General features: G+C 53.7%; 5 protein-coding genes across 16 annotated transcripts in view; 2 read left to right on the top strand and 3 right to left on the bottom strand.

Annotated features, from left to right (window-relative positions):
- Positions 1 to 20,526: 20,526 nt before the first annotated feature.
- On the bottom strand, positions 20,527 to 26,148 carry NDUFA11 (NADH:ubiquinone oxidoreductase subunit A11). Its single transcript, XM_034997887.1, has 4 exons — positions 25,968 to 26,148; positions 22,293 to 22,385; positions 22,078 to 22,200; positions 20,527 to 20,713 (listed from the first exon to the last, which is right to left on the bottom strand). The coding sequence occupies exons 1-4, from the start codon at positions 26,062 to 26,064 to the stop codon at positions 20,601 to 20,603; spliced, it is 426 nt and encodes a 141-aa protein (XP_034853778.1). The 5' UTR covers positions 26,065 to 26,148; the 3' UTR covers positions 20,527 to 20,600.
- Positions 26,149 to 26,215: 67 nt separating this feature from the next.
- Positions 26,216 to 33,365, top strand: CAPS (calcyphosine). 2 transcript variants are annotated; one of them, XM_034997884.1, is made up of 5 exons: positions 26,216 to 26,292; positions 31,912 to 32,021; positions 32,096 to 32,273; positions 32,412 to 32,618; positions 32,693 to 33,365. In XM_034997884.1, exons 2-5 carry the CDS (start codon positions 31,939 to 31,941, stop codon positions 32,792 to 32,794), a joined length of 570 nt encoding a protein of 189 aa, XP_034853775.1. In that variant the 5' UTR covers positions 26,216 to 26,292; positions 31,912 to 31,938; the 3' UTR covers positions 32,795 to 33,365. The 2 variants fall into 2 exon arrangements, with proteins under 2 accessions (XP_034853775.1, XP_034853774.1); XM_034997883.1 differs by lacking the exon at positions 26,216 to 26,292 and adding an exon at positions 27,298 to 27,386.
- VMAC (vimentin type intermediate filament associated coiled-coil protein) lies at positions 27,166 to 30,519 on the top strand. The gene is made up of 2 exons (XM_034997886.1): positions 27,166 to 27,386; positions 28,576 to 30,519. The coding sequence occupies exons 1-2, from the start codon at positions 27,196 to 27,198 to the stop codon at positions 28,892 to 28,894; spliced, it is 510 nt and encodes a 169-aa protein (XP_034853777.1). The 5' UTR covers positions 27,166 to 27,195; the 3' UTR covers positions 28,895 to 30,519.
- On the bottom strand, positions 33,292 to 87,083 carry RANBP3 (RAN binding protein 3). Of its 6 annotated transcripts, XM_034997877.1 has the most exons (20): positions 86,965 to 87,083; positions 86,206 to 86,349; positions 67,658 to 67,713; positions 64,175 to 64,210; positions 62,168 to 62,356; positions 54,342 to 54,378; positions 54,173 to 54,259; positions 52,276 to 52,347; positions 47,136 to 47,201; positions 46,290 to 46,382; positions 44,992 to 45,110; positions 43,737 to 43,856; positions 41,706 to 41,809; positions 40,466 to 40,544; positions 39,230 to 39,332; positions 38,552 to 38,661; positions 36,758 to 36,878; positions 35,489 to 35,631; positions 34,798 to 34,978; positions 33,292 to 34,692 (listed from the first exon to the last, which is right to left on the bottom strand). In XM_034997877.1, exons 1-20 carry the CDS (start codon positions 86,984 to 86,986, stop codon positions 34,649 to 34,651), a joined length of 1,926 nt encoding a protein of 641 aa, XP_034853768.1. In that variant the 5' UTR covers positions 86,987 to 87,083; the 3' UTR covers positions 33,292 to 34,648. The 6 variants fall into 6 exon arrangements, with proteins under 6 accessions (XP_034853768.1, XP_034853769.1, XP_034853770.1 ...); XM_034997878.1 differs by lacking the exon at positions 86,206 to 86,349 and having other exon boundaries at positions 38,552 to 38,676; positions 86,965 to 87,080; XM_034997879.1 differs by lacking the exons at positions 64,175 to 64,210; positions 86,206 to 86,349 and having other exon boundaries at positions 38,552 to 38,676; positions 86,965 to 87,078.
- A 13,210-nt stretch (positions 87,084 to 100,293) lies between these two features.
- The window catches only part of RFX2 (regulatory factor X2), an 88,647-nt gene continuing 58,688 nt past the window's right edge, over positions 100,294 to 130,252 (bottom strand). For 4 of the 6 annotated variants that reach the window (XM_034997707.1, XM_034997710.1, XM_034997709.1 and 1 more), the window contains 13 exons: positions 121,617 to 121,691; positions 114,525 to 114,706; positions 112,616 to 112,735; positions 110,045 to 110,160; positions 108,776 to 108,894; positions 108,264 to 108,376; positions 107,701 to 107,855; positions 106,366 to 106,463; positions 105,119 to 105,268; positions 104,276 to 104,484; positions 102,299 to 102,452; positions 101,230 to 101,272; positions 100,294 to 100,674 (listed from right to left, as the gene is read on the bottom strand). In XM_034997707.1, the coding sequence (XP_034853598.1) occupies positions 100,562 to 100,674; positions 101,230 to 101,272; positions 102,299 to 102,452; positions 104,276 to 104,484; positions 105,119 to 105,268; positions 106,366 to 106,463; positions 107,701 to 107,855; positions 108,264 to 108,376; positions 108,776 to 108,894; positions 110,045 to 110,160; positions 112,616 to 112,735; positions 114,525 to 114,706; positions 121,617 to 121,691 (1,647 nt within the window). In that variant the 3' untranslated portion in view covers positions 100,294 to 100,561. The remainder of the gene's footprint in view (positions 100,675 to 101,229; positions 101,273 to 102,298; positions 102,453 to 104,275; positions 104,485 to 105,118; positions 105,269 to 106,365; positions 106,464 to 107,700; positions 107,856 to 108,263; positions 108,377 to 108,775; positions 108,895 to 110,044; positions 110,161 to 112,615; positions 112,736 to 114,524; positions 114,707 to 121,616; positions 121,692 to 130,252) is intronic. The other 2 variants (XM_034997711.1, XM_034997712.1) reach the window with 2 other exon arrangements.

The following is a 130,252-nucleotide window of genomic DNA, read 5'->3' as shown; positions in this document are numbered from 1 at the left end:
AAATTTGAGGCATACCAAGTGTAACAGACACACCAGATTTCCAAGGTACAGGATCAAAGAGTGAATGTAAAGATCTCAACAATTTTTATATTGATTACACATGGAAATAATATAGGTTAGGATCTATTGGGTTGAAGACAGTCTTTTAAAAAATTAATTTCTCCATTTTTTTTTTTTTTTTTTACAATTTTGAAAATGTGGCTACTAGAAAAATATTAAGTATACGTGTGGCTTCTACTGAAAGCCTGTTGTGCGGTTCAGGTGTCTGGCGGGCTCAGTTGGTGGAGCCTGGGACTCTGATTTCAGGATTGCGGGTTTGAGCCCCACACTGGGTGTAGTGATTATTACTATTTTATTTATTTATTTATTTGAGAGAGAGAGAGAGAGAGAGAAACAGCATGAGAGGGGATAGGGTCAGAGGGAGAAGCAGGCTCCCCGCTGAGCCGGGAGCCCAATGTGGGACTCGATCCCAGGACTCCGGGATCATGACCTGAGCCGAAGGCAATCGCTTAACCAACTGAGCCACCCAGGCGCCCAGTGATTAATTTTTTTTTTAAGATTTTATTTATTTATTTGAGAGAGAGACGGGGTTGGGGGGGTGGGAGCATGAGTGAGAGGAGGGGCAGAGGGAGAGGGAGAAGGAGACTCCTAGCCCAGCAGGGAAGACTGATGTGGGGCTCGATCCCAGGCCCCTGGGATCATGACCTGAGCTGAAGGCAGTTACTTAATCAACTGAATCAGCCAGGTGCCCCTAGAGATTACTTTAAAAAATAAAATCTTAGGGCACCTGGTTAGGGCTCAGTCAGTTAAGTATCCATCTCTTGATTTCAGCTCAGGTCATGATCTCAGTGTCATGAGGGTGAGTCCCATGATGGGCTCCCCACTGGGTGTAGAGTCTGCTTGGGATTCTCTCTCTCTTCCTCTCCCTCTGCCCACTCCCCCCACCCCCACTCATACTCACTTGCTCTCACTCTCTCAAAAAAATAAGTAAAAAAAATAAAATCTTAAAAAAAAAGTATGTGTTGCTCTAGAATTTCTAAGAAAGGAAAACTGGTGAGCATCATAATTTAAAATGTACGCAACCTCTGGCCAGAGGGATTGACTCAAATGCCACAGATGTGCTTGGCAGGGCATTTTGGACAAGCTAAGTGTTCACCAATGTGGGACTGGTCAAACTGGGGTCTCTCACTACAGTAAAATACTAGGCAGCTCGAAGAGTGAATAAAGCCACTGTATTGACACAGATCCAGGTTTTCCAGTAGCCATGAGAGTTTAGTATCCAGAGATGTACTTAACATGTAAGGTGCACCTCGGATTGTAATGACTTCACAGGATGGAATGTAAAATATCCCATAGTGATCTTCTCTATAGATTACATATTGAGATGATGCTTTGGATGTATTGGGTGAAATAAAATAGATCATTAGAATTAATTTTTCTGGTGTCTTTCTATTCTTTTTAATATAGCTGCTAGAACATTGAAAACACACATGTGGGAAAACAGTTTGGCTGCTTCTCAGAAAGCTGGACCTCGAGTTAGCATTGTACCCAGACTACCTGAGGTCTACCGAAAGGAGCTGAAAGCAGGACCTCAATTATTTGTACACCTCTACTCAGAACAGCCTGTTTCTCAACTGCCAAACTTTGGAAACAACCCAGATCCACATTGACGGAGGAATGGATAGACAGAACGCTGTCCATCCACACACTGGAATATTATTATTATTAGAAGGAGGGACATTCTGACACTGGCCACAGCAAGATGAACCTGGAGGACACTGGGCTCAGTGAGAAAAGCCAGACTCAAGTTCTATGATTCCACTTCTGAGAAACATCTAGAAGAGATAAATTCAGAGGGACAGAAAGTAGATTAAAGATTACCAGGGGCCTGGGAGGGTGCGAGAGGGAACGGGGAGTTTCTGCTACTGGGAATAGAACTTCTATTTGGGGTGATGAAGAAGATTTGGAAATAGTGGGGATGGCTGCATGCCATCGGAATGCACTCAATACCTCCGAATTGCACACTTAACTATGGGTAAAACGGCAAATTGCCCTTACATGTATTTTGCTACAAGTTCTACAAAAATGCAACATTTTATTTTATTTTATTTATTTATTTTATGTAGGCTCCACATCCAACATGGGGCCCCACTGAGCCAGCCAGGTGCCCCAGTAATGCAACATTTAAACTATTAAATGTTACATTTTATTTCTTTTTATATTTTTAAAGATTTTATTTATTTATTTGAGAGAGAGAGCATGAGCAGGGGAGAGGGACTGGGAGAGAGAGAGAGAAGCGGACTCCCCGCTGAGCCGGGAGCCCCACGTGGGGCTTGATTCCAGGACCCTGAGTTCGTGACCTGAGCCCATGGCAGACACTTAACTGACTGAGCCACCCAGGGGCCTCTTAAATGATACATTTTATTTTAATTTACTTAATTTTTTAGAGAGCGCCCGTGAGTACGGGGAGGGGCAGAGGGAGAGTGAGAGAGAGACTCTTAAGCAGGCTCCACGCCCAGCGCAGAGCCTGACGCAGGGCTGGATCCCAGGACCCTGAGATCATATGACCTGAGCCGAAATCAAGAGTTGGGACACTTAACTGACTGAGCCACCCGGGCGCCCCTCAATGTTACATTTAAAAATAATGTAACCATTGAATTGTACAGATGGGTGAATGTTATGGGTTGCAAATTATATCTCAACGGAGCTGTTCTGGGAGATGGCGTAGTGGCTGAGGGGCAGAGCTGGGTAAAGCTGCCGGGGCGGGGTGCGGCACCTGGAGGGTGGCCTTCAATGATCGCGAGGAGTGGAGCGCAGAATTACGCGTTGGTGCCAAAACTTCTGGAAGGAGAACCAACAGATAGACCCTCCAGGAGATAGCCCGATGCAGGAGTGGGAAGGGGGCTGAAACTTGACCATTTGCTGCTTTTGCCTCAGGGCTTGGTGGCCACACACAAAAGGTTAATACATAGAAATGTAATTAAAATGAATATAGGGGCGCCTGGGTGGCTCAGTCGTTAAGTGTCTGCCTTCAGCTCAGGTCATGATCCCAGAGTCCAGGGATCGAGTCCCGCATCGGGCTCCCTGCTCTGAGGGGAGCCTGCTTCTCCCTCTCCCACTTCTCCTGCTTGTGTTCCCTCTCTCGCTGTGTTTCTCTGTCAAATAAATAATAAAATCTTAAAATATATATATATATAAAATGAATATAGTCTACGCTTTTCAGTACGGGCCCTGGGGTTATGGCAGCCCCTCCTAGGAGCCAGGAGGTCCTTGGCAGTGACCTTGAAGAGCACAGATTTAGGGGGATGTGGGATCCCAGCGATGTTGAACCCAAGATATTTTTTTCCCTAGAAACAGAATGAAAAATGCCACTGTGCTGGAATGCTGCAAAGATAAGGGGGAAAAAACAAACAAACCATAAAACAAAAGAAAGATACTGGGGCACCTGGGTGGCTCAGTGGGTTAAGCATCTGCCTTGGGCTCAGGTCATGATCTCAAGGTCCTGCTCAGCAGGGAGCCTGCTCTCCCTCTCCCTCCCCCACCCCACTCATGCTCTCTCCCTTTCTCTCTCTCTTTCTCACTCACTCTCTCTCTCAAGTAAATAAGTAAAATCTTAAAAAAGAAAGAAAGAAAGAAGAAAGAAGAAAGAGAAAGAAAGAAGAAAGAAAGAAAAAACTAAACCAAAACCAAACACAAATCTCTCTGTATTGCAAGTCCTTTTCCCAACGGACAGGACAGAGAGAGTCCAAGGTCAGGAACTGTGAAGGGCTCTGGGGTGCCCATGGAGGCCAGGGCTCTGGGGGCTCTACGCCTGTGGTCTGGCACCTAAATCGGAGCTTCCCATGCCCCACTCCACCTTGGGCCCACCTGGACCCAGAAAGACCCCAGGAGGGCAGTCACGAGGCCTTGCCCAGGGGGCACCCACTGCATTGTGGGAGGGGGGAAATTTGCCCCAAGAGGCCTTACCTGGGGAGGGGCGGCGTGCAGGGGGTAGCCAGCAGTTGACCAGGAAGTTTAGGACCAAGGCACATGTTTCTCAGGTGTGGATTAGACCATACCATGGCCTGTCGCTACTGCATGGCTCAGCCCAACCCCCACACCTGCCATCAGGTGACCCAGGTGTCCACTCCCAGGAGCTAAGCCATCACCAAAAATCTACCTGTGGGACCCTCTCCGCCTCTGCTGTGATATAATGATTTATAAGAACTGCACGTGTATTTGGTCATTCATATTCCCCAAATCTATTTCTTGGATGTATTCGGTCTTCATCCCTCATTCCCGAAAAGGCTTCAGAGCCATAAATGTGAAATGGGTGCCTTGGTCATGAAGGTTACTTTTGGACCCACCCAAGGCTGGGGCTGGTGGCCAGGAAGTTGAATCAGCCCGTGACCGGTGAGTAAGTCAACCATGTCTATGTGTGAAGTCTCCATAAAACCCCAAAGGACAGGGTTCAGAGAACTTCTGGGTTGGTGAGCAGGTGGCTGCTGGCAGAGTTGTTTGCCTGGAAAGGCGAGGAAGCCCATACTTTGCCCTGTGCCTCTTTCCGCCTGGCTGTTGATTTATATCATTTATCATGTCCTTTAATAATCTGGTAAATGCGTTCCCCAGAGTTCTGTGAGCCAGTCTAGCCAATTAATGAAATCTAAGGAGTGGGTCCTTGGAACCTCCTCTCTGTATCTGGGTGTCAGAAGCGCAGGTGATGGGGGCGCCTGGGTGGCTCAGTCGGTGAAGCGTCTGCCTTCGGCTCAGGTCATGATCTCAGGGTCCTGGGATCCCCACACTGGGTTCCCTGCTCAGCGGGAGCCTGCTTCTCTCTCTGCCCCTCCCCCTGCTCGGGCGCTCGCTCTCTCACTCTCTCTCTCAAATAAATAAATAAAATCTTTAAAAAGAAGAAAGCGCAGGCGATGGCCTGGGCTTGCGGCCAGCTTCTGAGGTGGGGGCCGGTGGCAGGCTTGTAGGAGTGAGGCCCTAACTTTGCGGGACCTGATGCTGTCTCTGCAGAAATGTGTTGGCATTGGCCTGAATTCCCTTAGAACTGCTTGGTGTTGTGGGTGTGGGAACCCCAACCCCACACTGGAACTGGGTCTGGGAACGTTAGAGTCGGTGTCGGTGAGCCCGCACTCAGACCCCATCACGGGCAGGACAAGTACCCTGAGGCTCATGTGGCTTTGGGCATGCAGCTGACCCATCCATCAAGGGAAAAGGATGACTGAAACTGCTGGTTCTCGAAGTGGGTTCTGTTCAGGGGTGGGCAGGGGTTCCTCGGAGGGTGGAAAGGGGCCGGTGGGCAGAATTTCCAGCTACCCACCTTCACTTCCACCAGATCCTACTCCCGTGTTGAGTCGGTCAACAAACATTTCTTGACTACCAGCTATGTGCTGGGCCCCCAAGATATTGCAGGAAGCAAGTGGGTAAAAAAAAAAAAAAGAAGAACACACCAAGAAGTCATAAGTGAATGTAAAATTATAATATGTACCAAGTGAGGAGGATGGGACCTGGTCTGGCCTTCCTGGGTGTGTGATCTGTGAGCTAAAGCCCCAGAGGAATTCTCTTCATAAAAAGGAGGGAAGAAAGGGGCGCCTGGGTGGCTCAGTCGGTTAAGCGGCTGCCTTCGGCTCAGGTCATGATCCCAAGGTCCTGGGATCGAGCCCCACATCGGGCTCCCTGCTCAGCGGGAAGCCTGCTTCTCCCTCTCCCACTCCCCCTACTTGTGCTCCCTCTCTCCTGTCTCTCTCTGTGTCAGATAAATAAATAAAATCTTAAAAAAAAAAAAAAAGGGAGGGAAGAAGAGCTTTCTGGGCAGAGGAAAGGCCTGTGCAAAGGCCCTGAGGCAGCAAGGAACGGAGGGATGGAGGAATTCGGTAAGGCTGGGTCTTCCTGAGCAGGAGATGAGGTCAGAGCTGGCATGGAGGCCAGGCCACACGGAGCCATGTCTGCCTATGGTCAGCAATGGGGTGGGGGGATAGGGAGCCACGTGCGGCTTCCGACAGAGCCGTCCCCACATCCTGAGACTCTCTCAGGCCACCATATGGGGGACAGGCTCCTGGGGACAGAGCAGAGGCAGGGAGACTAGGAAGCAAGAGGCTGCTACAGGCTGGCCAAAGTCTGAAGTCCAGCTCCCAGGAGTCACCCTGTCCCCAGCCGGGATACCATTTCTGTGAGAGGCTGCTTCCCGCAGCCTTGACGTTTCTAGCTCTTCCGGGCCGGTGGGGGTTCCGGGAGGCTGGGGGTCTCCTAGGGCCGGGCATTGACACAGGAGGGTGGCCCAGATCTACTCACGGCTCACTCTCTGGCAGGAGGAATTATCTGGTGACTTATTAAATTATAACTCATGGAGCTGTCGGTCATTATGTTGCTGTGTCCCCGCCCACGGCCAGGTGCGAGACGTCAGCCTTCCCACAGCGACCCTGCTGACGATGGCGACCGAGGTCCCGAGGGCAATTCCTTGCCACAGGTCACTTGGCATCTCGAGCGCACTGAGGGACCACCAGTGACCCCAGCAGCTCTTCCCGAAACACTCTTGCCCCTTGGCCCCTGGTTACACCCTAGCTCAGGGCAGATCTGTCCTCCCGGGAGCTTTGGCCACACTGTGTCACTTTTTCTGCTGGGCCGACAGCCCCATGGGGACGCAAAAGCCGAAGAACCAGAGAGGCTGGAAGAGAGAGTAAGAAAGCAGGTTGTATCTCAAGGATTTAAAAACCTAGGAGCTCCTGGCTGGTTCTGTCGGTGGAACGCGTGACTCTCGATCTCGGGGTTGTGAGTTCGAGCCCCACGCTGGGTGCAGAGAGGACTTAAAAATGAAATCTTAGGGGGAACCTGGGTGTCTCAGTTGGTTAAGCAGCTGCCTTCGGCTCAGGTCGTGGTCCCTGGGGTCCTGGGGTCGAGCCCCGCGTCGGGCTCCCTGCTCAGCGGAGAGCCTGCTTCTCCCTCTCCCTCTGCCTGCCGCTCTGCCTACTTGTGCTCTCTGTCTCTCTGTCAAATAAATAAATAAAATCTTAAAAAAAAAAAAAATCTTAAAAAAAAAAAAAAAAAAAACCCCAAACCCAAGCAGGTGTTTAGTGGCGGGCCATGAGGTTCTGTCTATTGCACATGTGTGATCAAAGTTTGGCTGGCTGTGTCTGCAAGTGTGTCGGGTTGGAGCCCTGGCCCTGCCTTTCACTCCCTGAGGGATCCGGGACCAGGTGCCCCGCTGTCCCTCCCGTACCGCCCGAGCACCTCTGGCCCTGCTCATTGCTACTGTCTCCAGAGGGAGTGAGTGCCCTGTCTAGGGGAGGCTCTGCTGTGGAAGTCCCAGCGCCACACCACTTGGAGATGCCCCAGAGGAGCCAGGAGGCACTTTATCCGCCCTGGGGCCAGGCCAGGAAGGTTCCAAGAGGCTTCCAGCGGAAGCTCCCGGGAGCTGGGACGGCAGCCAGATGGAGACCTCCCCCCCAGCCGTGTTCCTCCTCTCCCATCTGCTCTTGGGTCCGATGGCTCAGATCCATTTGTCACCGTGGCTAGAGAGGTGATGAAGGTGGTGCTGTCCCCAGAGGGTCCCCACGCACAACGGTACCTCAGACCCCACCGGAGCTCTAGCCATCTGTCACTGAGTCACAGGTGGGTGTGGACTGGACCAGGAGCAGCGAGGCTAGGGGGCTGACGGGGATGTTCCATGCACCAGCCCCCCAAAGCTGACTGTCCAAGCGCCCCATAGGGCACCAGGAGGCTGGAGGTGCTCCTGGGGTCAGTGACTGCAGCCAGGCTGAGCCCCCGACTCCAGGCTGCCCCAACGGCCGAGAAGGGGGAGATGGTGATTGGGGTTCATGGGAGGCCTGCGGGGCTCCTGGTCCCTCCAATTCTGCCTACTCACCCCCCTCCCTCTGAGCCCTGGCGCTCGACAGGGACTGGGAATGAAACCCTTGGGTATAACAGGGGTTGGGAGGGGGCAGGTCACCTCCCAAACCGCCCCAGTTGGCAAGTGATCATCCCTGGCAGCCACCGTGCCCACCCTGACTCCTTCCTCATGCCTTTCGCACCGGTTCCCTCCACCTGGCACGCCCTACCCTGCCCTTACTCTCTTCCTTCTCAACATGCCACCTGCCCCCGGGGACCTCTGGCCATGGTCCTTCCCTTCATTTTGTTTTACGGCCTCAAACCACCTGTTCTGCCTAATATTTTATTTCAGACTCTATTGCTATTTTTATTGTCTACTTCCAACAGCTGGGAAGTAGGACTGGGCGGGGGAGGGGGGGTTGGGATTTGAGCCCACTGGCCTTAGGATGTGCAGGTGGACCAAAAGTCAACCCCTGGGGTCCAGCCTTTGGGGGTCAGAGGACCCTTCCTGCCCAAAGCCAGAGGGAGCTGGTGCTTGTCCTGGATTTGCTGTGTGACCTGAGAGATTGCCTGACCCTCTCTGGGCAAGGCTTGCCTAACCAATGCCAGGCAGGCCTCCCTGGAAGGAAGCCGGTCCCAGAGCCCAGACTGGGGGGACCCCCTCCTTCAGGCTCAGGATGAGCTGGCACCAGTGTGTGGGATGAGACGGGACCATCTGTACTCCCCAGCGGGGGTCTCTGGCTACATCGGACCCCCCAGTGCCTTGCTCCAGGCTCTGCCAGCCTGCTGGAAATTTCTTTCCCCCTGGGGCCTCGGGGCTGTGAGCCAAGGGTGGCTGGTGGCTCAGGAGGCAGGTAGGGGGCCCCTTGGGCTGGGATGGGTGAGACATGAACCACATATGTGATTTGAGGCACAGGAAAAGGTGATGGGGGTGCAGGCACGGTGCCTGGGCATGATGCGGTCACCCTAGCATTCCCTGATGTTGGCCCAGGTGGCCAGGGGCCAAGGAAGGTTCCTCTCTGAGCCTTGGAGAAACCTCCAGAAAGAGGGAGATGTTCGGCTCTCAGACATCAGTTCAATTGGAGGCAGTGACCCTACGGACAAAAGGTCCCTAGGCTGCACTCTGTGCCCCCCACCCCAGGGACTGGCCCTGCCCCAGCCTGCAAGGCAGCCCTGGCCTGGCCTCCCAGGACCCCTGGCGTGCAGCCAGCCAGTGAGGAGAGCAGCCCCAGGTGTGTGATGTGGGTGGCAGGTGAGTGATGCGCCCAGTGAGGCTGGCTCAGCTCTGGGGTTACTGGTGGGCTTGGCAGAGGCCCTCCAGGCCCCCCACACCCTCACCCACCGGTGCCCCTCCATCCTCCCACCCGGCCCCAGTCAAAGGCACTTCAGGGATTACCGAGTATCCACTGTGCAGACAGGGAAACTGAGGCACACAGAGTGTCTGGAATTCACCCCCCCACACACACATACACCACCAAAAAGACCCCTCAGTCTCCCTTGGCTCTTGCTATCTCCAGAGAGCGGCAATTTGCCCCACCCCCAGAATGTTCTAGAATGTCCCGGAAGGCCTCATTTAAAGTCAGAATCCACCCTGCAGCCCCTGAGTGGTAGAGCTGGGCTGGAACCTGGACCCGTCTGTCTGACCTCAGAGCTCTTGACCACAAGAGCTTCAGGGAACAGACTTTGACCTCTGGCAGCTGTGTGGGGACCTTCAGTGAGTTACGTCACCTCTCTGGGTCCCAGTCATCTCCTCTTCAGAAGGAAGCCAACGCTGGCACCCTCTTCAGGTGACCTGGTGCGTCTCCCTCGTGCTCCCGCAACGTTTGAGGGGCTCTGTGGGGGCAGAACTGTGGGCAGGGGGTTGCAAACCCTCAGGCCTGGACCCCTGGCCCTTTCTGGGCCTCAGTTTCCCCTCCTAGGTTATCTTTAAGAACGCTGCCTCTTCCTGCCCATCGTCACGGTGCTGGGGGCTGCTGTGGGGAGAGCGAGGGGGGAAGCTCCAGGTGACAGAAACCTGGCATCCCTGAGCTGCCTGCCCCGTGCCTTTCTTCACCCCGGCCCCCTGGCACGTTGGGGTCTGCCCGCCCCTGGCACCCCGGCCCGGCCACTTCACGTGGCTTAAATTTCAGCCCGTGGTGGGTGAGCAGCAGGGGGGGCTGGACACGCTTCATTTTCCAGTTTCTGGAAATAAAAGCTGTGGGGCCCTCTATTGTCGAGTGGAAAAAAGCCATTGCAAAACTCGATGTGAAGAAACATCAGTGCCTAGGTGCATCGCCGCTGCCCAGCGCGGGAGATAGAAGATTCCAGGGAAGACTTGGGGGCTGGGGAACAAAGAGCCCTTTTTCCTCTCACCCTGAAAAGGCTCTGTGGAGCTCGCTCGCGTGTGGCAGTTTTAGAATCAGAAAAACCAGCGAAGGTGTTTTGCAAGACAGAAAGCGGTTCAGAGATCTGTTGGGACAAGGAAACAGAAAAGCATAGAATTTGTTGGTTTGTTTTTGGAGGACGTTTCCCAGCGTTCTAAGACACCTGTCCCTCCACTGGCAAAAATCTGGGCCAGGAATGCCAGTGACCTGGGCACCGGGCCTGGCCCTGCGGGGAGCAGATGGAGATGCCACGTGCAGAGGATGTGCCCAGAATTTGCCCCTGCCCCCATCCCCACTGGCAAGCAGCAATATCCCCCTACCCAGGCTCTCTGAATATGCCTGAATTTACAGTCGGAATCCACCTGCAGCCACTCAGGTTCCCGGCCCAGCTGCGGCCCCTGGCCCTGCCCTCAACCTGGAGGGTTCCTGTGCTGGGGGTTGGCCTGGGAACAAAGGTAGAGCCCGGTGGTGGAATTTCGGGCCACGTCTCTGCTCAAGACCCTCCCGTGGCTGTCATCAATCTTAGCGGCAAAGCCCCCAGGTCCTGCCGCATCTCCCCACATGCCTCCTCACTGTTCATACCCCAGAACCTTTGCATGTGCTGTTCCCGCAGCTTGGCACTCTCTCCCTCATACCCACGTGGCTTCCTCAGATATGGCTCCCTTGAATCATTGTCTTTCCAACTGCCCCCACCAGCACTCCCCAGCCCCTCTCCTGCTTTATTTCTCTCCACAACAGTGACTACCATTTAACTAGACCATGTGTTCGACTTATTGGCATCATTCGCTCTTGCCTTTCTCCCACCAGAAAGTCAGCCCCACGAGGGATCTCGCTCTGCTTTGTTTCCCGCTGAGCCCCAGCACCCTGAACAGTGCTGGACACACAGGAGGGCCTCAATAAACACACCTTGAATGAATGAATGAATGAATGAATGAATGAATGAATGAATGAACAAGCGAATGAATGAATGGTACTTAGTACTGTCTTGCAAGTACTAAGCACAGCTGGAAAATTCTCCTGTTTCTTGGCTTGTCATTGCCTTTCCCCCTAGACTGGGAGCCCCGCGGGACAGCGCCTGGGTCCCCCCATAGGAACTGGCACCCAGTCGCTGCTCTGTGAACAGGTGTTAGATAAATTACAGCATTTGTGAGTCAACCCAGATAGAAGTTTGGAATCTTGGGAAATGATTAATGAAGACTTCAGGGGGACTTTGGAGCAGGAGAGACCCTCACCCACCCTCTTCCTTGCCCCCCACCCTGACTGCCCTGCCCCTCGCTGTCTCCAAGCGGCCTACAGGTGAGATGTTCCTGACCCTGGGTGACACAGGGCAGGCCACATGGGGATGGAGCCTGATGGCAGGCGCAGACAGGCAAGGAATGCCTTGCCAACAGGAATGAATAAACAGGCTCCTTGGATGTCAGAGGTTGGCTGGGGTGGGGGGGGGGTGTGATGCTTTGAACCTCACGCTTGGCTGAGGATGTTTGGACAAGGCAGGAGGCCAGGGGGTGTCATCAGGGCTAAAATTAGCCTCTGATTCCCGCTTAGTCCCTCCCTCTGGGGCCGGGAGAGAGGCCAGGACAGGCCATCACTTAAGTGGGCTAACTTTGTGCCAGGCCGAGCTCCTTGAATATATGAATGCATTTAATCCTCTCAACGACCCCGAGAGTTGGGTGCTATTATTCTTAGTAGTAGTATTGTCCCCATTTTACAGGCGAGGAGATTGAGGCACAGCGAGAACACTTGGTTCAAAGTCATACAATTCGCAAGGGGCAGAGCTGGGATTCAAATCTGGGAATTGGGGACTGTGCCCTCACCATCGGGCCTGTGCGAAGGTCAAGGAGATAACAGATCTCACACAGTGGGTACTCGGGGGAGGCGGCATGGGGCCCCTCCTTTCCTTTCCCCCAGGGACCTCTCTCCAGAGTCACAATTTCTGCATCCAAATTAAAATACGACCATTGCAGTTGGCAGATAGATGTGGCCTCAACCTCTCCCATCCCACCTGGGCCTCTATCCTGGGCCCCCCCTGGAGGCCCAAGTCCAGTGTCTAAGTGGGGGGACACACCTGAAGGGAGCCCCCAGCATTTCCTGGGGGCAGGGTCCCTCTGACTGGCCAATGTTGATCAGCATCCGGGTACTCACCCATAATGCAGGAAGGACAACTGAGGCCCACTACCCATCCCGGTGGGACTAGAAAATGCTGCCAGATAGCATCCAGCTGAATCTGAACTTCAGATAAACAGTGGATCAGGCTTTAGTATAAGTGTGTCCCACAAATTGGATGGGACATATGCTAACATACCCTAAAACGTGGTTTACCTGAAGTCCAAACTTAACTGGCCATCTGTATTTTTGTTTGCTTCATGTGACAACCTTCGCTGGTGGAGGAAGGGGTGTCCAGGGACGGGGAGGGCAGGCAGGTGATGAAGAGGTTGACTAAGCCACAGAAGGTGCTCAGATGGCCCTTCAGCAAGGTGACTCCTGATGAGTTTCCCAGGGGCTGGAGTGGAGGGTGGAAGGAAGAGAGATGGGGAGGGGGCCCAGGGGGCCTCTCTGCCCCCACACCACCCCCTCCAGGTCTTGCCTGCTCTGGCTCATTATTCATTTTTAATGGTGGTCACTGGGGCAGAGTGTGGGCAGGGAAGGCCTAGGACTGAGGCCCCCGCAGCAGGTGGCCTCACTAATGGGGCTAGAGAGGGAGTGGGGGTGAGGAGGGGGGTGTTCTGGCCCACCAGGGGGCCAGCCTGGGGCGGGAGGCAGACCCCATCCCCACCCTGCCATTTCCTTTCCCGTGGAGACGGGAGACCAGGGCTGCGCATCTCTGCAGCCCCACCCCATGCCAGGCAGTCTCCTCCTGGGTCAGGGATGGAGGGTTGCTCTGGCTTTCCCAGCTTCCTCCCACCCTCTGGCTCCCCACGTGCCAGCCTCAGCTGAGCCTGTTACCCATGGGAGTTTACTGAATCCTTGGACATCCAGGCCCGGTGATTCCTCTGGGCCCCTCTCTGCCCGTTCAACCCCATTACGGTCCTAGTCAAAACCGGTCCTGGTCAGCCGGAGTTGTAACTGCCTGCTTGCATGTCTGTCTCCCCCACTGGACTGTGAGCCTCAGGAGAGTCCAGATCCCCTGGACTGGACCTGCCTTGGTCACTACTGTGTCCCCAGTGCCCGGGGCCCCGGGACACTGCAGGCAGAGGTGCTCTGGAGTCAATCACAAGGCCCTGGCTCTGCCCTCGTTTGCTGTATGACCCTGAGCAAGTAGCTGTCCCTCCCTGAGCCTTGGTTTCTCCATCTGTAAAATGGGGTACTAGCACCACCTCCTTCTGAGCCTGGATTGCAAAGAAATCACTTTGTATTAAAGATATTGGAGGGTGCCTGGGTGGCTCAGTTGGTTAAGCGACTGCCTTCGGCTCAGGTCATGATCCTGGAGTCCCGGGATCGAGTCCCACATCGGGCTCCCTGCTCGGCGGGGAGTCTGCTTCTCCCTCTGACCCTCCCCCCTCTCATGCTCTCTCTATCTCATTCTCTCTCTCAAATAAATAAATAAAATCTAAAAAAAAAAAAGATATTGGAGAGGCGCCTGCGTGGCTCAGTCGGTTAAGCATCTGCTTTCAGCTCAGGTCATGATCCCCGGGTGTTCTCTCTCTCTCTCAAGTAAATAAACAAAATCTTTAAAAAAACCATGATATTGGAACCATGCTTGGCTCCCACCATGAGATCCTGCTATACACCTAACTGGAAAGGCTGAAATCTGGAGCTCCAGACAACACGGATGCTGGCGAAGATGTGGAGCTCTCATTTGCTGCTGGTGGGGATGCAAAATAGTCCAGCGCACTCTGGAAGGCATTTTTGGAGGTTTCTTACAAAAGTAAACATCCTCTTCCCATGCGATCCAGCAATTGCACTCCTTGGTATTTACCCAAAGGAGTTGAAAACTTATGTCCACACAAAAACCTGCACAGGAATGTTTATGGCAGCTTTTTTCCTAATTGTCAAAGCTTGGAAGCGACCCAGACATCCTTCAGCGGGTGATGGATAAACTGTGGGACATCCAGACAATGGAATGTTATTCAGCGCCAAAAAGAAATGAGCCATCCAGCCACAGAAAGACATGGAGGAATCTTAAATGCATATGATCAAGTGAAAGAAGCCAGTCTGAAAAAGGCTATACACACCGTAGGATTGCAACTCTGTGACATTCTGGAAAAGCAAAACTGGAGACAGTCAAAGGATCGGTGGCAGTGGGTGGGGAGGGATGAATGGGCAGAGCCCAGAGTTTTAGGGCAGTGAGACTACTCTCATCCGGTAGAGGTGGGTACCGGCCATGCTACATCTGTCCAAACCCACAGAATGTACAGCACCAGCAAGGGAGAGCCCTAATGTCAGCTATGGATGTTAGTTTCTAACAATGTATCGATACGCGGTCACCAATTGTAACAAATGTAGCGCAGTGATGGGAGCTGTTAATGAAAGGGGACACTGTGTGGGGGGCTAAGTTGGTGTATAGGAACTCCGGACTCTCTGCTCAATTCTTCTGTACACCTGAAACTGCTCTAAAAAATACAGGTCGTTAATTAAAAAAAAAAAAAAATTCAGGAAGCGTGTGCGTATATTCACCCACATGCAAAATGGCTTTTAGAACAGACCCTTCTTCATCGCTGAGCTCTTGCTAGTAGCAAAAAACCTGGGAAGAGAGAAAGGTGCTTTATTTTTATTTTTATTTTTAAAGATTTTATTTATTTGAGACAGAATGAGAGAGAGAGAGAGAGCACATGAGAGGGGGGGAGGGTCAGAGGGAGAAGCAGGCTCCCTGCCGAGCAGGGAGCCCGATGCGGGACTCGATCCAGGGACTCGATCCAGGGACTCGATCCAGGGACTCCAGGATCATGACCTGAGCCAAAGGCAGTCGCTTAACCAACTGAGCCACCCAGGCGCCCCGAGAAAGGTGCTTTAATGGGGATGACAGTACAGCCACAGGATGGAATATTATGCGGCCGTTAAAAGCAAGAGATGGGTCTTTATTGTGCAGGAAGAAATCCAAAATGTGTTGTTGTCGGGAAACCGGACTCAGGTCTGTGAAACAGCAGGGACAGCGGGATAGACTTTCTGTAGGAGGAAAAGAAAATATACAGACGTGCTTGCTTCGGCGTGGAACATTGCTGGAAGGAGAAACAAGAAACCGGGCTGGTGGCCTCTGGGGAGGGTGGCAGGGTGGGGGGTGGCTGGGGAGAGAGGTATTTTTTTCTGAACACCCTTTGGCATATTGTAAATTCTGAGGTCTGAGTCGGTTTTACCTATTGAAAAAAAAAAACCTGTAAAATAGATTTTAAGCAAGGCTGCTGTGGGGGGTAAAATGGCAAAGCAAAAGCATGTAGATGGGTTTTTCAGAAAGGAGGGAGAATTTCAGGCCAGGCCGTGGGTCTGCCTGCAGCCCCTCCAATTGGGCTGAGAGCCCTCCTGCCTGTCCAGTCCCCGGACCGTTGCCCTGGCCCTGGCTCACACCTTTCCTGCTCTGGTTCAGGGACTGCTCAGAGCCCAGCGGGGCTCCTGGAGGTGAGCCGGGGGCTGGGCTGGGCCGGGGCCGACCACCCAGCCTTCTGTGAAGCCCCCAGGCGGCTTGGCTGGCTCTGAGGAAGGATATGGGGCTGGGGACCAATCCAGGCCTCTCTCCGCTCCCATTCCAAAAAGGACCAGAGTAAAGGGTGAGGGGTAACTGCAGGGGAACTACCAGGGGTCCTGGCGGGGGTGACTATTCTGTGCCTCAGTTTCCCCACCGGCAAATCACTCTCCGGCTGTGGACGCCGGAGCTGACTTGTATCCACAGAACTGGGGGCTCCGCTGGGTTCTGAGCCCTGGATGTCAAGCCAGACAGGGGGTTGGGGGGCAAAGCTCTGCCCCCCCTCCCACTTCCAGAACCCTGAAGTGATGACTAATCTGGCTTCAGGCTTTGAGGTGGTGACTCTGGGCTGAGGCTCCCCACCAGAACCCAGTCAGAAGACCCCCACCTGCCCCTCTGTAGGGAGGACCCTGTGGGCACAGCTGTCTGGTGCCCCAAGGCATTCGGGGCCCAGGCCCCCTCCCAGAGCAGCCCTTGGGACAAGGGAAAGGTTTTCACTCAGAAGTGAATACTGGAAGCATTGCAGGGAAAGCAGGTTGGATTTCATGGTCCCCCAGCAGTCAGCACCCCCACAACAGCAAACCCCACCCTGACTTGTGTGTCCCCTGGTAACACAGGCCCTGACGTTGGCCCCTTCCTTCACTTCACAGGGACCCCATGGTGCACCCCACCCGGCCACATGGCCTCCTTGCAGGGGGAGGGGGTGGGGTGGTGGTGCATCAGGCTCCGTCCAGCCTCAGGGCCTTCACCAAGGAGGGATGTCGTTGGTCTTGTTGGCTGATGTGACCCCAGGCCCGAGACAATGCCTGGCACACATAGGTTCTCAGTAAATACTTGTGCCTTCCAAGTCTTGACTTGAGCTTTGGTTTATGGATGGTTTCTTTCCCCGTGGCCCCCCTGCCCGGCCATCATCTAATGGGGGTGTCATGAATGGGACCTTGCCCAGAGCTTGCACCCAGGAAGCAGGGCTGGGCCACAGATTTACGGAGCCCCGCTGTGTCCCTCGGCTGCTTGTTGACCCAAGGGTGTAACAGCCAGGATATGTCCCAGCCCTCAGGGAGATACACGGTCCGTGAGAAAATGCATGTGATGATGACGTGGGATCTAGAAGCTGCTAAGTGCTGTGGGCAAAACTGGCAGTGGGTAGAGGGTGTGTAGGGAGTGCTGGCCGGGTGGGATGTCACTTCTGTGAGGTGTCAGGGAGGCCTCAATGAGGAGGTGACATTTGAGCTGAGAACTGGAGGTGAGGGGGTAGCTGTGGGGCTGTCTGGGGGAAGAGTGTTCCAGGCAGAGAGCACAGGCAGTACAAAGGCCCTGGGGGCAGCACTGGCCTGGTGTGTTGAAGGAACAGCAAGCAGAGGGAGCGAGGGGTAGAGAGGGAGGAGGGGGAGGTAGGGAGGAGACAGGCAGGTCATGCAGGGCCTGTGGACCTCAGGGAGGACTTGGACTTTGAGGAAAGTGGGAGCCCAGGAGGGCTGTGGGCGGAGGGCAGGACCTGACCCAGATGCTCATGGGCACCCTCTGGTGGCTGCATCAGGGAAGACAGATTGCAGGGTGGGAGTGGCAGGTCAGGGGAGGAGACTGTGTTGTGGCAGGAGGGCGATGATGGGGGCTGGCCCCGCTTGGGGCCGTGGAGGGACGGAGAAGTGGGTAGATCCAGGACAGGGTCTAAAGTAAGGCGGATTCACAAAAGGGTTAGAGGGCAGAAGGATGAGCCCTTCAGGCCCCACACGCCCTTCTCCACAGACTGGTGTGTCCCACCCTGACCCACATGCAAGGTGATTTTTCATTTTTATTTTATTTTTAAAGTAGGCTCCATGCCCAGCGTGGAACCCAACGTGGGGCCCGAACTCACAAGACCTGAGCCAAGATCAAGAGTCGGTGCTTAACCGACTGAGGCACCCAGGCACTCCTCCCATGTAATTTTTTAAAGGAATCCGTGGGGGTGTAGCTTTTGAGATCACTTGGCCTTGTCCCACTGGATTCCAATTGAGACCGCCTGGGAAGCCTTCCAGATAGGTTGTTGCCCCGCGATAGCTAATGACCACCAAAGAACTAAGGCCGAGTGCCTGCTGCGAGAAGCCTCCTGGCTGGGCCTTAGTTTCTCCATCTGTAAGAGGACCAGCAAGAGCAGCTCCCACCTAGGGCTGTTACAAGGATTGGATGACCTAACAGTAAGTAACAACTGAACCTTCCTGGCGGTGGGGAGAGGCTCCCCCAGCTCTTCTTCTTGGTCGGATTTAGCCCGCTCACATTTTCTTGGCTTTATAGAGAGCTCGAGACCCTGCAGCAGAGCCTGGGGGGTTGTCAGTCCTTGCAGACTTGTCCCCACTGGGCAGGGTGTCTCCAGGGATGGGGGCTTTGGGGAGCGTGTGCCCCACTGCCCCAGAGGTCAGCCCCGGGAGGAACAGCAGGCCCTTTCTCACTCACTGGCCCTGCTCTGTCCTCCCCATCAGGACTTTGATCTGTCTTCTGCCCAGGATGCCTTTCCCCCTCACGCACATCTAGCAAGATCTCATCCTCGGATCTTCAGACTCTCGCTTCTCTACCTCACTTTGTCCTCCTCCAGGAAGCCCTCCTGCTCTCCCCAGTCCCCTGCCTTGGGGAGGCCCTTTCTGAGTTCCTCCTTTTGTTCCAGACCAGACTGCTGGAAATGGCTTCATCAAGCTCAGGATGGGGACAGGGGGACCACTGTACTCTGGAAAGGTCCTTCACTACCCCAAGCAGGGGCCGCTGGGGCAGGAGGTGGGGTCCCAGGCAAAGTGTGTGTGTGTGGACTGGATACTATAAACAAGGCCGGCCCCCCTGGGGTCTCTGCGTGGGGCAGTATGATGTCAGTCCCTCACAGCCTCATAAATGTTTATGGGCAAGGGGGTCTGGACTTGGGGGGTCCCTGGAGCCCAGCAGGCAGCCACTCCTTCCTGCCCCATTCTGGGGGGCCTGCTCCAACACTGGCGGCCAGCCCAGAGAGGGCTGAGTAGGTGTCCGGCACAACCCTGGTCTGAGCCAGCTAAAGGGGAAACCGAAGCTAGGAGGCAGGAAGGGACTGGCTGGCTGTGAATTTTTGCTTTTCCTCTGGGGCTTGGGCTTCACAAAGAGCCAGGGTTGGGGGGTGGTGGTGGCCATCAGTTAAGTGCCTGACTCTTGGTTTCGACTCGTGATCTCAGGGTCATGAGATCGAGCCCCGTGTCGGGCTCCGTGGTCAGTGTGGAGTCTGCTTGAGATTCTCTCTCTTCGTCTCCCAGTCATGCTCATTCTTTCTAAAATAAAATAAGTAAATCTTAAAAAAAAAAAAAGAACCAGGGCGCTGAAGAAGGGTGTATGGGGAGGGGAGGCCTGGGTAGATCCAGCTGAGAAGTGACCGACTGCTGAGCCTTGACCAGGTCCCCCTTTCAGCCCTCGGTGACCAGAGGCCCCACCTGCAGCACAAGGTCCGTCGAAACGACTCTTACTGTCGCCCCCGTTCTGCTGGCTGTGGCGGGCAGGATGAGTGAGGAGGGGAAGGGAGAGGACAGTGGCCTGGAGAGGGGCAGGGATACAACCCGACTCCTTCACCCCACAGGGCTGGGGGTCAGGGGGCCAAGCATCGGTGGGCTCTGCCCCCTGCCGGCTGCAGCAGGGACACACCAGCCTGGTGCAGGAGCCTAAGGACCTGTTCCCCCTCAGAAAGCACAGAAGGGGGGCTTCCTTCTTCCTGGAACATTGCTGAGGGAGGGACCCCGTTGTCCCCACTTGCCACTGAGAATAAAACCAGTAAAGAACCAAGAGCTGGGACGCTGGTGCAGGTCTGGGACCCGAGCGCTCTCAGGGCTCGGCAGCTCCTCCCAGCCTTTCTCCGGCCTGGCCGCGACCCTGAGCTGGAGCCGGTGCCCACTGTGGCGGGAGACCTGGAGTGGCTATGGGGTAGTGAGCTGGTGAGGCCAGCCGGGCCGCAGCCTGCAGGGCCCGGGCTCCGCACATGCTGGATCCGAGCTGCCTGACACCCGGCCAAGTGACGGCCCGGGGTGGACAGAGAGCAAGGCTCCGTCTGGCTTCCAACCATGTCGGCACCTGGGTGGGCTGCAGGGGAGAAAGGGAGAGGGATGGGGCGAGAAGGGGCCTCAGGGCCCGGCTCCTGCTGCCTCCAGGCCGCTTCCAATGCCCGACCCCGCTCCCCAGGGTAAAGCCCGGAGAGCCCTAATTTATGGCCCACCTCGACATGCGGCAGCAAGCCTTCCTTTCCGGCTGCCAGAGCACCGAGCCAGAGCCTGTTCCGCGGCACGCCGGGGGCCAGGGCCCTGCCGGCATTATGAGGCTGCCTAAATCACTGGGTCCGACAGGCGGCGGCCGGCGAGGATCAGGATTCTTCTCTGGTCCCCGCCACAGGCCCCTGCTCTGCAGACTCCTGGTGGCCTGTCAGCCACCTGTCGCCTGGGGACAAAGCTCCTGGGCCAGCCCGTCGGGGGTGCTCGGCTCCAATGCCCAAGAATTTGGAGTCAGGCCGTGCGTGGGCCCTGGGTGTGTTTTCCACATGCTGTTGGCTTTGGGGCGGGGGGCGCCCAGAGACGGGATGGCCTGTGACCTGCAGGGGGCGCTGCAGGAAGGGCTGTGGGGGGCGGTGCCCGGCTCCGGTCTTCAGGGCCAAGCTGGCGCCGCAGGCCCACTCCCCTGCTGGGCTGCTGCTGGCACATCAGTCACCCAGCCCACCAGGGACGGGGCTTCCTCCCAGAGAACAGGAGAGGAGGGGAGGGAGACGCACACAAAGAATACACACAGAATTTATTTTCAGTCGCATCTGAGCCTGCCCGCGGACGGGGGGGGGGGGGGGCGGGCTACACCTTGGGCGCCACAAACACCTTCCAGCCCTCCTGCTGGCCCATCTTGAGCAGCGCGGCTGTCATGCCCATGTACGCGCAGGCGGCGGCTCCGATCCCGTAGCTGTGAGCTGCCGGAGTTGGGAGGGCAGCGTCAGGCGCCGGGCGGCTCCCCCCGACCCCCGCCTCCCCGGGGAACCCAAGAACACGGCCTTCCCGCCAGGCTTAGGGGCTCGGGGCTGTGGGCCCCGAGGATTAAGTCAGGGGCCCCTCTGGCTGAAGATGTGTGTGGAAACCCGGGAACCGAGGCTGTCAGTCCAGGTCCAGGGAGGGGGACCCCGCGCTCGGTGGAGCCTCGGCTGGTGCGCTGGCCGCAGGCGCCAGGCCCTGTGTTTGCTCTGCGGACCGTGAACACGGGAGCGCAGAACGGCCCTGCTTGTCCGAGGGCTGTCGCTGGGCAGGGAGGCGGGCCTGCCGTGTGCAGGGCTCACCCCCTTGGCGGGCTGGGGGTGTGTGTCAAACCCCAGGATGCATGGGCCTCCCTCCACCGTGCCCTCCCTCTGCCTGACTGGAACCCTCCAACAAGCACTGGCAGACTGGTGGGCCAGGGCAGTTGCCAGCTCCGAGGCTATGGGAGGTGGAAAGAGCAGTGTCTGCTCCCGGTTCCAGGCGGCTGCACTGTGCCAGGCTGGTGTGGGGCCCCCGCCCTGCCTCCCACTAGGGAGGCATGCTCTGCTGGTTCCCAGGTGACCTCGCACCACCCAAGCCCCCTCTCTGAGCTAGTCCGTGCATCTCCAGGTGGGGATGGTGAGTGTAGCTCCCCTGCAGGGCTGTGTGTTTGGCCAATCAGGGCTCTGGGTGCTGGGAGAGGGACGGCAATGCAAGGACCATGCACCTTCTCCATGCTCATGGGGCAGGGGCAGGGGCAGAGACAGACAGTGGCCTTGTGTTCTCTGACAAGATGCAGAAAAGGAGAGTGATAAGGAATGAGGGCAGCGGGGGTCCCAGATCATCCACAGGCGGGTTTGGACAGTGAAAGAGGGAGCTGTGCTGACATCTGGGTGAACAGCACTCCAGGAAGTGGGCACAGCACATGCAAAGGCCCTGGGGCACGACTGGGCCTGGCTTGGAGGAATAGCAAGGCGGCTTGTGTGGCTTATACAGAGTGACCAAGGGGGCGAGAGGGAGGAGGGTAGGGTAGGGGGATGTGGCAGGTTGTGCAGAGCCTTGTGGGCCAGGCTGAATGCCACAGCAAGCCACAGGGGGGTATACGGGCTTGGTGAGATAGACATGCAGTAGGTGCTTAAGCAAAGCAGCTCTTAGTATTACTGAACTGGCTGGTGACAGAGGTTCAAAAGCACTGGAAGGTTTCACGGGGACTGCCCCCTCCTCTGCTGGGGCGAGCATCCCACACACCTGGCCCCTTCCTGGCCCCTGGTCTGGGATAGAATGGGGGGTTGTGGTCAGCAGAGGTCAGAATGGGGGGCTCACTCACTGCGTGCTCCCAGGGTCAGGCCTCCGGCACAGCCTCCGATGAAGTAGTTCAGGGGGTCATCGGGCTTCTCTCGGACCTGAGCGCTGAGGCAGGACGTGAGGCCAAATATGGCGCCGATGGCAGCTGTTGGGGTGCGGGTGCGGGGGTGAGCGCTGAGTCAGGGCCCAGGGGCCGGTGCCAGGAGGGCCCCTAAGGAGAAGCCAAGGCTCGCTCACCTGCAGTAAATGTGTATCGCCCTGTCCTCGCCACTCCCTCTAGGAAGGAGTCCGGGGGCTGGAGCGTGACACTGTAGGCAGAGAAGATCAGGCCTGTGGGACCAGAGAGGGTGAGGTGTGTGGGACCAGGACCTGGGCGCTGAGACCAGGAGGGGCCCTGGTGGGGGGCAGGCCCCTCCACTATCAGAGAAACCCTCTCTCCCTCTGTCCCCATGGCACCCAGAAGGAGGTTCCTAGCACCACCCCTTCACCCAGGAAGGGACTGTTCTGAGGTTTACCCAGGGCCCCACAGCTGCTGAGCAGCCACAGTGGGATTCCAACCCAGTCTACTGGTCCAAACCCTGGGCTCTCACCCCTACCTCCGGGCCCCAGGCCTCCCTCCGCAAGGCCTGCCCAAGGCCTGCCCGGGGCGCCTTCGCTCTCCACAGTGCACCGGTCCAGCTTGCAGTGGACACGAGAACAGGCCCAGGGCCCAAGTGGCTGGGCTGCTCTCTGGCCTCACGTGCCAGCACAGACAGCACAGCTGAGCCCCACAGGGCTTGGCACCCAGGCCCTGCTCCCCACTCCCAGCCAAGGCTGCATTCTCCCATGGGGCCCAGGGCTCCTTGGCGGAGACTTGGCTCCCGGGGCTGCCAAGGCCTGCTGCTCGTCACCCTTGGGCCCCCTCCCTGCTCGCAGCTTGGGCCTGGGCCCATCCCTCACACCTGGCTGGCTCAGCAGCCGCTCCCGCCCACCCGGCCTCGCCACTCTGGTCAGCTTTTCCATCTCTGCTCGCCCTGGCCTCCCTGCCCGACACTGGTTCTTGCGCATGAGGGGCCCGGCAGGGGCTGGGCCTGGACCCGAGCGCCAGGTGGGTGGTGAGGCCCGAGGCTCTATCGTGGGGCATCTTGAGCAAACACTGGCCCAGGCTGCTGTGTGGGTCTGGGGTGAGGCCAAGGCAGACCCTCCTCAGTGGGGGGGCAGGCCAGGGCCCACCTGGCTGGCTCCGAATCACCAGGAACCGCCCAACACGGAGCTCCCCGGATCCTCCAGCTGACCCTGCTCAGGGCAGACAACACACCCCTCCTCTCCCTACAGAACCCCCGCATGGCCCAGTCACCACAGGGACCTCCCAGGGCCAGCCCGTCCCAATCTGTCTGCCAGCTCACATTCCACGCTGCACACAGACCGTGCCCCTGCCATCCTAATCCCCTCAGAAATCCTAGAACTGGGAGTGGATGAACTGTCTCCTAGCAATCATCCAATATGGTGACCTGCCACAGCCCACCCTCCCCACATCCTGCGACCCCCAGCACATGAGGATCTCTACTGACTCGGACCTTTCTATGGCCCCCCATCACCCTGCAAAAGGCCCCCTTCCCAACTCCCACCTGCTCCTGGCTCTCTCTCAGCCTCCAGCAGTGACCTCCAGATACAGTGCACACTCGACCCTTCATTCATTCATTCCTTCCTTCACAGTGACTGCAGGTTGTCATTCCTTTTCACAGGCACTGTGTGCCCACATTCATTCATTCATTCATTCATTCATTCATTCATTCATTCTTCCATTCATTCTTCCATCCATCCAGCTACTTCATTCACTCACACATTCATTCAGTTGCTGTATGCCCTAATTCACTCATCCAGCCACCCATCCACAAGAGTTACTAGGTGCCTTCATCCATCCATCCATTCATTCATTCATTCATTCAGGGTTACTGTGTGCCCACAGGGTGCTGATGCTAGGGGGTCCAGGCTCCCTGCCCTCCGGGGGCTCACCATCTCAGGAAAGCCAGACAGGAAACAAGAGTGTTCTCTCAGTGAGGCCTGAGGGGAGGCAGGGAAGGTAAGGGAGGATCCAGGAGCCAAGTCCTGCACGTTGAGTGGATCTGGCCAGTGAGAGAGAATGTAGGCGGGCGAAGGAAGCAACACACACACACACACACACACACACGCACACACACAGCGATACCCTCGAAGGCTCACAGGAGCTGGAGACCACCACAAATCCGAGTCTCTCAGTGACTGCCTGACACGGCACCTCTGTCAAAGTTCCCACCCACACTCTCTCAAAGACCTTTCAGCAAGCCCCCGCCCCCACCCTGGAGGCTCCTCACTCTCAGCAGCACCCCACTCCTGAGATGTGCTCAGTCTCCCCCAACAGCCTCCTGAGATGTCAGTCCATCCCCGTGAACTGTGCATTTGTGATCACATGTGCACTCCCACTCAGAAACACCAACATTAATGTCTTTCTCAGATTCAAAATCCCTTAAACCATCCACTTCCCCTTATCTCCCTGAAGGCCCCACGTGCCCCTCAGGCGACCCCCTCCTCCTACTTTAATTCCCCTTTAGACACAACCATGAGCCTCCACAAAGTCCTGCCAGGCATTCCCCAATGTCAGCATTTCCCTATAAGAATGTGCCCGAATAAGTTCCCCCTACAGTGATCCAACCCCGCACTGCGCAACCCTCTCCAAAGGCCCCCTAGAGACCCTGCCACGCACCTCTACTGTCCCAACAACTCGCCACTCAAGCAGACTCCACATCATTCATCCGCAGGGACTCCCCATCCACCCTCTCTCCTGAGGCCCCTCCACAAGGATCCTGCACGCACAGTCCCTGCCCCAGCCACCCTCAGGAGCAGATCAGGAGACGTGGATTTGCATACTGGCTTGAAAAGACCCTGGGATAGTTAACACACCTCTGTGACCTTCAGTTTCCACCTCTGAGAAATGGGCACGATAATCGTTGATCTCAGAGAATGGAGTGATGATTAGGTTTACCTTGATCCAAATGCCTCCCAGTGGAGACTCAACTTCTGCCAGGCCTCGTTTCAGGAGCTGGAGATATGGAGGTGGCCCAAACCATCATTCATACTTCTCAAGAGAGACTGGAAGGGGCGAGATGCTGAGGTGTCCCATGCAGAAGAGTGCTAGGGCCATAGTCACCTTATGCCCTCCCAAGGCTACCCTTATAGTAGCCCCTGACCCACCTCACTTGTGACCTCCTCCGCACCCCTACGGCCCCTCTGGTGGTCCCAATAAAAGCTTCAGACACCCCTAACCATCCCGCTCTCCTGAACCCTAAAAAGACTTCACCTCACACTGGAACGTTCTCAAACTTCTGTACCCCCGAGACACAGCCATGGTCCCCCCAAATAACCTCAACTTACCCTGTTGTTAAGTCTCATGAATCCCCAGCTCCTTCGACACCCAGTAAAGGCCCTCTGCCACTCAAAGACGTCCCCAGAGCCTGGGGTTAGCTTCAACAGGAACCCCCAAATCCCAGCCCCCAGCAACCGCTTCTGACGACCCCAGTGGCCCCCCTGTCACGTGTACCATTTCCCGGTGCCCTCCAACCCTGTCGGACCCCCTTCACACAAGAGGTCCTCAAGGCCGCCTCAGACATCCCCACGACGACGTGTCACCCCGTGTCACCCAGCGCTCCTGCGACCCCCTCGGACAGCTCCCAGTGACCCTGTCGCCTTCCTGCGCCCTCTGAATTAGTCCGACACCCCCACAAAGTCTATCCCGTACAAGAGCTCCCCAGCGACCCAGGGCCGCCCCAGACATCCCGGCGACAACCTTACGGCACCTGCGAGATCCCCAGCGCCCCAGGACGCCCTGGGACAGCCCCCAGCGACTCTGTGACCTCCCTGCGCCCTCTGCCCTCGGGACCCGGCCGAGGTGCTCACCAGCGGCACCACTGACTGTGGTGCTGGCATAGGTCTTGCGGTGGCACTCGGTGCCATCGGGTATGTCCAGGTATTGCTGAAGAAGCGTCCGCGCCATGATTGCACACCCCTGGCCCCGCACCGGTGTCCAAGGGCAGCCGCCGCTCGTTCTCGCGAGACTTCCTGGGCGGCGCGCGCAACCTCTCGTGCGGGGGGGCCGACAACAAGCGTGCAACTTTATTGAACATCGCGGACACAGACACGGTCGCGCGCACGCGCAGAGTCGGGACTGGCGTAAAGGAAGCGCGCGTGCACCCCCAGCCGCCTTCAAGAACGAGAAACTGAGGTGAGCCAGAACCAGTGAAGGCAGATCTCACTAGTTCCAACTCAGAAGGTCCTAGGTTAGGAAGGGTTGACGCCCGGAGGTGGGGCCTAATCCAGGGGCGGGACTATGACCGGTACTAGGCCTATCTCCAAGCGCAGATTCGGGCGCGGGGCGGGGCTCCACTTGATAGGAGCAAGATGTAGCCCTGGGGCGGGGCACAGCGCAAATGTGACCGCTCCCAGCACCAGCATCTGCGCGAGTCTGGGGGTCTGAACCGCGTGCGACTATTTTGGGGCGTGGCCAGGTTCGAGGGCGGGCAAAGGTACCGATCCCAGGGCTAGGATTTTACGGGACGCCACTCGTGCTCACCTTGTGGCTGGCTTGTCCAAGCCCTGGGACGGAGGAGGTCCGCGCTAGACTTGGGGGCGTGGCCAGAGCCGAAGACACGCCCCGAAAAGGACTTGGCCGAACCGGAGCTGTGCGTTTGCTTAAGGGGCGTGTCCGTGGCCTTCCGGGTGGATCTGAGAGAGGCGAAGCCTGGGGCGTGGCCAGGCTTGCTGGGCCGCAGGACCCGGACCAATGCTGCTGGTGTTGGTTTCTCAGTGGGGCGGGGCCTGTCTCGAAGGAGTGACCAGTCCCGTTGCGGGAGCCTGAACAGGGAGCGCCATCGAGGACTCAGGCCCACCTGGGGGCGTGGTTTGCCAGAACCTTGGCCAATCTTAGAGTTAAGCCGGGCTCAGGGGCGGAGTCTCGAGGTGCCGGGACCAGTGAGGGTGTTTGGGTTTGAGGAGGGCGCGACCCATCCTGCCGCGGCCAATCGCGCCGAGGTCCTGAGGGGGGCCTCTGGGGGCGGGGCCCATCGGGGGCGGGGCCAATGGGCGGGGCCGGGGCCGGTTCCGGGCCGCCGGGGACCGCGCGGGGGCCATGTCGGCGCCGCAGCCGCTGCAGATCCGCGAGGCGAACGCACACCTGGCGGCTGTGCACCGGCGCGCCGCGGAGTTGGAGGCGCGGCTGGACGCGGCGGAGCGCACCGTGCGCGCCCAGGCCGAGCGCCTGGCTCGCCACGACCAGCAGCTGCGCGCTGCCCTGGACGAGCTGGGCCGCGCCAAGGACTGGTGAGGCCCGGGCCGGCCGGGCGGACTTCTGGGAGGTGGGCGGAGGCGGAGCGGAGATGGGAAGGGGAGGAGAGGCGCGGGAACCGCGTGCAGTCACGTGTAGGCTGGACTACTGGTGGGATTGAAAAAAAACAACACCCAAAACCTCGAATTAGTCACCAGCATGCTAAGTTAAGAGGTGTCACACAAGTGCGGATTTCTAACTTAAGACAGAACCCATTTTTCCACAATGCAAAATCGGCTCTTTCCGAGTGGTGCAGGGGTCACCGACCTCCTAGGCATTGAGACCAATGGCAGGTTCTGGAGCAGGGGAGGATGGGATCATACCAGCCGTTTTTGAAGAACCCCTCTAGTTTTGAAGAGGCGCTGAGGATTGAAAGGGATGAGACAAGCGCCCAGGGAGGAGGGAGGTCAGGGGCCCAGGTGGGAAAGGAGCTGGTTGGATTCATTCATTCATCTTTACTGAGTACCTACTGTGTGTCAGGCACTGTGCTGGGCGCTAGAGCACGTAAGTGAGATCTACTAGCACAGTCCTTAGGCAGGCACATCACTAGGCAGTTACAACGTGGGGTAGTTGGGGTCGTGATGGAAGGGCACATAGGGTTGAGTGGGCCTAGATGGAAGGCTTCCTGGAAGGGGAGCCATCTAAGCTGAACAACAAATAGGAAAAGATGTAGGGGACAAGGGAATTGCAGGGGAGCGATTAGAGAGTTTTCGTCTTCTTTGGCTGCCATTACAGAATACCACAGGCTGGGGGCCTTAAACAACTGAAATTTTCTCCTCACAGTTCTGGAGGCTGGAAAGTCCAACCGACAGATTCAGTTCCTGGTGACAGATTCTCTTCCTGGCTTGCAGATTGTCATCTTCTTGCTGTGTGCTCACATGGCCAGAGAGCAAACTCTCTGGTGTCTCTTCTCACAAGGGCACTAATTCTATGAGGGCCCCACCCTCATGAGCTCATCCCAAAGGCGCCATCTCCAAATACATCACACTGGGGATGGGGGCTAGGGGTTCAACATAAGATTTTGAGGGGACACATTCAGTCCATAACAAGGGGGTCTTGAAGCAGTGGTGAGGAGCTTGGCATTTATCCTGATGGTGACGGGGAGCCCCGGGAAGTCAGGGGCAGGGAGGAGGAGAATCGCTGGTCCCCGCAGTACCATAACTGCCCTGTCTTGCCTTCTGCCAGTGAGCTTGCCGCTCTCCAGGAGCAGCTGCTGACCTCCGAGGCCACTGTCCACAGCCTGCAGGCTGCTGTGCGTCAGAGGGATGAGCTCATTGGGCAGCTGCAGCCCCGGGCGGAGCTGCTGCAGGACATCTGCCGTCGCCGGCCACCCCTGGCCGGGCTGCTGGCTGCCCTGGCGGAGGCTGAACGCCTGGGGCCCCTGCCAACCAGAGACCCCAGCCACCCACTCCCTGGTGGGCCCAGTCCACGCCTTGCCAACAGTACTGGGGAAGAGGAAGACAGGGACCACCTCCAGCCTGCAGTGTTTGGGACCACTGTGTGAGCCCTGGAGCACAGATTTCACAATGGAGACAGAGTTCCACTGCTGTGGGTGTCCTCGGGGGTCACCAGTGTCCCAGAAGGGACCCCGTGGCAGAACCATAATCCTTTCCAAGCATCAAACCTGCTAAAAAGTCATAGGTTTCAAACAGGCCGCCCAAGGGCCAAAGGCATATGGTTAGCCTGGACAGGTTTTTTTTTTTTTTTAAGATTTTATTTTTAAGTAATCTCTACACCCAATGTAGGGCTTGAACTTAAAATCCTGAGATCAAGAGTCGCATGTTCTACCAACTGAGCCAGCCAGGCGCCCCTTGTTTTGTTTTTTGTTTTTTAAACAAAACTTTACATCAGTCAACTTGTTGAAAGATTGGCAACATTTTACAAAAATCCGGATTTCTGGCTTCAGTCTTGGCCATGCCTGCTTGGATCTGAGCTCAGGATACCCTCTTTAGCCAAAGTGTGAGGTCCAGTTGGCTCCCTCATCTCTCTTAGGGCTGGATGTCTGGCCCCTGAAGCATCTGAGTTTGAGATCTCTCTTGCTCGTGGGGGCAGATGTATCAAGTTTTTCTCCCCCTTTTTCCCCTGCCCTGATCTTCGTTCCTTCTGAAGCATCCTTCATCCTAGGCTAAAGCTTTTTCTTATTCTTCATCCCAGACCAGAATTGGGAACCTCAAGCCTTGTGCTGTTTTGCAGTGGCTGTATGAAGATGGATTTTGAATCCTAGATTCTTTCCCCTAACTCTGTCCTTCCCTCAACGTTTAACCCAGAAGGGAGAGCGTGCGTGTGAGACATGCTGACATGCTGGCGGCCAGGCTGTGCTGCCCCAGGGAAAACTCAGGCATCCCTCAGCCTTTCCACTGGCTGTTCCCTCTGCTTAGACTGCTCTTCCCCCGGATGTCACATGCCCCGTTCCTTGTCACTCAGATCTTTGCTCAGATGTCACCTCCTCGGGGGGGGGGGGGGCTTCCCTGCCTACCTTATTGGAAGTAACCCCATCCCCTGCTCTTACCCATTCTGTTTTCTTCACGGGACGTCCTGTCATCAGAGTGTAAGCTACCTGAGGCAGGGCTTTTCTTCATCGCCAGCGCCAGGTGCACCCTGGGGCCTCGGTAGGAACAGGATGGGGTTTGTGGGCCCTGAAGGGAGCTGGGAGCCCCTAGCACATCTGATGAGGCCCCAGCCAGTTCAGCTTTTGTAGCAAGCAGCCCGCTCCTTTTTATATTCCCTAGAGAATTTATTTTTAAACTCCTTATTTCTATGCTGCCCTTCTTGGCCAGAGACATTCAGGGTGCTATTATTTTTTAAATCAAACCAGGGAACCCTGTGCCTTTCTCTGCCCAGCCGAAGTGCCCAGCCTGGTCCCACGCTAGCCCTTTTCCCACCTCCTTACTCAGGGAACTGTCACACCAGGAACCACTGAGGGGCAGGGCCCATTTTGGCCTGGAAAGGTCGGGGTCTGTGCCCAGCCCTCAGGATGGTGCAGCCTGCCCGCCTGGCATCTAACAGTGACCCCTCAGTGCAGTAACAATGGCCCCATTTTCTCTGGATGAATAGGGGGGCTGCTTGTACGAAGAGAAGGCAGGTTGAGGCCTGTCTGAGCTTAAGAATAAATCGGATGATTTCCTGGCCTTGGTCCTTCCTCCTTTCTTCCTGTGTGGGGGCTGGAGAGGTGGCCTGGTGGGGCCCTGCTGGGCGGGGAGACACAGTTACAGTCACAGGCGCTTGTGTCTAGTCTTTGCCGCCCAGGCTGGCCCCATTTTATAGCTATGGAAAGTGAGGCTCAGGGGGGTGAAGTAAACCGGCCTCGGGGTCGGGAGGGCCTGGGCCACTTCCAGTTTCTGGAGGGGTTACTGTTAACATTCTGATTCTCTTCAAGATGAGGAGATGCCAAAACAGTTACAATAATTATGGTTATATTTCACACTTTTCTATGGAAAAAACTGATTTTTGTAATCCTCATGAAAAACACAATGGAGTAGTTCTCTGCCTACTCGAAAAGTTATGGACTGCAGTGAGCCGCCAGAATGTCACTGCAGTTTCTCCTAACACTGACAGTGTCTAAGTCCAGGCTTTGGAAAGCCTCTGGTGACCTCTGGGTCTCTGCAGCAGATGGGTCCCCAAACGGGGCCCACGTTTTAGGCCCTGGGAAATCCAGCGTCATTTTCAATCCTGTCGTTCGGTGTAACGCTTAGTCGATGTCTTGATCAGAGGCCTTCTGTGATGATGGCCTCGGTGCTTCTTGGATGGCGTCGGGGGCCAGGGCCACTTCTTCACTTGGTACTGCAGTCCCCTGGCTCCCCCAGCTTGTTAGGAGCAAAACCACCAAGTGTGGTTTGAGAACTGAGAAACCAACCACCGAAAGACCCACATCGACAGAAATCCCACACTGGCCCCTAAATAACTACCAGGAACTGCTTTGTCGGACTTAATGCTGAAACAGTCTGTAAGACTGCTGCGTCCTGGCTCAGCCACACTGGTCTGAACACCAGGCAAGGGGACCCGTGGAGCCCAGGGAGGAATTGGGTCTTAAGCCTCCTCGGCATGGCCTTGCCTCTCTCCGTCAGGGGCACTCTGGCCATCTAGGGCTGTCGCCCACCCCTCCTTCTTGTGGCCAGGGAGGGGACCACCGCCAGTCCCCATCTGGGTCTGGCTCTATCCCAGACCTGGGCACTGTGAGGCTGGGGGTGAGCAGGGCAGAGGGTGGGCAGTGGCGCCAGCAAAACACGGGCCTGTCCCTCTCGGCCCTGCCCCCCTGCCCCCCGGGGCTGTGAGGCACTGGCACAGTGTGGGTTACGGCCGGGGCCCCTCCCAGTCTCCTGAGCCACCGTCCCTTAGCAACAGGCCTGCTAGGCAGGACGCGCTGCCAACGCTGGGCAGAGTGGGCAGGAGCCAGAGGAGTGGCCGTCTGGACTCCAGTACAGTTGAAGGCCAGGTGAGCAGGTAGCTGGCCAGGGCAGGCTTGCGGCACCGGACCACAGCCTGGTCAGCCGAGTCGGAGTCCTTCCTCGAACTCTCCTCCAGCCAGTTGCCCAGCCAGTCTGACCCGGCATGGATGCTGCGGACGCCACTGTGGAGAAGCTCCGGGCACAGTGCCTGTCCCGAGGGGCCTTGGGCATCCAGGGCCTGGCCAGGTGAGCTGTCCCCTTGAATCTTCTTGAGCCCCAGCCCCAGGGGCCACTTTTTAACTGCACCCCACGCCCCTCAGGTTTTTCCGCCGCCTGGACCGGGACAGGAGCCGATCCCTGGACTCGGGGGAACTCCAGCGGGGCCTGGCTGAGCTGGGGCTGGTGCTGGACACTGCCGAAGCGGAGGGCGTGTGCAGGCGCTGGGACCGTGATGGCAGCGGGATGCTGGACCTGGAGGAGTTCCTGAGGGCCCTGCGGGTGAGGCCCTTTGCCCTGCTGTCTGGGGGGTGCTGACGAGCTCTCCGCGGGCTTGTTGATGTCAGTGCTGACCCTGGATGCCTGGAAGCCCTGGTGCTCCGCACTAGACCCCCCCAGTCATGACCTGCTCCTTTCCAGCCCCCCATGTCCCAGGCCCGGGAGGAGGTCATTGCAGCTGCGTTTGCCAAGTTGGACCGCAGCGGGGATGGTGTGGTGACCGTGGATGACCTCCGGGGGGTGTACAGTGGCCGCGCCCACCCCAAGGTGCGAAGTGGGGAGTGGACCGAGGAGGAGGTGCTCCGCCGCTTCCTGGACAACTTTGACTCCTCTGAGAAGGACGGGCAGGTGGGTGCCCACAGACACCCCCCACCCCCTCTGCCCGGGTCTCTGGTCCCTACTTAGAGCCTGTCCGCCCCCAGGTCACGCTGGCTGAATTCCAGGACTACTACAGCGGCGTGAGCGCCTCCGTGGACACAGACGAGGAGTTTGTGGCCATGATGACCAGCGCCTGGAAGCTGTGAGCTGTGCACACTTGCTCAGCCAGCCCCGCCCCCGTAGCGTAGGACCCCCACCCTGGCCCCCCCTGAACCAGGTCCTCTCTCACCTGGGCTTCCAGCCAGGCAGCCCCTGAGGTGGAGGCCCTAGGACTGGCTGGATCAGGTCTCCGAGGACCCAGCTTGGCCACCAGGTACAAGTGGGACAAAGTTTCCAAGGATGGGTCACTGGTTCAGGACCCCCGGGAGCAAGGCCCTCCCTGTCCATTCTGTGCAGACTCCCCTCCCCCCTCCCCCCAGGAGCCAGTGTTGGCAGGGAAGCAAACAGCTCTTCTGTGAAGCAAAGCTCAGCAGGGAGGCGGCCAGTCTTGGAAGGCAGCCAAGTTTGGTCACCTGCCCGGACGTGGAGTGTGGGGCAGGGGCCAGGGGCCCGCAGACAGGCCAGGTGGCTCTGGGACGTGGAGGCTGTTCCTGGCCAGTCTGTCTGGCTTCCTGAGGCCCCTGGGGCATGCAGGAGGCCAGGGTTTTAGTTAAAAGTTTTAATGTAGTTCCCAAATACATTTCATATGACAATCTTACATAAATGTTCCAAAACACATGGGCATTATCTGGTTTTACTTGTCACTAGTTGGCTAAGGCTTAAAGCAGAGAAGTGTGACTGGATCTGCTGGGAGGGCCTTTGGTGTCTTCCCACGGCTCAGGCTCACGCTGCACACAACCGACCCGAGGTGTGGGTGGCACAGCTGTGGAGACCAGGCCTTCCGCTCACCCCGAGGGCGGGGCTGGGCACTTTGCTCGGAAATCCCTCGGAGCCCTGTGCACAGGGCCCTTCTTCACAGGCCGCCCCAGGTGGGTGAAGCCCGGCTGGCTCCTGGCCATGCTCCAGGGTGGTGGTGGGCACGGCACCCACTCCTGTGTGTGCTGTGAGTGTGGGAGACGGCCGGTTGCCCGGAACCAGCCCCCTGCCCCCTCCTCGAAGGTCCTGCTGAGGTCCCCCTCTGCCTCTCACAGGGGCCCCTGGTCCTGGATGGTCTTGGGGGCAGTGAAGTCGTCCAGGGCTGGGCAAGGAATGGCCAGCAGCAGGAAGGTTTGCCTCTCGGTGCCAGATGATGGGTGACTGACATGATGGGAAAAGGCAGGAGGGTGGGTGGAGACCCACCTAGGTCCAGTGACCCTTTTTTAGATAAGCTCTTTCCAGGTCTGGGGCCCAACACCTCAATACCCCACGACTGGGCCTGGAGCAACCCTGGGTGGGGAACAAAGTGGGGGGGGGGGGCTGACTCCCACCCCAGCACAGAGGCCAGGAGCCCGGGAGGGAGGAGGAAGATGTGGCCCAGGACAGAGCTACACCCACTCAATGCACAGGAGAGTCTGAACCTAAGAAACCAAACACAAAGCCTTGGGGGAAAAAAATCTAAAAATATAAGCCCCAAATCTGAGTGTGGGAAACTGGAAATACGGTAGTTAACAGAGCATCCAGCAGGCCCAGTGTTTATACTTGTGTGGACAGACCCGGTGGCCTGGACGGGCGGCGGCAGAGAGGCCGGGGACATGAGGAGAGAGGGGTGAAGAAACAAGGTGTCCCAGTCCCAGTGAGAAGCCGTGACAAGTCTTAATGTGCCATTTCAATTCAAAGGAGGGGAGGGAAGAAATGTTCTTTTTCGTTTTGCTCATCAATATGATGAGGTCTCGTGTCCCAAACCACATTCAGGCAGTTCCCGAGTCTGCTTCTGAACGGGACATGCGGATCCGAACTGTGGCCAACCCAGCGGGGAGTGTGGTTCCCGAGCCCCGCGCCTCCACACTGCTGGCGGGGCGGGGCGGGCGGGCGGGCAGACAGACGGACAAAGCAGCAGGCTCGTGGGCAGCCGGCTCCCGGCGCTATGTGCTTCCGGCCGTCTGCCCCTCCCCTTCCTCGCCAGCACCTGTTGGGAAGCAGCGGCCTCACCGTCAGGTCCCCACCCTGGGTGGAGCCCCAGCCCCTTGGGTCAGGCTCCCCATCCCCTCCAGGGCCGGGACCACTGGCTCACCGCCTCCAGTGGCCCCCGATGGAGCCAGGACGTCCTCGTCACTGTCGTCCTCGTTGGACGGGGCTGCCCCAGGTTCAGGGGCAGGCATCTTGGCTTCCTGCTCCTGCTCCACACGGCTGCGCAGGGCCAGGATGCGGTGGTGCAGGGCTGCATACAGCTGGCCCGTGTCCTTGGAACTGGCCTGGGGCAGGCAGAGGGAAGTGGTGGGTTGGAAGATCTCTTGGTCAGGGTGGCTGCTGCCCTCCTGTGGTGGAAGCCATAAGCCCCGGGCTGTGTCTGGGCCAGAGCCCGACCCTCTCTCCTCAACAAGCTCACGGGCAGCAGACTGAAGCTCCTGGGGCCCCAGGGACCGTCCTTCCCAGCGGCTTGCAGAGATTGCAGCTGGGATGGCACTCGGTGATGCAGGCCCACTCCTGTCTCTCTGCCACCGATCCGTCTGGACACTGGCCGGCCTAGAGGCCTCCCTCTTCGCTCCCTGGCCCACGCCCTCAGAGTGCCAACCGCTGCACCACAGAGCACCCCCCAGAGGGGCAGGACTTAGTGCAGGCCCACAGTGGCCTGACTGCGTGTGCCCGGGAACCTCCCTCCTGTGGGAGCTCAGGAGGGCACAGCGCTTGTCCAGGGCTCTGTTCAGGCACTTCCTTTCCCCAAGAGGTCGGTAGTAGCCTGTCCCGGCCCCAGGGCTACTCACTGAGATCAGGAAAACCTTCACGCCCTGGTCCTCAGTGTCCATGGCTGTGATGCGTATGCTCTTTTCACTGGCCTTGTCGATCTGCATCTGGGCCCAGAGCTTGGTGTTGAGGATCAGTCGCAAGCTGCCCTGGGTCCGCATCACTGCAACGGACAAGGCCACTCAGCCCTGGCCCCTGACCCCCACCCCACAGCCAGCTATGAGAACGGACACATTCTGGAATGAAAACACCACAAGGGTGAAATCCCACAATTCTCTCAAGGTCCACATAAGCTGCCCACCAGTCTGCTGAGCCACAGCACGCCCCACACTGGGGGCCAGCCCTGTACCACCCAGCTCCCCCATGGCCACGTCCATCACGGGGAGATGCCAGGATGGTGGCTCCCTTGGAAGGGGGATGATTAGGTTGGAGGCAGGGCCAGAGAGTGACATTTGGGGGCTGTGTGCACTTTCTTTATGACACACTGCCTAGAAGTTGATGCCCCCTGATTGGCCCCACTCACAGGCCGAGCCCAGCTCCTACTCTGCAGTTTTCTTAGAAAAAAGGTTGAGGCCCAATGGCTGCTTAGAGCTCCCAAGAGGGAGACAAAGACCGAGAGCAACATACGGTGGAGAAAAAGAGGGTACAGACCTTCTTCCTTCTCTGGAAGTACACATCACATCTACCCAAGGCTGCCGTCAGCCTGCCTGGTTTATCAGAGCTCATCCTCCCCGCAAGTGCCCTGACCTTGTGGACATGGTGACACCTTGTCTTCCCACCAGCCCACTTCTCCCCATCCCAACCTGGGCCCCCAGATGGCCCCAGACGGAGCAGCATGGGCCAGCTCAGGGAGGCTGCGGGGTGGGGTCCTGGGCTCCAACTGACCAGATCTCCCTGTGTCCACTCCCCAAGCCCTCTGTGCCCAATGGGCCCACCTCCAAAGCACACGTGGAGTAGCTGGGACAGGCTGGGGGAAGGTCTATGACAAGGACCACAGGCTGTATAGGGCTGTTTGATTTCTTATTTTCCCTTTCCACCATAAAACCACCAGCACTTTGATTATTAGAAAACAAGTTCAAGAGCTCTGAGTTGTTTCATCTACTGTCACACTCACAAAGAGGAGAGTCACAGAAGAGCTGGCAGCGAGAGCCTTGGGATAGGGCCTGAGCCTACAGGCCGCCAGTGCTGGGGCTCTCCAGTGGGGACCTGCGTGGGGATCCTGCCCTCCTGGGCCTTGGGAACTCTGTGCCATCCCGGGCCCTCTCCAGAGACCCCGCACTGCAGCTCACCTAGTCGGGACTGGAGCGTCCCGTCATCAGTCGATGCCATGTCGTTGAGCCTGAGCAGCCCCCGGCCTCTCTCCACCCACGACTGTGAGGCCTTGTCAAAGACAAACAGCTTACACTGGATCTGGAACACAAGGCGGCCCTCTGGGTAAGCGGGGCCCTGGCTGGGTGGACACTGGTGTGGACAAACTCTGGGAAGCCTCGATCTAGCCTGAGTGAACTACTAGGTAGGGGTCAGCCAACGATGGCCCAGGGGGCACATCTAGCCCTTGGCCAGTTTTGTGTCCTGTCCTCCACCTAAGATGAATTTTACATTGTCAGAGGAGCACGAAAGAATCAGGAAGGAGGGGCGCCTGGGTGGCTCAGTTGGTTAAGCGACTGCCTTCGGCTCAGGTCATGATCCTGGAGTCCCTGGATCGAGTCCCGCATCGGGCTCCCTGCTCAGCAGGGAGTCTGCTTCTCCCTCTGACCCTCCCCCCTCTCATGTGCTCTCTCTCATTCTCTCTCTCTCAAATAAATAAATAAAATCTTTAAAAAAAAAAAAAAAAAAAAAAAGAATCAGGAAGGAAACGAAGATAAAAACCCATGAGATACCACCTCGCACTCACTAGGATGGCATCACAAGCCAGGTAACAGCAGGTGCCCGGGGGGGGTGGGGGGCGGGCGGTTGGTGGACAGTCAGTTTACACACGGCTGGGGGGGAACGACACATGGCGCGGCTGCCGCGGAAACGTGTCCCTCACAGTGTTACATGTGGAATCGCCGTGCGGCCCAGACACCCCACTCCTGAAGATCTACCCAAGAGAAATGCCACGCATCTGCACACACCAGACTGTACACAACGTCCACGGTAGCACGATTCATACTAGCTAAAAGCTGGAAACCTGAATGTCCCTCCACGCACGTCACTCGGTGCGGCCCCGGGGATGGACCCCAAGCCCACGAGGCTCAGGGAGGGAACCAGACACAGAAGGACACACGGGGTGTGAGTCCACATGGGGACACGTCCAGAACAGGCTCATCCACGATGGGAAGGGGGCTCGCAGGGGCCGGGGAGGGCATGAGAGATGACTGCCGATGGCAGTTTCTTTTCTGGGGACTAAAATGTTCTTTTCTGATGGCGGTGGCAGCAGCATAACTACGTGAACACACACTTTAAAGAGGGAATTCCATAGTATACGTGTTCTATCTCAATAAAGCTGTTCTATAGATAAAAAAAGAATACGCAACAGAGACCACGCCTGGCCCTTCAGAGTGTGCAGATCTTTACCAAGTCACTCTCTTTGCTCGTATGGATTTCACAGCAGTGCTGAGTGGGCAGAAGCAGTAGTACTTCTAAAAATGCCACATCAGAAACTCTCCAGTGCTCTACACATGCAGGTCACGGACACACATGCATGCACACAACAACGCAAAGCAGACGAATGAGGCCCACTGAAGTGGACGTGTTGCCCCAAGATGCAGAGGAAAGGCAGGACAAGTTTGGGGTGCATCTGGGATCCCGGTTCCCTAATAAAACACCATGGGGTGCCAGTGTGACCAATCACAGCCGTTCATTCTGGGTGCATTTACAACAGTTTCTCCCAGAACTATCGAGAATGCCTCAAAAACAGATCCTTCTCAAAAAGAAAGCGAGACTCGAAGGCCCTTAGCGCTCACTGAACTCTGGAGGCCCCGCCACAAGGTCCCGGAGGGTGGTGCACAGAGAGGCTGGGGGCTACGGCTGGCCTCTCACACCACCACCTGAGGGCCAGGAGGCCCACCAGAGCCAGATGCCCCCGGCCAGGCCTGCCTCACCTGTAACACGTTGCTCTCCGCCTCCTCCCCGGTGATGACTTCCACTTTTTCCAACAAACACTTCCGTGCTGTTGCCTTGGTGTAGGCGGCTGCTGACTCGGCCAGGGACTCTGAAATGTTATTAGCTAAACGACATTGACTATTTATTTGCCGGTGTGTGTGTGTGTGTGTGTGTGTGTGTGTATGTACGTCACAGGAGACAGAACAAAGGGGTTGGCTCTGCCTCAAGGGTGCCGGCTCCTGGGATGTGGAACGGACCCCAAACATAACAGCAATCTGGCCCCGGATGCTGTGGGGAGACCATCTGGGAGCTCGTAGCCAGCGTGGCTCCAGATCTCCCACTGCCATTCACTCGGTAGAGGACAGGAGGACAGCAGAGAGAGTCCACCCACAGAGCACCGAAGGGAAACTCCCCTCCCCCACCTCAGGGCAAGAAGGAAGAGAGGGACAGCCACCTCAACAACCCTATCCCCAGAGTCATCCTGAAGCACCACGGCCTCTCTGTTTTAGGATGAACATGTCCCCTCTCTGCTTGCTGAAAACCAGCGCCCCTGGCTTTCCAATTCTGCCCCGGTGGCTGCCACGAGCTGGGGCCCATGTCCCTCCTGGGCGGGGGTGTGGGTGGACAGTGCCCGTCACGTGGTACCCTTCCCACGAGGTGGTGGGACCGCAGCATACCTTTCTCAGGGGTGGCCTCCTGGGATGAGGACTCGGACCCGGACTCAGCAGCTGCATTTTCCCTGGTGGCATCTGAACTGACTTCATTTAATTTGGGTGGGCTCTGCAGGGAGACGGAAGCACACGGGGAGGAGAGCATGTTTGGGTGCTCCTGGTGGGTCGGCTGCCGTGGAACAGGAAGCCCCTCTGCTGGGATGGCGGCTCTCGGCACCGTCTCCCGGGCAGAGGGCTTTTTTCTGCAGAGGGCCTTTCCTTCGCGGCTTTGGGGACCCACCCAGACCCGGCAGATGAGACTAGATAACCCCTCCGCAGGGGGTGCGTTCCAGCCTGGGGCCGTCTCCACACAACGATCCTCGAGCATCATGTGGCGGTAAAACCTACAGAAAAGCGCCCTCACGATGCAGGCAGCTTGGCCCTCCCAAATCCACCCTTCTCTGCTCTAGACGAACTGCCCTCCGAGTCCCCAACTGGGGCCTCCCCCGACATCTCGGGGAGGTACGTGCCACCAGCTGTTTATCTCTGTGTGAGGCAGCTCTTGGACCACTTTGTTGTAACAGGAAAAGGACAGTATTGATGCTCGAGAAAAGCTGCAGGAAGCTCCTTAATGTAATGTAGACTGAGACAAAGACGGAAATAATGAAGTGGGATGAAACAGCTCCTTAACCACACTCACAAAGGACACAAAGGGATCCTAGGCATTCGACAGGGAAAGAAAAGGAACAAAAATAAGGAAGCAGGTAAACAATTCCAGAACCCCATCCCAAGCTGGCCAGGCTTTCTAGGAGGGGAGACAGCGTGGCCATGGTGCGTGCAGGAGACACCTGGGACACTCTGCAGGGGCCCCTCCAAGGCCACCTCCCCAAAGCCCCTCCATGCTGCAGCCTCATGGTCAGGGACAGGGGTGCTGAACTCCCTTGGCTCCAGAGGTGGCTCAGGATTCCAGTCAGATGATTATCACTGCAGCTGGCCTCAGCCAGGAGGAAGCATGGCCCCACTTAAGGGGAAGCCTGTCCTAGGATGAGGCTAAGCTAGCTGGCAGAGAAGAACGGCAGGAAGCTCGAACACCAGCCCTCGAGAGCCTCCTGGTGCAACAACGCTGCCCCCCAGGTCTGAGCTGGGTCTTCTTTCTCTTGCAACTGGAAGCATCCCCATTCATAGGAGACAAGGTGGCAGCCATATTCACATGTCCCTTGCCCTGGGGCCCCAGGAAAAACAGTCCCCACAGGGGCCACTCACCAGCACACGCTCGCTCATGTTCTGGCCAAACACGAATTTGTTGCTGGCGGTGTCGGCACTATTGGTCGAGTTGTCTAAACTGAAGAGAAGGCACGCTGTGGGTGTGGGCACCCCGTGGGAGCGGGGAAGGCAGTGGGCACACTCGCATGAGCTGCACACACGTGTGCACGGTCAGAGTGGGTAAGGCAGAAAGCACAGCTGTGGGCACTGCCCAGCCTCCCCTCTGGGGGAGGGGCCCGGCATGCCAAGGACAGGTGCTCACAAGCCTCGGAGCCAGGGGCCCACTGCATGTGGGCGGGCACTACGTGCCGTGCCTGACGGCCACCTGTCATCCCCGAGCTCCTCGAGGCGGGTGTCCCCATCGGGGTGCATGAGGACAGCACCTGAGAGAGGCTGATCACAGAGGTCAGACCAGGCACCACCTACTTCCCCGAGAGAACCCACCAGTCCCTGGCCTGCACAAAGGAGGGGACACCGCCCACCCCTGGGCCACCGGCAGGTAACACTGGGTGACCTTGGAGCTGCAGTCACCATCACATTTCGTCCAGTTTAAGATGTCACAGCTCTAAGTGCATCCCAATTTGGGAAATGCTGCAGTGCAAAAAACGTGTCTTTAAAACAACATCCAATGTACTTTGCTAATCAGGGTCCAGGGAGCCAAGTGTGAGGTCACCACCATTCATGCCAGGCCTCTCTGAAGTCCACGCCCAGTTCTATGCACTCTACTGGCCTGTCTCCTAGGCAGGGACACACTTTCTCTCTGAAATATCCATGGGGCACCCAGGCCATTAGTGAGCACCACCACCAGCAGTGTTAACGACCAGCGAGCCCAAATCCAGGGTAAGGGGTCCCCACAGGCCGGAACCTGGCAGGTAACAGGAGGCAGCCAAGCAGCCACTGGCCCGCTGGGTTCTGCTCGGGGCATGAGATCCGGGTGACAGAGGTCACTCTGAGGCCAAGCAGAACTTGGGTCCTGCCTTGTCTGTCTGTTGAAGCATGCCATCCTGGCCACTCCACAGCTGTGCCCAGAGTGGGAACAAAGCGAGGAGCCAGGGGTATCCAGGATTCTGGTGAAATCGGCTTCCTCCCACCCCCACCTCCATCCTGCCCTCCCCCTCCCCCCCACGAAGGACCAGGCTGGCTCCTGGTCCAGCTGCTGCCTCCTCCCCGGGCCCCAAGCTCAAAGCGATGGACGGCCCTGGGCTGCTCTGAGGCTGGGCACCAGGCCCAAGACACACACCTGGAGCTGATATACTGAAGGAAATAGTTGGTCGCAGCTGGCGTTTCTGAACTGGGGTGTCCGGCATTCTCCATGTCAGCTACTTCAGTGTTCTCATTTGTTAACTGGGGAAGAGAGAGGCAACACTTACTGCTCAGACAACCGCCTGTTCAGGACCTTTACAGCTCAGCCTGTCTGTACCCCTAGGCCACATGGCACAGCATGTGTGTGTGTGTGTGTGTGTGTGTATACACACGTACACACAGAGGTGGGGGGGCCGTAATCAACTTCACCATTTAACAGTTAAGATAGAAAAGCAGTTCATAAGGCATCAGGAAACTTTTTCTGCCTTGTTAAAAAAAAAACGACAAAACCCTCAGGTTGGCATCTTGCCCTTTCCACCAATACTCTGTAATGAGAGGTCACAGAACGCTTCCAAATCTGGTATTTTAAGGGGTTTATTATAAATATAATAAAAGCATCGTTTCTCGAGGGCTTCTTTTATGCCAGCTGACTGCCGCGCCAGCTCTGTTAAATATATCATCGAACCCTGAGAGGTGGGTATCATTCACCTCATCCTATGAGTGAGAAAGCAGAAGCTCAGGGTGCCAAGAAGTCTCCCCCACCAAGAAGCTGGCATGTAACTGTGAAACCACAGATCACATGAGCCCTGGGCCTCCTTAAGATGTGGCCCCCATCCCAATTTCAAGGCAGCCGTCCCCCTAAGCTCTAGGAACAGAATCGACCTGATGGCCCAGGCCAGGCCCCTGCTCCCCAGCACGGGTGGATCTCAAGGCCCTTCATTCTCGTTTCCTCCTCCCTGGAGCAAGCAGCCCCCAAGGGACTCATTACTTTGGCTAAAGCCATGCAACAGCAATGCCTATTTTTCACCCCTGGGGATTTGTGTTTCTGTTGGACAGTGAGCACCAAAGGAGAAAACAAATGGCACAGCCTGATGTTTTCTATGTGCCGGAGAGACTTTCATTCCCCTTTTGCAGGGTTTCTCCCCCTCAGCATCACTGACGTGGGGGCTGGATTGTTCTCCGTGGGGAAGCCACCCTGACACCATGGGGTGTTGGGCAGCATCCCCAGCTTCCACCCACCGGATGGCAGTAGTATCTACACCCTAGTTGTGACAACCACAGACGTCCCCAGATGCAGCCACTGATGCTCTCTCTCAGGCTTTTAAAGGAGCTCCTGCCAGACGAGCTGCTCTGCTGGAAATGGCACAGAGGGACGCTCCATCCCGGTGGCTGGAAAGGTAGTGCTGCTCCATCCTGGTCTCCCAGAGCGCCAGCGCACGGGGTCTAGAGCCCAGACTCCCCGCCACCGCCAGATGCTCTCCCCCCTGACTCAAAGTCCCCAGGCTACACCAACAGCCCTTGAGGGCAGCCAGGAGGGGACAGAGGCTATTGCCTCCGGTGGGAGAGAAAAATTCCTTTCCCACCTGCCCTACCTTAAAAAAATAAGGTAATAATTCTCAATTAAGGGTGACTTGGTCCCAAAGGGAACCCTCAGCACTACTAAGGGATACTTTTGGTTGCCACAACAGGGGGCGGGGGATACTCCTGGCACCTGGAGGGTGGGGGCCAGAGATGCTGCCCAATATCCTAGAACACCCAGGACAGGCCTCCAACAACTAAGAATGAGCCAGTCTAAATGTTGCTTAGTGCCAGGACAGAGAAGCCCACGAGTTAGGCAACAACAATCTCTCCGGCGACGCTGAAAGCATCGGATCATGCTGTCTCCTTTGCTACGAAAACGCTGGTTCTCAGGGACAGGCATGCTCGGTTGCCTCCCTGTCCCCTGCTCCCGGGAGAAAGAGGGAGCCTGCCAGGGAGTGTGCCGGGAGCGGAGCAGTGCAGCATGGAAGGCATGCAAAACAAGAAGCCACTGGAAGCACCACGAGCCACAGGAGCCCACAGGCACATTCTTTGCCTCCACCTCCCCGCCCTTTGTAAGGAAAAGCGGAGTTCCCGTTGTTGAACCCGGAGGAGGCAGAACAGACCGACTCATGAGTGCCAGCGCTCATCCAGGCCCCTGATCACACACCTTGACTCTGTCCCTCAGGTTCTGCCCGAACACAAACGCCTGCTGTGCAACTTGCTCTTTTTTCTCACAGTTTTCCTCCTCACAAGTATCGCTAGACTCATTTTTCTGGGGCTCTTTCTCCTAGTTAGAAACACAAACAAGACGACAACTGAAAAGAAGTGACAGGTTAGCCCCGAGAAGCGAGATGGGCCATCTCCCGCCATTCCATCTGCTTGCCGCCTCTCCTGTGGCGCGGGTCCCCGGGCGGCGGCGGCTGCCCAGGCCTGGCCTGCCCTCGCATCACCAGGGATGCGGAGGTGGCGGGGCCGGGCCGCTTCTCGGCGTCCCTCCAGCTCACAGCCGTGCAGCGGACCTGCTGCGCTGGCTGCCCTAGCTATCCAAGTTTCCCAGCAGCAGCAGGCTGCAGAGATGGTTCCTAATTTTAATTCTGCTAATTGGTTTGAAGGTCGGGGGGAGGGGCGTGGTGGGCTCAGGGATGTTCTAAAAATGAATTGTAGCCGATCATTTCTACCATGTGCGCTCCAACATCTCCGGGGGATGTGGGGGAGGTGGAGGGTACAGAACCTCAGGCAGCAGTTTAGCTGCCAAAACGGCCGAGTAGAAATAAACACACGCGTGCAGCTCGGCTTTGTGTCCGGAAGCCTTGGTGTGGTGCTGTGACTCGCATGTCAAATCTGCCTCTGCCACCCGCAAACGCAGGCTCTTCAGAACACGCCCCTTGTTTGTCAGCAGCTGGGCAATACTGCTAGGAAACACATGCTCTTGGCCTACGAAATCTCAGAACCCTAGACTTTGCTCAAAAAAAAAAAAAAAAATTTCTGAGCTGACCCCCCCGGCAGCTTTCTTCAGTTAGAACGGGCCCACATATACGAATCCCCGAGCTGTTCAGGTGTGGAAACAGGGAGGGGAGACATCTCTCCATATAAAACGGCACAAGACCTCATCAATGACAGCCATTCCTCCGGCCCTAGGGACGTCCCAGAGGCCGGCGGGCAGAGTGCCCGTGGGCACGCCAGCCCCCCTCTGCAGCGGGGAGGTGCTGGGCCCGGGCAGTGCAGCAGTCTGGAACGGCGGACAGACCATCCTTGGCATTCTAGCAACTATGGACATCAGCTGCCGTTGCGCACGCACACTGCTGAGCAAATCCAGAAAGCCTTAACGCGGGCCCACCCTGGCGCTGCTCAGAGCAGGTAACTGTCCACACACTCAGCGAAGCTCCGGGAAGTTTCACGTGCTCCCTGCCCGGCAGACACACCTCAAGTGCTCGCACCTCATCGGAGGGACTTCTCCGTGCGGGGTTGTCGGGTGATGTCGCTGTCACGGCCCCCGTGCAGTCTGCTGGGATACTGACCCCGTTGGTGCCGCTGCTCGGGACTGCCGGGACAAGAGGACAGTGGGGGGTCACGGGGGTTTAGTGTGGGACCTCGAGCGCTCCCTTCTACCATTTAGACCCATTGTGTAATTTCTCCTTTTTAAAGAAAAGGATCTGGTATCATTACTGAAAATCACAAATTCTTACATTAAAAAAACCCAAGCGAACCCAGAACTAAAACCTCACAGAAATGAGAATATCTTACTGCTTATTCCACAAAGAATTGTATGAATTTTCAGGGTACTTAGAAGTGATACTGCTAACTAAGGTAAAAAAGAGAAAAAGAATATATATGAATAAGGAGCAATTATGAGTTTTATAAAACAAACTTTTACTCATAACATCTTGATTCTATGCACTTCGCCCTATGAATAGTTGAGATCACATGATGTGCACAGCTTTAAATCTGGCTGATTGGTTGGCATAGCTTATAAAAAAGCATTCCTGTTGAAACTCTTTAGAAATACTATTTCCCTCATGTGGGATGTTGGATTGCTTCTGATGAAGAATTTTTGAATTATAGGGAGAGACAAAGAGGAAAACAAGAAAAGGTCATTAGTATTAAGAAATTAAGGGTCAACTGAACACCATGACCTATGCAGAGATCATGGAAATATGGTTTAAGAGTTAGGTCTTAAGGGTGGCAGATCAGATGAAATTGCACACATAACCAAAATGACCCCTCAAGTCTCTCAGACACACAGGGCTGAGTTTTGCCTGCAAACATGCTGGGATGGACTGGAGACACTCGGGAGGGAGCCAGCTTTTATGAAGCCAGCGTGTGCAGAAAGCATGGCGGTCACCTGGGCCTGCTGTCTTCCCTGGGCTCACCAGGGACTTAAAGGATTGCTTCCCCAGCACTCTCTTTCTTTCTTTCTTTCTTTTTTTTTTTTTTAGGATTTTATTTATTTATCCGATAGAGAGAGAGAAACAAGGAGAGAGGGAACACAGCAGGGGGAGTGGGAGAGGGAGAAGCAGGCTTCCCGCTGAGCAGGGAGCCCGATGCAGGGCTCGATCCCAGGACACTGGGATCATGACCCGAGCTGAAGGCAGACACCCACCCAGGCGCCCCCCCGGTACTCTATTTCTGAGTGCATTCAGCAGATATGGCCAAGTCACCTGTGTCAAGACACAGCTATCCCGGGCCAACTTCGAGCCTGGGCACCAGGGCCATTTCTTACCGGTCTGTGAGAGTGCCTTTGGCTGTGGGGCTTGTAACACTGCCGGGCGAAGCACACTCCGCTGTTGCTCCTTGGGCTTCTGGCTCGGCAGACCTGAGAACAGAGGTCGGCTTGCCTACAGCCCTCAGACACAGTAGGCAGAAACACACAGCCCCGTACAGGCTCTCAGGGGCTTTCCGGAAATTAATTCATTGAGTATAGTAATGCTATAGGGGGAACCAAGGGACAGCTGTCCTCAAGTGCTGGGCTCAAGGATCAAGCACAGATGGTGCAGGGAAAGCACAGAGCCAGAGGCAGCCCCCCTGAGTTTAGGACTCTGCTCGGGCTCACATAAAAATACCCTTTGCACCTGATTTTCAAAGTGCCACGCTGAGAAAATCCATCTGCCAAACACAAATTGGGCAAGAAGCACAAGAGAATGCTTCCAACTCTGCACCACTGCCAGGCCTTGCTCCCCAGCGGCACGCCGCTGGATCATGGCCACTGTGCTCGGGCTTCCTCTGCGGCATTCCGGGGCTGGGATGCTCTGGAGACATGGCCTGAACCAACTGTGTTATCGCTGGGCACAGAGCCCCACACCAAGCCAAGTCTGCTCCCTCACCACCCCACCCCTCCTCAGGGTGGCGGAGGGCTCACAGAGGGGAGGATTTCCCTGGTCTGATGGGCTCCTTAAAGTGGCTTTTCAGTACTCAGGTGCCAGGTAACTGAGATGACCTGAGAGAGCAGGTGAGCCTGAAGCATGCCGGCTGGGCTGCCTAAGGCAGCTGTGCAAACAGATGCTGCAGGGGCAGGAAGGGCGTGAGAGAGACGGCCCTTCCACTTTCCTCCTCAAAGGCGGGCACCTACCGGCACTGGGTGCCTGGCCGTGGATCAGTGTTGGCGGCTTCAACCGGAATCCACTGCTCTTTTCCTCTACAAGCAGAAGACAAAGACAAAAAGCAAGGCCGCCTGGAGGTGGAGGTGGGGCAGCAGCAAAGCCGAGAGGGTCAAGGGCAGGGGAAGACGCTAGGTCTGCATCTCAGTGGCCAGGAGCCTGGAGAACCAGGGAGCTGCCTCCGAGTTAACACGGAATGCCAAAGCCCGGCTCAACCACCAAGGTTATAAGGCGGCCTGGACGAGGAGGAGCCAGGGAGGTGCGGGGAGTGCTGGCTCCAGGCAAGGTGCTGATAATGAAAGACCGGGGGGTGTCGAAGGTGAGAGACAAAAATGACAGTGAGTGCAAGGCTGGTCCGCCCCTGGGCCACCTCACCCAACGGCTTGCCAGGAGCTGTGCTGGGCTCCCAGGCCCTGGAGAATGTCAGGGAGCCACCCCATTAAGGCCCCTGGGACCGGTCTCCCTTTCTCAGAGGACCTGTCTGGTCAGAGGATGCATCTGTAATCAGGAGAAGCCTCTGTACTACCAGCAGATGTCTGGGAAATGAGACACGTTTCTGTGGTGAAAGATCAAAGGTGGCAGATGGCCAGCTTGCTCTCTCTTTCCGGATGTGCTTGGAGAGCTTCACCTTGTTGCTGAGAACACTGGAAGGCCGAGGACAAGGAAGGGGGAGGAAGCAGGGCGATGGCTCAAAACCTGGTTTCAACAGGGCCACTGGTCCATACTGGTCATCTGTGTGTGCGGGTGAGGTGGCTGATTTCATAAAGGGCGGGGAGTGGGGACAGTCTAATCTGCTTTGACAGGAAGGATCAGCATAAAAAGCCTTGTGACTCCAACAGTTAGGTCAGTTCCTGGGGCAGCACAGGGATGGCAGCATTCTGGGCCACCAGAGGCAACCTCGCTTTTGTGCTAAGGTCCTACTCATCTGAAAAAACCCTTGTCAGATGCAGGGAACAAGATCAATACACAAATATCAATTGTGTATATCTATACGCTAGCAATGAACACTCCAAAAATGAAGTTATGAAAACCTGTTATTCCATTTATAATAGCACCGAAGAGAATAGTACTTGGGAATAAATTCAACAAAAACTCTAAAACATCGTTGGAAGAAAGACAAACAAATGGGAAAATGTCTTAGAAGATCACACAGTACATGATTCTATTTACATGAAACATCCAGAACAGGCAAATCCTTGCAGACGGAAAGTGGATTCTTGGTTGCCAGGGGGTGGGGGAGGCACGGGCGGTGAGTGACTGCTCATGGGGATGGGGTTTCTCTTTGGGGTGATGGAATGATCTAAAATTAATTATGGTGATGGCTGTACAACTCTGTGGATACACTAAAAACCAACCAACTGTACACTGAAACAACACAAATGACTTCTCAGACCAAACTCTTGAGGCATAAAACAGTCAAACAGAATTCTCAACGAAGCAGGAAAGCCTTCTTCCTGCTGTCTGGGGTTGGTCAGCCAAACTGATCTCCTTGGGCAAAAACAGGATTATAAAACTCTTCCCTGCTAGTTAGTAGGAAGGAGTTGAGTCCACCAGGCTTCCAAGGGCCTGTGTTAGCGGAGCTGGGGTCTCTCCCCTAAGAGAGCGGTCATAAAAACCAGGTTCAGGAGAATCAGACACCACAGATGCAGGGGAAGACATGCTGCCAGATGTTCCTTTTTAGGAGAGAAATACTGAATCACATTTCCAAAGCTCAGGACTATTCAGAAGATGACTGGCAATTTACAAGCATTAAAAAAATTTGAGATGGAATTCACAATTGAGATAATTTTTAAGAGGCCTTACAGCTGGCTTTGCAATGCTTACGTTGTGGCTACCGACTGATCTCCACCTCTCTGCTCTGTGCAGAGCAGCGCCAGCGGCAACTGACCTCTGCAGCCAGCTTAGGCTGACCAGTGGGGGTGCAGGCGTGGATGATCACTGCCACGGAGCATCCATTAGCACGGGGCCTGGCACCCGGCCCGCCCTGCAGACGCACAAGAAATCACGCTGAATGCTGCAGTGAACAGGTGACAGACAAGACAGACAAGGCATGCCACACCTGTCATGGCAACTGAGGACTGGGGACAGAAGGAGCCCAAGGCAGCAGGGAGGTGTGCTCACAGGACAGCCAAGCTGAGGCATGCCTGCAGGCCCCATCTTCACCAAAATAGACGCTCTCTTTTCATGGCCTCAAGAAACTCACTTTACCTACAACATGACCTGGGTGCAATGAAAAGCTGTTGCTGATGGCCAGAGCCCTAGCACACATGACAGGGTCACTGGGGTGCACGAGTGACTGGCCCGGGGTCTTCTTGAGGGCATACACGTGCCCCGCTGTGAGCTCACTGGGGTAAGAGGTGGTTCCCTCTGAAGCAGCTTTCGCCTTCCTCCTAATCACGTCTAAAGCAAGCGGGCTCCTTTGAGGGTGCTTTCTGCCCTGCCTTGGGAAGACCCCAAGTGACATCTGCGGGAAACAATGCTCACCCCCAGGGGAACTTCAACTTGGTGTATGCCAGAGGTTGAAAAGGCTCTAAGAGGAGACAGCCTGGCGGGGGCTGGGCAGGGGCAAGGGTGGTGCCGGGGCAGGTGGGAGGGTGCTTGGCATGTACGGGGGCAAGGGGGGTGCGTAGAGCGATGGGACACGCCCTGCAGACAAAGGGAGCCAGGTTTCTGTCAGAAAGATAGGTAGAATTAAGAAGCAGGGAGGCTCAGGTGAACCCTGTTGGTGCTGGATTGGAAGTATACATGTGAACCCAGGGTTACACGCACATGCAGACAGATATAGACAAAGAAACGCGTGTACGTGTACACATAGGTATGTGCATAGGTACGGGAGTGTGTGAGAGTCCCAGCAGCGGTGGGCTTGCTGAGCATGCAGATCTTGGTTTCTGGAGACCACTCTTCACGAAGAAGGAGCCCTTTGAGAAGGACCCCTGTGAGAGACGATGATGAGTCTGGAGCCTCTTGTTAGGACAGAAGAAAGTGCTTACAAGAATAATGAGCCGTGGCAAAAGGGCACAGGAACCTGCTCGGTGGGACTCCCGCTAGCCAAATCTGGGACAATTAAAAGAAATTCTGTACTAATAATGACAGAATGTAAGCCACTGACTAAAGCAGGAATCCATGCATCGATCTTGCTGTACAATAGAACAAGGGGCTAAGTGGGGAGAAAGAATAGCTCTCTTACAGAACACCAATGAAGCGTACTAGTAACAGAGAAGGCAGGACCCGCCCCCCCAACCCCGGCCTTTGGTGATGGATCGTCACCGTAATGACTAATCCGAGCAAGAGAACATGGGTGGAGGCGGACACTGGAGGGGAACAGTGAGAGGAATGGGCTTCTCTCTCCAGAAAAAAAGGGGATGATCTCACAGCGGAGAAACCGACAGAGCCCACTCTAACCAAGTGAGCCAAATTAGCCCCACAGGTACCAGGACAGGTAAGCACCACGTGCCACCTAGGACGGGGTAGCGTGAAAAACACAGCTTTGCTTCTGTGGAATTCGAGCCCCAAAGGCACTACCTGGACAGAACCACCAGGAATCACTGGACAAACCCAGACAGAAAAACTTCTCCAAATTCACTGGCCTGTAATCTTCCAGGCCATAAACATCAAGCAAAGAATGAGGAAGTATTCTAGATGGAAAGGGAGATATGGGGTATATGATCCGGCATCTGACCCCTCTGCTATGAAGGACAGCATTGGGACGACTGGGGAAAATTGAATGGGTAAAGGAATATGGAAGTGCTTTATAAAATTCTTCCATAAGTTAAAAATCTACACCCCCCCCCCCAAAAAATTAAAGCTAAAAAACAAAAGGCAGACAGGCAAGGACAGAAGAGGACTGATACGACTCCAACCTGCCTCATGGACCAGGAAGCGAGGCTGCATTGGTGCCCCTCAGCAGGCCTGGGAACCCTGTTTTCTCAGGGCGGCCCTGCTCTCAATGCTGCGGGATAAAGGTTTTGTGGGGCAAGAGAGGGGAGTGAGGCCATCACTCACAGATCTTAGAGGTGATGGTGTTGAGATCTGTAATGGAAATTGACAGCACGAGGCGATCTAGACGTGCAGCTTCAGCGACTGGCCCCCTAGACCATAACAGGATCACCTCGGCTAACACCGCCCCTACAGTTCACAGTGCTACTTGCTAAGCCAGCACTCCAGGGGTTCCCACGGACGCTGACACACCAAACTTCTCCTCAGGACTTAGTGAGGGGGTCAGCTCAAAACAGTTTGCTTTCAGAGTCAGAATGAATTCTATTGTTTGAAATGGTGCTATTGAACCAATCCCCTAAGTTATAAAAACATTGCCCTCCTGCCAGAGTGTGACTTATCTCGCAATGCTTTTGAAGTCAGCAATGAATTTATATAAGGCAGACTGGGTTACAGAATTCGGGTAGTTGAACTTGCTCATTAACTCTTTTATGAGGAATTTCAGCCACGTGGGAGAAACTTTCAAGAAACCTTGGAGTTGGATCTCTAGCAAAAGACCAAAAAAGGAAGGCTCCATAGTCTTCAGAGGGTAGCAAGCTACTTTACTTCAAGGTTTAATATGCTGTGATTAAATATGCTTACATATTTATCTGAACAGGTCTAAGTAATATTGATTAATGTGAGACTCTAATGCACAGAAAAGGGGTCTGGAAAATTCCATCGACCTCACACAGTTACCTTGGGGTGGGAGAGGGAGAGGGGTAGGCAGATTCTTTTACTCTATGTATTTCCCATTTGCCTTTTTTAAAAAGTGGCATGAACGTGTTACTTGTGTACCATTTTGAAAAACAAGCAATACACCTCTTTACAGTTGCTTTTGTTTTTGGGAAAAAAACCCACGAAAACCAAAGAACAAAAAAATCAACCAACACCTTAAAGACTCCTTGTGACCAGGCCCTCCTGCAGAAACAAAAAATTAAGGGCTTATGAAGCTTGCCTCACAGTGGATTCCAAGTCTATGAGCTGAAGATTTGGGAAAACACTTAGGAGCTGAAAAAGAGTCCGGTTTTCAAATTGCCTATTCCTGTTTAAGATCTTATTTTACAATATCAACTGTTTTTCAACCCAGGAAAACCCCCAGTGACTGGTAGTAAAAGGCAAGGGGACATGAGGGCTCACCTGGTTCTGAGTCAGAATTGCCTGCAGATGGCTCGCAGAAGGTTGACGGCATAAAAACATTGTTTTTTGATACTGTGGACAAGGAGGTACGGGCAGGGAAGGGAACAAGAGGAAAAACAGTGTGAGTAGGCAGGGCACACACGCACCCGATCACCTCTCCCACACGAAGGCTCGATCTCTAAGCTGCACTGTAGGGGGCTCAGCATTATGAACCAGGCCTTTGTGGTCTCCTGTGGCCGCCTATCTTGTCCTCGTGCCCCTGGCTTTTCTGTGGCACTGTGGGCCCCAATGGGAGCAGCGAGGAGGGAAGCAGAATGAACTGGATGTTCCAAGCCTCAGGCCCTGCTTCTTGTCACCTGCCAGAGGCTTGCTGGTTGGCTGCACCCCCAGCCCCTCACCTGTTTAGGATCTTACTTTACACTTATCAGTTGCTTCCCTGGGTGTGGGCCAGGCAGTAATGCAATGGGCCTCAGAGCTGAAGAACTAACCGGGTAGACAGAACACAGCTAAGCAGAATCAGAATGCAGGGCACAGACCACGCCTTCCAAGATACCGGCTCCGTTCCTGTCTCCACCCCTGGTGCCGGAGAGCTATTTCCTATGCCAGTGAGCCAGAGCAGAAGGGAAATGTTCGGCCGTCCTTTGTCCCTACAGCCTATGGCCACAGCACAAATCACCTCTCCTCCTCTGAGGCACCTTCTGCACAGGGCGTGGCGCAGCAGGGCGCGGTGAACGGGAAGGAGCACAAACGATCACCATGGGGCAGAAGCTCCCTTGTTTCCTAGGAACACCCATATGCAACAAGGGAGAAAAGGAGGGCTCCCCAAGCCCGACTGCTAACTGTCCTGATGGTTCCTCAAGGCCTGCTTAGCAAAGGACAGTGTATCCATTCAGGAGGGTCTCGAGCAGTCATGAGAAAGGGTGTGGCGATGTCCACAGTGAGTGTTAAGGGAAACAGGAGTGAAATCCCGTGTGTTGCAGGGATGATCTCGAAAGGACACTCACTCTCTACATGGTGCCCCCCGTCACGTCTGCATCACTTCTGTAAGCAGAAACAACCTTCCAGGGCGTCTTTTCCCCTTAAAGTGCTGTCCTTTAGGGTCACAGGTATAAAATGCTTCACATAAACCTCCCAAGAAGGAACGCCAAGTTGGGTAACCGGAGCTCCTCTCTGAATACATGCGCATCTCTAAGTCTGCACTAGACAGCCAAGACGGAGAAGATGGATGATGCCAGGGGGGACAAAGTCAAGATCAGGAGGAGTGGGGGCAAGCCCTGAGGCAGTGTTTACCCTTGAATCTATAAGGCTGTCCCCGGGGATCACAGCACCTCCCACCAAATAGCCCCAACAACTCTCTCGACCCTGGGAAACTGCCTCTTTGCTGCACGGGTCTTCTTAACAAGCCCCGGGCTGGTCTGCCAAGGCCCCATCCAGAGCCTCCACAGGCTCCTAGCCTGGCCCACCCCTCAAGGTTCCACCAAGCCCTCCTCCTCTGCGGGCTCCTGACATTCCATCATCAAAGTGTGTTCTGGGGCCACCTGGTTCGATATGTACTGTGTGTGTGTCTGCGCTTCTCAACCAGACTGCCAAGCTCTAGGCACATGGTTGAAGGGTCAGGAGGACACTGTATTTCCCACTTCCTACGCTTTCAGTCTAGAGATACAGCCACAAACCTGGGAAGGAGGACATGAAATTAATTCAGTCCACTAGGTCACGACCCTCTGTTAAGTGTTACTGATTCCAGAGGCGGGCACCTCCAGCTTCATTCCTGACAGAAACAGAATCTCAGATCGATTCTAACTGGCTGCGGGCAGGAGACAGACGCCGAGTGTGAGGCACCACAGGGGGACAGCGGACTCATCAGCACGGATGCTCGGCAAAGGTCTGTGACGGTTACCTGACTGTGAAGGTGGGAACTGGGTTAAAGAGGACGTTCTTTCTCGCTTGACGGGAGGGCAGTAATTTCCATCTTCTCGGTCGGAATCTACAGAAAACGAGGAGGAGAAAATCAGGCTGCTTCCACTTTTACAACCAAATAGAACGAGACGTTTTAGAGATTTCCTCACCTTCTCCACCTTCGGGGCTGGAGCCTCCAGCTGGCCTCTGAAATGAGAGCACACGGCAGGGTGGTGAGCGAGGGCCGGGCTGCCCAGCTAGCACCCAGCAGCTTGAGTTCCCTCATGAACTCATCCTGAAACGCGGCGCTGGGGGCCAACTCCCTGAGCTCAGACACCCAGGTCGGACGGACTTTCAACCTAACGCTCAAAAATGCCCCCCAGGAACGCTCTGTGTCTGCCTTACCAGGCCATGGGCCGAGGAGTCCTCCTAAAGGCTGAGGACGCATTTACTGCACAAAGATTGGTTTCTCTGTCTCTCCATAGGTCACAGCTAACTTCGTGCCGCCCCCTCAACTCAAGCACAGTGAAACGCTATCTGGCTGAAATTCATTCTGCCAAGAGCTGGCAAGCGACCCGCTCCACTCTGGAGGGCAGCAGGACCATTTAAAATGTGGCCTAACACCGGGTCGCAGCAATTTCTGTTCCTTGCCTGGCCCGTTCCAAGGCGCGGAACCCTGTTTCAAGGTGGACCATTACTTCCAGAGCAACAGAGAACTTCCATGCCTTGGATCTAAGTCTGCTGCAAAGTGTTCAGAACATAATTGTCCAACGTGACAACTCTGCTGACCACACAACCTACCGAGAAATCACAAGCTAAGACAGAAGGTGGCCAAAGAATTTCCTCTGTAACAACCTTTAGTTTTAGAATGTGAACTAGCCATCAAGAAGCCTTAAGATGAGCCCCGCTCCCACCCCCAGGTAATATCCACTCCCTCACAGACTTGCAACTCTCCAGAACCGAGCAGCCAGAAGCAAACGTTGAGGGGTGAACATCCCTCCTCCTGGGGCACCTATGTGCGAGCAAGCAGAGGAGCCAATTTTCTTATTTTCAGAAAAGTCCCTAGGGGTCAAGTTTAGCCAAACGAGGACCACCTGCCTTGAGGAGCCGTTAAGGCTTAGAGGAGGCCTGCCTGGGAAAGTGCTCTGCAAGCTGCAGGGCGGGGTGGAAAGGTGGCAACTGCCCTAAATAACGTAAATAATGGGCTGTGAGCGGGGCGCCGGCCCTGGGCAGGACTTTCTCCGTAAAGGGCCACAGAAGACTTTCAGCTTCTCGGGCCACATGCATACTCTACCACCTTAGCTTGCAGACAGAGGGCCGGAGTTTGTGGACCCCGTCCTAAGAGACAGTAGAGAAAAGGATTCCAACCTGAACTCTCTCCTCCCGAGTGGGCCCACAACTTGGGTTTGAGTTAGAAATGCAAGCCTTTCTCGCTCAAGTCCGTTCTAAATGCTCCCTGCAAGTCTCTGTGAAAGGGCCAGGAGGACTGCTGTCCCCATGCCTGCATCGGGTGCTCAGGAGGCTCCGAGGAGGCCATCCATCAAAGTGCTTGGGAAACAAACCCCTCTTAACACAAGAGGGGTTCGACAGTCCTCGGGGCGACCGTGAACATACCACCGGGCCCCAGATGAAGTGGAACACCGGAGGAGGAAAGCAGGCAGGCCTCAGATGGGCACAAACCGGCGGCCGGACCACAAGAGCAAAGTGTGAAGGTGCTCAACCCCTCTGGGAGGCCCGCAGAGCTTACTTTCTCCCAGCTCCGATACCTCCTAAAGCCACACCTTGGGCAAATCCTCTCCCTCGCCCAGGCTTCGGTTTCCTTCCCTGGGAAATGGGGGTGCCAGCACCTCCCCCACAGGAAGATGGAAGGGGTCAGCGAGATAAGCAGGTGAGGCAGCCCTTGGTCTGACCCGACACCCGGCCAAGGCTGACACCTGGACTTGGGGGGGGGGGGCTCTCCCAGCAAGCTCGCTTCTGCTGGATGTTATGCCCTTGGGAAGGGCATGACAAGAGGAGAGTTCATGTCCCAGGGCAGCCATATGAGGGGTCAGGGTGGGGGACTCAGTCCTGAGCCCAGGGCGAAGCGCTGGGGGTGTTGCTGAGACACATACTCCGGCAGCGCTTTCCTTTCACTGGGTTCAGGCCTGGGGTGGCGTCCAAAAATGCAAAGCCAAGCCGCGGGCACAGCAGGCCTCTTCTCCTGGGACCATCCCCCTCCCTGGGTGACATCACGGAGGCGCAGACTACGGGTACCTCCTTCCTATTCCTTCACAGGAGCTGGGCCCACTCCCAGCTCCGGTCCCGTGGCTCCTGGCCTCTCTCCTGTCATTCAGTAAGCATTCCGGCTGCACCAACCCCACGCGTGGCAGCCTCTCGGATCCCATGGGATCTCCGCTTGGAGAGCGACTCCTGGGATCTGGAAATGGCCTTGCAGACGCTGCTCCCTCATCAGCTGGCTTCTTTTCACTCTCCTCGCTCTTCCCTGGCTTCTCACATGAGAACCCCTGCCCCCTGCACCCCTCTGTACCTCTCACTCTGTGTCACCTGTGCCTGGGTCCCCACTAGCTTGAGTCCCAGGAGTGGCCCTCAGCCCACAGTGGGCCCCAGAGAAGCCGCTAAGGCACGTGTCCCTGTGTTACACACGCCCTGCTTCCTGTTTCCTCAGCTGCCGAAAAGGGTATTCCGCCACCACCGCAGTCCCACAGAGGCCTCCACACCTACCTTCCCTTTGCCCTGTTGGCTAGCTGGGCTCATTTCCACGTGTGTGGATTTCCAGAAGTCTACAGATTTCTAATTGCATTCCACTGTGGCTGGAAAAGACCTGGCAGGATTTCAGTCACTTTAAGTTTATCAAAACTTGTTTTGTGGTCTAGCAAATGGTCTGTCTGCACTGGAGGACGTCCCGGACACTCTGCAGCACAGTGCCCTCGACATTCTCCAGGGCAGACGGCTCGCTAGGCCAGGTGGGTTTAGAGTGCTGTCCAGGCCCTCTCTGTTCTCCTCCATCCTCCGTCCTGATGCTCTACTGACTACTGAAGGGGGGGTGCTGAGCTCTCCAAGATGACCGAATCGTCTCTTCTCCCTTCAGTTCTGTCCGTTTTTGCTTTGTGTATTTTGGGGGTCTTAAAGACACGTAACTTTCTTATCTATGCCAACAACACCCCAAACCTCTCAGGAATCTGAGTTTCCTGTAGAGTTTGATGAGTGCTCGGGGCCCCTCCCCAGAAGTGGGCCCAGACCAGGAGCTGAGGCCTCCGGGTACCCCGCTGTCTGTCCTGAACCACCCCTCCTTGCTGTCACGGTGCAGCCTGTCTCCCCCGTTTTCTGAAACACGCCAACATTGTTCCTGCCTCAACATTCCTTCTGTGTGTGCCTGCCCCGCCCCCCCAGGCCTGGGACGCGCTTCCTGCAGGTCCACTCAGTGTGGCCTCGCCAAGGCCTTTCCTAGCCTCCCCCAGGGTGAACCCGTCTCACTTGCTGCCCTACCACCCAGCGAGCGGAAGCTGCTCCTCTACCTCCCTCGGGCCTCTACCCTGTTTTGTGTACCAGCTGGAAATGATCTAATGTGTCCGTCTGGCTGTTCTGCTCACAGCTCACACAACCCCTAGGATGCTGTGCACAAAAGACGATCAGCAGGTATTCACTGCACAAATGGAGCCTGAGTTGATCATAGCCCCCTCAGGGACCTGAAGAAAAGTGCCCGGCCAGACAAGATTCAGATGCAGGAGACCCTCAAACCCACACCCCAAATCTCTTCTAAGAGGCATGTGACTGGCCTCTTGGTCCTGGAAAGGCTAAGAGGCCACGGCCAGGGGAGGACAACACAGGAAATTACACCACCAGGGATAACCTTCCAGAAGCTGCTGGAATCTCCTGCGGGGTCTGAACTAGCCAACTCAGAAGCAGTGAGGAAACTGATGCCAGCAACTTTCCTCAATAGGAGCTAGCACAAGGAAGCAAGGAGACGGAATGTATGAGGAAGTCACTTCTGCTTGCCTTTGGATATGCCGACTCTTCCAGAAATCCTCAACAGTGGCCAGCGTGAGGAGAAGCCTGATGTCTGCACCCCCCAACTGCGCTGAAGGTCTGAGCTTGCTGTCTGGCTGTCTCGTGCTGTCTTCTCCCCACACAGGGAAAGGTCTGGGGTGAAGTAACTCCCCTTTAAGCCACCCTGGCCCAAAACGAGGCCAACGCCAGCTCCACACACACTTTGCGCAAACACAGCAGCCTCCGCCCCTCACCCCAACCAAGGGAGAGGCCACTCACGGATCAGCTGAGAACAATGGCTGGGACACACATAGGGGTGCGCCCTGCAGCTGCAACTCCTTGGACCCCGGAAGTCTGCATCCAAAGCCACTGCCACAGGGACTCATGTGAGGAGGACTCTAAGGGCAGGCTTCCGGGATTCCTCTGGGGAGGAGCCAGGGCAGAAGCAGGTGTGAATGTCCCATTTCCTCCTCTGCCTCTTCCCACACTAGAATCCACCTCTGTGAGGATCAGGGCTTCAGGATGATACCTAGGCGACACTGGGGTCAGTGCCCATTTGGGACACCACGACGAACATATCCCAAATCAACACTTACATAAGGAGGCAGAAAAGAAAGAGGCCCAAAGAGAATCCTTCAATTCACTTCCCTGGTGGCAGGAAGCATGAACGAGTGAAGTGGGCTTACAGAAGATGCAAAGCCCCCCCAATGGTGGCTGCTAGGGACGGGTGGGAAGAACGGCAGGAGTGGCATCTCGCTCTCCTCAGAGCCACAGGAACCTCGCGGGGAGGTGCTTATTCTGTGAGGTGTGCACATCCTTGCCAAGTACAAAACAGGTGGTAACGTCTAACCCAGAATGGGACCCTGGAACTGTAGATGTGGGAAGCTTCAGTTCTTTGTAAAGGATGAAAGAGTGAAAATTTACGATCGTTACATTTATCAAGGATCCCGCACGCCCCCCTCAAAGCCCTGGAAGAACATGGCTCTCATGAGGCTGCCTGGTTGGCCTCAAGGCGGACAAAGGTGCTAGGCCAGTCCAGGGGAAGGAATGGAGCTGGCTGCTGTGTCCCAGAAGCTGACACACAGACACACAGGTAGAGTAAGCAGGAACGAACAGCACTCTTGGCCTTCCTGACTTCTCAGAAAAGACCAGAAAACAAGACCACGCCAGACACCCATTTGGTCTGCCTGGGCCTCAGTGATTTCAATGTGACTGACCGGTTATAAAGCCCGCTGTCTGTGGCTGCAGGAAAATGGATGCCCAGGATGAAAAATCAATCAAGGGAGGAGCCTGTTGATTCGTCCTTGTCTTCAAATGGACTACTGGCCAATTCCATGCTGTTTATTCTGCTACTGAGGTGACCAGCTCAGAAGTTCTTACCAAAAAGGCAGACACTGAAGAAAGAAAAAGAGCTGTGGCCCCCAAAAGTCTGAATGTTGGGTGGGAGCAGAATAAGGGTCAAATCCCGTGCAGACACTGGAAGATGAGGGAAGCTGTCCAGCCAGGGGTCTGGTTCCAGAACCTGTCTAAGCTTCCTGGTGGGTCTAATAAACACATTTCAGGCTCCACAGGGCTTTGGCTCTGAGCTTCAGTCCAGGGGACTTAAGCCAGGCTTGGAGTAAGCACTAAGAGCTGCCTGCTTTCTCCGGATCAGAGAACTTAATCTGGATGTGGTTTGGTCTTCTCCAAGCTGTCTTCTGAGAGCCAGTAAGTCTGATATATAGAGGCTTGTTCCCGGTACTGAGTCTTCGATGGCCAGAGTCTGGGGAGACTGAAAGACGAGCAGGCCCTTTTTAAGCAACAATTCAGCGAGCCACTATTTATTATAAAGAACTCGCAGCTTTACATACCCTCGAGGGATCATGCAATTAAGAACAGATTAAACGTGATGGGCGAGACTGGCTGGGTAAGGGTGGGCGGTTTCCTGAATTCCAGTGTGGTACCGGGAAAGATCCAAATCTGTTTGGCTGCAAAAGCAATGACTCCTAGCTAACCAAAGAACCACCTGAGCCCAAGAGGAAGCTGCCTTGATTTATGCCCTAACTGACCTAAAAAAATGTTTACTTTGCCTTGAACACGCCCAATCACTAAAGAAAGCCAGTTAATGGCAGCCAGAGGTGACAAGCTGGAGTCTTCTGTGCTAGCCCTGGTTGGCTCAGAGCTGTCACCAAATGATGCAACAGTGGCCCTGCTGGGACTTCTGATGGAACTGGGGATTCCTATAGTTACAAGTGCTAAAACGAAATAGCACATGTGTGTGTCACGTGCGTGGCCTTCGCTGTTCTGCTGATACATTCATCAACTGCTCCCCCAAGACTTGACTTCCTCCCACAGTGACCCACAACCCATCCTGAGGTTCCCTACTGTTAACACTTGACCTTGCAGGGCCGGGCTGGGGATGGTTTGAATTTCTTGGGATTAGAGCCTCTGACCCAAAGTCCACAAGAACTGAGACATCAAGTCCCACTGGCCAGGCCTCAGAAATCCACATCTGGCCTGGCCACAAGCAGAAGGTGAGACCCCCCCTAGGTGCCTCTGGAGAAGCAGCTGCTGTGCCTCAACCTCTGTGACCTACCCATTTGCTAGTCTCAACTGAAAACCCTCAGCCCCTTCAGTTAGAGGCTGCTCTATAAGCTTGCTGTTCAAACCAGGCAGCCGCAAAAGGCCCTGGAGCCTCTTGGGCAGATCCACATGAAGGTCATCTTTACTGGGAACTCAGGGAACTGAGAACATGATTTCCTGTGTTTGCGAAGGCTGAAGGCACAATAACTCATAATACCCGACTCAGAAGAAGATTCCAGGAGCTGCTTGGCTCCCAACCGAAAAAGTGATCACATCCTCATTCTTACTCTGTCAGCTCTAGTGCTCTCATGAGGGCTGCGCCCCTAGAACACTTTGGTGTGAGTGCCTTCTGGCTGGAATCTTTACTGGGCCCACAAACCCACTTGTGTGCCATGAGGGACTGCCTCCTGTCACTCCCACCTGGCACGTGGTAAAAACTGTTCCTTCTTTTCCCACCACACACTGACTCCTCCCCAAATGTTAAAATTGGCCTCCAACCTCACCTTTGCTGAATATCACTTCTTCCTGTGTGTCCCAGGGTTTAGTGGCTGTAACTGAATTTTAATGATTTCCTTAAGAACACAGGGGCCTGGTGATATGACACATGGGATCACTAAAGTCTGGGATTGTGACGCCCTGGATGGCTGCCCAGTGCTTGGTGTGCAGAGCAGGGTCCCTTGCTTCCTTGCTTGAGAGCCATTTTACCCTGCCACGAGAATGGGGGGGGCTTAGGTACCCACATGGAGTTTTCAATCCTGAATGTAGGATGATGTTTACCTTTCCCATTTTATCAACCTCCAAACACTCAAGACATTCCTTGTTCTTGAGAGTTCACAATCTTCTCCACCTATAATCTTCAAAAGCCTTCTCAACACAAAGAGAAAGGGCTCAAGGGGTTCCCTCTGGATTCAAAGGAAGAGTCTTTTCTTCTTCCTGCTTTGATTGAAGACAAGCGGTTCACAGCCTAACCACAGTCCAAACACAATCGGTCTTGCAAGGCAGTCTGCCTTAGACACCTCCTCTTCCTCTGGACCAAGGAAATCGGGGCTTCTGGTGTTTCTAAGACCCTGAGCCTGAATGCCCAATCAGGGAGAGGAGAAAGAAAAATGGAAGGACGGAGAGGGGGTCGAATTTGATTTGGAAGGTTCTACCCCATTCTTCAATCCCTCTTTTGACCCCTCATGTCTCTTCCAGGAAACAGGATTAGCTTCTCACTATGGGTGTATACAAATTCCCCCACTCAGAAAGTCTCAGTGTAAAAGGGGACTCAATCTTTCCTGACTTTTTGGCAGCAAGAATTAAAGGGAGCTGCAGAGATCATGAGCACCTTTTCAGTTCTCATCAGCTGCTTGTGGTTTAGGGTCTGAATCGGAGGCACCCGAAGGGAAAGGGGCCGATCTGGGTTGGGCCCCCCAGGCTGTGGAGTGCTGGGTAGAGGTGGACTTACCCCTGCCAGTTCTCGCGGGAAAGGAAGAAGCTGGGCTTCAGGAGTGCTGGCTGAAGCGCTAGCGGGGGCAGGAGGCTCTAGGGCATGCTCACCAGCTGACTCGGGGTGACCCGTGCCATGGTGGGGGGCCTCAGCCTCCCCCCGAGGCTCCTCTCCCGAATCCGACAAGTCTTTTTGCTCTGCAGAGGACTGGGAGCAAAAAAGACAATTTTCCTTCAATGTAAATAAAGGCTGCAACGTGGGACAGGGGTGGGCAGGGATCAAAGGGCTGGAGACGCTCAGACTTCAGCCGCTCCCGCCTAGGAGGACGAGCCAAGAAAGCTGGTACATGCTTTTGTTTTGCTCAACAGAACTGGCCCTCCAGAATGAAAGAATGGAAAATGAACGTGCTTGGCTGAGGTTTAATTTTGCAGGAGGCCTGGGCCCCCATTTTCAAAACAGGCAGCATGGAGCTACAGAGCTTATAGGCTGTGAGTGAGGAACAACACTCTTGGTGGCCAAAATGGGGGCAGAGCCTCTACTGGAGGGGAACAGGGGCGACTATGTCTGATCATCCCTAGAGGTTAATGACCCATCTCTGCAAGAATACTGATGAGGGAAGTTGGCCCTCAGCACCATTTCTGTCCACTACGGTGGGGAAGGCAGGCCTGGAATAGTATACAGCTACAAAACGGGGTGTAAGAGGGTTCACAGGCTTCTGCATTCTGCTAGAGTGCTTCCAGCACCTTTCAATTCGTTCTGCTTAAACCTGAGATCAAGGAAAGGCTTTCTCGCCTCAGTGAGTGCAGATGTGTGGTGACCAAACCAGCTGGCAGAGACACGGAGAGCTGGTTTTGTATCACATGGGTAGGAGTTCAGTTGGCCTAGGATTCTCCCATGTTCACCCCAAACACCTTGGCAAGGGTGTATTTAGAAAATAGCCAGGGCAAGAGAAAGCTGGTTCTGGAAGTCTTTGTCCTTAAAAGTACAACACCCCTGGCATCCTTCGAGGTGGTTCCTGGGATTCTAGGGGGGGCTCCCGTGGACCCAGAGCTCTGTGGCCAAGACTCTCTTCTTGAGGAATGGGTTACAAAGCTGGTGTCATGGAACAGATGGGCTCTGGTCCCCAAATCTCCTGCTTGGCATTGTTCATAACACGGAGCCATTTTTCTCGCTTTGTGAACTAAGTGGCTACCCTGTCTTTCCACAGACCTGGCCACGTTTCTTCTGAGTGTGAAGTGACTAAAATCTCTTTAGATAGGGCTTGGGGGCTAGTTCTTAAAGCCTGATGGATGAAAGGAACTCCGTAAAGAGAATTTAAGAGAACTTTCAAACATGCTGAGGAAGGCAAAAGAAACAAAATGTTAACTCATCCATACATCTAAAAAATCACCAAAATTGATTCTTCCTATCCAGGGGAGATCCACACACACACAAAGGCCTTCCTTCTCAAGCTGTTCCTCAAACTTGCTCAGGACATAAAGGTTGGTCCACGCGCCAACACCTGATAAGAGAAAATTAAACCCAGAGCTCTGTGGAAAATGGTCTATCTCCAATTGGAACCACATAGGACTTTCTTTTTTTAACCCCTGCTTTTAGAGCATAAGTGTTCAAGTGCCCTGGAGGCACTGAACTGGAAATGAAGCCTAAACTGAAGGACCAAAAAGAAACACATATGCCATCCCAGTATTTTCTACTTGGGTCTGAGTGTTTTTGCTGGACAAGAAAAGTGAGCTCTAGAGAACCAAGATAGGACCTGTAGTTCTTCAACGTGTTTGTTAAAATTGGACATCAAGATTTTCGTAGCCTCTGACATCATCCTAAAATACACATGGCTGACAAAACCCAAAAACAAACACGTGCACACAGGATGGGCTTGTTACAGCAACAGTAAGCTTCAAAAGTAGGTCTGAACATACTGTGACAGCACTTTCAGGGACACTTTACTTCCTGCTCAACAGCATTTCTGCAACAGCTTTCTTTCTCCCAAACAGACATCACCCTGCAAGGGAGACCTCAAAGCCTCACCTGTTCAGATGAATAAACTTTTGGAAGATGAAGTATCTGAAAGAAACAGTCATCAGAGTCAATGAGACCACCACCTTCTAAGAAGACTCGAAATCTCTTCACATCAAAAAGAAAAAAACTGTCTCCATGCAAGGCAGTTAAGAAAAAAAAGATTCATTTTTGCCACTAAAACCAGAAATGCGTAAATGCAATTTATGAGGAGCGCCCTCTTGAGGAAGTGTGAGAACATGGAAGGAAGGACAGACAATTGTGCTCTGTCAGCCGGGCTCTGGCCTGGATTTTAGGCATCAGGACTGGAGTTGAAGCCGACAACCGCTTTCTCCAACCGGAAACCCGGAACAACAAGGGGTTTGACATGTCCTGAGACCAAGCGATGCCACTGATGGGCCACCGCCACCAATCTGCAGCCTGCTGTAAATGCCACTTGGGCCCTGGATGGGAAGGACAGAAAACGCCATGTGGCTTTGCTACTGAACAAAACAAAACAAAAAACGCCTGGGCTAACAGCTTCATTTTTTTCTTTTCGATTTCAAATCTTTTTACCTCAATCATGATTCAGTAATAACAGCGCGGCCTGTGGAGTGCTCTCCTTTGTCAGGGGGGACACAAGCTCTGAAGCGCAGCCCACTGGGTGGTTTAGAGATTGTTCACTGAAAGGGAAGTCAGTGGTCCCACAGCTGACGATGGGACTTCTTGATCCTTGTGGATCGAGAAATGGCTCAAAAAAGAGCTAGAAGGGACATTTTGGTGACAGTTAAGACAACATAATTATGGACTATATATGTTGAAGGACATTTCTGACTTCACAATCATTTTCACAGGAGTGACAATAGCAGTGGGGCCACGGAGAGGAACGGCCCTAGTCCCGGGTGCCACCTACAGCAGGATCTAGGGGAAAAACATCAGATGGGCGCCACTTACAGTCGGGCGCTTCTGGCATTTACGACAAAGATGTTGCTGGCGAAGCCGGGTGAGGGACACCGAAGTGTCCACGGTACCATTCTTTCAACTTCTCTGAGGACTTGAATGAAGTTGAAGAGAAAAGGAGCGACCGGCCGTAGCAACCCATGTAGCCTGTTCCCCACTCTGCCTCTGCAGTGTGAGGGGCAGCCGGGCAGGAGGTCGGTGAGAGAGACGGGACCGGAAAGAGGCTCAAACTCCCGTTTCCGTCCGAAGTGCCACAGCTGCTCCCTGCAGCTCTGCCTGCCTGTCTCCCTTGAAATGGGAAGCCACGGACTTGGCTGTCTCAGCTACGCGGCTTGCTCCCTGCCTTACTTCCGAACTGTCCTAAGCAGCAGAGAAAGAAAGGAAGATTCCATCTCCACCCGCAGCCCCGAAAGCTGCCCTCGCGGACAGTTACAGAGGCTCCTCCTTTGTAAACACGCAGAGGTTCCCTGTGTCCTGCTGGTGATGTTGTCCCAGAGGCATGACAGGAACGGAGAGCTGAACCCTGAAGAGCTGGATATCAGTTATTTTTAGAAGCCCATTTAGAGTTGGCTCTGAGTCAATATTTTGATAAGAACTACATTTGCACATTTTAAGATGACGATGAGCAGTTTCCTAGCTACTCTTCTGATTCAACTTCACCCCAACCTTCTGGAGGTAATACATGCAAGTTAGCCTTTGAATTACAAGGCAACAGACAAGAACCACCTCAACTGTGAAAACAGTACTGAAAAATTCGGCCAAACAAATATTACATTTTAGTGTTTCATCCTGCTGGTCGTCTGAAAGTCTTAGGTTTAAAGAGTTATCAATTCCTATTACTTGTTTTAAGTCTGGGGTTGGAAAACTTTTTCTGTGAAAGGTCAGCTACTAAATATTTTTGACTTTGTGGGCCATGTCTCCATCCAAATTATTTCACTCTGCTGTCACAGTGGGAAAGTAGCCTCAGCTACTGGGAACAGGGTGGGCATGGCTGTGTGCCAAAAAAACTTTATTTATAAAAACAGGCGGTGATGGCAGGTCTTAGTTTGCTGACCCCTTTAAAAGTGGTTCAAACGATAATAATAAAATTCAGAATTCTAGAAAATCCTGAGAGAATCAACTTTGGTATCTAAAACAGAAATTGAACACAGGCATTTCTAAAAGCTAGCAGAAATGCATCAGCTCCTTCACAGTGACTGAAGCTCCGAAAGACAAATGATAAAAATACACGTAATTAAGTTACATGTATTGGTCAGGGCCCATGGAAGAGGAGACCGCAGAGGCTGTTGTGTCCTGAAAATACCACCTGGAAAACCAAAACAAAATAGAAAGAATGTTTCCTCGGCTGTTGTGATTCTTTCTTTAGCAAAAGAATTAACAATGGGAAAGTTTAATGTGAGGGTAAGCCTAGGAGATCAGCCCCGGCTCACACAGAAGGTACGCTGAAAGGGGGTATGTGTTGGGCAGCCATTTCTTCCTCCTGACCCCCCCCCCCCCCCGCCCACACACATGCTCTCTTCCTGGCACAGTACTGAAACGCAGTCCAGGACAGTGTGGGCCACACAGAAGTCTGGCCTCTTCTCTGACCGAGGGATGGGCTCTAGGAGCAGCAGCTGGGCTGCCAGGAGTCTGAAATTTGCCAGACCAGCAGCCCCCAACCTCAGAGCTGGCCACCCTGACGGGGGACTGGGAATCTACCAGAGCATTCTCTCAAATGCTGTTCTTATCAACAAGATGCAAACGGATTTCAAAACACACCAAATCCAGCGCGGCACTTTGGTCCCTCACTCTGAAATCTTGCAGTGGGTAAGATTGGGGCAGAGGTTGGAGAGACTGTCCATTTGTTGGACAAACAGAATCCTCATAAAAGCTTGGGAAGCATCAACCACAGAACATCAACTAACTTTGGACACAATCCCGACCTTCCACACTGATTTGTCAGGACAGACACAAAATCAACGACTTCTAGGTAAACGGCAGCACCTGACATCGGAATGTTACTGCCACACCGATCAGGACTTGAACAAGCTGCCAGCTCACTGCTACGAGTTAGGCAAAGTATTTCCAACGTCAGGGCAACCAAGACATTTAAAATCCAAGAGGGGGAAGCAACGAGTAACGAAGATGGATGGTAATACATAATGTAAGCCAACTAGTAATTACTCTAAATGCATTTATGCCAAGTTGGTTGGGGGTCAGAATATCTCCCTAAAATCTTTAAAGATCCTGTCTTCCCCCTTAACCACCATTATTCTCCCTCCTTCCTTCTACCTTTTCTCTCCTACTCTTTCTAATGTACACTATTTCTAAAATGAAGCATTAGGAATTAGAAAGTATCTTTCTGCCACTGTTAAAAGCAAGGTTTCTGAGCCCTTTCCACACACACCCGTCTTAACCTCTCACCATGGTAACTTAAAGCCACAGGACCTTTCCTCTTCAAGCTCCGCGTGGAGGCTTAAAAGATAGAAGCACCCTTGGCCATGTAACCTGGGAGAGCCCCCTGGGAGAAAACAAATTAGAGTAAACATGTGAAGAGAGAACATACCGGCCCCTTACCTTTTGTCCTTTATCCTTCTGAAACACAAAGACGGGCGGAGCAATGGCAGGTTTTTCTGCAAAAAGAAAAACTGGTTTTTTTCCCCCCAACATTATAGTCATACAGTAAACAAAGCTACTTTTGTTTGTAATAGGTTAAAAACAAAAAACAAACCCAATATAAAACTAGTAACTCCAAAGAACATCAAATCACTTAGAAAACGGTTTCTTGAAGTAGCTGCGTGGGCGTGTTGTTTGTGAAAATCCGACACCTAATGTTAGGGTATGTGCACTCTTCTGTGTGCATATTATACACCAAGAAAAAGGTTTCAAGACTCACTTAGAACAGCCATGTCCGTGACTGGGCGGGGAAGGGGGGGGGAGTGCGGGGGGCTGCGGGGCATCAAAGGCGCTGCCACCATTCGGATTCAGCGCCACCAACTGTGGCCTTGCAGGAACGAGGCACAGAGATGTCAGATGGGGCATGTCCCCAATTTCAAACTCTGGAGACTAGTTTAGGTTTTTTGAACTTCTAGGCCAGCGGGGGCTTGGGGATAACCAGACTGCAACCTCTGCCCACAGAGCTCATGCTCTTTGGAGAGCTTACCCTGGTTGAGTCACCTGACATTCCACCTGGATCTCGAAGCGAGATTACCCATTAAAAAAAAGAATTTAAGGAGTTGAGAAAAATCTGAGTCCATCTTACACAGTGGTTGTTGAAGAAACTCTTTGGAATGTTCTGTCACGTGACAAGCCCAGGGTGGTGCCACCTGTTGTTCCCAGGCAGCCCCATTTGTCTCCTATCCAGGGGCAGCCAAATCTACAGCCCTCTGCCACTTGCCCCTGGGTGGAGGGCAGCTCGGGGAGCCCCTCGGGGAGGAGGATGACCTTCACCTGGGGGAAGGCCCAGATGCTGCCTGCCTCACTGCCTTGAGGTTGGGTGTGGTGGTTCTGGGTCCATGCATGAATCCTATGGGGTGCGCCCAGGGCCCCCTTCAGCATTCAAAGTCCTGAGAGCATACAGTGGATGGGAAGCAAGGGGGATCACAAATTTGGGGAGCACTGCACCGCTCTGCTGTCATGGAGCCCTCAGTCCTGGGAAGCCAAGATTACCAGGAACCTGCACTTGCACACAGCTTTACCCAGCAGGACTGCTCCGTGGGAGGGGAGAGGATCTTTGGTTTGTGAGTGCACTCGTGTGGGGAGCTGGTCAGAGCGGCTAGTCTAGAGTCAGGGAAATGTCCCTGAGAAGAGGTGGCTGCTGAAGTCCAAAGAAAAGAGCCCGGAAGGGAGCGGCAGGTGTGAAAATACAGCTTGTAAAAGTGACAGGGATCCTGGGGGCAGATGATCACCATGCTAAGGATTCAGGGAAGTGCTGTAGAAGGAGCTGGGTTCAGGTTCAAAGAGAGAACAGCCTGGAGAAGGGGGCAATATGGACAGACCAGTTAGGAGGGAATGGCGATCACCCACAATAAAGCCGGGGAGGGGAGGAGGTCTGAGGAGAAAGAGGGCCAAGACTGAGACAATCAAAAGGACACGGTGCCACTCCCATCACACCAAATTCCCACTCCTTGGAGAAGTAGAACAGATACCGGTCTTGACTTTGGGGCAACAGCCCACTGATGGTAGCCATTCCCTCCGCTGTGCACACTGAAGCCATGCCGCACCTGAGTCCCTGAGTCTGATTCACTGTGATAGTCCTCACCACGCACAACCCAAGGCAAACACTGGGGTAAACGACCTGTATGAGACCAAAGCACTACAAGGGAGGAGGGTGGGGGGGGCGGAAGGCTTGCCGACGAGGCCTCCGTGGTTCCCTAAGCAGCCCTCTCCGTGCACCAGGGCTGGTGCTGTTTGTCACCCCCAGATGAAGGAGGGAATGAAAGTGCCTGTGCCAGACAATAAATGACAGCAAAGGGGTGCAGGAGGGACTCTGGACAGCAGCGGCTGATCCACACCATTTCTGCCTCGGGGAATCCCAGAGAGCTTCCAGCCCTACCCCTCACCTCATGAGCCCAGCATCCGGGGCTATAGATCCAGGCCTGAAGCTTACTTCTGTGTTCGACTCCCAGCCAGCTGCAAAGAGTAAAGGCACACGGGAAGGAGCTGGGAGTTTGGGCCAGCCCAGCATCCTTCCAGCCCCCCATTTCTTTAGGGGACCATCTCTCCTTTGCCCCTGGCTCTAGGTCTGAAGAGGAGAGTACTTCGTACTCCTGCCCCAGGGGACACCATGGCATGTGAGTAAGGCCAGGCCACTGACAGTGAATGAGACTCAGGTCTAGGACTTTCGTTGGAGCTCCTGGGGAAGAGGGTGCTCTGTTTCTGCTGGGGCAGCAGGGCTGGTGGGAGGTAACCCTGGGGTTGGGAGCAGTCACGTCACTAAAAGGGACCTTGAAGCAGAGTCAAACCAGTGGGAAGCAGAGCTGCAGATGGAGGAGGAAACTGAATCCTGGAGACACTGCTCAAAGCTAACCCCACCCCCACTGACTTTTCAGTTAAGCCAACAAATGCTGATTTTTGCTTAAGCCTGTCTTAACTGTTTCTGTCCTTTCTCGAACAAACTCCAGCTTGAGAGGTGAGGCCTAGCCACTGCAGACTTAATTAGACACACACTATACTCTGTAGAAGAAACCTTGCCTGGCCTCACAGTGAAGCAGAGACACTTTCTCTCACAGGAGGTACCACCACCAGATACACTAGGGATTTATGGGTTTATGCCGTCTCCCCTACTACGACATCAAATCCATGAGATTGGAGAACGCCTCGTTTCCCTGGCTGCCCCGTGGTCCAAGAACAGTACTTGGCATCAATAAATACTGGACGGAGGGAGGAGTAAGGGCAAGGAGGTATTGGAGAAATGGATGGAAGGCCACTGAAAAAGGACGAGAACAGAGGGAGAACCATTTGGATGGTAGGGGAAGAGCTTTCTTGTGTTGGCTGATCTGCAGGCTCCCAGAAGGGGCTGCAGAGATTCGGGCAAACCTGAGAAGCCCGGGCTGCCTCTGGGTCCCTGGGGCAGGACAAAGACACAGGGCAGGGTCCAGGCCGGAGCTGGGAAAATCCCATCTGCTGGAAAAACAGTGACACTGCAAGTGGGCACGGTGCTCAGCTGGGGGCAGACGGAGGCCACGGAAGGGACATGGGGTCCGAGCTCTGAAAGCAGCTTCCCAAAGAACTGGAATTCTGGGTGAGACCCACGCAGAGACTCCCTCACTAACTCCTGCCTGCAGGCCACCACTACTGTAGTTAAGACCCTCCTTTCTCCACCTCTGTTCTCATTCTCTTCAATCCAGCCTCCGCACAGCAGCCAGAGCCACTGGTGTGAGACCCACACTTAAAACTCAGCACCGCTCCCCCAGACTAGGGTCGGAGCTCCTTCCAACAGGCCACCTTGGCCTGACCCCTATGGTGGCACCGAAAGGCCCGCTGCCCCCTGCACGCCCTGTGCTTCTGTCATACTTGTGGCCTTCTGCCCAGAACACATTCTCACCTTCTCTTCTGTGGCCAACACTCATTCAGGTACGGGCACCGTATCCTTCAGGAAGCTCCCAGTTTGAGCTACATACCTGCCCCCGGTGCCCCCAGGGCATGCTCTTGGCTTCCTCCCCACCATGGGTCACAACGAGGCTGAGAGACCACGGATCCAGCATCAAAACAGCTCTGCGCCCCAGCCCAGCAGCCAGTGCAAACCACAAAGAACCATCCAATAAATGTCTGAACTAAACTCCCTCTGCAGGTCCTCACACATGTGCACTAGCTGCTGTGTACTCACATAAATATTTACTAAGCCCTTATTCTGTGCAAGGCTCTACAGGAAAAATGGGGAACAGGAGTCGGGGCAGAAAACCTTGGGGTCAAACACCTGATAAAAAGCGATGGGTGTGTCTGTGCACATGGCCTGGAGCTTGTGGGGGGTTATTTGTTCATCTCCTTGCTGGCAGCATCTACCCCTGGATCATGAGCCCCAGAAGAGCGCAGCCTCTGTTATGTTGACCGTGGTACCTTCAGAGCCGCACACATAACGGACGCTCAACAAGAAGTCAGAGCCGATGAAATGTCGCTAGGACCGGTGAGGTCAGGACCCACCAGGACCCTCACTCATGGATGGTTTGGCGGTTATGACAAACCCAAACACCACACTAACTAAAATGTAGCAATGAGCTTCCGTCAGTTCTCCACCAAAGACACAAAGCACCAGGGTCACGCAGATTTAATTTCCGCTGGGCTCCAGGAGGGCCGAAGTTCATGAGCTGCAAATTAGCACTGACATTACAAAAGGACAACTCGAGCGCAACCCATTCCGAGGAGGATTGCTCCACACTCGCCCCAGAAGCCTCAGCCAGCGTTCTTAACTGGCTCCTATCAAACTGCTTCTGGTTGTCACTGGACAAGCAGACTTTGCTCAGCCAGCTGAAACCCAAGTTTGGGGAATGAGCAGGGGACAGAGCACTGAGGCTTCTGTAACTTGCCTGAATTCCCAGCCCAGTCTGTCTGTCACAAGTGAAGGGAAAACTACCACCAGAGATTTCTAGAGAGACCCCCAACTATTTGATCCAGATTCTGTCAACCACGTGTTTTGTTTTGTTCCTATAAAATGCTCTCTGATTGAATCAGTTTGTGAAAAAGCAGCCCTCCTGGGGCACTGGCTCAAGACATCTGCATAGTGAGGGTTAAGAAAATCAACAATAAAGAAACCTGTTTAACCAAATGTTCTCCAAAGTTATTTGACTAGGGAACCCCTCTTTCCTCATCCCTGACATGAGGCCTGAGAACTGTATTCTGTGCAAGACTGTGGCCAACACTGGTGTGTGATGTGGGGTGGGATTCAGAGCCAAGTGGCCTCAAACTACAACGGCCTCTAGGTGGCTCGTGGGAGGTGCTTCACCCTCATCCCAGCTCTCCATGGTGCTGCACGCCAAGTCCAAGGTGGCTGCTGCTACATCCAAAGCCTCCCTCAACCTCCTCCACATGCCCCCGCTCAGCTCACACACTCCAGACAACACCTAGCCTGAGCCCCAGTGTGATCCCAGGTGCTGATCAGGCCGCAGGCGGGAAAAGTCCCCCAACCCTCAGGCAAATAGCAGGGGTGAGGACACTGGCCAGGAGCTGAAAGGAGTGAGCCCCCGTGACATCTGGCCCACAGGGCCTGCTCTCCCTCCTGTCCCCTGCCACCCTCCACCCAACTGTGGGGTACAGATGCAAAATGGGACAGTCCAGCTGTAATCCCTAAGGCCAGGGACTGTCCTGGATCTCGTCTTTGCAGTCCTGATGATAACACAGATAGGCAAGCCCAGTCGCAGAAAGGCTGCAGATTTCGGCTCTTGTTTCAAACCTCTGCCAGATGTCTGGGATTTCTCCACACACATCCCCTAACCCATCCTCATGCAGGCCCTGCTCCTGGAGGCACTGATGACACAGGCCTCACTGAAAGGCACTTTACACCCAGTGGAGCCTGGGAACCACTCCCCCAGCTGCCTATCTTGCTATGCTCATAGATTCAATCATAACATTAATTTGGCCCCCTGTGTGCCAGGCCTCATGCTGGCCTCTCGGGTGTGGTGGTGACATGGAGAGACATGTCCCCTGCCTGCCAAGAGCTGACATTACTTTTTAGTTGGACGTTGCAACACGGGAGAAGCACAAAAGGGACTCAGAGTGCAGAGCAGGGGCGTCCAACCTGGTGAGGCAGTGGAAAAGGAGTGGATCCAGGAAGGCTTCTCGAGGGAGGTGCCACCTAAGCAGAAGGACAGCTGCATTTAGCCAGGTGACCAGGAACGGGAAGAACAGGCAGCAGAAAGCAAGGCGCCCTGGAAGAACTCAAAGAAGGCCAAGGTGGCACCTGCTGTGTGCCTGCAACTTTACTAATGCTTGAACGTACCAGCTGACTCCAGACCCTCGAGGACAGGCAGGAAAACAGACCACCCAGGCCCAGGGCCATAGGAGCAGAGTGCGCCCCCTCCCTTCGCTGGATCCAAGGTCTGTACATTTATACCTGCAAGGTCTAGTGTAGAAGCTCCTGCAAGGTAAGCGCCAATCACTCAGGCAGTTCCTTTCTTGAGGAAATGAGTTAAAGATGGTTCCAAAGAAGGCAGGGGTCCCTGATACGCAGGCTCCCTCCTGACCCGAGGGACCATTTACATTCTCCGTACAGGGAACGTAAGTCTCTGGGCAGAAGCAGGGGGCTCCACGGAGGAAGGCCCTTCTCCTAAAGCAGAACTGAGCTGGGGCCCCAGGACACAGAGAAAGTCCTCAGATGCCTTGGGTACAGGTGTGGCAAGTCCCAAAAAGGCCTCACCCAAAAGTAACATCCATAATTTGGTATATGATGTCTGTGTTAGGGGAAGAGCCCATAAAATACCTCCTTAAATAGTGGTAAGGAGGCTCAAAAGGAGAAGGAGAGTTTTAAACAGTCCCACACTTGAGAGAACTAAAACACTAGGCTTCCCGGACCACCCCTATAAGTAGGCCAGGGACGAGGACTCAGGGTTTTGTGTCTTTTTTGCCCTGAGACTGATTGGTGGCAAAATCCTAAAAAGCAAAGGACCTATGTGTCTATCTCTGAGGCAGCAAGAATGGAGGAAGGAAAGGGGCACTGCAAGAATGTTTTACACGGAAGCCAGTGTAAGAAGAACCCCTTGGGGGCAGGGTGGGTGATGGCAGCTGACCAGATGTGAGGACAGGAGGTGGAGTCCCTGCTGCAAGCAAGGGAAGGAGAGCAAGGAACTGGCCTGGACCCCAGAGGGGGCCCCGGGACAGAGGAGAATGCTTCTCGACCTCTAGGATAACAGAGGTTTTGGGATCCTGGCTTTAGACTCATCCCAGCCTGTGTCATGTGACTGACAGCAAGGATATTCCCAAATGGGGTTTCCCAAAACTGCCCGATGGTTTCTTACCTGGGCCAGCAGTCAGCGAGTATGTATTTATGGGCTGGGTAGGCACTCCATGCTTTATACGCCTCATCTCCCTGACTTTTCGCAATCACTTTTGGAGAGAGGTCATACCAACGTCCTTATTTTACAGAAAAGGAAACAAGAGACTTAGAGGGTGAGTGACTTGTCCAAGGTGGGGCCAGGTCTCCACTGCATCTGAGCTACGCTGCCATCCATGTACAAGTGCCAGAAGGAGAACTTAGGACTCCAGCTTGCTTCCTTCTCCCATTTTCTGCCCAGCTGGGCCTTGAAGCTAAGATCTAGACACTCTTTTCTTCTGAGAAGTAACATCAGGAAAAAAGCAGCTGTCAGTTATCATTCCAGAAAAGCACAAAGGACACTAGAGGGTGAATGATGATGAGTTTTGGGGTGGGCCTGAGGCTTTCAAGTCATGTGACCCTCTACCTCCGAGAAGGGTGCAATTAGGCCAACAGCGGATCCTTAGGATTGTCAAGGACAGAATGAAGACACATCCCAAGATGTGGACATTCTATGGTGAAACATGTGTTGTCTCCATCTTTCAAAGTTTTAACCACACAATGTCCTGCAGAACATAATCAGAATCTAGGCTGAACACACACACATTCTCTCCACGCTGTGGAAGGAGTAAAAAGTACACAAATACTACGGGCAGGCCTGCCCTGCAACAAGCTCGGACACTCCCAGTGGCTGCCTCCAACCTTTGTCTCTCAGGATTGCCCGTTAAACTAAACAGAAGAAACTATGTAGGCTCAGGAAAACACACAGAGAAGCAAATCTGGAATATCTTGGCTTGTTCTGTTTATTCCCCTCCTAAATGATTACTCAAACACCTGCCAGGAAACGGCCCCCATCTGGAAAGCCACTTGGAATTCTTGACCAAAATGTCAGCAAGGTACTTGTGTAAAATGAGCTTTAATCCTGGGCTGATGTGTCTTAATCTTCTTATCTGTGCAAAAAGTATGGAAAGCATCTTGGCAACACAAATAACAGTCTGTTAAGACGTGACAACTGCTTTAATCCTACAACACTTAGTATCTCAACCCTTCAAGTCATTTCTTTTCTCAGGAATTATTATAAACAGTTCTGTGCAGCAACACAAAGGTGAATGTGTCATTGATGTGTCAAATGTATTCGCAAACTAATTCTCTGGTAAAGAATGGAAGTGATCTCAAACATGCTGTTGCTAGGTGATGCCTCTCTTGATCTTAGTGTCCTGAATGCTCAGTGGCCACCCAACCCCGCTAGTAGAGGTGGTGGGCCCCTTAATTCCTTTTTCGGTACTCGAGTATGTTTTCCCCCAGGCAACTCTCAACTGGTCTCAGGGAGATTATAGGGGGCATAGTTTTGGAGATGATGGTATCTTTTATTTTACGCACTTCTTTCTGGAATGCTCTTCATCCTGTCATTACCTTTACCTACTGAAATCCAAGCCACTTTTCAGTGCTCTAACTGCTGTGTCCCTATACCTCAAGCAAGAGGGGCAACAAGCAACTCACATTTGCTGAATGGTCTTTACTAGAACCAGCGGTAGTTGCTTTGGACGCCCAGTCTCATTTAATGTCATCACATCCCTGTGACGTACATATTATTTATCATCTCTGATCTGTGAATCACGAAACGAGACAGAGAGGCCTTGGACAGATGGTGCTTTGCTTGAAGTCACAAAGCTGATAAGTGGCAGAGCTGGGACCAGGACCCTAAGTCTGACTTCTGAGCTGGGTGCTTCAGGTCCCCTGAGGTCCCACTAAAGGCCAAGTCCCATTCTGCCTTCTTTATTTCTACACAAATCGGCCCCGCAGTCAAATCCTCCTATCCCTGCCCCCCCACCCCACCTGGCTCCACTCGCCCAGACTATAAGTGGCCGTGACAGAACCTGCGCTTTGGGCACCTTTGTGCCTTGAATCCAAGAGAAATCCCACAAACTTGTTAAATAAATCCTACAAAGTCAGCAATTTCGCCTGAAAGTAAGAAATTCAGGGAGCCAGCTTTGTAGCACTTTTATGTTCTGCCACTAGGTGGCGCGACCTGGCAGAGCCAAGAGGTGAAATCAAAGGGACTGACAACTGGGGGAAAGTTCCAGGAAAGACAACGGAAATCAACCCCCCCCCCCACCAGGAAGGAAATCTTAAGGACCACAGAACTTCCGCTGAGGCAGCAGACCAAAACTGAGGAAACGTGGGCTCTGGTTTTTATGGGCATTCAAACTGGCCTCAAGCACTTATGGCTGGGCTCCTGGGCGACTCAAGGAACCTTCGCTGTTCCCTGACAGTCCAACAGGAATGGTGCTACACCCCAGGCAGTTCTAGGGAGGATTAAATGAAATGATGCAGACAAAGTGTTTGGGAGATGGCTAGCACACAGCAGGAATTCCACCTGGGCATTATTATCATTATTATAATTGTACCCAGAAGACTGCAAAAATACTGATGCCACCTTAAAGCATCAGTCTTGGATTCAAGGACTATCTCCAACCCCTAGGTCCCCAACAATGGTAAGTGCCTCAAAATCTGGCCCCGTCTAAAGCTGCCCAGATGCCGGGACAACTCACATGCTCAGTTGCTCAGAATCCCTCAAGCCTGATCTGATGGAAGGCCAACCAGTTAAGCCCCGCTTGCAGTTGAACGATTTACTGAGCACCTACCATGTGCCAGGCACTGTGTCTGGCACTGGAGACAGGATGAAAGATACACAGAGATAGGTGCCGTAAGGAAGATAAAGCAGGGTGATGGGAAAGAGTACGGGGAGAAGGGCACTGCAGAGTGAGTGGTTAGGTATGGCCACTCTAAGGTGTCATTTGAATCTCAGACATAAAGGAGTAAGGCAGGTGAAGGCAGAGTATAGTGTGCAGAGAGAATCCCAAGTATGAAAGTCCTATGGACAGAAAGAACCTAGAGGCTAACATGGGGGAAAGCAGGAGGTGAGGTTGGGGCCGTGAAAGTCCATCTTACTCTCTCAGGGGCAGATGTGGTCAACTAAAACAAGTCCCGCTCGTCTGGCAATAAAAGCCCACAACAGGGGGGGACCTCCAAAGGTGCTGATAAGGACTGATCCAGGCCCTGGACTCTCAGACACCCAGTGGCCACCACCATCAATGCTACAAGACATCCTTTCCCTTCTGAGTAAAGAGTAGACTGTTTCCTCACACTCCTGACCTGAGAAAGCCAAACTCTCAAGAACCATGTGCCCCACTCTCGCTCTGCTATTTCAAACGTGACACAGGTCTTCATTCTGGGCCAGCGAATTCCCGAGATTCTGTGTGGCAAACCTGGGGGAGTTTAACTAAAGCAAAAGCACTTTAGACTTACTGCACAAAGCAAGGCCTGCCTTCTACGTGTGCACAGAGGCACCCCTACTGTCTCTGCAAATATCTATTTCTCTTTGAGAGTGACAGCCAGGTACAGGGCCCGACATGGGTCAGTTTTCCGGAGGAGAACGAGTGCCCATGAAGTCAGTGCTGCTGATCCACTAGAACGGATAAGCATGGGCTCCCAGGCTCTATGGCTGGAAGCAGGAGCACTGTACCAGTTGACTCCCTGCTTACGTGGCCTTTGGCTCCAGCCCCTGTGACATGGAATGGCCTGGACCCAGAGCTTCTCTGAAGGTCCTTACATTGAACCTGAGACAGTGCTGAAGGTCATGGAAACACTGTTCCTCCATCGCAGGGATATGAAGTCCATGATGCCTCCTTATCTGCCAAAAGGCCACAGGGGGAACAGGAGGCTGGGAGGGTGAGCCCTAAATTCCAGTTGGCAAATAATCTATTCCTGGATAGTTTTACTTAATCTCATAACCCAGTGCTTCTCCCCCAGGGGTGATTTTGCCCAATGTCTAGAGATATTTTCAGTTATCACAATGCAGAGGAACTGCTAATGGCATCTAGTGGATGGAGACCAGAGATGCTGATCAACATCCTACAGTGCACAGGAGGGTCCCCTAACCAACCTTAAATGTTAATGATGCTGCAGTTGAGAAACTCTGCATTAATTACTTGGAAAAAGATTGAGTTAGATGCCTTACTCACATTATACACCAAAATAAGTTCCCAGTGGGTCAGCCAGTACAAACTGGGGTGACCCCCTAGCTTCTGTGAGTCACCTCTTCTCTCCCTCCCCACACTTTGTGTATTTAAATGTGTGTAGCATCCTAGGACCACAGGTCAGATGATCAGGGAATGTAGTCTCTTGGGGGGTCATTGGACTCTCCTAACCCAGGGGTTCTTAAATTCAGGTGATTCCACCCCTGAGGGAACATCTGGCAATGCCTGGAGACATTTTTCCTTGTCATGACTGGGGGAGGGGGGTGGCACTGGTATCCTGTGGGTAGAGGACAGGGATGCCGCTAAACATCCTACGATGCACAGGACAGCCCCCACCAGCCCCAATGTCAGTAACGCTGAGGTGGAGAAACACAGCTATAATCCAGAAGAAGCTTTTTCTCCACTCAGACATCCAATCAGAAGAGTAACATCCACTAGTAACTGACAGTATATCTGCACCTGCCAGTGGGTCAATTATCCGACAAATGTTCTCTCTGAACATGACCTTCAGACGTGATTAGCGTCCTCCCTATTCTACAGATGCAGGAACAGAGGTCCAACATCCTGCCCAAGATCCTGGACAAGTAAGTGGCAGAGGTAAGACACAAACCAAGGACAATCAATCCAGGCATTTCCAACTGTGCCCCGAGTAGTCAACCGGAGCCTGCCAGTCAGTCCCAGGTTAAAACTCCCGCAGGCTGGAGAGATGGGGATGAAACCCGCGCCGATCTCACTACAGGCTCCACTCAGGCTCCTCACAATGGGGCTCCACTATCACATGCCAGCAGTTCTCAAACTGCTTGGTCTCGAGACCGCTTTCCACACTTGTAAATTATTGAGACTCTCCAAGAGCTTTTGTAACTGTTGGCTACAGCTGTTGATACTTAGCAGGTTAGAAATTAAAACTAAGAAAACACCAAAATGTTAACTTATTTAGGATAATAATAGCAAAGGCTTAGCTAAACAATAAATTTTATGAAAAATAACTTTTTAAAAAACAAAAAAATTAGTGAGAATAGTGGCATTATTTTGCATTTTGACAAATCTCTTTAATGTCTGGCTTAAGACAAGACAGCTAGAGTCACTTATCTGCTTCTGCAGTCCATCTGTTGCTATATCACACTATTACAACCTTTGGATAAAACTCCACTGTCCATTCACAAGAGAATGGGAGTGAAAAGGGCAAACAATGTCTTTGTATTGTTATGAAAACAGTTTTAAACTTGCAGTCTCCTTGAAAAGGTCTTGGGGACTCCCAGGGTCCCCTGGACCATCCTGGAGAACTGCTGCCCTATGCTGCTGAGGCCTAGCAGTCGGGGGACAGTGAATCCTGAATCCATTACAGACTGTCAAAAGCTTTTCGCTGAGGTTCTCCGCTAACGTGCAGAGACAGCTGCGTCTAAGAGGTGGTACAACAGGGCTGAAACCCAAATGCCAACCAAGGTCGGGCAGGCACTGGAAAAGAAGGAAGTGGGCCAGGTCCCAAACTACTCAGGGTGTCCTGGAGGGCACACAATCTATCTTTTTATTTTATTTTGAGCATTCCAAGTCTTTTTATTTATTTGCAGACACATCTTACATATTTGTGACCAGTATGTCTACAATTTCCATCTAATATTCTCTCTTATGCATTTCATGTGTTGGCTGTATCTTCAACGTTATAATTTGGGGCACACAGTCTATCTTAAGGGCAGCAGCTGCTCCTCCATTCCTGGAGACTTGTTACTGCACAAGACCACTGGAAGAGGCTGGTTCCAGCTTTCCAAGAGAAATCAGAAACCTAGATTATTTCCCCCCCTGAAATCTCAGAATTCTTAAGTGTTGGTTCCTAATTAAAAACAAACAAAAATCCCTAAATGGGCCAAATTAAACACATCTGCTCGCCCCTGAAGCAAGTTTGCAACTTCTGCCTGTGGTTTTTGACTCTGGCTTCATGTTGTAAAACATCTGTGGAGCTTTTTAAAACTACAGACACTGGGGACCTCCTGCCACCATCACTGATGGCGTCACTTTTTATTTTCCTCAACAGGCTCCTTAAACAAGTATGGAATGCACTCAGGGCTAAGACTCACGACAAGTACTAGGCAATAGCACCGAGTGTCAAGATTGCCAAGGATGAAGCAAACTGTGGACAGGCAGGGGGCTTTTCTCTTGAGGCCCTATGCTATATGGCTTTCTACCAAGTCGTACAAAGTCCCACCGACCATGAACAAGACTCCATGGGACCCAGGAAGGATAATGTGCATAGGTGGCAAAAACAAATCCCTTCAAACAAAACAAAGAACTCCTGCTGCTTGCTGCCACCTCCATCAGCTCCACTAGATCCTGAACAGATAACGCCGCAAACCCACCTGCCTCCAGATTGCTTCCAAGTACCATGGAGAGCTACCAAGGCTGGGCCAAGTTAACACCAGCCACCTCTGCTGCCTGCCTTACTCGGGGTTTTCAGAACAGAAGAAAGGCCCTTCTCAGATCCCCCAAATGGCCCTCATCTCCCTCATCTTCATAACAGAAGAAAGGCCTTCTCAGATCCCCCAAATGGCCCTCATCTCCTCTGAGGAGATGAGGCCTCTACCCTGGCCTATTCTCTGTGCCCGAACTCACTAACTAGGCTGGAATTGAATTGGTACCTAAAATGCCCCCTTTGCCACTCCTACACACTGTCAGTCTTCCAAATGCCATCTGAGCTTGGCTGCTCTAACCTCAATTCGTTCCTATTGCTTCCACTCACTCTCACTCCCCCACAGTATAGTATAAAGACACCAGATCCCCACTAGCCCTGACACCCAATGAATGTGCGACGGTAACAGGACTGCTGGGGTAATCCCATTTTCCAGTTAACCAAGAGGCAGGCCGAAGACATGGTCCAAAAGTTTTGCAGAACTACGACCTTTTCGGTCTACACAACAGAACCAAAACTTAAATTTTCTTCAAAATGTGTAAAGATTCTGCAGCCTCGGAGGTAGCATGACACCACCCAGCTACCACCAGGCCCATCCGCTACAGATGTAAGAGGCACCACAGGGTCACATGTACACATTCTGCTCTCAGAACAAATCCCAGAGTTAATGTTTACCATAACTTCATGACAAATTTTAAAACAGTGGTCTCTCACTCATCCTAAAAATTAAGTTTATGGCAGGGGATGGTGAGAATTTAGTGATTTGAGGATTCCAACTAATTCATTTGTATCTCATTCTCTCAGGCATTAAGTTTTAAGTCAACAAGTAAGGTGAAAACTGAGAAAAGCCAAACCACCCTTGAAAATCTCTAGAGTGACATTTGGTCAGGCTAGATGGGAGGTTTTCAACTTTGGGTAACTTTGCGCTCCCCCCCAACCCCAGGAACACTGGGCAATGTCTGTAGACATTCTTGCATTTTTTTATTTTATTTTTATTTTTTAAAGATTTTATTTATTCATTTGAGACACAGAGATACAGAGAGAGAGCATGAGCAGGGGGAGAGGCAGAGGGAGAGGGAGAAGCAGGCTCCCCGCTGAGCCAGGAGCCCGATGTGGGGCTGGATCCCAGGACCCTGGTATCATGCCCTGAGCCGAAGGCAGACGCTTAACCATCTGAGTCACCCAGGCGCCCCATGCAGACATTCTTGGTTGTCATGACTGGGGGAGGGAGGAGGGTGCTGTTGGCATCTAGAGGGAAGAGATCAGAGAAGCTGATCAACATCCTACAAGGCACGGGGCAGTACACATGCCGAAGAATTACCTGGCCACAAACGTCTATAGTGTCAAGGCTGAGAACCCTGGGCGAGGTTATCATGTGAAAGGCAAGACAGAACCCAGGAGGGCTGACAGCTCAGCTCCAGGCGGCTTCCCATCATGGCTCACCCCGGGGCCATCTCATCAGTGGGCTAGATTCACCTGCACTATGCATAATCATTTCTTGTGCTCTCTCTCTCCTGAACACTTAATGCCAAACCAGTCCACGATGAGTCCACCGTAGTAAAAAATAGCTACAATTTACTGACTGTTTATTACTGTGTGTGCAGATAGGTATTAAATAATTCATATGCATTAATTCATCCAATGCTCACAGCAGCCATGAAATACCCATGATTCTCATTTCACTGGTGAGGAAACCGAGGCTCAAAGGCATTAAGAAATTTGCTCATAGTCATTCAGAGAGTACATGACAGAGTCAAAACACAAACCCAGTTCTCTGCATGGCAAAGCCTGTGCCCTGCCATTACTTTACACCAGTGGGTCTTACCCCAGGGGTGGTTCTCCTCACCCCCTGCCCGGGACATGCTGCAATGTCTGAGGACATTTTTAGTTATCATGACCCCTGGGGTAGGGGTGCAGGGGAGGGTGTGTGCTGCTGGGATACAGTGGGTAGAGTTAGGGACAGTGCTATGCTGCTAACATCCTACAATGCATAGGACAGCCCTCACAACAGAATTATCTGGCTCAAAATGTCAGTAGGGCCAAAGCTGAGAACACTGCTTTATACCATGTCCACAGGCCAGCAAGGATTTATATGTACGTGGTTATCTTTAAACACTGGGATCTGGAATCCAAGATATCCTATAGCTCAAATACACTTTACTCACCCCCGCCCATTCTTTACCTTTTCCAGACACAAAACTCTGCATTCAAATCCTGACATCCATCTATGATGCAGAGTAACTTCAGGGATAGGATGATTAATGAATTAGGAATATATCAATAGCAAAATGCCAAGCAGGAGAGAATATCCCTGGACACAAGTGTAAAACACACACACACACACTCTCTCTCTCTCTCTCTCTCTCTCTCTCCTAGAAGAGAAGCATTCCAACTGGACTTTAAAAGTCACAGACTATAGGAGTACCAAGAAAGGGCTGTGGGAGTTGCTGTCACCATCCCTGAAGAGATCACCATGGCAACAAAGGCCAACAAGATGCTGTATTAGATACACAATTGGAAACGTTTCTTTGTGAACAAGCACAGCACACCTAACCTGCACTACTCAAGCCAATGGTTCTCAATCCTGGCTGCACATCTGAATCGCCCATGCTGCTTTCTCACTGTACAGATGCCCAGGGCCCACTCGACATCTCACAGAATTGGAATGGATAGGGTGTGGGGATTGAGCCTTTGTGGTTTTAAGAAAGCTCCCCTGGTGATTCTGATGCCCAGCCCAGGTGCACAGTCATTGCCTCAGACTCAGAGAGAGGTGGCAATGGCCCAGGGAAGGGAGACAGAAGGGTCGGAGGTGAAGATGGACCAGCTTGGAATACTACTTGGAATACCACTCTGGAAAAACAGAAGCTAAGAGGGCATTTGACTGGAGCTTAAACAGAAGGAGGAAAAGCACACATATGGGGCAGTCCCTAAAGCTACAAAATGCATAGGCAAGAAAGCCCTAGTTTACATAGCAGATAATAAATTAAACATCTCAGCACGCTGTACAAGCCAAAAAGCCACTAAGATTTATGTCCTGAGGACAACTATGCCAGAACTAGTGTCAGAGGCAAAAGTACTGAGTGAGTGTGGCATTTATTAGGCAAAAACTTTAAGTATAAACCATTCCATTTCTCTATTTTATACTTACCGTTCAATTAAGCAATCAAAAGCTCACGTGTCAGCCCATATGGTAGAAATGGTATCCCTGGAAAACAGGAATCCACAATTTTCCCTTTGTGCTCAAAAGTATACCTCACAATAAGGGTCCTCAGTGATGAATTCATTCATTCATTCCACAAACATTTCTTGGATACCTACTCTGTGCCAGGCACTGCTTAGATGTAGGGAATCCATCAGTGATCATGACAGAAAGAAATCCTTGCCCTCATGGAGCTTATATTCTAGAGGGATAGTCAAACAAGTAAACTTCGCATGTCAGATGATGATATGTGCTGGGGAGGAAAATAAAGCAGGATAAAGGGGACAGGGAATGGGGATCCAATTTAAAATATGTGGCCAGAGAAGTGCTCCATAAATAATGTTTGAGTAAAAACCTGAAGGAAGTGAAGGAGTGAGCCATAGGGATATCTGGGGGAAGACTGTTTCAGGCAGGGGAACCGGAAGGTCCAAAGGCATAAAGGAGGGTGTGCAGAGTCCATTCAAGGGACACCAGGGAAACCAGAGTGGTTCAAGCAGAGCAAGTCAGGGAGAGAGTGGTGTGATGGGAGGAAAGGGAGGTAGAAGGGGGCCCTTCTAGGGCTGAGTTGTTAGATGGGTAAAGATGGAAGGGAGGCCCGAGTGGTGGAAACCAGCACTGGTGGTGAGAAGTGGTCACTTCCGGAGATATTTTAAGGTAGAACTGACAGGATTTGCTGTGGCATATGAGAGAGAGAGAGGAGTGAAGGGTAACCTCAAGGATTTTGACCTGGGCAATTCAAAGAATGGACTTGCCATTTACTACAAATGGGAGGAAGACTGTGGAGTGGGCAGGTGTTGCGGGCAAAGACAGGGATTTCGTTCGACGTGCCCATGAGACATTTAAATGCAAATATTGACTATGATGTTAGATATATTGAGTCTTGAGTTTGTGAAAATTAATAATGGGAAAAGCCTCACTAAAGCAGACTTGGGGGGGGCTAGAAAGGGAGGCCAAAAGGGGTTGCCTTACCACGCAGCAGAAGTTAGGGGGAGAACTGTCAGTTATAGCCCCCAAAAGAAGAAACATCAACAGGAAAGAAAGATCAATTACAGGCCCTGACAGAGGAGGTACATTGAATCTTCTATAAGAAATCCACTACCCCTGTAACTTAGCCAATGAGAAACTGTCATCACCCTGAACCGCTGCTTTTCTCCAACAGACTTCCAATTCAAAACAAGTTCTCCAGCAACTTTCCCCCCTCCCTAAAATAATGTTCCTGTCCTTCCTTGTGAGACTTGCCTATGGTTTTGTCAGCGCTTGCTCGTCTTAAATTGCGATTCTCTGTCACTCCTGAATAAGCCCATCTTGCTAGTAAAATAGCTGACAGTATTATTTTTAAGATCAACAAGTCCAGAAACCGAATGCGCCAAAGCTGTAAATACATACAGTATGTCACTTTGATTCCCATTTATCCACTCCCTCTCCTGCCTTGAATTGGATCTTATAAACTGGAATGCCTCATCCCTCGGTGGGCTCCTTTATCTTGGAAAAGAGATACAGCACAAAAGGGCAGGCGGTGTGCGTGTGCATATGGGGGCCTGGGCTCTGAAGCCAGACGACCCAATTCACACATCTCTCCTGCTCAAGAGCTGGGTGACCTGCCTTGGACAAGTAACTTAACCGCTCTAACTCAGTTTCCTCACCAAGAGAACAGGCCCACAGTACCTACCTCACGGATCTTTTGTGAGGAGTATTACAAGACAACAGGATGCAAGACTTTGAACGGTACACGGTACTACCCCAAACGCTCGGCCGGGGTGGGGGCGGTTGTTATTTCATTCATGCATTCTTACAGTTCGGCATGGAAACCTCAGGACACCCTCTGGTAGCAGGGAGCATGGTATGGGGGAAGAGGACCAGGCAGGTAGCCAGCTTGCCAGAACTACAGTTGTGCACCTAGAAACGGAGGGAGCTAAAAATAGGCCTCGGAAGTCCTGAGGCTACCGCGATACCAACACCACTATTGATTTAAACAGACATCAGCTTACGGAGTGCTTTCTCAAGAGGATTTAGAACCCTAACCTCGTCGAAAACGCTCGGGTGGGATGTCAGCGCTCCGGGGAGGAGGGGATTCGCACAGCCTGTCTGTCTCCCTCTCTGGAAGTGCAGCGAAAAAGGGCCAAAAAGCAGCCGGGGCTTTCAGCAGTCCACATCCTGCGGCCAGGCCTAAATGCAGGGAGACGAGGCGCGACTCTCAGGTCGCCACTAAGGATCCGGGGCAACTGGCGGGAACTGGGGGCCGAGTGCGGGGGGGTGGAGAACAGACCAGGTGTCCTCCATACTCGGCATGGAGCGGGCCCGCGTAGGATGAGAACCCCACAGGATTCGGGGGCGGGCTTCCTCGGCGCCAGGACGAGGAAAGGGACAAGCCCGGTCCCCGGGAACGAGGGGGCGCAGGAGGGAGCGTGGCGCGCTGGGCGACGACCAGGCCCGGAGGTCTATTTACATCTGAGGCCAAAGCGCTGAGGCCTCGCCTCCCGCCCCCTTCGGGCCCCGACCTGGCCCGGGGAGCAGAAGGGCCTCAGAGCCATGGCTCCAGCGGCCTCCCGGGCCCTCTGGCCGGACCGTGGCAGGGCCGAGGCTGCCGGGAGTGATGGGCCGGGCCGGTGAGTCCGGCCTGAGGGGACGCAATGGGGGGCGGCTGTGGGGCCCGTTGGGCCGCCGTCCCGGAACACACGGTCCCCCGCACTCCGGGGTGCTCACCCCTCAGGCTTGTGGCCCCTCGGCCTCCCGCCGCCCGTTCCCTGGCCGCCAGCTAGCCCCCGACGGCGCCTCCCCTACCTTCGTTCGCCAGGTCCGCCATTTTACTTCCTTAAGCCCTCCCACAAGGCCCCGCGCCGGCCCGGGCTCGCCTGCTTTCTGCCAGAAACTCCCGCGCGTGCGCACTTCGCGAGCTGACTCCGAGCGAGGCCGACAGCTCGCGCCTGCGCGCTGAGACCGGCGCGGAGTCGCGCTCCGGCCGGCCGTCCCGGCCCAGCCAAGCTCCGAGCACGCGCCTGCGCACTAACTGCACCCTCCCCCGCCTCCTTTTCCCGCCGACCAAGGGGGCGTGGGCAGCGCAGGGCGCATGCGTAATGAGCCTGGCGCGCGTCAGCGGCGACGCGGGAACGAACGTTCGGTGAGACGGCGCGGAGGGGGCTGGGTTTCGACGCCCTGGATTTCTGCTCGTTTTCCAGGAGTTCCTTGAGGTGGGAGCGCGAGCCGCCGAGGGAGCCGCGACTGAAGCCTTCCCCGAGGTGAATCTCTGGATCTGTGGGGGGCGGGGGGGGCCGTCCACATGCGCAGGCCTGACCAGAGGCCTTCGGGGCGCCCCGTCACCTGCGGCCTCAGTTTCCCCTTCCGAGGGCCCAGTTATTCAGGCCTGCGTTTTCCTCAGGCCACGTGGGGCGGGGGGGAAGTTGGGGAGGGGTCAGAGGTCGAAGGGCGCCGGCCGGAGGAGGGATCAGTCCGGGAGGGGCCCCTGTGGGCTGGGGGGCCACGGGGGTGGGAGCCCCGGGACGGCGCCTGGCGCGGCGCGGGGCCTCGAGCGTCTGGGTGTGAGAGCCGGGCTGGACCGGCCCGGGGGCTGAGGGAAGGTGTCCCGCCCGCCCGCGCCGCCTCGCCGCCTCTGCTCACCTGCCCCGAGTCGGTCTGAACGCATTCCTGGCTCTGCTTTGTTGCCAGGACACGGGCCACGCGAGGCCAGCCTCGCCTCCCCTGGGGAGACCGCGCCGCCTCCTGGGGGGCTCTGCGCTCCGGTCGCGCACAGCGCCAGGCAGAGGAGTCTTTAACCAAATTAAACTAGATCAAGGGCCCATCTTTCCTCCGCGCGTCCAGAGAGCTTTCTCCTGAATTTGGAGGAAATTCTAAATCTCTCGTTAAGGCTCACGAAGCTCCCTACGCTGTGCTCTCATGCTCCCCTCTTGCTCAGTGCGGCTTAGCCACATGGGTCTTTCCGGCCTGGAGCAGGCCGAACTCCTTCCAGCCTTCGGGTCTTTGCACCTGCTGAGCCCTCTGCCGGGGCTTTGTGTCCCGGGTCCAGTCCCTTGTGAGTCCCAGCTCCACTCCTCTTCCATTGTGATCTAGACAGAGAGGTCCCACAGCCTGTTGGCTGCATCTGGCCTGTGAGCTAAGAATGGTTTTACACTTTGAATTGTTGGAAAAAATCGAGAGAAGAATATCTCACGACATGTGAAAATTGGATGAAATTTAAATTTCAGTGTTCACAAATAAAATTTTATTTGAAAATAGTCACACTACGTATTGTTTGTGGCTGCATGACTCCTTTTTAACGGAGACTGGCCAACAAAACTTAAAATATCTGCCATTTGGAGGGCCCTGGGTGGCTCAGTAGATCAAGCATCTGCCTTGGGCTCAGTCATGATCCCAGGATCCTGGGGTTGAGTCCGCTTGGGGCCCCCTGCCGGGGAGGGAGTCTGCTTCTCCCTCTGCCTCTCCCCTCACTCTTGTCCCCCCCACCCCCGACTAAATAAATCTTTAAAAAAATATTAGCCACTTGGGTCTTTACAGAAAAAGTGTGCCAACCCCTAATCTACGTGGTTGCCCTGTATGCATCTCTACGAGAACTGAAAAACGGGGCTTGACGAATGTTTAACAGCTGCTTCTCTGGGGGAGATTGTGTGTGTCAGTATGTGTATGTATATGTATTTATATGTGTGCTTGTGGGGTAGTCTATTGTAAATTTTATTTATATTTTCTTATCACTTAAGGCTAGAACATAATTAATAAAACAATGAAACGAACCCTGGTTTGTAGTGCTGATTTTCTTGGTGTAAATTCTTCAACCATGGCTAATTTCAGTCTACTAATGTGAACTTCACTAACTGCAGAGCTAGGAAGAGATGCTCAGAACACACTATATATGTTCCGAGATTTTTTTTTTTTTAAAGATTTTATTTATTTATTTGACAGAGAGAGAGATAGCGAGGGCAGGAACACAGCAGGGGGAGTGGGAGAGGGAGAAGCAGGCCTCCCGCCGAGCAGGGAGCCCGATGTGGGACTCGATCTCAGGACCCTGGGATCATGACCTGAGCCGAAGGCACACGCTTAATGACTGAGCCACGCAGGCGCCCTAGAGCTTTCTTTTTTTCTGTGTGGTTCCCAAATCAACAGCATCACCAGGAAGGTTCTTAGAAATACAGAATCCCAGGTCCTAAACCAGACCTTAATCAGAATCCACATTTTAACAAGATACCCTGGGGCTTCCTATGCATGTCAGACCTTGAGAAGCACTGTTCAGAAACTTTCATTTATTTGGGGGGGAGGGGTGAGAAATGGTTAATACTATTAAAAATTACACTTTTTTTTTTAAAGATTTTTATTTATTTATTGAGAGAGAGAGCATGAGAGGGGGGAGGGTCAGAGGGAGAAGCAGACTCCCCGCCAAGCAGGTAGCCCGATGCGGGACTCGATCCAGGGACTCCAGGATCATGCCCTGAGCCGAAGGCAGTCACTTAACCAACTGAGCCACCCAGGCGCCCCAAGGATTACACTAACTTTATTTAATAGATGCCTTGATTCTCCTGCCCTAGATTTTGCCATCAAAATATAAACACAGGCCACAGACCTTGAATTAGAAATTCTCTAGGAATAGCTAGAATATCAATGCTGCAAAGGATGGTGGTGGTCATTGAGTCCATCTGGTTCACCAGCAGTGTGTAGGCTTAGGTTTTCTCATTTCTAGTTTGTTGGTTTCATTATATTCATTATATTTCATTTTATACATACTTTCTCTTGGGTAGGTCTTCTTGGCTTTTGCCATGTGCCTAAACTCTATGACCCTTAATGAACTTAATACTTTTTTTTTACAGGCCTTTTTATTGGTTTACATTTACATTAAATAGAGTATATCACTATCCAAATACCACTAACCCATGAGTAGGAGAAAATTGTAAAAATAAACATGAAAACAAAACAAGGTTTTTTAAATTCTGGGTTGATATTGTCTGCCAAGGTGCTAAGCCCAAGCCTGCTTTTTCTTTGATGTAAAGAGAGATTTGCACAGTATTAGAGGGTCAGTAGAGGCATATGATCACTCAGTGGAAACTCGACAGTATGAGAAGTACCAAAAGAGAACTGAAAACGGGATAGCTGTAAATCATGTGATTCGGTGTCATCTGATGCTATGTCTGCCATGTCTCCTAAAGTCATTTCATAGACCACATTCATCCCACACTTGGGGCAACTCCCAGCAACACGTCATCACTTGCTAAATATAATCCAGTTGTGGTTTTTCAAGGGACATAGAGAGATGCTAAACCTGTCAGTCTGATGAGCCAACCAAATTTCCACTGGTTTCACAGTTGTCTCCAAAGTGCCAATGGCTGCCAACAATTGCCCCTTAGGCCAGTTTTTGCTTTATCTGGTCTCCTCTAACGAGTTAACTTAGTCAATATTTATTTATTTATTAAATCAATATTTGTTTATCACTTTTTGGTGGTAGTTGGAAATAAGGTCCAAAATTCTTTGACCCTCTTTCCATCAAAAAAGGTGAGGTCCCTGTTCCTTTCCCTTGCGTGGAGGTGGACTCGTTAGTGGTGGATGAATAGAACACAGTGAAAATGACACTGTAACCTATGAGGCTAGGTCAGAACAGAGAGGATGCAACTTTCATCTGCTTTGCTGGAACAGCAAACCTGAAAATCTTCAGTCTTCATGTAAATAGTCCCATCTGCCCTGAGGCCTCCATGCTGTGAGAAAGCCAAAGATACACAAAACCCTGAGAGAACTGCCCAGCTAGCCCTTCCTGTTCTTCACACACAGAAACCATGAGAGATAAATTAAATGATGGTTGTTATTACAAGCCCTTAAGTCTAGGAGACAGGTGTTACACAGAAATATATATCCATGGCACTACTGTGCATTAGGCACTGTTCTGCATGTTGGGGCCCAGGCTGAAAAAGACCCTGGCTTCATGGACCTTTGACTCTGCCTTCATGGAGTTTTGCATTCTTTTGTAAGGAGATTACAATAGACAGGCAAGGTAATATGAGATAGTGACTAGTGCTACAAAGAAAATAAAACAGCATATTGTGACAGTGATAGAAAAAGGGGATATTGGGGTGCCTGGGTGGCTCAGTTAAGCGTCCTGCCCTTGATCTCAGCTCAGGTTTTGGTCTCAGGATCGTGAGTTCAAACCCCACGTTGTGCTGGGTGAGGAGCCTACTTAGGGAAAAAGAAAGGGAGGAAAGAAAGAAAAAGGGAATACTTCAGATTGGCTGGTCAGGGAAGTCCTCTCTGAGGAGGTGACACTTAGTAGAAGATCTGCGAGTACAAAGGTCCTGAGGCAGGAACCAGCTTGGTGAGCTGGAGGAGCCATGAGGAGTTTGGTGTGGCTAGGGCAGAGTGAGGAAATGAGGTCAGGGAGGGGGCATGTAGGACCTTGTAAGCCACAGCAATGAGTTTGGAGTTTTTCCTAATATAAAGGTTGGGAGTGGGAAATGGAAGGATCCAAATGATTTACCCTAAACTGCTGATCGACTGGCTTCTCAGCTGCCTGCTTCCTCCTTGGCTCACCAAGAGACAAGTTCGAGGACTGCCTGAGCCCTGGCTGTGCTCTGAGAACTGTGAACTTCCCTTCACAGCCATGTTCTTAATGGCTTCTGTAGTTGGTCTCCAGTAAAAAGGGCCTTCACAGCTGCAATTAGGTTCTCATCTTCCCATCATGGGCAGGTATTTGCTCTGTGCCCAGCCCCATGCTGAGATTGAGGCCCCAGAGATTAATCAGCTACACAGTTCCCCACCCTCAGGGAGCTCAGAGTCAAGTGAGGGCAGGGGGAGTCATCCTGGGTTGCCTCCTCCACTCAGCACCCTTCCCTGTCCTCCCCCAGTCCACAGGTGGAGTTCATGACAGGAGGATGTCCGATGTGGCCGATGCTAATGCTGATGGGGGGGGCCTCTGACCCAAGCTGGGTGCATCAGCTTCCCTCACTCCCATATTCTGCAGCAGTTAAATATAGTATGGAATTGGGAGGAAATACTTATTCTATGTTACTTATAATTTTTACAAATTTAACTTTTCAATTTAAAATATAGATTTAAATGAAAAAGTTGCAAAAATAGCACAAAGAATTCCATATAGTCTTTGATGTGGTAAACAAAGGCAAAAGAAAATTACTAAATTTCCTTACTACTTACAGCCTATTGACAAGTCCTTGAAACAGGCAGGGTGACATTCCTCTAGGGATGCAACTGCCTCAATGTTAATACTTTGCTAAGGGCAAAAGGCAATCTTAGCCCGACCCCAGGATCTTGTATGTCTACTTTAACATATAAAAATTCCTTTCGGGACTCCTGGGGGGCTCAGTCATTAAGCGTCTGCCTTCTGCTCAGGTCATGATCCCAGGGTCCTGGTATCAAGCCCTGTGTTGGGCTCCCTGCTCAGTGGGGAGCCTGCTTCTCCCTCTCCCACCCCCCCTGCTTGTGTTCCCTCTCTTGCTGTCTCTCTCTCTGTTAAAGAAATAAATAAAATTAAAAAAAAAATTCCTTTCAAAACTTCCTTTATCTCTACCCCACCCCAAGATACATGTTGGCAGTCACTCCCCAAGCATATGACCCATCAATATACATCTGAAGGGTCTCATGACTAAGGTTTTATTAGACAGTAATAAATGACCTTTTCCTAACAATAGCTACCCCCCCAAGGTCCTGAAAACCTTGCTTCCAGAATTCCTTAGAGACTTGACGCTATCCCTAACCCCCTCCCAACTTGAAAGTATATAATGCGCCACTCCTCATGACCCCTGTGCAGCTCTTTCTGCCCATGGGTCCTGTCCTTGTGTGCTTTAATAAAACCACCTTTTTGCACCAAAGACATCTCAAGAATTCTTTCTTGGCTGTCAGCTTTGAACCCTAACGTCTTTCCTACTTGAGTCTTCATCAAGCTTCCCCAAATATTAACATCTTACATAACCACAGTGCAGTGACTGACCAAAACTAAGAAATTCACATTGATGCAATTCCATTCATTAATATACAAATCTTATCTAAATTTCAACCATTCATCACTAATGATTTCTTTTCCTGTCCCAGGATCCAGTCCAGGATCCCACGTTGCATTGAGATATCATTTCTCAGTCTCCTTCAGTCTGGATCAGTTCTTCAGTCTTTTTTCTTGACCGTGACACTGGTAGTGAGTACTCCCAGTTATTTGGTAGAATGCCCCTTAATTTTGGGTTTGATTCACGTTTCCTCATGATTAAACTCAGATTACCAATTTTTTGGCAGGAATAGCACAGGCGTGATGTGTCTGTCAGTGTGTTTGTACCATTCGTGATGATAATTCAGATCACTTGGTTTAGATAGCCTCTGCCAAGTTACTACTTTTCCCATTGTAATTACTGAGTATCTCTTGGGGAGATACTCTGAATCTATGTAAATAAATAGGGAATATTTGAGGAAGAGAAGGGGAGGCAGAAGAGGGAAAGAAGGAAGCTAGCTCATTCAATCTGTTGCTTGTGGTCTTTCCTATCTTGCATTGTTGCAATTTAGTAAACAAAACTGCCTCCAGTTTAGGCAAAAATCCCAGCTCTGTGTCCCCCCAGGGGAAAAGGAAGAGGCCATGTCACACAGTGACCACTGGGGGGCGGCAGAGGATTGGGAAGCTGTTCAGTTCCTTTTAAGTAACTGAACTTGTTGGGGACTCAGGCTCTGTGTCAGTTGGGGGGGGGGTCTCAGTTGGGGGTCTGGCATCTTCCATGAACCAGGTCTGGTAGGTGCTGGCTGCACCAGCGGAGACGGAGCCTGTCTTGGTTGCACTGCACCTATACTTCCAGTCGGCCTCTGAAACAGTGCCTCTCCATCCTGGGAGGACTTCGGGGAGGTCAGAGAATCCCTTCTGAATCTGACTGCAAAATTCATGGGTACTGAGGGTGTGTCGATCTGGTTGCAAACCCAAAAACACTTCTGGCAAATTTAAGCAAAGGGAGAATTTGTTGGAAAGTTATGAAGATGCTCCTAAGATGAAGGGGAAAAGAAGAAACTGGGCAGGCTCCAGTGGGTCTTGACAGCCAGTTTAGCAGGGTGGGTGGGGCACCTCTCGGAGAACCCCCACACTTCTGTTGCTTTCAGTCTTACATGCAGCTCATAATTCAGACTAATAGGAGAAAGTGTTGGATGGGTCCAGCATGGTGGGGCACTTATTACCTTGTGCCCCCCACCCTGCTTTCCCCATCTATCCAATTTATGACTATCCAGTTTATGCCTCCAACTATTTATTATCGACTCTTCTAGGTGCCCAGCTGCTGGTCTGAGATGCCATTTGCCATTCGAGATATCCAAGTGGAGGTGTTGGGTGGGCAGTCATACATCTGAGAGCTGATGGAGGGGAGCTCTCAATCTATTTTGAGGTCATGGGCCTCTCACTCCTGGAATGAAACCCTAAGTCCTGGCTAGCATCTAGGAAGCCCTCCATGTCTCCCTCCTGCCCTGCTCACTCACCTTATAGCCAGCCATACTGGTCTCACTGCTCCCCACATATGCTAAGCCCATTCCCTCCAGTGCCCACGTAGAGGTAGTATTTAAATTCATGGGAGAAAGGTCATTCCTCAAAAGGAAATCAGGGTGTTATTCCAAAAGAAGGTGGAATGGATGCTGGATGGCAAAACCCCACAAACATCTATCACAGAGGATTCTAGAAGAGACCCATGACCGCAAAATAGGTTGAGAATTACTGGTTAGTACTTGTGGCTTTTGACACATATACGTATCCAGTATATTTCATGAATCCAGTACATTGTACATGAGGCTTATGTGGCGGCCTAATGCCATCTGTGTATGTATACGCACGTAATACATAATACTAAAACAAAAACTTTACAAAGTTAGGTTTGTCTTTATCCCATCAATACTTCTCATGTTTTCTACTAATATCCTGGTCCATTAAAAAAAAAAAAAGACTAAACTGGTCATAACCCATCAACTTGATTTCATAACCCACTCGATCTGCTGTTAGGCACGGCGGGGGGCGGGGGGGGGGCTCTAGTGGACCTCTTGCTTCTGCCCGCTCCCCTCCCCTGCTGTCTCCACCACCCTGTCTCCACTACCCCCACTCCCTACCCCTCACTTGTGCCATCTTATCAAGTACCTAACTGGCCTCCTTGCTTCCCGCTTATGTATAATCCACTGTACCAGAATAAATTTTTCTAAAGCCCAGTTCCGATAAGGAAAAAAAATTCTGGTGGTGGCCTCTTCTGAATGGATTTTTCTTTCGTTTGGCCATTCCTTAGTGTTCTTCCATGTGTTTTCTCTCCTCCTTTCCCCTACCTTCCCATGATTACCATGAATAGCACCTTCTCCCAGAAACCTTCTTCACTCAGTCACTAAATGTTTGCTGAACCTACGTATACACTGTGTTAGATTTGGGGAGATACGGTATTGAGCAAGCAAGGCAGACGAGAGCTACTCACCCACAGTGCTTATGGGAAAGGCGGGGTATAAAGGATCCTAATCTAGTGGGAGAGCTTCCAGGAAGGCTTCCTGGAGGAGGTGTCAATCAAGAGAAGCACTAAAGAGGCAGGTGTGTGCGTGAAGGCGTGGAGGTTAGGTGGGAAGTCCAGTGAAGGTGAAAGAGCCCCAGATGAGATCGTGGGCTGAGTTCCAAGAGCAAGAAATAAGAGCATTGAGTGGCTAAGGGTTTGTGTGGAGAGAGAAAGATAAGTGATAAGTGATGTGGTTGCCAAGGTACAAAAGATGCAGGGAACTGGTCATCACGATAGTGCTCTCACCCAGTGGTTCTCACCCGGGGTCCGTTCTGCCCCACTCCGGGGGCCACTGGGTGATATCTGGAGATATCTGTGATTGTCATGACTGGGGGAGGGAAGGTGCACTTGGCAGGGGGTGGGTGAGGCCAGGGATGCTGCTCCACATCCCACAGTGCCCAGCACGCCCCACCAGCAAGAATGGTCTGGTCCCAAGCGTCCACAGTGCCGAGGCCAAGACACAATTGTGGAATGCTTACTCCAGTACTAAGTATTAATGTATTTAAAGCTCACAAGGCTGTGAGGTAGGTATTTTTATTACCTTTTTTTGCAGATGGAGAAACTGATTTAAGTACAGCTGACCCTTGAACACCATGGGTTTGAGCTGCGTGGGTCCACTTATATGCAGACTTATATCAATAAATTCAGTACAGTGCTGTAAATGTTATTTTCTCTTCCTTATGGTTTCCTTAATAACATTTTCTTTTCTCTGGCTTGCTTTGAGAATACAGTAGATAATACATTATAACATACAAAACATGGGTTAATTGACTGTTTATTGGTAAGGCTTCCAGTCAATAGTAGGCCATTAGTTAAGTTGTTGGGGGGTCAAAAGTTATATGTGTGCACTTTCTGGCCGCAAGGAGCATTGGCGCCTTTAACCCCCATGTTGTTGAAGGGTCATTTGTAATATACCTGAGGACACAGCCCATGACCGTGGAGTTGGCACTCAAACCTGCATAGCCTAGCCCTATTTCCCCTACCATGCTTCCTTTCCCGGCCAGGAGGAGTTGGGGAGTGGCAAGGAGGAAGGAGAGAGTGACCGTGTTATGGGCGTTTTGGGGAAGTAGGAGGGGTGTGGGCAATGAAGGTGGCCCTGGGTTTCTGGTCTGGGTGGTTGGATGGATGGTGGGCAGCGCTGTGATGGAGGCACGAGGAAGAGGCCTGAACGGTCAGATGCTGAGCTCCTATTTTGCTGTGTGGAGGGCGAGGCACCCACACACCTCTGAGCAGTTGTGGGCTGGGCCACTGTGGGGCAAGTCAGCAGCACGTGGAGGGGCATTTCCATTTGGGTATGGACCAGGTCACAGAAGGTGTGGAAGGATGAAGCTCTGGAGTGGGAGCTGGGAGCAGATGGGCAACAGCCTGAGCTGTGGGAGGAAAAGTGGTGGAGGGGTGACACCCTCAGCTAGGGAGTCTCTCCCTTCTTAGCACACCCACAGCTGGAGTGTGTGTGTGTGTGTGTGGGGGGGGGGGGGGGGCCCACCCCCCTTTTTTGAGTGTTTTTTCCCGGGGCGCCCGCGGGCGCAGAAATTGAGGGGGTTCCGCCCCCCCCCCCCCCCCCCCCCCCCCCCGCAGCTTACTGAACTCTGCGGGTCATCAGGATTGTAATGCAGCTCCATGATCACCAGGGATCCAGGCTCCTTCTGTCTCATTGCTTTGCCACCCTTATTATAGGAGTCCACCTCAAGGTCTAAAATGGCTGTTGATGCTCCAGCGATCATATCTGCATTCCAGCAGGTAGCTTCAGTTTTCCCATGTGTACAGTGTGGGTAACACCTACTATCAAAAAGAGGAGATTGGACAGAAGCATCTAGTGTGGAGCCATTGTGATTAGAACCTCCCAGAGGCTCTTGGTGGGACTAGGTTCCCTTTGTTGTTTGGCCCTCTGCCCTGAGGGACTTGATAGCCTGTGGGCCTTCAGCAGTCTGTCCTGCTCATCTCCTCTCTGGCTCCTGGGACGGTGGTCATGGAGGCATCACCTGTGCTCACTCCGTCACCAGCCACTCTGGCCCATGAGCAGGGCCTGGCTCTCCTTCTCCGGGGACCCTGCCACCCCAGCACCGGGCCTGGCTCTCAGACAGGGCGGGCTGGGGGTGGCTGCTGCTTGGTGCAAGGGCTGGCACTGCTCAGGGGTCTCAGGCTGGAGAGGGCCTGCAGTTGTGAACCACGAGCGGATGGGGCGAGTCGGGGTTCCGCTGGGTTCTCAGAGCCTGGGAGGGACTCGCCACAGAGACAGGGCCTGGCCGCCCAGCTGAAGGGGAGTCTGCATGGTTGTATCCTGGGAGTTTCCCAAGACTGGCCACAAAATTTGCACTGGGGCCCAGCGCAAAATGAAAGCGTGGGCCCTTTGTTCAAAAACTAGTAAGAATTTCAAGACTGTGATGGCAGAGCATTAAGCCGCATGCAGGCCCTTGGAGGTCCCAGCCCAGGAAAGTAGTAGACGATTTTAGTGTCACCTGGGGGCCTCAGGGCCTCTACTGGGGACAGATGGGCCTGGGCTGGGGCCAGGGCTGAGCATCCCTGGGGCACGTGGGGCACTGGCCTGGCACGGAGGAGCAACTTTTTAGGGGTGGCTGACCAGGAATTGTGTCCCACATTTCTGGAACATCTTCCCATCCGTGGCCCGTTCCTGGTTCCTGAGCCTGTTGGTCTCCTCTGCAGGGTTTCTTCAAAGTCCTGTAATCCCCTGTGTCAGAGCCCCTCCAACCCCCCCAGAGGGGAAGTCCAAACAACTCGGATTCCCCATGGTAATCCCACCAGGCAGCCTCTCTGTGGATGGGGCCCAGGACTTGGCCATTTTAGAACAAGCTCGTGCAGTGATTCGTCCCAAGTTTGGCCCCCCACCCATCTACCGAATAAGCCCTGGGAACAACCGGTGGGTTTCATCAGTGCCTGGAGCCGGGGTTTATTCTGCCATATCTGAGTAAGTCTAGTCTGCTTACAAATAGTCTTGACCATCCTGGGCTGAGAATTGTTTTCTTGTCATCTCTAGCCCAGAGCTGGCCTTGCCAAATGAAGCTCAGGGAATCTGCTTCTGGAACACTCCCCAGAGTCAAGAACAAAGTGCTGGAGGCCACTGCTTCTCCTCAGAGCCTCGCAGGGCAGGAGCCCGGCCAGGTTGGCTGTCCAGGGCAGGGGACTGGCCTGAAGGGAGGCCTGTATCCTCCCAGGCCACCGTGTGTGTGTGTGTGTGTGCGTGTGTTTGTCGGGGAGAAGCTGGAGTGTGGATCGCGTGTGTTCAATGCCATGAAAAACAAGAACGGGCTTGGAAGGCGCGTGTCTTTACCGACATTTGTGTTGTTCCTTGTGGAATCCTGCAAAGGCAGGAGCGTAAGGCGGAAACCCGGTTTGTACTGCTCACCCCCCGTGGAAGAAAAGGCAGGCCATTACAATCCGAGAACCGTAAGCTTAAATGTCTCCCAGGAGAGGAGATATATATATTTTAAAGACATTCTTTCCGTCTGATTTCATCTAAGTCTTGAACTGTAAAACCAGAGAAACATTGTGATTAGGATAGACTTTTGGTTTCTAAGATAAGCGCCTAGCTTTCCTGTCTTTCCCCTGCACACCTGGCGTGGGCCTAGGAGTGCTCAGCGCTCCTGCTTGTTGGGAAGTAAGGTTTTTAAAGGCCACGTGAGTTTACATTAGTACCTTCTGCGTGAATGAGAAAAAAAATATTGGGGACTGAATATACTACAATATACATGTTCATAAGAAACGTTCTAATAACAATTAGAGCACAAAACTATTGGTATAAACATATTTCCAAAAGGAGAAACTATTGCATTTCATAAGATGGTGCTTCCTAGACCAGAGGTTTGTCTTTCTTCTTTGCAGTTGGTTTGGGGGCAGGACTCTTGCATGGAGCTAACCAAGTGCAATGTGTTACAGCGGATCTGGATCCGGAGTGTTCAAAGTTCAAGGGCTTTGCAAGTCCTCAGGATTCATTTAGCCCAGAGAAGAGTGTTGACTTTGAGCAGTTCAAGATGGGACTTGCCCCAGGTCAAAGTGCTCCAGGATTGCTAATTCAAAGGCAGGCATTCCAGAAGATTCTACGCGGCAGGAGCCAGGCAGGCTTGGCCCGATGGCTGCTCTCTGAAGACACCACTGAAACACCCACCACCCAGCCTCCTTGGAACAAACTCATTCCAGACCTGGCAGTTTGGCTTGACATTGGCTGTGACCTTGGACAGAACCCAAATCCTTCCAGTTGCTGATAAAACTTCTGGTCTTGGTTCTTAAAGACACCACCATGTCTTGGCATGGGCGGCCCATTTCCGTGACTTGTTCTCTGGGCCACATGGGGCCATGGCGATAGACAGCTGCTTCTGGGGACGTTAGGTGTCTGCAGATGGGGCTCCTGTGGGCCTGTGGGCCGGCCTCCACGCCTCAGCACAGCCGGCAGGGCAGGAGGCCCTGGGCACAGCACGGAGAAGGTCCCTTCCCACCACAGGGCACCAAGGCAGGGGGCTCTGTGGACACCGGTCAGCTCGGGACTGCCCAACAGCTGCAGGACACCCCTTCCCTCCTGGGATCTGAGTTTTAAAAAATAATGGTGGAAGCTGGACGCAGCTGATCCGAGGAGAAGCCCAATGTGGAGGTGCCCGCTCGTCCAGCGTGGCCCCTTTCAGCTCTCAGGCGGGATGGGTAGACTTGGACCAAAGTTCATGGTCCGGCAGAGGAGAGAAGAACACTCAGAAGGAAAAGATGACCCAGGAGGCACCGGGTGAGCAGCTCAGGCACTCGGGAACCCGATGTGACCTTCTGTTGTGGTTCACGAGGGTTTTTCTTCTGGAGGGCGCCCCCGTGAGTCAGAGCAAAGGTCACGTCAACTAAGAGGCACTATTACAGTAGAGCTCGAGGGGCCCGGTCTGGAGCCTGGGGAAGGCACCGCAGAGCTAGATGCCCTGCAGGGAGTGGTTCGGGTCACTGCGCTCCCGCTTCACCAGGGGCTCGCCCAGGCTGCGGGCGTCAGAGTTGGCCTCACGGCCACGATCCTCGCGGAGGTCATCTGCAGGGTTAGCGTTGCGGATGAGGAGTGTGGGCGCAGGAAGGAGAGGGAGAGAGAAGCACATTCTCAGAGAGGTGCACAGGTGTGGACACTGCCCTGCAGTGCCCAGGGAGGCCTTCTTCCTGGAGAGCTCCCTTGACCAGTGTCCATTTGCTGGGTCACATTCCTGGCAGGGTCCCCCTCAGCAGTTGGTGCCCCCTACCCCGTGGGGCAGGGAATGGGTTGGGGTAGGGGCAAGTGGATGCAGGCAGCCCGGGACTGTGGCCCTGCTCCTGGGCCTGATGTGGAGGTGCCTGGGGAGCAGGATTAGATGGCATCCCAAAGCACCCACCCAAGAAGGAGGTGCAGGGCTGCTCCTCTGAGCCCCAGCAGGGGCCAGGCCCACATAAGCATCACTGGGACACCTGCTGCTGCCCAGGCCTCACCAGCCTGTCTGGATGCCAGCTCCTGAAGGCCCTCAAACCCACCCTGGGAGCTGCCTCGATGTCTACTAGGCCCAGGGTGGGAGGAATAGCCCCTGGGAGAGCCTCACGGAAAAGCCACGGACACACCCACCTTTATCGAGCAGTGTCAGCGATAGGGAAGCGAGATCGTTGAACTGAAAGAGAGAAGCCCAGAGTCAGGGGCCTCCACAGAGGGGCCTGGTCCTGGTGAATGTCAGCACTGTCCTCTATCTGTAGTTAACACAGGCTTCGCTTGTAAAGGAGAGTGGTTCCCCCATGAGAAGTGGCGCTGATGCTGGTGTGTCCCCTCTGGCACCTTCTGGGTCTTGCCTGGGAGCTGCTGGAGGACTGAGTGGGCGCTGACTGCTCAGGCCACCGAAAGGACAGGGACTGTGGCCTTTAAAGGTGACAGGCTTATTATGTACTAAAAGCTCTTTAGGCATCACCTCATTTCTTCCTCAAAACAACCCCACATGACCCGGCAGTTCTGCTCCTAGGAATGTACCCAAACAAGAATGTGTGCCCACAGCAGCGCAAAGCTGTAAACAACCCATGTGATCATCAACATATGAACAGGTAAAGCCAAATGTGGACTGTCCGTGCAAGGAAATATTATCTGGCCACAGAAGCAGTGAGGCAATGATCCACGCTACAGTGCGGCTGCATCTTGCAAAGATGATGAGGAGTGACAGATGCCAGACAAGAAAGGCCACACCCACGTATGATTCCACCCGGGTATGGCGCCCACAACAGGCAGATCCTGGCAGAAAGCAGGGTGGCGGGTGCCAGCGCCTGGGGAGAGGGATGGTGGTGACTGCTGATAGGGGTGGGGTTTGCCTTTGGGGTGATGGAATGTTCTGGACTTAGAAGTGGTGGCTGCACAACTCTTACTGTACTAAATGCCACTGAATCGTTCACTTTAAAATGGCCAGAATGGTACATTTTATATGTCCGTTCCAACAGGAGACCTCCCACGGGCCGGGTGTTCCAGGTCTCATTTCAGGGGCAGGAACGCTCTAGGAGGCGGAGGGGCCAGGGCTGAACCCACGCCAGTGGGCTCCAGCCTGCGAGCGCTTTCCCACCCACAGGCCTCCTGTGAGTGTTTTCTCTTTGGGCCGTCCACTGTGTCACACACACTGCCCACGGCGTGCCGGGGTCCCCAGGGCAGGAGGGGCCCTCACCTCTCCCATCACAGCAATGGGCGTCTCTCCGGTCGCCTCGGCGACACGGTGCTCCACCAGGTAGAACATGTACTCGTCATAGAGCAGGCGGATCAGGTGGAAGGAGCCAAAGCTGGCGGCGCTGCGTAGCGTGAGGTCGCGGATCACCATGGAGCTGGGGGGATGGGCAGACAGAGGCTGGGGACTTCCGGGGAGCATGGACTCGCAGGCAGGCAGTCGGGCCAGGCTTTTCGGGGGGGGGGGGGCCCATAGATCCCACGAGGGGCCTGCCAGCCACCCAGACCGCCCCTGTGTCCGTTGTGACAGGCGGGGGTGGAGGGGAGGCGGGCGGGGCGGTCAGCTCTAAGCAGGGGGCCGTGGAGACGGGACATTGTGTCTCTGTCTGACACAAGCCTTAGCCAATGGCCTGTGGTCAGTCGTAGTGCCCTTACGACTCGCCCACGGCGGGCAGCCTTTCCCAGCCTTCCCTCCTCCTGGGATTCCCTCCCATCCAGCCTTGGCTCCTCAGTCAGTGGTTTAGGTGCCTAAAACAAGACAGAACTTCAGGGAGCTTCCGCCTCTTTCATCTGCAGCAGGGGCTGGGGACGTATGGCCCCAAATCCAGACCAGATCCAGCCCACTGCCCACTCCTGTACCACCCGCGAACTAACAATGGGTTTTACAGGTTTAAGTGGTTGGAGACACAGTCAAAAGAAGAATTATGTTTCACGACCCGTGAAAAGTACCTGAAATTCACAGTTTGGTGTCCATAAATAAAGTTTTATTGGCACATTGGTCATGCCTGTTCATTTACATGTTGTGTGCCGATAAAAGTTTATTTCTTGGAAATACTTACTATCTGATTCTTCACAGAAAAAGCAGCCCCTGATCTAAAGGGATGAGATCACTTGGCACCCGACCCCAAACGCCCCACCTCAGAGCTTCCCCACTCATCGCTGTGGTAGCGAAAGAACCAGGAGGGGACAAGGCAGGAGGAGATGTGTGTGAGCCCCCGACAGAGTCACCAAGCAGGGGGCCCTGCACAGCAAGAGCTCTGACGCCGTGTGGCCCAAGCATCCCAGAACCAAGCTGGAGGTGACGTGTGCGATTCTGAGGGAACCCTCGAACCACCAGCCACGAAGGGCCAGGCTCCCCCCTCCACGGTGGCAGCAGCGAAGCTCAAGCTCAAGCCAGTCACCTCATTTCCTTGCTTTGCTCCCGCAAATTCTCTGTAAACACCTCTCCCCTCGCTCACTGAGCACCTGCGGGTTGGGGCTGCTCCAGTCAACTTTTGAAAATGTTAGTGTGCCCTGTTGTTTTTTTTTTAACAGGCTGCCACTCTGTGCTTGTGGGGAACGATGGGGTGTGCAGGTGAGTCGGTAAGAGCAGCTGATGGCATTATACTTGGGGCTTCGCACGTCCTCCTGGGCGGCGCGTAGATGCACCCTTAAGGCACTTGGTTTGGCGGGGGGGGAGGTGGCTTTAGCAGGCTGTGGGTCTGAGACGGCTTAGCAAAGGCAGCCAGGGAGGGGGGCCAGGTGCTGACCACCGTGTCCAGACCAGCATGTGGAAAGCAAAGGTCGCTTGAACGTGTGTGAACCCAAAGGCCGAGTCAGTGGACAGAGTGGAACGGCTTGGGATTTGGGCTCTTTTCTCCTCAGAAGCTCCTTGGCTCTGTATGGCCAAGCCCCCTAAAGGTAAACAAGCGAACTCGGATTTTGGGTCCCCGGCGGGGGGCGGGGGGGTGGAGGGGGATGTCTCTGCGTGCTCCCTTCCCCCACCCGGGGAGCCGTGGCTTGGCCGTTAATGCTGCGCCAGCCCTTCTCCCGAATGCCTCATGTCAGCCAGAGGAGAGCACAGGTCTGGAAAGAAAAGTTGCAGGCTGTCTCCGTCAGCACACGGTGCCTGCCCCGGGAGCCTGGCGAGCGGGCCGCTGGGCCTTCGGAGCCCCCCATGCCCGCCTTCCCTGGGTGCTCTCGGAAACCAAGCCGGACTTACCTGTAAAAGGACCATTTCAGAAGGAACTGGCGGGCGGCCTTGGGGAAGCTGGGGCTGCCGGCATGTTGCTTCAGGACCTGGGTGACCACGTTGTCCAGCCAGCTGGCCCACTGGTCCAGGGAGCTCTGCTGCTGCAGGGTCAGCTTGAAGTCCTGCTCCAGCCGCTGCACCATGCTCTCCTCACACTGGCACACCCACGAGGCCTGCTCCTGCGGGGCGTGGGCGGCAGGTCAGGGTGGCCCCCCAGCCCCGGACCAGCGCCGTGTGGGGTGCGGGGGGAGCGTGGGGGCCAGCACCCACTCCGGGCCTTTGCCGGCTGCCACTTGAGCCCCTGGGGTGGAGCCGGACAGACGGACAGCCAGAGAGGGAGCCTGCCCTGGTTCCAAACGCGGAAACCCATGCTTCCTGGGGCCAAAGCTCAGACCACACACCGTGTGTTTGTGGTGTTTTAAGTGCTCCTTTCTCTAAAGGTGTGTGTGTTTATTTAGCGGATGAACTCAGAGCCTGAACTCAGCGTGAGTATCACTGAGGCAGGACGCGCAGGAACACAGCCTGCACTTTTCTGAGCCCAGAGGAGAGAGCTGTGAAAATGGTAGCAGGAAGGTAGATTCTTAAGGAGGGTGACCCAAGGTGTGGGTCCCAGCACCTGGAGGCCTGGGGGGCTGCAGGGAGGGCACTTCCGCCCTGACCCTGTTCTCACGCACACTGGGTTTTGCTGCGGGTTGCATTTTGTGGTTTTGAGCCTTTTTCTCGAGGCTAGAAGGCGGGGTGGGGGTCACTGATCTGCAGCCCGGTCCCCACGCCCCATCCCAGGTCGTGGGGAATTGCATTGGAGAAAGTCACCTGCACGTTGGCGAAGTCCACGCGGTTGAGGTCACTGAGCATCTGGTTGATCTGGGAGGTGTTCTGCAGCACGGCGCGCGCCGCCTGAGCGAGGTGGTTGAGCGACGTGTATCTGCGCAGGGTCTGGGCAAAGGCGCTGACCACGCCGACCTGTGGCCGAGGGAGGTGCAGACGGTGAGGTGTGGGGGAGAGCGCGTTCTCTCCTCTCCGTGGAGGGGATCGTGGGCTCCGGGACAGTGCGGAGGGGAGGGAGGGGGGACCCACCCTTCCGACGGTCTCAAGGACCCGAAGAGTGAGAATAAGCGAAGGACATGAACCTCCCGAGGCATCTCGGCATCTAGAGCAGACGCCATAGCGTCGCTGAGTTAGCACCCAGGACAGGGTGCTGACGCCGCTGTTTCTAGAATTCCTTCGGCTCTCTGGAGCGGCCGGGGCGGGGGAATACGGATCCCTGGGTGCCACTGGATCAAGCTTGGTGGGGCCGGGGCCTGGGAATCTGCGATTTTACCCACTACTTTGGGAACTCCGATGCACCCTGAGTTTTTTTTTTGTCTTTTTTTAATAAGCATGGCTATGTTTCTTTTTGTTGTTGTTAAGATTTTATTTATTTATTAGAGAGGGAGCGCGTGCGTGCACAAGCAGGGGGAACGGCAGGCAGAGGGAGAAGCAGGCTCTCCGCTGTGCAGGGAGCCCGACATGGGGCTCGATCCCAGGACCCTGGGATCAGGAGCTGAGCTGAAGGCAGACGCTCAGCCGACTGAGCCCCAAGCGCCCCGCACCCTGAGGTTTGAGTCACTGGTCGAACAGATTGTTCTAGACCGCGGTCAGGGCGGCCCGATGCTCGGAGCGCGGCCTCACCTGTGCGCAGGTCTCTAAGCGGCGCTTGCGAGAGCAGCCGTCACTCTCTTCTGCGCACGGAGGCCCGCTCTCCACATTTTAAATTCTGCTTTGCGGCCAAGACTATTGCAGTAAGGGTGACAGCAAGGAGATTAAACCCTCCCGCCCATGAGGTGCACAGAAACATTCTATCTGTTTTGAATCCACCCAAATGCATCACAGCAAATGACAGCTTCTGTCGTGCCCCTCCCTGCGAGTGTCCGTCCCACATCGCCAGCATCCTCGAGGCTTCCTGGGGGCGGGGACTCATGGTCCTCAGGACCCTCGGGAGCGGCCTGCTTTGCCTGGGCATGGGGCCAAGAGCCCCTCCCTGAGCCCCTCCCAGCTGCCCCCCAGAGCGGAGCGGTTACCTTGGTCTGGATGACCTGCTGTGGGAAGTCTCTCATGGCGTTCGTCAACCAGCCTTCCAAGCTCTTGGCAAAATTACGGATGGCCTGTGTCAAGGTACCTGGGGGACACAAGCCATGACACAGTGAGAAAGGCAGTCCTGATCCCCATCAGGATCAGCAGGAATGGAAGAGGCGCACATGCAATGAAGCTGTTGGAGCAAGAGAAAGAGGCGGCTGAGCACACATGGACGAGGGACCAGGGAGAACCTAGGGCATTTAGTGAGGGAGGCGCCGGGTGAGAATTGGGGCCACCCAGTGCCTTCATCTCTGTTCCTCTGCCTCCTGCCTTAGTGGTCCCCTCACCCAGCGCGACTCTGCCCCCGGGGACACTGGGGGGTGTGTACAGACATCTGTGGTCGTCCCAGTGGGGGAAGCTCCGGCATTGAGCGGGTGGGGGCTGGGTTCAACCCCCCCCCGTAGTGCCCAGGACGGCCCCCCATTACAGAGAACGGTCCACAGTGCTGAGGAGAAGCCCTGACCCACACGCATGCACGTACAGATCTTCCACCAACTTCCGAGTTTATTGTGAGGTGGCTGGCAAATAAGAAACAAATCAGACTGTTTAAAAAGAAAAAACTTCAAAAATGTAAAAGCAAATATACCCCGACCCAAACCTGAACACGGAGACTCTAACTGCGCATTGCGGTGAAGGGCTCCGGGGCGGGCAAGCCCAAAGGAGAAGCGCAACGGTTTGGCTGTTTCCCATTTTGTGGCACAAAAGCAGCAGACCAGTTCATTAAGAAAGACCGAAGTTTCCGTCGTGCCAAAGGGCACAAAAACCGATAGGTCACCACCAGGTGTACCCAGCCCCCACCCCCACCCCCCGCCGTCATTCCTTAAGCGCGAGGCCTCAGGGCCCAGCATCCTCACTCCGGGGCTTCTACCCTCAGGACCCTGGGGGCTGCAAGGGAGAGCCTATAAGGGGCTGGCAGGGCATGCCCCCTGCGGGGAGGCCCTGGAGGCAGAGGGGCACAGCGGTCGAGACCCTCCCAGGGCTTTCAGCAAATGTGCAGACAGGGAGGGGTAGGGCTATCCCGTGACCTCGGCCCCACTCTGGGGATCTCCTGGGGGGCATCCCGGGCCCCAGAGGAACTTGGAGACTGGAGTGTCACTGGGAGCCCCGCAGCACCGAGCACGCCAAAGCCCGGGCCAGTGCTGGCGGGCGGTGACCCAAGGGTGACGGGCCTCCCCAGAGCCACGAGCTGGCCCTCCGCTTGGCCTCGTTCTGGGGGCGGGGCAGGGAAAGCACAGGGGTGCCGGGGGGGGGGGGGCACAGCAGCCCACAGAGCTGCTTACTGGGCACCGGCCGCAGCACGTCGGGGATGAGGATCTCCACCAGGGCCTGGTACAGGATGTGGTCGCAGTTCCGCATCCACTTGAGAATGGGCTCGCATTTACACAGAGACACCAGCTTGTCCTTCGGGAGGACGGCGCCTTCAGGTTCCCCGTCGCTGTGGGGGACGGGACAGCCGGGGTGAGCCGCGGCCCGCAGGGTGGCAGAGGGCCCCCGGGACAGACCTCGCCCCACCTCTCATTCCCCAGTGGGCCCGCGCCACCCCCTTCCCTGCCTGTGGCCGGGGGATGACACGTCCCCTATTTGGGCCGGCATGGGGTCCCCTCTACAGTGTCTCGTGCTGAAGCAAGGGAATGGGCAACACAGTCAGTGTGGAAACCACATACACACACACACACACACACACACAGAAGGGGGCTCTGAGCGCTGATTCTTGGAAAGGGGACGCATTTGTCTGTGGATCACAGTGTGGGTGTCCGCAGCCTGCAGGTTAGCGCCGGGGTCCTGGGAAATGAGCTGGTGGCTCCGTGGCCACTGGGGGCGGGGGCAGGGCGAGGGCAGTTACCTGGCAGGTAGAGAGGCAGGGCCATCGCCCGAGGAGGCTTTTGAGTTCCAGAAGGAAAGCCACAGCTTCTCAATGTAGTGAAACTGGAGGTTCACCACGACGTCTAAAGTTGCCTGCGAATAAACACAGCCATTGACCTCACGGGTGTGCGTGTTAAAAAGTGTGCCTATCATGTGTTGTCGGGACATGCCAAGCGGGCAGCGTGGAGAGCTGCAGTGGGGTCCCCTGAAATCCAGAGAGAGACCCCAAGAGGGGACGGACGTGCCACGGTTTAGAGGGGGGAGAGTCTATCTACTTGGCGAGAGGAAGCAGGGGGCCGCTCCTGCCTCTTCCTCCTCCTCCAGGTCACCCAGGGACACCTGGTGATGTTGGAGAGTTTGGCGGTTCTGGCGACGCGGGAGGCTGACCGCCTCACCGGGTTGTGGGGGGAGGGCAGGCTCGCTCGGCTCTCCAACCCCGGCCCTGGGGGGACCCCAGGGTCTCCCCGGGCGGGGCAGGGGGAGGGCAGTCACCTCGCAGTGCCGCCGGTAGACCAGCTGCAGGGCCTTGACATCGTGCAGCGTGATGCTCTCCTGCAGCAGGACGCTGCCCAGGTCGGGTGCCGGGAACTCCGGGAAGACGTGAGAGACATCTGGGAGGAAAACGGGCCTTAGCCGAGCTGCAGAAGGGCCACGTGTAGGAGGCCCATGTGCTGGGGGATTAGGGTCAGGGTTAGGGTTGCCAGTGACTGCTCCACAGCCCTGGGTCTCACAACTTTTAAGCTTTGGTTTTCTCAGGGACGGAATGGGGAAAACACTGTCATCTCCCAGGGACAGTAAATACGCAGATGAGCCCTGAGCCCAGGCCCCGGCACTCAGCAGGCGCTCCCATCACCCCAGCGTGGGGGCCACCCCAGGCAGTGAATCTGGGGAGGGGGCCAGCCGTGGCTTCCCTAGTTACTTCCCTGAAGGGTTCTGTCTGGGCTGCAAAAACACACTAAACGTAGATGAAGGCCACTGACGCCTTCGGTGTGTGTGCCCATGGACGATGACCGCAGCGAGCCTCCCTGGGCGCGACCCATGAGGCAGGCTGCGAGGCAGGCGCTCCCCGGGGCGGCCGTGGCACCAGCAGGGGAGGGGCTCTCCCAGGGAAGGGCCAGGCAGCCGTGGGCCAGGCCAGCAGGAGGGGAGAGCCAGTTTTTTGTTTTTTGGTTTTTTTAAATTTTTTTTTTTTAAGGTTTTATTTATTTGCGAGAGAGAGAATGAGAAACAGAGAGCATGAGAGGGAGGAGGGTCAGAGGGAGAAGCAGACTCCCTGCCGAGCAGGGAGCCCGATGCGGGACTCGATCCCGGGACTCCAGGATCATGACCTGAGCCGAAGGCAGTCGCCTAACCAACTGAGCCACCCAGGCGCCCCGGGAGAGCCAGTTTTAAGGAGTCCTGAGCATCGCAAATGCTCCAGGGAAGCGAGGAAGAGACCCGAGGAGGGTAGCCAAGTCCTGAGGCAACAGGTTTTAAAATGCATCCAGTCTTCTTTCCGATGGGCATTTCCTTTTCTTTACTTCTTTTCCTGATGGTCACTTTACACATTCATTCTGGGGGCATCTGCTGACTATTCTAAAATCTTGGGGATGCCACAAAGGTTGATCTAGAACATTTCTACGTCAGGAGGTATTCTACAGGCCAACTGTTTCAAGCACCCCTGCAGATGCTGCAGGTGCTGAAACCCGCGAGCCCCGGAAGAGCTGAGTGGACGCGGGAGCTTCCCCGGGAGGCCCTGCCCGCGGGGCGGGGGGCACTCACCTATGTACTGCTGGTGGTGCTGGCTCTGCGCGGCCATGGCCTGCTCTGGTGTGCTGTGCAGGCTGCCATGCGAACCACTGTCCCCGAGGCTGTCTGTCTTCTGGGCTGGCCGGTACCTGGGCAGGGGACACTGCGCCATCACGAGGCCCCAGCTGTACGGCCCGAAGGGGGCTCAAGGAGCACAGAACTGAGCAGGATTCAGTTTGGGGTGGGGGTGTGGGGGTGGGGGTGTGTGTGTGTAATGTTTAAAAACTTGTGGTAAAATACACACAACATGAAATTCACCATTGTAACCGTCTCTAAGTGCACAGCTCAGTGGCGTGAAGCACACTCACGCCGTCCTGAGACCACCCCCACCCTCCGTCTCCAGAACTTTCCATCTCCCCACACGGGGACTCTGCCCCCACGAAGCACGGACTCCCCACCCCCTGCCCCAGCCCCGGCTCCCACCCTCTCCTCTCTGTCTCTGTGGACAGGACTCCTCTGGGGACCTCCTGGGAGTGGGGTCCTGCGGGATGTGTCCTTCGGGGTCTGGCTCTTCTCACTGAGCCCAGTGTCCTGGGGTCCCTCTGAGTCGTGGCAGGTGTCAGGCGTCCTTCCTTTTTAAGACTGAGTAACATTCCATTGTCTAGATGGATACATTGGCGTATCCATTCATCCGCTGATGGATATTCAGGGTTGCTTGTGTGTGTGTGTGTGTATTTTTTTTCCCCCTAATACTTCTCCCTTAGAAGATAAGTGAACTTCTTTATATAGAATCACAAATATCTTACTATTATATGGTCTCAAAGGAAATTCTGGGACTTTTTTTGCCTTGAGCCAGAAAGCAGTGGACAGCCTGTCCTGGCGGCAAACGGGAAACATTCCCCGAGAAGGGCTCCCCAGGGCCCGGCGTGCCTTCCGCCCAGCAGGCGGCTGCGAGGTGGTGATGGTGGTGCTGTGGGAAGAGCGGGGGGACCCAACTCCAGCGGGGAGCGCCCTTCCTTGTGGAAAGTGGGGCCAGGCTTCCCGTGAGGACGGAGAAAAGCCTCTCAGACACGTGTGGACTGCCTGACTCGGGCGGTGGTTCCAAGCGCAAATGGCACGAGCCTGTCGCCATGAGATGTCCAACTGCTCCTAAGATAATACTCTGCCTGGTGTCGTGATTCACGGGTGTTTGTAGGGGCCCAAACCCCAAACCAAACAACAACAAGAAGCTGCAGAGTCCATGTCTGGACAGATAGCTTCAGGATGGACTGTTGGTTCCACTCCTATCTGGTGGCTGCTGGAGAATGTCCTGGAGACTCTCTTCTGTGACCTCCAACTCCTGCGATTGGACGTGTGGTTTGGAGTCCCTGGGATGGCCTTAGAGCCACTAAAGTGGGTTCTTAGCCACACACGGATGGGCCAAGTTATGAAGGTGCCACGTGGAGCAGTCTGGACTCTGGAGAGGAGCCAGGGACAGAGGGAAGCAGGAAAGGAGAGGTGACTGCAGGACTGCCAGGGAGGTGACATTTGAGTGGGGCCATGAACCAGGGGCCTGCAAACCCCAGCTGTGGAGGGCCAGTGCTGCTCCTTGTTTTGTGAATGAAGTTTTATTGGCACACGGCCACGCCCGTTGGTCTCTGTATCACCTGTGCCGGCTTTCATGCTACCATGGAGGACTGAATAGTCTTGACAGAGTGGCCTGCAAAGCCTAAGATATTTGCTCTTTGGCCCTTTACAGAAAGGTTTGCTGACCCCTGCCTTAAAAGATGAGTCAGTGTGTGATGGATAGAGAAGAGAACATTCCAGAAAATGACCAGGCCTTTCCAGCCATTGGATCAGAATGTCAGGAAGAAGCAGCAACTTAAGTATATAAGCTTCTTTCTCCAGGCTTCTTGGGTTAGTTTCAGTGTTCTCTCTTTTTTCACCCCCAGAGTTGAAAATTAAAGATCTAGGATTCCAGCTCTATGATATTCTGGAAAAGGCAAAACTATGGGGACAGTAGAAGGGTCAGTGGCTGCCGGAGGTTGAGGGGAGGGAAGGATGAATAGTCAGGACACAGAGCATTTTCAGGGCAGTGAAACTACTCTGTGTTATCTGTAATGCTGGATACATGTCATTATACATTTGTACAAACCCATTTGAATGGAGCACCCAGAGTGACCCCTAACGTCCAGTATGGACTTGAGGTGGTAATGATATGTCGATGTAGGTTCGCCAGTTGGCACAAACACACAGCTCTGGTGCCACGTTGAGCACAGGGGACATACGGAAAACTGCACTTTCTACCCAATTTTGCTGGGAACCTAAAACTGTTCTAAAAAATAATGTCTATTTTTTTTTTTTAAAAGAGAAAGATCCGAAGGCTCTGTTAGCTGAATGAGGTTGCATCCCCAGCTTCCTGTGCCTTGGCTCTCCCAGGACGTTGGAGACAGAGGTTCATAGGAATCTATTTTTTCCATCACAGTTTGGAGAGTTCCCTCCTCCCTATGTATTTAATGTTTGAGAGACACTTTTCTGTATGTTCTCCCAAGTGAAACTCAGACCCAACCCTTGCCTTGGGCAGGAAAGTCAGTCCTCAGGCTGGCTTTGGGCCAGGTCACCCACCTTGGCTTCTGATGCATGGGCTGTTGCCGCATGGCCATATACTGGGTGTCCTCCTGCAGCCGGTTCAAGGGTGAATCTGGTTTCAGGCGGATCCCATAGTAATGATACTTGGAGTTGCCCCTAGGAACCAAGCATCTCAGGGTCAGTTCTCCTTGCAGATGTTCTGAATGACAAGACAAGTGCTCTATCTTGGCCCTTCATTTTGGGTGCTCAGGTTCAGTGTTCCTGGACCATGTGGGAAATGTTCACGGGCTGTTCCATGATCAGAGAGGGGTTTAGGAAATTCTGGACTGGGCATCCGCCTCTCGGAGATCTCCCCCCCTTGCATTTTAGTATTCTAAAGGCTCTGAGAAGTCCTGCAGTGGGAAAAGCAGTCCAGCTTTGTTTGACCTGGCATGGCCTCACCACCATCATCATCACCAGCATCACCGTCATTATCATCATCATCATACCATTGTCACCATCATCACCATCATCAACACAATCACCAGCATCACCGCCATCACCATCATTATCACCATCACCACCATCATCATCATCACCACCAACATCACCATCATCACCAACATCACCACCATCATCATCATCTTTACCAACATCACCATCATCACCATCATCACCACCACCATCACCATCATCACCGTCATCACTGTCATCGTCACCATCACCACCATCATCACCACTGTCATCACTATCCCATCATCATCATCTTCACCATCATCACCATCATCATCTTTACCAACATCACCATCATTACCAATATCACCATCATCACCACCACCATCACCATTATCACTGTCATCACTATCCCATCATCATCTTCACCATCATCACTGTCATCGTCACCATCACCACCATCATCATCCCCACCGTCATCACTATCCCATCATCATCATCATCTTCACCATCATCACCATCACCACCATCAGCATCACCATCCTCACCCCCGACCCCTAGTCATCTGACAACATGATCTAGGAAATGGTAACGCTTTGGGAAACACTATCGTAGCTTATTATGTGAGAAATGAATGATCAGAGGGCTTTAGACAATTTGGTTAAGAAAACAGGCCAGAAGGGCTCCTCAGGAGAGAAGCAGTGAAGGATAGACATGCGTCTGGCAATAGGGACAAGTGGGCAGAGCATGGGTCCTTTCTGGGTGAGGTAGCAGCTTGGCTGGTGCCAGGAGGAGTTGGAAAGCAGGGGGTAGAAAAGCCCCAATCCTAAGGCCAGCATCCAGGACACTCTGATGGTGGAGGCCATGCATGAGCTGTCTGGAGAGGCCCCAAAGGCAGTGGTGGCTGTGTCCCCAGAGACCAGGGGCTTCCTCTCCTTCTCCCCCGTCCTTCCCTCCTCTATCCATTGATGCTCTGTAAGGATGTTCTCTGTAAAGGATCAGAGGGTGGCAGAGAGCATTCTCTTGGCCCCTTCTGTGTGCTCTAGGCCCCCCACTTTGAATAGAGTATGGCTGCTGTTTTCTAGTGGGAGGAGTGTTCGTTTCCTGCCTGGGTAAGTCTGCAGCATATGGCAGTCCCTGGCTGCTGCAGGCCAAGGGCGAGCTGCTGTGGTGGACTGGTCCAGGCAGAGCAGAAAGCACCAAGAAATCATAAATCCAACTCTACTTGATAATCCAGAGGCTGCTTTTTAAGAAAACCTGTTATTATGGAAAATTTTAAAGAAGCACTGAGTGCTGAAGCAAAGCCTTTGTTCTTGTCATCAGGAGAGAGATGGCCCATGGCCAACGCCTCGGGCTGGTCAGGCCCGTGCCGCCAATTCAGAACAACTCCAAGTTCACCCAGAGGCATGCAGGCAGAAGGAGAAAGACCACATTCTCCAAAAGCTCAATATCTGTATAGAGGACGCAGGAGGACAGGTGGGCGTGGGGCTACCGGGCACCCCCATGTACCCACCTGGTGCCCAGCCGCCGCGTCCGCAGGCCCATGAACACGGAGCGGATCAGCTTCCCAAAGGAGGCGGCATTCACAGGGTCCAGCTTGTGCTCCTGGCAGTGCCGAAGGTAATGGTTGTAGAGAGAGCTTCTGGGGAGACTCACGCCTTCTGCGGTTTCGTAGTTATCCAACAGCCACTGGAGCTGGATGAAGAAAGACACACTCACGTTCGTCAGGATCCCCCCAAATGCTGAAAGGCTAACATGGCCTCAAGAAGCACATGCTTTCTCTCCATTAACATGATGAGGAAGTTCATAGCCACTGTCGCTGATTTGGATTTGAGAGATTCCGGGCACATGAATTAACAGCTTCTCTCCACTCCTGTATTTATTCCTTCAACGTTCAGCCTGGTTTTCAGATTCCTTGACTTAATTTACAAAAGCCTGCAAGTGACTGAGACCTCTTGGGTGTCTTCCTAATCATTTAGACACCATGTCTCCTAAACTTACAGGAATGTCAAGATGAAGAGGAAGATTGAAGAAAGCTCGGCAGACCCATCAGCACTGCCCCCGGCATTAAACAGGGCGACGTGGGCCTTTAGAGCTTGTCCACCTCCTGACATCTTGTGACTGAGGGACAAATCGTTCGTCTAAGGATTAAGATGGCTGGGGCTCGGCCACCTGTCTCATCGCTGGTTGAATTCTTGCCCTATTGCTTGTGCTACTATCCATGGCTCCAACCAGGAATTCTGCACCCTGGGGCAACCAGATTCTACTAGAACAGGCTGGGAAGGGAGGAGTGGAAGGTTTCCCAGACACTCCTTCCCCCTGCCCCTCTTCTTAGCTCTCAGACCCGATGCGAGCGACTGCGCTTCCTCCCTGAGGTAGGACGTGTGTGCCTCCTGAGGGGTCTGTGTTCACGGCTGGGGGGCTGGCTGAGTGGCCCGGAAACCATACACTCTGGAATGTGTGGTGTATTTTCTCTCAGGAAAGCTTTTCCTTTTTCTTTCGGAAACAACAAAAGAAAACAAAAAACAGGACGACGGGCAGAGGCGGACTGACCTCTCCTCGTGTCTCAGAGAGAGGTTGTACGCAGAAACGGGACACAGTACTGAAGAGGCTTCCGCGCCAGGTTCCGCGCCAGGTTCTGGGCCCAGGCCGGAGGGCAGCCAAGTCGCTGCCCCCAGCAGCCCCCACCCCCGCCCCCCGGGCTCAGCATCGGGTCAGAAGGGCAGGAGCTGTCCCCACAGTCAAGCCCCCACACCGGGCAGCGGCCCAGAGGAGGCCTGCCCAGCAGAGTGCGTCTGTTCTCTGATCAAGGGAGGTCTGATGTGTGAATACTAAAGCCCTGAACGTGCTGGGGATTTGGAGAAGGGCAGGAGCCGTGCCCGGGCCCCAGGCCTGAGGCAGGATCCTGCGTGGGAAGGGTGAGGGGCTCCCGGCCCCCCGCGGACCTGGGTGTGGGGGCCCCAGCACGTCGCACACCCTTTGCACCCTTCTAGACCCGAAGTGAGTGTCTGCTCAGGGAGAGCTCAGCCACAGCTGGCCCCAGGCCATTGTGGCCCTGCTCGGCCCCACACGCGCACGCTGGGGGGTCGGCTGGAGTCTCCCCTTTCAAAGATAGTTTTATTATGGAAAGGTTCTAACAGGCACAGAGGTAGAGAGACCAGTGTAACTGACCCCTGCTTCTACAGTCGTCAGCTCGGGGCCCCACCTGCCGCCTCCTGCCTCTGTTGGACCTCCCTGATCTAGCGCAGGGCCAAGTGGGAGGCGGGTGGTGGGCCGGCCGGGGGCAAGGAAAGGTTCAGAGGTCGAGGTGGGCACGGCTGCATGTGCGGGATGAAGGTGGGCCACAGGCCAAAGGTCCAAGTGAAGGGACACGTGGGGGACTGACAGAGCAGAGAGTCCTGTAACAGAAGGACAGACATGGGGCGTCAGGAAGGGCTGGGGTCGTGGGCTCTGCTTTGGAGAGGTCGGCTGACTGCTGGGCCGGCTTCAGGGCAGAGGTTGGGCGCAGGCGCGTTAACGGGGCACCAAGGCTGAGGACGGGGTCTCCGGGGGCACGCACAGAGAGGGTGTTCACTCACGTAGGGCCCGAGGAGGAGGAGGAAGAGTGGCCGGAAGGCCTAGCATTCAGGCCCAGTATATTTTGCTGCCCCGCCGCCCAGGGAACCAGGAGAGGCTCCCTCCCCACAGGCTTCTGCAGAGAAGTCTCTGAGCTGCAGGAGCCTCCTCAGGGAGGGACCGGGCGCAGCTCCTGCTTCTCCCTGGGCCCTGGCACCATGGTCACTACGAAGCCGGCCTGCTCCCCGTGTGGCCCGCGTGGCCCTGTGCCCTCCCGCCCCAAGCTGAGGGCCTGCGTGGCTGACAGCTGGCCCCTCACCCGCCCAGCGTCCCAGTGTTGGAGAACCCCAGGTGGCCTCCTCCCGGCCTCAGCAGCGGGGCCACTGAGGGGCAGTTAAGACAGCATAGAGCAATGGGGGAGGAGGGTGGACGCAGCCCCCGGCAGAGGCCCCGGGGAACAGGACGGCACCCAGGAAGGACACCTGACCCCCCTCAGCCGCCCCTCTGCGAAAAGAACTTCCTGTCGCCTCACTCGATACTTAGTTTTCCAACTCTCCTTAAATGTGCTTTTTCTACCACCTTTTTCTCTCCAGAGTTGCTCTGGCCCAGGAGCCGCCTCCTTGGTCCTCCCTGGCCCCTGACCCCTCTCCCCTTGCTGCCGGAAGCTGTGACGGCAGCGTGGCAATGCCCTCTGACCCTCGGGGTGCACCTTCCTCCCCTCCCTGAGCACCCCTGCCCGCCTGGGCTCGGGGAGGCTGCGGTACGGTAGGCCTGGGGCATCTGGAAGGGGCAGGGGGTGAGCACAGCCCCATCGGCGTCAGGAAGCTGCCCCCCCGCCCCCAGCGACAAGGCACGGGGGCAGGGGTAACTGGGTTCCCTGGCTGCCACCCTCTCTTATTTTCAGTTTGGGATCCAGGTGAGGAAGGGCTGGTATTTGAGGGGGTCCTTTGAGCCCCGGGGTTTTCTTCAGAGAACTTTCCTCCTCTGAAGCTAGCAGGTGCATTTTATCTATTTATTGCTCGTCTCCCCCACTGGAATGAGAACCCCAGGCAGGTAGAGATGGAACCAGATCTGCCCACATTTGCACCCCCAGGAGGTGCAACGGACCAAGAGAAGGGGTCCTGAAATGCAGAGGGGCCCCCAGCATGCGGGAAGCCAACGGTCAGGGTGCAGAAGCTGGAGATTTTCTCTCTCTGCCCTCTCCCCTGCCCCCCGGCCCTGGGAGCACAGAGCGCCGCTTCTTAGGGAATCCTCAGGGAGCAGGAGAGGAACACGAACTTTCAGGCGAGAAGGGTGAGATCAGGTTCCATAGGTGGTGGGCTGGAGGGGGCCCTCGACAGGACTGGCTCACATGTATGAGGAAGTGCTCGGGAAGAATGATCGCTTCGGCTTACCACCATCCCCCAGCCCCATGTGGTTGAAATGAAAAATGGATCTCTTTACTTGGATAATTATGTTGGCATTGACAACAATGATGCATGGTTATCTCGACAAGTTCTTCCCAAGCAGAAGTAACTCCAGAGACAGCTGACACCTCTCACAGCCCCCAGAACAATCAGTTACACTTTCTCCCCCTTTTGCAACAGAGGGGAAGCTGATTCAAGTGACCAATGAGTCAAGTCATGACGGAGCTGAGGGAGGGAGCCATGGGGAGGCATTCGAGGCAGAGGGAACAGCCCGTGCAAAGGCCCTGGGGTAGCAGCGGGCCTAGCGTGTTGGAGGAACAGTGAGGGGGGACCTGTGTGGCTGGACCAGAGAGAAGGGGAAGGGGAGGGGAAGGAGGGGACAGGGCCGGTCGGGCAGGGCCCCGGAGGCTGTTTTGATGATGCTGGCTTCTACTTGGAGTGTGATGGGGGACCTGGAGGCTTCTGGACAGAGAGGTGCCATGATCTGACTTTGGTTTCAGGAGAATCACTGTGGCCGCTGCTGTGAGAAGGGCCTGGAAGCTGGGGGAGGGCAGCTGCCAAGGGCTCACTAGGTGGTGGCCACGACACTCCACGGGAGAGATGGTGGGGGCTGTGGTGGTGGAGGAAGGGGAAGTGGTCTGCTTCGGGATGGTTCTGAAGATGAGGTCACGAGCATCTGGCGGTGGGGTCTGGGAAGCGAGGGTGAGCAGCAGAGGATGGGAGGCTCGGGCCAGAGGGGCAGTCGGGGCTCGGCTTTGGACGTGCCGCGTTGAGCTGCAGCTCCGAGCCAGCAGGTGGGAGAGGCCAGCTGGTGGGGCCGCCGGGGAAACAGCCTTTGCACTGGGAGTCAGGGTGGGGTCAGCAAGGCGGGGAGGAGGCTTCGGGAAAGAAACCAGCAGTCCGACCACGACAACTGCTGGAGGCATTTGCCACGATAATTTGGAGCAACTTGTGGACAAGGGACCCATCCCAGGAAGCTGCCGATTCTAGCCAGGCCCCAGCCCTGGTCTGCACGGCATGCTTTGTCATCACACGGGCCTGCAGTCTGCCACCAACTGAAGACCACGTGATCTTTGGCAATTTGTGGTCCTCAATTAAAAAAAAAAAGTCATAGAATCTAAATACAATTAATCTACAAGCAGGTCCTCCTCCCAGGGTTTGTTTATTACATAGACCACGCTGTCCCCATGTGACAGTGACCGTGAACCACTGGTGGGGGGGTCCCTGCATGGGGGGGGTGTTGTTCTGTGCAGGGATCTGGGGGACGGCTGAGGGGCAGCCCTGGGAGGAGCCCAGGCCCCTCTCCTGCTCAAGGCGGGGGACCTTGACTGAAGTCCCCCCAGACCAGGCACCACGGTGGTTGCATCTGCGGTGGGGGAAGGCGTTTTCCTGCCCAGGGCAAGCGCTTCGCCTCCTTCCCTGCAAGCAGCTATCCCTGGTTTTCACACCACCAAATCTGCCCATCCCCGTCTTCGAGACTGCTCCAGCCTGTTTCGGCCCCAGACTGGAAGGTTCCTTCCACCTGCAGACCCCCTGGGTCTCACTCAGCCCCTCGAGGGCAGCTGGGGAAATTCCCGGAGACCCCGACACCGGCTGGGGCTGGAAGGCACTGTCTCGCCTCCCAGGCTCAGGGCATCTTGCTAGCCCTGGACACCACCCCATGGTAGCCCGTCGCCATCACTGTCGTCGGGAAGCAAACTCCGCAGAGCACGAGAACCAGCTCCAGCGGAAAACCTGCACGGCTGGCTTCTGTGCCCACTTCGGTGTGACCTGGGTGCGCCTTCTCACAGCCGCTGGGCTACCGCCTGCGCATTCCCAGCTCCCGGGCGGGAGTTCTCCTTGTTCCTTCTGCCCCTGTGTTCAGCACAGCTCTGGTGTGGGTGGGACGCCGCGACCCTGGCTCTCGGAGAAGGGTCGGCTGGGAGGCCACCAGGAAAATGGGTCCGTGGGGCACAGCCCCCAGTCCGGCCCGTCTGCCCTAGGGCCGGGCTGGCAAAGGAGCCGGGACTCGGCCAGTGTCTCTCGGCACCGGAGCCCACTCAGCTGTGGGCGGCCAGGGTGACAAGCATCATGAGCGAGCATGGCTGGCCGCTGCAGGGACACAGGGCCCCACCTAGGGGCCAGGACCCATGCTCTCCCTCCCCTCCTGGCTCTCACATCGGCTGGACAGGCTCCAGGAGGCTTTCACCTGTGCGTGGGGCCGACTCTTCAGAAAGATAATTTCTCTTCTCTGATTCTGAGCCACCAAGCCCAGACCCTGCTGTTCACAGCTCCACGACACACGACACACGGCCAGGGAGAAACGGGCGCAGGGAGTGTTTCCCGCTCGCAAACGGAACCAGCAGGGAAGCAGCCAAAGGTGTCTCCTTCCAAAGGAAACGTGTTAGAAACCAGAAGCACCCCTGCAGCCAGAGACAAGCGGCTCATGCGTTTCCCCACAGACATTTTAAGTTTCCTGCGGAGCCCTGCCTGCCTGGGGTTTGTGCCCCACACTCTGCCTTCCTCGGGGCTGACCTGGGGCCGGGGCTTGCGGGCCATGTTGAGGCCATGCGTGTTTGCTTCAGGGCCCTGCTGAACAGAGTGGGCCACTGTGCCGACGTGCCCGCACAGTGGCCTGAGTTTAAGACTGAGCAAGCACACCCTGCCGATTGTTCCCTCCCCAGCTCGGCCACGGGGCTGACACTGTCTAGCAGTAACTGGAGACAGGGAGGCCATGGGCCGCGGGGGGGGGGGGGGGGGGGGGGGGGCACTCAGCAGGGGCCTGATGCTCTCTTGTTTATTCATATATTTATTGCTTTGAGATGATGGGTGTGAGACTGCTCTCCCTTCCAGTGACTGGGCCTCTGAGGCCCAGGAGTGCACGGCCCTCATTACGTGTACCTGGAGCAGCCCAGGACACCTGTGCCAATCCAGAGACCTAGAAGTTTCTGGACCTTCCCTAGCTGGGTTTCTGCCCCAACATCACTGCCCTTTGAGCCGACACCTCACTTGGCACGTCGGCCGGTACCAAAGTCTTGACAGGGCCCTAGTTAGGAAATAAAGACTCTTAGCTGGTCACCTCCTCCAGTCCCATCCTGCCCCACGAAGCTGCCCAGAGACAGGGACGTTTGCTGCCTCCTGGCACGGAAGCTACCACCAAGGTCTCCCCAGGAGGAGAGCGAAGGAGAAAGATCCTATACAGTTAAAATCAGTAGAAATGTGTTGCTTTGCACTTTTCTCCTATTATTATTATTTTTTTCCCCCAAAGAGCTGACCACAGACAGGAAAGGCAGCTGAGAGTCATTAAGGTGCCCCCAGTCCTGCCTTTTCTGTTGTGGTTGCTGCCTCTCTCAGTATCACTTTATCTGTGATGCCCGTTGCCTTCCCGGGCCCTGCAGGGAGCACGCGTCTCGCTCTTCCCTCCGCGAGCGCTGGGAGGGTACATGCTGTTACCAGCCACCTGCACGGATGCAGGACCCTTTCCCTCACGCTGCTGAAAGGTTGTTCTTTTTTTTGCTGGATGTAGCATCCTAGGTTGGCTCCCCCCGCCCCCCGCCACCTTTTAGCACCCGAGAGGCGTCATTTCACGGTCTTCGCTTGTTTGTAAGATGCCTACGAAGGTTACGAGTGCGGCAGGGCAGGCCGCCGGGTCGACACACACTTACATGGCTGTTGAGTAAACCGCTTTTGTGTGAAGTGATCCCTTCGCTTTTTTGGAGGTTTTCAATCGCCATTTCAAGCTAAAGAAAATGTGTGCAGAAACAAAACAAAACGGAAAAAAAAAAAAGGAAATCAGATGGTTAGCATCAGCCAAGATTTGTTTTTATTAATATCCAAATAATGATTCAAGCGCCTACAAAATAAAAACAAGGCTTGACGCAGGTTGGGGGGGCGGGTGGCGCGGTTAGGCGGCGAGTAAAAGCTGTGGCCTGGGAGGGGAGCATGACTCCTGACATGCGGGTGAGCGCGGGAGCGCCAACAGCACAAAGGAGCATCTGCAAACACCCGCTGTGGCATTTCACGTCTGCGTAGCATGACTACTGAGCCGAGGCGCAAGTTCAGGTAGAAGCAAAGCCAGCAGAATAATCACCCCGCTGCTCCCCTGGACCCGTTATCAGTTGCTAGGGAGAACCAGGCCAATTCCCTGGCCCTGCCATAGGGCGGCGTCGAACCCTGGGGCCACTGGACATGCCAAAGAGACACACTCCTGAGTGTTTATGAAGCGTGAGCTGGGCAAAGTCACAGGGAGCTAAGAGGGCGCCTTCCTGGGGGAAGGGGCTTCTGAACTGGGTTCCGAGGACCTCATAGAGGGAGGGAGCTAAGGTGGTCCAGCAGGCCGACGCACCGGAGCAAAGACCCGGCTGTGTGCGGCTCCTGCCACATTCGTACGTGCCGAATTTGACGCCCACTTGTGCATATTAAGTGGAAATGGGAAATCTGCTGGAGCCCACCACGACAGGCAGAGGACAGCAATGGAAGGAAGTAACCCAATGCACACCCTGACCTTCCTCAAACACGCAGGGAAGGCAGACTTCAGCAGTGTGTGTGCAAAAAGCAGGTGGAACACGTATTTTGGAAAGAACGGCTGGACGGGGCTCCTGGGCCCGAGTGCAGGAATGAGAGCGTTCTGCTTTGCCCATCACCTCTTCCGACTGCTCCGTGGGTGTCCACCGTCACCACTTTTACTCAACACTGTGCTGGAAGTTCTAGCCAGGGCAGTCAGGCAAGAGTGAGAAATAAAAGACATCCATATTGGAAAAGAAGAAGTAAAACTCTCTCTATTTGTAGATAACATGATCTTAGACATAGAAAATCCTGAAGGGGCCACAAAAAAATAATGAATGCCATAAACAAACCCGGCAGAGTTGCAGGATACAAGATGAACATACAAAAATCAGTTATATTTCTCAGCAATGAACAATAGGAAAATGAAATAAAGAAAACAATCCCATTTACGACAGCATCAAAGAAAATAAAATACCTAGGAACAGATTTAGCCAACGAGGTAAAATACTTACATTAAAAACTATAACGTTGCTGACTGAAATTAAAGAAGACCTACATAAACAGAAGATATTCTATGTTCACGGATCAGAAGACTTAATATTTAGATGGCAATACTCTCCAAGTTGATCAGTGCAATCCTTAGCCAGATTCTCTATTAAACTTCCAACTGCTTTTTCAGAAACGGACAAGTTGATCTTAAAATTCATATGGTGTTAGGCCAAAACAACCTTGAAAAAGAACAAATCTGGAAGGCTCACATTTCCCGATTTCAAAACTTACTACAAAGTTACAGTAACCAAAACAGTGCAGTACTGGGATAAGGATAGACATAGATGTACACAGGTCAATGGAATGGAATTAAACATCCAGGAAGAATCCCGTATGTCTATGGTCAACTGATTTTTGACAGGGGTGTCAAGACCACTGAATGGAGAAAGAGTAAACTTTCCACCAAATGGTGCTGGGATAAATGGGTTTCCACATGCAAACGAACGGAGTTGGACCCCTACCTCACAATATATACAAAAATCAACTCAAAATGAATCAAAGAACTAAATGTAAGAGATACAACTATAAAATGATTGGAAGAAAACATAAGGTAGTCATGTACAATAAGGTTATCTTCATGACCTTGGATTTGGCAATGGATTTTTAGATATGACACCAAAAGCACAAATAAAAGAAATCTTTACAAAGGTACATCGGACTTCACCTGAACTAAAAACTTTTGTACGGCAAAGGACACTATCAGGAGAGTGAAAAGACAAGCCACAGAATGGGAGAACATATTTGCAAACTGTGTATCTGATAAGGGTCTTGTGTCCAGACTATATAAAGACCTGTCACAACTCAACAGCCAAATGACCAACGACCCAATTGAAAAATGGGCAAAGGACTTGAACAGACGTGTCTGCAAGAAGCACATGGTAAGATGCTTGGCATCATTAGTCATTAGGGAAATACAAACGAAAAGCACAGGGAGATACCACTTCACACACACTAGTACGGCTATTAAAAAAGAAAGAAAGGAAAGAAAAAAAAAAACCCACCAGTGTAGGCGAGGATGCGGAGACACTTGAACCCTCACACACGGCTGGCGGAATATAAAATGGTGCAGCTGCTGTGGAAAACAGGCCGGCAGTTGCTCCAAAAGTTATACATAAACTCAGTTAAACTATTACGTCCGAGCAATTCCGCTCCTGGGTGTATTCAGAAAAACGTGTACGTGAATGTTCATAGCAGCGTGATTCACCATGGCAAAAACGCGGAAAAATCCAAGTGTCAGTCACGGATGACTGGATGAACACAATGCGGTGTATCTACACAATGGAATATTATTCATCCACCAAAAGGAAGGAAGTAGTGATACATGTTACAATGTGGATGAGCCTCAAGAGCATGATGCTCAGTGACAGAAGGCAAGCACAAAAGACCACAGAGTGTATGGTGCCGTTTATATGAAATGTCCAGGACAGGAAAATCCGTGGAGACAGGAAGCAGAGTAGTTACCAGAGGCTGAAGGAGGAGGGACTGGCGGGAGGGGTGACTGCTAACTGGTCAGGGTTACCAGTTTACAGGGTGATGAGAATGTTCTGGAACTAAAGAAGGTAATGGTTGTACAACACTGAGAATGTACCGAATGCCGCTGAATCATATACTTTTAAGTGGTTAAAATGATGCATTTTATGTTATGTGAATTTGACCTTGATAAAAAATATACAACTAATTAAAAAACCCATTATTCTCCCTTGCGATTTGAATGGATCTTCTCCCCACATGCGTGGTTTTGTAACCTCCTGTACCAGTCACTTGGAAAATATTGGTTCACTGATTTTGCAGATGTTCCAAATGTTGACATGCTTTCATTATACAGTACTGAAAAATCACATTTGTTAGTATCACTACCAAGCTCAAAATTCTAATTCTTTTTTGGTTGAAAATGTATTGGCAACCAAATTAGTTGGCTGTTTTCCTGGATACATCCACCTCGCACCATTCATTTTTGAGAAAATGTGTGCCAATTCCCCAAGTCTGAATAATCATCATTTGTCTGTTACTCCTTCAAGCAAACAGCGTTTCGTGACAAAAATGGCTGGTTCAGCTCACAGTCATTTGCCGGCGGCTTTTCCTTAGGACAGTCATCATACGTTGGCAGAAGTGCCTTTTGTCACACAGAATACTGGAAAGATGTGAATTCCAGGACTGAGATTTAATACAATTAAATAGCAATTAACAGCTCCACCAAGGACCATAGGTTAACCTTAACTGGAAATTGCAGTACCCCATCCTCAGCTTCTCTTTTCTTTTTCACTGTGAGCGCAGGGTGGGGAAGACCATGGCGACGTCTGGGAGAGTCTGACGCCTCGCTCTGCACCTGCATTTGTGCCCTGGGGGCTCATCGATGTTGATTTTGCAGTCAGTGCAAATGTCAGCACAGGGAAAGTGGCGGCTGATGGCTTGGTATTATTATGAAAACAGTTTTGACCCTGTGGGGCCCCTGGGAGGGTCTTGGGGACACCCAGAGGAGTGCCAGACATATTTAGGACTGCCTGCTAAAAACTACCGTAGAGTATTGTGGAAAAGAACACAAATTAAGGCTTGCTGCATAAGATCATCCTGAAGAACCCATAGCTATTAAATAGGGTCCGATCAAGCCCATGGATGCAGAAAATTAATTTAATGCACAGTGGAACCTCCCAAGTTGTTCACTGTTTTAAAATTAAATCTTCGCGTAAACATCAGTAGGCGGTGAAGGTCAGGAAACCATCCCCCCACGTCGCCCAAGGCCAAATGGGGATGTTACCGCCCCGGAGTCAGCGCTGACGGCGCAGTGCGCGCGTCTGTCCAGCAGAGGGCGCCATGGCGCCACCTCCCAGCCCTGCATCCGTGGACAAGGAGCATCTTGCACTTGACTTCAAGTCCTAGTCTTCCTTACACACTTGCCAGAGCGACTCTCACTGCACAAGTACAAACGCTTTGTTCAGTCCCCTCAGTGGCTGGAGAAGTTAGTGTTTAAATATGTTTAAAATAAAAACTGATTTTATATTTGACCGGAGTTTAACTTTTTGCTATTTAAAGATACTTATCAGGGTGCTATCTCCACAGGCCCACATATCAAACAGTAAGGAGGAGCCAAGGACGGACGTAGTGGTGCCCCACCCCACCCCAGGCCCAGGCAGCTTTCGCGAAAATCATTTCCGGTTTCTGAACTTCCGCAGTTTCCTTCCATCTTGGTATTGTGCATATGCTCCTGCATCCGTTTCTTGACTTATCAAGAGCTTAATTTTTATTTTTGATTCGATGCCCTGCAGCAGTATTCCTTGCCACTTAATATCATCTGTTTCTGCTACATGAATTATTAACAGAATATGGGGGGGGAACAGACACATATCGTGCTTTAAGGGCTTGTTCAGAAGGAGGGCAGAAAATATGTAAGGACTCGCGATCAAAGATATAGTGTCTCAAGAACCTAATGTAATAGCAGACAGCAGACAAGTTTTAGTAGCTCCCAAGTATATTAAAATAAGCCAACTATTTAGAAAGTTCCTCTCCTTTCATGTATAATCTAGCAAGATCCACCAAGATGTAAGGACTGTACTGGGGCCTCCTAATGGAGGGTGGAGGTTAGTTCTCTGAGTTCACGAGTGTATGCCCAAGTGGCCATTCCATTTATAACATAATAATCTCATTAAACGGGCCCACCAGATAGGGGTCGCCCCTGCCAAGGGCCAGCAATGACCACTGTTGAAGCAACGGCGGCATCTCCAGACTGGGTCTGCCGCAATCTGACATCGGGACCATGCCTCCAGGAGCTAGCAGTGGGAAAGGAAGGGATGTCTCTGGAAAGGCCAGGGAGGAGTGGGGACAAGGACAGAAAGATGCATCCTCAGATCTAGCTTAGTTATGTGACCATAGAGAAAATACAAGTATAAATGCTTTATGAGCAACCCTTTTGGGTCTTTAAAGAACATGGAGAGTAGTTTAAAAAGAAAGAAAGAGACACTGCTAGAACTTTGAGGGCAGGGATATAAATCACAGAATTCTGCATGCAGAAAGGAAACGGCCTGCAGTGAAGGGCCAGGTGGGAAGATGGAGAGAATCTTGGGGCTCACCCCTGGGGACGGGGAGGCTGGCTTGAGAAAACAGGGCATTGTAAATCTGTTTGCCCACTTTTCTTTTGCTAATTAAACATTTTAAGAATATGTAAGTAATATTTTACATGCTTGCTGTAGGAAAATCTGATTACAACAGAGAACAGTCTCCACTGAGGGCCAGGACTGCGGTGGGGCCAACGAGGCACCCAGGGCTCCAGACTTAAGGAGGTGCTCATCCTCAAGATCGTGTCAGGGCAAGCTTGGCAGGTGGAGGTGAATACCTCCTTAAATTTGGTGCCCTGGGCACCTGGACTGGCACACCCCATTCAAGCCCTGCCTCAACTTCTCCCCAGCCCCATCCAACTCCCACATAGGAGGAGAAGCCTTTACCAGTAGCCTGGTGTGGGTCCTCTCAGGTGCATTTTATCAGATTTACATTGGCTTTCATGATTTTCTCTGCAGTTGGGGTTGTGCTACGTATTCAGTTCTGATACTTGTGTTTATCACTTAATCTTCTGTGATTATCTTTCTGAGCCAGTTCTTATAGCTCAAGGGTTGGCAAACTTTTTTTGTAAAGGGCCAGATAGTAAATATTCTGGGCTCTGTGGGCCAGTCTCTGTCCACGACTACTCAACTCTGTCCTTGTAGTTGGAAAGCAGCCACAGACAAGTGAAGGAATGGGTGTGGCCGTGTGCCAATAAAACTTTATTTACAAAGCCAGGCAGCTGGCTGGATTTGGCTGCGGGGCTGTAGTTTGCTGCTCCCCGCTGCCCCATAATTCTACCAAGAATTACACATTACGGATGTATTAGACCTTATTGTTAAACCGATTTTTAAAAATGACATGGGTATAGATGGGCTGGCTGCACGATACTGTGAGTGTCCTAAGTGCTACTGGTAATCATTTTTAGCAGCTGACGTGCTCAGTTCTCGTAATTCCTAGAGCTTTAAACAATAGAGGTCTACTCAATTAAAAAAAATGTGAACTTCTCATTTGGAATAATTCCAGACTTACAAAAACGTTGCAAAAATAGCACCAAGAACTGTATACCCTAAGCCAGCCCTCCCAGATGTTCGCATCTCGCATGATCTCAGCACAAGGATCAAGACCCAGAAATCAACCCCCATTCACCACGATGAGTCAATGAAAGATCTCATTTGAATGTGATGACCACTGCACTGGTGTCCTTTTTCAGGACCGGGATCCAGTCCAGAGACACACACTGTGGTCATTTTGCATACACAGCAATGAGAGAAAGTACCAGAAAATGAGAAATGGGCGAAGAGTGGAAGAGGATTTTATCAGATCAACGAATGGCCCATTTGTCCACAGTCGCCCTTGACATTCTAAGCGGGTCTGTATTACCCCGAACAGGAACGACTTCCCTGGTAAATTATTTGCGACTTCTCCGAGTAAGTGCCAAAGAGTGCTTTCTTTCCAGGATGACATTCTCCTTCTTTAGCTTTGTCACTGGAGGCGGAAGAGAGATGAAAACCTCAGATCTCTCTTTCAGAGCAGTGCTCCCGAGTAAACCCAGGTACTGCTCCCACCTTCACAAAGAAACATGCAAAACCAGCTTCAGAAGTGATGATATCACTGAATGTCTGTCAAAACCCAGAGAACGCATAGCACCAAGCGCGAACCCTAATGTCGACCAGGAGCTTTAGTTAATAGTAACCGTGTATCCAGATTGGCTCATTGACGGTGACAAACATACCAAACTTCCGTGAAAGGCTAATGAGGAGAACCGTGTGAGTGTGGGGGTGTTGGGGGGCTACGGGGATTCTCTGACTTCCTGCTTGATTTTTCTGTGAACCTAAAGTGGCGCTTAAAAAAAGGGGGGGGGTCTATTCAGTTAAAGAAAAAAGTGATGATAAATACTTGAGTCAGAGAAAAAAGCAGATGCGCTATTGGCAAAATTCCTTTCTCAAACAATGTGCGTATGCCTGCAAAGTTTTTGCTCTGACAGTTGGACAAAAGCTCTCATGTGCAGAGGATGAGGAAGCTTCTAGCAAATGCTTGGCACATGCGTGAGGTCATAGTACAGTCGAGATATTCTGCATCTTCGCTGGAAATACAGGCTACAGAGAAGACATGTTTTGCGGTTAATGATCCATCGTGAACTCTGACCTGTGTGGGTGGCACGCCGCCCTGGGCCACCTGGAAGGGCGGCCGTGAGATTGGAAGGGCACGTGTGGGAAGCCAGGCCACACACAGGGAGCCACAGACGGTCCATTCACAGTCTCCCCGGCTTGACTCGGTGCTGATGAGCTGGATAGTGAATACAAGATTTGGCTTTTCTGAACCCACGTGTACTGGTGGTCAGGGGCAAGATGCTCCTTATGTGTTGAAAGCAGGAGCTGAGTTTCTGATGACACCAGTAAAGAAATTCCTGTGATTTCAAGTCACATATTTCCGGGTTATATGTTGTAGAACTTGAATCCATCAGTCCAGAGCCCTATATTATGACTTTTAATATTGGGAACCAGATCTCGGGATTTTCGAAGAAGACTCAGTGTCCCAAGGGGCTGGGCTGCTGACACTCTGGCTTCTCAAACCCAACACATGAGGGTTTTTCTTTATCTGGCGGAGGAAGAAATCGATGGTGCAGTCCTAGGCATATTTGAAAGTCACATTCAGGTGCCACGAAGCTGATGCAAGCTCTTTAGGTAGCGGAACGCAGCCCGAGAAAGCTCAGAACCCCCTCGCCGCTGTTCTCCGAGGTGACTTCACTCCTCACCCCTCTGGCTTCAGCGCAGCATGTGCTGATGGTGCGTGGCGATCCCAAGCGGAGTCGCCAGGGCAGACACTGTCCCGATCTCGTGATCTGCGTAGCCAGGGCCACCACTACCGACGAGCTAGGACTCCGATTTCCTGGAAACAAAGAGTTCACAAAGACGCGGGGCGCCTGGGTGGCTCAGTCGCTAAGCGTCTGCCTTCGGCTCAGGTCATGATCCCAGGGTCCTGGGATCGAGCCCCGCATCGGGCTCCCTGCCTGCTTCTCCCTCTCCCACCCCCCCTGCTTGTGTTCCCTCTCTCGCTGTATCTCTCTCTGTCAAATAAATAAATAAAATCTTAAAAAAAAAAAAAAAAAAAGAGTTCACAAAGACGCCACTCAGAGGGGGGACTTGACCCCTGGGTCAGCTTATCCTTCACTTGGGCTAGACCTTGAGGCCCTGATGAACCACTGCAATGGCAT

Source organism: Mirounga leonina, unplaced genomic scaffold, assembly GCF_011800145.1.
Source record: "Mirounga leonina isolate KUSES-001 unplaced genomic scaffold, KU_Mleo_1.0 Mir_94, whole genome shotgun sequence".
NCBI classification, from domain to species: Eukaryota; Metazoa; Chordata; class Mammalia; order Carnivora; family Phocidae; genus Mirounga; species Mirounga leonina.
This window is presented reverse-complemented; position numbering and strand designations above follow the sequence as displayed.

Coding starts and splice junctions, on each gene's coding strand:
- NDUFA11 (XM_034997887.1), bottom strand. CDS start 26,064: ATGGCGCGGACGCTTCTTCAGCAATACCTGGACATACCCGATGGCACC. Junction 22,201..22,292: donor GCGATACACATTTACTGCAG/GTGAGCGAGCCT, acceptor GCACCCCAACAG/CTGCCATCGGCGCCATATTT. Junction 20,714..22,077: donor CCTGACCCTGGGAGCACGCA/GTGAGTGAGCCC, acceptor CAACTCCGGCAG/CTCACAGCTACGGGATCGGA.
- VMAC (XM_034997886.1), top strand. CDS start 27,196: ATGTCGGCGCCGCAGCCGCTGCAGATCCGCGAGGCGAACGCACACCTG. Junction 27,387..28,575: donor CTGGGCCGCGCCAAGGACTG/GTGAGGCCCGGG, acceptor GCCTTCTGCCAG/TGAGCTTGCCGCTCTCCAGG.
- CAPS (XM_034997884.1), top strand. CDS start 31,939: ATGGATGCTGCGGACGCCACTGTGGAGAAGCTCCGGGCACAGTGCCTG. Junction 32,022..32,095: donor GGCATCCAGGGCCTGGCCAG/GTGAGCTGTCCC, acceptor CACGCCCCTCAG/GTTTTTCCGCCGCCTGGACC. Junction 32,619..32,692: donor CCTCTGAGAAGGACGGGCAG/GTGGGTGCCCAC, acceptor GTCCGCCCCCAG/GTCACGCTGGCTGAATTCCA.
- RANBP3 (XM_034997877.1), bottom strand. CDS start 86,986: ATGGCGGACCTGGCGAACGAAG. Junction 86,350..86,964: donor GGCGGACCTGGCGAACGAAG/GTAGGGGAGGCG, acceptor CCCTGCATTTAG/GCCTGGCCGCAGGATGTGGA. Junction 46,383..47,135: donor CGGCCAGGCACCCAGTGCCG/GTAGGTGCCCGC, acceptor CTCTGTTCTCAG/GTCTGCCGAGCCAGAAGCCC.